Source organism: Pangasianodon hypophthalmus, chromosome 2 (genome assembly GCF_027358585.1).
Source record: "Pangasianodon hypophthalmus isolate fPanHyp1 chromosome 2, fPanHyp1.pri, whole genome shotgun sequence".
NCBI classification, from domain to species: domain Eukaryota; kingdom Metazoa; phylum Chordata; class Actinopteri; order Siluriformes; family Pangasiidae; genus Pangasianodon; species Pangasianodon hypophthalmus.
The window spans coordinates 32,426,554-32,570,732 of NC_069711.1; the positions used below are offsets into that span (position 1 = coordinate 32,426,554).

The following is a 144,179-nucleotide window of genomic DNA, read 5'->3' on the forward strand; positions in this document are numbered from 1 at the left end:
CCACTGTCACCTTTGGCTTGCTCATTAGGGATAAATGTATAACTTCATAAATTTAAAATGCATATCCTGAACTGATATATTTCTGTAAAGCTGCTTTGTGACAATATTTATTGTTAAAAGCGCTATACAAATAAAATTGAATTGAATTGAATTCATTGAATAACGTTACTTCTAAATGATTACAAATTTGCAGTTATACTTATATAGTCATGATGGAAATTAAAAGTATTAGAAGGTCTTTAAAAGGACACATTTTGAGTTTTGTTTGTGAATATGAAGTAAATGCTGATTTTGTCAGACGCAGACCTGGCAACCCGAAGCGGCGGCTAGTTGGCTAATCGTTATCCGAGGCGCGTGGAGGCTAGCACAGCGCTGTTCGATTCCCCAAAAATGACTCTGACTCATTGATTCAAGTGAGTCAATTCCAAGAGTCGACTCCACATTGTATTTATTCTCAAATCGATTTCCAAACCCACAGTACAAGAAACGAGATATTACAAGATAAATCGTAAAATAATAAACACACACACGTAGTAATATATCATGATTATACATACTATAAAATAATTTAAATCTTCCTAGTTGAGTCTTTGATTCAGAATCAAAGAATCGACTCCTTTGGGAATCGGCTCCCAGGTATAAATAACGTAGAAGTAAAGCTTGTTAGGATTGAACGGCGTGTCGCAGTTGATGTTGTGGTGAAGTTTGTAATTTTTTAAAGATCCTGGCATTAACAAACAGGCGGGCGACTGAGTCTTCGTGGTGGTTTGTAATGTATGAATGGATAGTTGATGGACTGTCATCGCTGTTTGTTCCGTTTTCCGTGTTTTCTGGAGGGAGTTCGCCGAGCTGGCCTACGGACGGTAACCCGCCGCCGCCGCCATCATCACCACCACCACGAGACGCGGTCACTTCTGAAACACAACAACAACAACAACAACAACAGGAAAATTACCGACCTGCCAAACGAAACTATCAAAGGTGACTCCTTCTATCCTCCTGTTCATCTTCTTGTGTATTAATTTCTCTCTAATTAACACCAGGATACTAGCTAAGGATGGTTGTGTCCCAAATGCCCCTATGTCCCCTAAAGAAGTGCCCTACAAAGGGTGCATAGAGTAGCTTGTACATACAGTCAACGTGCGCGCGCACTATGTGTCTAGCTGCGAGACATTTGAAACACAACCGTCAAACTAAGCTAGTTGGCTAGCTACTTAGCAAATACAGGCTAGTCAGTTCTTAAACTAGCCGCTAGCAGTACTTAATTTAGTTTGTTCTTTTTAAGAAGGGTTGGCAGGTATTTAGGACATTATTTAACCAATTTATAGCGAAGTGTCGCTAAACCGTGGCTAATTAAGCTAGCGAGTTAGCTTAGCTCGAGGACCAAGGATTAGCAAACAGACAAGCAGAGAAGCCTGACATGCTAGCTTTGTGTGCATTAAAACATAAACATCAGATACATAACTAGCTAAATGAACGGAAGAGTTTTTTCCTGTCCCTTTGTTATGGACACCAATACTTTTAATATATCTAAGAAAAAATAGTTTTGTAGAGTTTATAGTTTAAGTTTATACTTTGTCACTTGTGAGAAAACAATTATAATTGTTTGATGACTCATCCTGTACTAGTCGTGTGTTCGTCCAATTAAATTCTCTTTAGAGTGTATATGTCCCGCCCCTGGGGGCGTGTCTTGCTCTACAGTAGCAGCTCGTTAACAGTAAACATGGTTCCTACTTGCTGTTCCCTTTTCCAATAATCGCTTGGTCTAAAATTAAAAAATAGTCAGGGTTAGGATTTGGGAAATGGTGGAAATTTTCAGAGAAGTGTTTTAACAACTTGGGGCTGTTCTGTGGACTATTGTTACCTCAGAACCTGAGAACATAATTTTGTTGTTATACTCCATCTTTAATATTACTTTATCCATAGTTAATTTGTAATATATCATCTTTGATATTGCAGCTGAAGGTCAACCTCGGCTCAAACACGTACACCATAACTCCTAAAACACACAGCATCTGGTCGTCTAGGTTACTCGTTAAACTCTTCTCTGTTTTTGATATTTAGCTAAGGTGTGTTCAGCTTTGTTTAGAAGGTTGGTGTATCTCATACAATGTTATCTGTTAAACGCTTCAAAAAAAAAAAGGAAATGCATCAACATATAGACTCGTATCACTTCTCTCAAAGTTTCACGTCTCATGTGGCTGTGAATGTTGATGTGACCTGATGTTTCTGTTCTGTCTAACGCAGCGTGCACTCTCCCGATGGTGTATCAGAGCACCTGGAAATCAAAAGACCAAGACGAGGTGACTAGATCTATTCATGCGTTCTTCAAAATCGACCCTACTCTCCAGCTAGCATCTTATGACTTTATTAAGTCTGTGTGATTCCTTAATTTGTGACCGGTCCTTTGCAGATGTGATCATCCGAGTTGTGAAGAAGACTTTCGCCGGGATCGCAGGGCTGCTCCGATTGCGACGACACGAGCCGTGCCGTTATGAAAACGAGAGAGTTTGTAGACAAACGCAGGTTTGTTGTTCTGTCTGATCGTCATCTGTAGCTTTCACGCAATATCTGTACTGCACCAGAGTGCTAAGTCTTTTTCAAATTATTCTCTCAAACCCAGATTGGACATGTTGCTCTAGTGGGAATTGATGAAATTCACAGCAACGGCCTAAATAAGTGGACGATTGGTGGGGATGTTAAAATGGGTAAGCACAGCGTACACTGTGAACGCCACTTTCTCATCCCGATAGATCTTACAAGATTTTCAGGTTTAAAATGAACCCTTTCCTGATGAATTGCTGTTAAAGGAAACCTTCGCCACATGAAACATGTTTCTGTTGAAATATTTGCGATGTGCTTAGAGATTCTGGTTGGTCCAGTATTTCCATTAGAAGATGGCGAGATCTTCTAGGATCTAGGATGGCGTAGGAGATATTAAACAATCTCCAATGTAATGGAGAACAGTCAAATTTTGCTGTTCGCTCCTAAAAATAAAAGAACACAATCTTCTTTTCTTACTCACCATTTTCCAGCAACGTTCACCATCACATTAATGAGAAATCCAGCGCAGTCATAAGGGCCTTTCGCACCGCGGGAACCTTTTCATAGTACCTGAACTAATTGTGGAACTACCCACTTTTTGGCGTTTTCACACCTCCGGAACTGGGTGTGATTTTAGTACCGACTGCCTTTTTCGAGAACTAAATTAGCTCCTACTCCGGAGCAGGGTCTAACCAGCACAACTGGTACTATCCGTGACGTAAGTAGACGCTGATTGGCCAAACGCGTACGAAAACGCCCTCACCCACCATGATTTAAAACGTTATGTAAACATACTGTAGTGTCAACTTATTTCTCAAGTATGGAGAACAGCGATAGATGGACGCGAGACACAACAAAAACACAGCTCCGATCACAGGTTTGGAAGTTGAGCTGTTTGAGCAGAGTGTACGGATGAGAAGAGTAAAGTACTAAAGCGCCGCTGCATCTTTAGGTAGAGATGAACTGAGCGCTAAATCCAACTGCACCACTATCAATACTGCAGTTTTACACCACAAAAGCTCAGAATTTATTTACGAAATACATCTTGGATTTCGATGATCACATGTTTCTTGTAAAGATAAAGGGATAGTTGACCCAAAATTCAAAATTCTGTCATCAGTTACTCATCCTCTTGTCGTTCCAAATCAATAAGACCTTCTTTTAATCTTCAGAACACATGAAGATGAAGTTTTTAATGAAATCTGGGAGACAAAAAGTTCATCGTAACAGGCATCGTAGCAGTAATCCAGTGTTTTAATCCCAATTTTATGAAGCGATACGAATGTTTTGTGTGTGCAAAAAAAACTAAAATTACATCTTTATTCTCAAAATATCTTGCGCATAGCTCTCTGACGCACGTTCACAAGAGAACCATGACGCACACGTGTTGTGTTGACGTGAGAGCGGACGTTCTCGCGATACAACTGGGCTCGAAGAGCTGCACTGTTTACGGCAGAGAAAGAGGGACGCTGTATGATGCAAGCTTCGTTCATTACATTCATAGGTTGATTTTGCTTTAGGTCTTGGTTTATTTTTTTTAGAATGGTGCTCTGCTGCTCTCTGTCTTACAGAAGCTTCTGGCTGTGGTTGTGTTGCAGCCTCTTCCATTTCTCTTAGTTCTTGGTCTGTATATTCAGGTTCGAATATGTAAGGCTGGGCAAAATAAAGTCCTCCTCTATGTCGAAATCTGCAGACATCTTTGTTACTAAGATTGTTCTGTGTGACTCGGTTTGTGTACAGCGTCCCTCTTCCTCTGCTGTAAACAGTGCAGCGCTTACCGGTTGTATCTTGAGAACGTCCACTCTTGTGTCAACACAACACACACACATCGTGGTTCTCTCGTGAACGCTTGTCGGAGATCTATGCGGAAGCGAAGATATTTTGTGAATAAAGACTTCATTTTAGTTGTTTTGTGCACACATAGCATTCATATATATCACTATAAAACTGGGATTAAACCACTGGAGTCATATGGATTACTGTAAAGTCAGTCATAGTAAGACTGAGTACATGTGTATGAATGAAAGGGAGGGAAGTGGAACAGTAAGATTACAGGGTGAAGAAGGTTCAGGAGTTTAAGTATTTGGGGTCAACAGACCAGAGTAATGGAGAGTGTGGGAAAGAGGTAAAGAAGCGAGTGCAGGCAGGTTGGAATGGGTGGAGAAAGGTGTCGGGAGTTCTGTGTGATAGAAAAATATCAGCGAGACTCAAGGGGAAGGTGTACAAGACAGTGGTGAGACCGGCCATGCTGTATGGTTTAGAGACAGTGGCACTGAGGAAGAGACAGGAGTCAGAGCTAGAGGTAGCAGAGCTGAAGATGTTGAGGTTCTCTTTGGGAGTGACAAGGTTGGACAGGATTAAGAACGAGTACATCAGAGGGACAGCTCATGTTGGACATTTGGGGGACAAAGTTAGGGAGGCCAGATTAAGATGGTTTGGACATGTTCAGAGGAGGGAGAGTGAGTATACTGGTAGGAGAATGTTGGACATGGAGCTGCCAGGCAGGAGGCAAAGAGGAAGGCCAAAGAGGAGGTATAAGGAGGTAATAAATGAGGATATGAAGCTAGTGGGTGCAAGTGTTGAGGATGCAGAAGATAGGGACAGGTGGAGAGTGATGATTCGCTGTGGTGACGCCGGAAGGGAAAAGCCGAAAGAAGAAGAAGAGTCACATGAAAGTTTGAAAGTTTTGGTTACATGGGACTGTCACTGGAGGGACAGAAATCTCCCAGGTTTCATTAAAAATATCTTCATTTGTGTTCTGAAGATGAACGAAAGTCTTATGGGTTTGGAACGACATGCGGGTGAGTGACCAATGACAGAATTTTAACTTTTGGTTGAACTATCCCTTTAACACACAAGTCATTCAAGGTGGATTTATTTATTTTTTTCATTGAATGCCTTAAGAAGTACGTTTGCTTAATTTTTCTGTACATCTCCTCAGAGAAACCGAGAGAAATGGGGCTGAGTGGTAAAGAGAGGAGCGTGCCAAACTTCTGCGTAGGTGCCCAGCCCCTGATCAGGAAACCTGAGTGAGTATACAGAGTTCCAGGAATGCACCAATCTCATTTCTTTTTCATTCTCAAAACTGATATTAAAGTTGCTATGAGTATCACTAAGTGTCCTAGACTCAAGTGCAAGATCTGTCGTGTCAAGCGTAACGTGTTCAGAGCACGTATATGAAACAGTCAGCGCATCCCTGTATACGGTGCTGAGATTATATCAGAATGATGATAGCTTTTAATTGCAGAAATGTTACTCTAAATTTATGCTGAAAGAGTACATTACGAATGTATGATTATTTTTTTTTTTCCTCCGTAGAAGCGGATCGGTGTTATTTATGGGAAATCAGGACAGGCAGAGAGAACGTCCACACAGAAGGTCACTGCACCTGCTGCCGTCACGCCCTGTCCTCCCTGAGGCGGATCCCCCCAGCCGCGCACACAAACCCTGCCTCGCCGTGGAGGAGGTAGGAAACACGAGGCAGGCAGGAACCGTACTTTTTAAACCCACGGGCTTTAAGGGGTCCGTGACGTGTAATCAGGTGGTAATCGATTACGGTTTAGTTCTGATATTTATTCTTGAGTTCTTATAACTGATCACTTGAACAGAATGGGTTTAATCCAAACTTTTAAAAAAAAATAATAAGAAGAAGAAGTAGGCCTGTAAATAATGTCAATTTTAATATAATGACAATTTTAGTTAAATGTGTTCAAGTGGGAAGTTTTATTAATTAGACATAACCAATGTTAAATATTATTATACACACTTTAATTAAAGATTAAATATTATATTACTAAGCATCTTAATGATCAATTTTAGTTAGTAATAAATGTTTTCATTTTACATTATTATAATAAACGTTTATATATAAAATGCTTAAATGCAAAATATAGGGCATGTTGAAATATAACTGTACAGATGAGGTCTGCAGAGATTGAGTGATTGATTTTAGTTATTTTTTTTTAAATAGTTAAAGGGGTCGCTGCTTGCTTTCCCTGTATTATTTTAAACTGCACGCTCATTGAATCCCTCCGCACCCTCCTGTGTTTTAGGCCCTGAAAGAAAGCGACAGAGAGCACTACAGAAAGCTGGTGGAGATGGTGTCTGAGAAGTACTCGAAGAATAAACCGCTGCCGTTTGGACGAGTGAAACCGCCAATGTACGAACATGCAAAATGATCACTTTGTATTATTTCTTGTTTATTGTTCAATGTACATGAAGCCGTTTTTATTAAAAGAATACAGGCACAATTAGTGCTGCATGGGGGGGAAAAACTATAAAAAAAAAAAAAAAAAAAAATCGTGATCTCGATTAGTTTCACAATGCAATTCGATTTGAGAACAGCATCGAGCCCAGCATTCTGCTGGTTTTTCTCCTTACTCGGCATGACCATTGAGCATAGATGGTTGTACCGCATGATCGTATACACACACACACCTGAATCATCGCGAGTCTGCAGAAGAGAAAAGGGAGAAACTTCACTAATAGCTCTAACTGTTTTTAGCACTACTTTTCCCCATGGCCGTACTACTCCTGAGATCAGCAAACCTATGCCAATCAAAGGTGAGTTCAACTAAACCTTTCCTGCTTCTTCACACACACACAGCATACGGTTATTGATGCCGCGTATTAATTTGTATTCTGTGGATTCATAGTGAACCCTCATGCACCAGTGTGGAGGAATTCCACTTTAATAAATCATGTAAAAGACAGGTAATTTTTTTTTTTTTTACCTTGTTTTCCAAAATCCTTTTTCCCCCCATATGCATTATTTTCAAGTATTTTTTTTTTTAAGAGGCTTTTTTTTTTTGTCACTTGCAGTGCACCAGTCAGTGATGTTGGGAGGAAGAAACCAGACCAACCTTTGAATAAAACCAGGGTACACACAGTATTTGCAATACGTTGATCTCACTATAGAACAGTATCCATGAGTAATGCTTTAGCTTGATGTCCGCACCTCCTTTCCTTTCTCCTTGTCTCCGTCCATTTCTCCAGCCTTTAGAGGTGGATCTGTCCGTCGAGGTAGAAACCCGGCTGAACCTGAAGGACAGAGAGACTGCTGCAGTGTGCCAGCCGGCAGTGCAGACCCGCTCAGAACCTGTCTTTGACGCAGGGAAGCACTTAGAGGAGGAGTTTCCCAGATTGACCAAGGTAAAGCTGCACTCCCCACAACTATCCCACAGAGCAATACACGTAACGCTTTGGGATGTGCTGTTATAGAAAAATAATCAGTGACTGAACGGGGGTTACTGTTATCGTCCCGACGTTGTTTATTTTCCTATAACAGCACATCTTGAAGTGTTTTATTCCTCTTATATCGCAGCTTTGCAATTTTATAGTCATTAAAAAATGACGTCTCGTACTGTTTAATCTACGCCCTTTCTTCTACTGTCCATCTTATACACCGTTTGGGTCTTGATTAGTACCAAAAGCGTGTGTGTGTGTGTGTGTGTGTGTGTGTGTGTGTGTGTGTGTGTGTGTGTGTGTGTGTGTTGCGATGCGATTCATTGCAGGAGATGCAGCAGGAGGTGAGTGCTGCTCTCGCACAGAGAGATCCAGACCTAGTCCTGAGCAGCGCTTTCAAACTGCGCATCACACAGAGAGATCTGGCAACCCTGCAGGAGGGCAGCTGGCTCAACGACGAGGTACAATTAATTAATTAATAAACCATGACATGTTGTCATGAGTCATGATGATGTGAGTGTGAAATATGTATATTGGTCTAAGTATTTAAAGAATAAAACACTTGAGGGGGCTGCTGTTGAAGGACGATGATCATTGACTCGATGGTGTATGAGTTACTGTTTCCACCCTGAAGTGGATTATTTTCCAATGACAGCATGTCCTGGAGTGATTTATTTTTCAAAGACTTTTTTTCATTATAGCATATGTAATGTATTAGAATTAGCAAATACATGAATTAAAGGTGGCACTATTGTTAGAGATGCTGTTATGTAAGGAATAAGACTCAACCGACCGTGCGGTTATATGAAAATAACGCATGCCGGGCGGGAAGTGGATTATTTTTGTATAACAGCGCGCTCTGGAGTTATTCTGCTTATGCCACAGCGATTTGCCAACGAGTAGAATGTTTAATTTACTAATGAGCGACACATCATGCATTGTAACTGTTATAATTAGATTTAACTTTGTGGAACATCCAAGAGACAACTTGGTTCCTGATCTTACTTACGTTATAGCTGCCATAAACAGTCATATTCTCTCTCTCTCTTTCTTTCTCTCTCAAAAAACGCAGCTTGTCATTTTACCGTGAATCCCAGAAAGTTGTTACAAAGCGCTTACAACTTAAAACCTTTCATAAATGTTAAATAACCAAACCAAAAACATCACCACATCATTGATCATACGTTTTGCTTTGTTAAACAACTTGTGGGTGTTTGGGGTTTTTTTTTTTTTTTTTTTTTAAAACCCATACAAGTCTCTGTGTATGAGCTGTTACTATGGAAATGATAACATATTAGAAAGAGCAATAATATTGATCTATCGCTCATGTTATGGCCGGAAATACTCTCTGAGCCGTGCTGTTAAACGAAAATAAGGCACACCTTCCGTCCAATCCGATTGGAGAATTCAGTAACGCTGTGGAATAATGGAATATAATGATTATTGTATAGAAGTACGTTAATGCTTTGTCTCTGTCGGTCTGTCAGGTGATTAATTTCTACCTTAACCTGGTGATGGCACGGATGGAGCAGGAATTAGGCGGGAGGAAGGTGTACTGCTTCAGCACCTTCTTCTTCCCTAAGCTGCATGGGGGCGGCCACGCTGCGGTGCGCCGCTGGACCAAGGCTGTCGACCTCTTCCTCTACGACATCATCCTCATTCCCCTGCACCTGGGGGTCCACTGGTCTCTCGCCGTGAGTCGTTTTCTGTAAACCTTCCCACATTCTGGGTTGCAGAATTGCTTGGTTATAGCTTGAAAGAGCGAGCTGATTGGATTCTGATTAATAAGAGTAAAATGTAGTAAAATAAATGTGTTTATTTATTTATCTTTTTTAAAGTATGATTTTTTTTTTTTTTTCTGGTCTCATCAAGGTTGTTGACTTCAGAGCGAAGTCCGTGAGGTCGTACGACTCTATGGGTCAGAGGCATGATGACATCTGTAACCTAATACTGTGAGTGGCCTGGTTCAGTTTCTATGGAAACAGCTCGCACACCTTGGCTGACTGATTGCTTGCCCCCTTTTTTTTTTTTTTTTGTAGGATGTACATTAAAGAGGAGTACGAGGTCAAGAAAGGCAAAGATCTGGAAATCTTAAAGTGGACAGTGACCAGCTTGCGAGCCACTGTAAGCTATAAGCAGGAATTTTTTTCATTTTTAATGTTTCCTTTTTTTATATTTAATTTTTTCTTATTTTATTTTTACTTTTAATGTAATAATACTTACAAATTTCTGAAAAAAATCATAGGAGGTTCCTCAGCAGAAGAACGGAAGTGACTGTGGTGTGTTTGTGTGCAAGTATGCTGACTACATCGCACGTGGACGCCCCTTTACCTTTAGACAGGTAACACACACACACACACATCTGATATTGGCCTGTAAATAATAAGCATTTCACCCATTTGTAGTCTAACAGAGGAGCAGGGGTATAGGATCTGGATTAAACAGTGTCTTACTAGCTAGCAGATGGAGAACAATAACAACCACATCACTGTAACTGACACTAAAAGTATTTGATTAGCTCCAGTGACACACTAAACATGGTCTTAAAAATGTACGGCGTCCTACATGCCCAGTCCTGCAGCGCAAAACAATGCTGCTCTTTTATTTATTCGCATGTTATTTTCATACATGGCTCGTTGATAAGGATGGTTATGACTTTTAGACTCGGAGCTGTAATCGAACCCAGGTCCTTCCCACTGCATTTTCTCTCTATGCCAAAAGCTTATGACCTCTGTTGAGCTTAAACATTAATTTTTATGACCTTGAAAGCCCTGAAAAAAATCCTTGTTTCAGACCTGCCAGTCTTTACATACTTTGTACAGGAGCTCAGGATTTTAGCACTAGACTCTACTATCAGCTATCAGCAAAAAAAAGTCTTCATTGTCCTTCAATAAATAGCAGAATAGCCAGTTGACGTATGAATTTGGACTGATCTCGAGTCAGTTTTCCTGCTTAACAAAGTGCCCTCTTTCAATGTGTGTCTGATGTAGCTAAAATTAATCCCGTATATAGTAAATATCAGTTAACTATATCTATTAAGGATTCACTGAAATTTACGGTAATGCTGAAAAAAGTGAAAATTGTCAGCTGGATTGAGCCATTTCATGGTTTCTAAAAGGCACCACAGATTTGTAAAGGATTGTATCCAGTATCCATTGCCTGTTTCTCTGTCTGCGCAGTGTCACATGCCATATTTCCGTAAAGTGATGATCTGGGAGATTCTGAATCAGAAGCTGCTGCAGTAGGAGGGCAAAAAAAAAAAAACAAAACTGAACTTGACCTGACCAAAGCACCGGACCACACAACGTTCATCCTCCACAATACTCTACAGACGTCTGCTTGTGTGCTTCTGTTCTACCCTCGCCCCCGTCCGGTTTGTTTAGACGGGTCGTGGTGTTTAAATCACAGGTGTGTGTGTGTGTGTGTGTGTGTGTGAGTTCAGAGGGATGAAGGTTTGGGCTAGACAGTGAGCCACGTAATCAGTACATGGAAGTTTTTTTTTTTTTCTCTTTTGGTTCTAGCTTCTTTGTTAATCAAGCATTTGTCATTCCTAGAATTGACTTATCACCCCTGTGTGTGTGTGTGTGTGTGTGTGTGTGTGTGTGTGTGTGTGTGTGTGTGTGTGTGTGTGTGTTAGACTCTTGATTTTGAGATGTGATTTAAAGGAGTATTCGAATGTACACTAATGTAAAGATGTGCAGGATGGTCATTTTTAGCAGGGCTGTCAAATTTTTTTCCCCATTGAACCTATTGTAGTATTTTTATTACCACCATGTTTGAAGGGTGGGAAGGGGAAGAAGAAAATTACGTATTTATTCCCACACAAGTGTGTGAATCTTAATTGGATATAAAATGGTTGTTTTTCTTTCATAGCAATCACATGCGATGACGGAAGTGAATGTATGTGAGAATTTACGGTACCTGAGCTGCGGATTGCAGTGAAAGCAGCAGTATTTATTGCGTGTGGTTAAGTCCAGAGTGCCTTGACGATGGTTTTTTTTTTGTCTGCAATTTTTTCTAAATCTACAAGAGTCAAATAGATTTACTAAAATACACTACTTGCGTGCTACTGGAGGTGTGTGTGTGTGTGTGTGTGTGCCTGAAATGAGACATTACTGAGGTATGTACAATATGATGAGTGTGTGATGACAAAGCAGATACCTGTTTTTATATATTCGATTTGGATTACATCCTATATTTGTAATGCAAGTATTGTTTTTTGTTTTGTTTCTTTTCCCCAAACTGGAAGTGTAATGAATGCCAAATAGACATGGTTATGGTTTTAGTTACAATAGTGCATGGTGAAGGAAAGCCCTTTAAAAGGAGCAACAAGTAGCATTATTTATCTCTGGCCTGCCAGTTGTATTATTGCATTATAAAAAAAAAAAAAAAAAACACACAGCATTTTTTTTTTTTTTTCCCTGCCACTTTCCAAAACACACGGCAGTAGGTGGATTGGTGATGCTGAATTGCCTCAAGGTGCAAATGTATGTGTGTGCTTGGTGTCCTGCGATGTACTGGAGTCCCATCCAGGTTGTATTCCTGCCTCGCTCCCAGTATTCCTGGGATAGACTCCGGATCCGGATCCACCGTGTGCCTGGCCAGGCTTACTGAAGATGAATGAATGAATCGGTATAGTTGTTTAATGCCTGGCTGTTTCAGAGTCAGTACACAGCAGGTAGAACGAGACATTTTCATGACCTTCATCTCTCACCACCATTCAACATTCCCTGTTCTCCTTGTGCGACGTGCTTTAACACAGATATTTCAGATTTTATGGAAAAATTCTACTTTTTGCTCCTTTCTTTTCTAATGCAAACTTTATTTATGACCTGACACTTATTTGTTTAAGCTGGACTATTAGTGTTATCAGACCTGTTCATGTGTTTGTGGTGTGCAAGATTGAGAAGTGTGTGTGTGTGTGTGTGTGTGTGTGCAGTTAATAAGTTTAACTGAGATTTCGAGGCCTACTGTATATGTGCTGTTTTTTTTTTGTTGTTCATGCAGAATGTTGGTAATTATTTTTATAAAGAATAAAGTACTGGAGGGAAGACATTGTCTTTTTTTCCCCCCTGGCTGTTCTTTTCTTCTGCCTGATTTGGATTCGCACCCTGCTACAAGACAGCAATGAATGTATTGCAAAAGTTTGCACACCCTTAGGGGTGCCTCTTTATTTCCTTTCCTTCTTTCTGTAACTTGCTCCTTATCTCCTTCCTATGAGGCCATGAGTTAGAGGTGCAAGCAAAGAGGAATCTGGAATGAACGTATTTACAGAACGAAACCTGCTCAGTGTCCTTGCACTTAGTGTCACGAATCAGCATATACACACAGTGCTATGAGCACGTACCCAGTAAACATTAGTAAAAATATTACTGAATGTTTGTCTACATCAGTTTATACTATTACTATGTGATTACACATTACACATGCTGAAGGATGCAGAATTATTAATTTTCTTTTCAAACTATGTTTTCTTTTGTTACATATATAAACTGCAAAACAGGAGCATTTTACTCTTTTTCACCTAGAAACCATGGGGTGTGCAAACTTTTGCACTGCACGTTAGATGTACTGACAGTATTTCACCACCAGGTGGCGCTGTCAAATATATTTCCAGCCCTTCTGTTGGACAGACTTCATATAAGGAGCTGCTTTTTTTTAATTTTTTTTTTTTTTTAAACAAAAAAACCACTGTGATGCAGGATTCTGATGCATTATGTAGTATAAGTCAGCAAAGCTTAATCAACCAACTGTATGTTTATTAGTATTTAAAAAAAAAAAAAAAAAAAAAAAAAATGACACGACCACTAAATAAAACATTGACACAGTACACAACAAACTCCCCTGAATGAGAAGTAAACACGATTTCAGGCTTAACCTCACACACTGCATTCATTTCAGCCAACACAGAGAATTACAGCACAACATTCACACTCCAAAAATGAAATTATAAATAGCCAAGAATGATATTTATTTAAAAAAAAAAAACGCAGCCCGCACACATGGTCATCTTTTCCGGCGTGGTCTGACTAACACTCAGAGTGGAAAAGTCAATGATTCTATCGCAGATGTGTTCAGGCTGTCTGTGAATATTTTAAAATATCATAACGTTTCATATTTTAACATTTTTTTCAGTGCTCAGATGTAAACGAAGACCAAATTTGCAGCAATGAAGTTTAAACGCACTTAAATAACTCGCACATAAGGAAAATTATATTTATGTGAATTTTGCATCTTCTCTAGAAGTGACACTATTAAAGTGTGTTTTATAAGGAATAAACCAGTGTCATGCTGTTCTAGGAAAATAATCAACAATATTCATTATTTTCCTAGAACAGGATGTCCTAAAGTGGTTCATTCCTATATTATACCACAGCAGTTTGATTACAAACTTAGTTCTAGACAAATTAAGATTTCTTACGGACCCACACAGACACCTCGTTGGTTCCAGGAGGTTCCGCTTGGTGTAGGTAACCGGTCTCTGATGCTCACTTTAGTAACCTTTCCCCTGTTTGGGCTTTCGCTGTTAAACCTGCCCTGAATTCAGAGTGGAAACAAAAACACGACCCAGTTCTCACCTGAAATCAGACCGCCCATTTCCTGCCCCGACCTCACATAATCCACTGGTTAATTCATCACCATCTCTTAATTATTTACCCACCCATGTGTGTGTGTGATGGAGAAACCAGCTGGTGATCATGGGAGTGTAAGAGGATCTACTGTCCTGCATGCGATATCTGAGAAAGATCTGGGCTGGTGTGTAAACAATATGATGAGCACCTTTGTTCTTGTAATATGTTCTAGTAAAGACCTTTCAAAATTTTTGAAGAAGATGAAGAAGAGACTGTTATAAATGGCAGTTACGTGAGGTTGTGTTTAACAGGCTGAAGTCTAGTCCTGAACTAGATGTAATACTGAATCTCTGTTTTCAACCTTTTTTATTTCAAAAAGAAGAACTTTTTCTGCTGCTGTGGATGGTCCCACATGTACACCTTAAAAATTTGCACTTCCTTAAACCCGGTTTACGCCCAAGTCCCGCCTTTTGCAGTGTTTACTCTCAGTTGGATATTGTAGATTTGTACCTAAGAGCTGCTGCTGTAATCATAAAGACCGTCCTGCACTCATCTACTACATAATGAACATCCTGTAAACACACTCAGTCCTGTTTGCCTTTCCTCTGTATACAGTAATGATTTATAATCCCACTAGTCTGGTGTTGCCCAGAAGAGGACAGGTTCCATTTTGAGTCTGATTCCTCTCCAGGTTTCTCTCAAGGAAGTTTCTTCTTGCCATCTCTGGCTTGTTCATTAGGCATCAGGATTTCTGCAAAGCTTGTTAAAAGTGCTATACAACTTAAATTGAATTGAACTGAAGACACATGGAATTTTCAAGTACAAGATGCCTGGTGCTGTCCTAATCCTAGACCTTTTCTAAATATAATCGGCGTCCGCAGTCTGTAATTCTTCAGCAGGTGGAGTCCTCACCGTAAGCTTTTATGCCACAGGTCGAAGCAGGGCACGGCGTGTAGGCGCACATACTTCTGCCCACCAGAGGAGCACTCAAGGCAGCCGTAGACGGTCTCTCGGCGCTGGTGGGACTTGCTGCAGAGAGCACACAGGCCTTTGGGGATGTTATGGTTGAGCAGGTTGACTCGAGTGTGCTTGTCCTCACGCATGTAAGACATGGACAGGTCAGTCATGCTGGCCGCCTTCTCGTAGTAATCCGCCACGTCATCCATGTACAGGTCTGAGTGCGTGAGCTCCTCGAACGTTCTGTCGTCTGTGAAGGAAGGAAAATGACCCATACTGAAACTTGATGTGCCTCTGCTTCTTTGTTCACTGCTAATTAGCAATTTTTTAAAAGACTATATATTAGATATATGTGTTGCTGGGACACGCTACAGAATTTGGCGAGCCATTTGAAATCCTGTTTGAAATTTTCCAAAAGGCACTTTAGAGACTTTGTAAACATGTGGAAAAAGGTTCTCTGGTCTGATCAGACAAAAATTTAATGTTATGGCCTTAGCACAAAGCGCTACATTTGGCCGAAACCCAACACCGCTCATTAACCCTGACAACACCATTGCCATAGTGAAGCATGGTGGTGGTAGCATCACGTTGAGAGTTACCCTTGTCCTCTTGGTTGCTTTTCTGACTAATCCCCTCTTTACCCAGTCACTGATTTTTGCTGGACGTACTCCTCTAGGCAAAGTCGTGACTGTGCCATATTCTTTTTTTAAATAATGGATTTATTGGTGTTTTGCAGGATGTTCAAAGTTTAGGACACTTTTCTGGAACTTTTTGCTGCAGCCCGGTCTTCATGATGCTCTGGGGTCTTCCAGGAACTTTACTTTGAAATCATGTGACACTTTAATTTGCACACAGATCGACTCAATTCAACTAATCATTACATATATATACTCCCAGTTAGGTCCATTTCAGTTCCAGGTTGTAACTATAAAATGTTAAAAAGATCAAAGGCGGGTGAATGCTTTATCAAGGCACTGTATACGACATGCCTACATGCCATGAGCAGGATCATATCGTCTATCATTAGTTGTAATAGGACACTTATCATGTTACCTGCTCTGAAGGGGTTCCCATAAATGATTCCTGAGAAGAACCTTCGCAGCCTGCCGACTGAAAACCTGCCGATGAATCCTCCGAGCTGCTCGCGCATCTGTTCTCTCTCAAAACCTCCAACGGACTCCGGTGCTACACAGATATCTGTTCAGAGCAAGTAAAGTCAAGTTGGAGGAGATAAATATTGAACATTATGCATATAAATCATCCTTTTAGTGCACATTATGCCACTGAGAGCATGCGATATACAGAGGCTGGTGAGGGAACGACTGTTTATAGCTACTATAACATAACAGATAGCTGTACGCACATTCACAGACACCCTACAACTTTAAATGTAAGTATAAACGGATAAAAAGTACCAAGATGTCCATCAACTTACCAAGACGTCCATCAAGTCGCACGTAAAGGTCAAATATGCTGAAGGCTATGGTTGTGTGGGCGGGAATTACAATAGCTTTGTCGCGGCCTCTGGGATTATGGATGTCATCTATCTGAAACTATAAGACAGGTGTGTGTGTGTGTGTGTGTGTGTGTGTGTGTGGCCTTAAATGATACCATGCAGTATGTTCATACACATGTGTTTCTGACTGTGTACACGTTTACCCGCATGGTAGCCCCGTGCATGCCAGCGTGGACGGTGAGAGAGCATTGTCGCGTGGTGCGAATGCTCTCCATGACGACGCACAGTACGGTCCGCCCACTTTCCTTAGACTGACGGATCAGACAGTGATCCAGGTCGACTTTCCTGGAGAGACAGAGAGAGACAGAGAGAGACAGAGAGGGGACATCAGGAAATAGATACAGACAGATATCAAGCAGTAAACTTGTCAATGAACAGACAGTTGAGTGCCAAAGTTTGCACACCGCTACTTCAAAATACATTTAATACAAGACTGATTAAATACAATAATATTATGGCTATTTATTTATTAGTGTTTCATAAATGAACTCATCCGTATCTCCAAGTAACATGAATGAATAAAAGTCTTCAAAACATTTTCATAATTCCGTAGTAAAGAAGTTACAAGTCATTGTCATATCCACTACCTTGAGTTCAGCTCCCGTAGTAAGGTCGGAACCTCCACCTCATGTTTGGTCACAACCCCAAAGGACGCTTTGACCGCCACAGAATCCGAACCGCTGATGTTGACGCCCACTTCGTGAATCAGATGGTTGCCCAGACGGCCGTTTAGAGACACGTCTGACTTGTCTTCATAGTTGAGAAGCTGGTAAGAGGACACTCCTAATATAGAGAAACCTCTCGGGTTACGCATCTCTTATAATAAATTCACGCTTCAGATCCGGTTGCATCTCATATTATGTTGTAATGATGTACTAATGTAATTAACTGCAGCCTGTAAGTGCAAAACACATTAAATAAAAACACAACAGCAAATCAGAAACCACAACAAAACCAAAAGTATGTTGCTGTTATGTTTTCGGTTTTGCTCTGGTCTTTTGGTTTTGCTCCATTAATGCAACATTAACAAACTATGCAACATCGATGCAAAATCAGAAAAAGTGGGGTTTTTTTTGTTTGTTTTTGCTGTCCTGTTATTGTTTTTTTGTGTGTGTGCGTGTGTTTTTTGGTTTTGCATGTTTTTTGGTTTTCGAATTTGCGGTCATGTTTTTGGATTGTTCTGTTACTGAACTTACAGGTCACCACAGACTATTTGCATTGACTGTAGCATAAAACCTGACTTTATCTCATATTATATGCAACATATTCATCATCAGAATAGTAGAAACACACCAGATATAATCAGAACACCATTTAAACATGCAAATCATTTCATCAAAACTCTTACCTGCAGTGATCTCCTTTTCTCCCACAAGTATGTCCTTGAGCGAGAATGGTGTCGAGCCATATTTGTTCTTCTTCCAGAAATGCCTCCTCCTCTTCCTGGTCACCAGGCTGAGAGGTTGATATCGGTCGGCCTCGCTGAGGCTCGGGACGGGAATCAGCCGCCCGGTGTCCCCCACCTGCTTCACAAAGTTCTTAGTGGCTGCTGCAAACATTGCGAAAACTCATGACTCGAAATGTTGAATCAGATCAACAGTAGTCCCTCTGTAACTTTTACAGTATTAGATGGTATCGATGGTTTCAATATGTACGACATGTTTGCTTCCAGAAGGCCGAATGAGGAAAGGAGAGGAGAGGAGAAAAGAAAGAGAAAGAGAATGTGCCATGGCCTCTCAGGCACAAGTGATGAATAATGAACAGGCCAAAGAAAGCTGATCAGCCTGTCCTGTCAAATGGGCTGCGTTCTTCCCTGTCTCGCCTTGTCATCTTTAGATTGCATTAAAGCATTTAAATTACATCACTACATTAAACTACATTAAATGTTTCTTAATACAAAGAGTTTAGTACATTTATATGTTGGAAATCCATGTTGCATATAACAAACATTCCAGCTGTGAAAACTGAGAAGAAGCAATGTCAGTTTAACTCTGGGAAATACTCTAACTGTATGAATCGCACTGTTGATTATTTTCCTAAAGCAGCACATCACTGAGTGTTTGATCCCTTATATAAGAGTATATTTCTATCAGCATGCAGAAAATTATATGTATTAAGAGAAATTATAATGATAAAACAGGCCTCTTTTCCTGTGGGGACATCATCTGTAACATCTGCTCTTCTGATTTTGCTTAAGCTGTTAGATATAAGATCTCTGACCTTTTAAAGTAACGAGTATGGACACTAAGGAAGTGTGTATTAACCTACTATCATGAAATGTACTCCCAGAACTAAAAGTTCAGAGTTCAGAACTGAGACGTTACCTTCCAAACAGATTTATACATTGAAAAAAAACCAAAAAAACCATGGCATACACGGTAAGCTATTTTATATAGGATAGCACTAGAGAGTAATTATAGATCTTGTAAATGTAGATGAATGACTACGCCGTATACTCACCACTGAGTGCTGGCCTTTTCCAACAACACTCCATTCTTAAAAGGGCAAAGATTCCCTATTTATGGAATAAGTGGCTCACACATGACCTCATGTGGTTCTCCCTGTAATTTCACTATTGGGTGGAGAAAAGTAAAGTCAAATCCTGTTTGAGGAACATTTTGCAACATGTGTGTGTGTCTGAAAGAGCGCTCTCACAAAGCAGTGTCTGTACGGAAAACAAGCAAAGTTTACACTGCTTCATTGTGGTCTACGTCTGGAACATCCCTGAGGTCAGAGTGTTAGTCGGGCGGCAATGACGATAACAACAGTAAATAGGTGTGTGTACTCTGCCAGGTAGCTAACCCGGAACAAATTACCTAATTTAGTACACTCAACAACTGGGAGGAAAAGAGGGAATTGTGGAATGGAAAGTTTGGGCTGTTCATGTCCAGCATTGCACAGGAGCTATTTAGAAAGCAAGATCATAGAGAGATAGGCTAAAAGAGAGATTGTGCCTTTTGGAAGCGATCAAGTCCAACCAAAATAGCCACAAGATCTAATAATGCCCCATAGCCTACTTTTTAAAAGTGCTGTGCGGAAACTATGCTGAAAATACCAACTTGTCGTACCATAACAGTCTGAGGTCAGGTGAGCGTTTCCTTTGAAAAGTCCCCCGAGCTTAAGGACGACGCGGCGTGAGCTGTGTTTACAATCCTCCACATGGATCATCAGATGCGGTCAGTGGGCCATCACCGTTGATTACGTAGGAAGGAGCGCCCAAAATAAACTCATCTTCAGGTGTACCTAAATTTATTTCTTGAATCACACGCTGGCTAACAAACACACATGTAAGCAATAAAACACTTGGGGAAGTGCTGTTATAGGAAAATAATCAACAACGGGGCGATGTGTTGTATTTTTATCCGTTTATAGTTACATTTAATATTATGGAATGTCCATGGAACAAGTTAGTTCCTGTTCTTGCTTGTGTTGTAGTTGTTCAGTTGTACAGTTGGTCCCTCACCAGCCTTTCTTTTATTTCTCTCTCTTTAAATTTCTTACTTGTTCAAATAACTTGAAAGATATGTAGAACATGATAAAAAAAAAAATAATAGTTTAGGTCATGGCCTTAGCAGAAGTGGACTAAGTGGCTGAGAAAACCCATTTGGAAAAGTGACTTCCAGTCAGGAATGCTTGTTTGTGTTTGGATGGGCCTCTTGTCAGTCATTTTTTTATAGACACGTGACTCTATAGATCCTGGGGGTGGAGCTTTGTTAACATGGGCGTGAATGGGGGAGGGCTCAGGGAGTAAAAAAAAAAAAAAATCATTCAAATGTTGAACCCATGTACTTAACCATTAGAGCCCTAATCTTGGGGAAAAAAAAAAAAAAACTAATCGTACCTAATGCACCTTTAAGTTAATAAGATAAATAAGATAAATAAGACAGCTTGTCATGTTAAACTTAAAGTCACACCTTTACCTCTGCCTGTTACAAAGCTCTGACACTGGAGACTCCTTCCATAAATGTTTACTAGCCGTCTCCTCACAGAAAACTTCACCATATCAACAAATACACACATTTTTTTAAATCTGTCCCTGTGTAAGTTGTTACTATAGACACTATAATGTATAAGAATGAGCACATGAATATAAATCTGCTGTTATAGAAAATTAATCAACACCGTCTGTCCAATCAGAATTCCAAACCTCGGGGGTATAAAGAAATTTAACACATCCTCTGTAAACATGACCTCCATATCTGTTCATGTCATTACAAAGTATAAGAAAAATATGTTAGGTACTAAGATTATCTAATGATGTTTTGCAGGTTGTCAGCAAGCATGATTTATGCAGTGCAAAAGTTTGCACCCCCTCAGTGAAAAAAAGGAAAATGTATGACTATTTTAGAGTTTCTCATATAAAATAATTTGATGATTTTAATAATGAAGTGTCCTGCAACCAGACAACAATCAAAACATTCGGAAAAAAGACGTCTGCAAAACTGGAAATATGGTTTCATTTTAATTGATTTTGAAACTTTTACTATATATATAGAACCGAGGATGTTGTAACTTGCCTGAACGCAAGCTGAGCTGAAATAGTAAAAGACGCAGTGGCAGTTAAAGACCCTGCAGTGAGTTAGTAAGAAAACAGCATAACTAACGACTCATGGATGACTTGAGCAGGGATTCCTCTGATGTGAGTCCCGAACCCACCGAGCCCCTGAATATCCTGGATATCACAGCTGCTTTTCTCCTCTTCCACTCGTGTATCCTCCCTGAGTCTGTCTGTGGCCTGATCTCCGGAAGCTGGGTGATATATCTACATCCTATAGCACCTCACACACAGCTGTTTTTGGCATCTCTAGGCATTAAGGCAAACATCTAATACACCAAAAACAGCATATTTTACTCCACATGGAAATCTCTAGAAAATATGGGTCAGGTTACTAAACAGCTTAAAAGATAGTTTTACATTTGCATTACCCAAATCATAACAATATAATATGACAAATAATTTATTGACCTAAGGACAAAAGGACATTGTGTTTTGTTTTTTTTTTTGTGTTTTTTTTTTTAAATGCAGACCTAGTTTCAAAGACTTGGTCTCAAAATGACCGCCACCCGTTGAAAGAATTACAACACATATGTAATGTCTATGAAAGTTGGAGACACTTGGAGAGAATCTTGGATGACTCTTCCATGCAGCAGCATTTCAGGTTGCTTTGTATTGTTAGGTTTGTTTTTATGGGCTGTAATTCAGACCACAGGCTTTCAGCACAGTTTAAGTCAGGAGACTAAAATGGTACAGAACATTCATTTTTCCCCCACAAAGCCATTTCTGTGCTCGTTTGGTTGTGTTTGGAGTCATTCTCTTTCGCAAAAGATTCATATACAGCCAAGTATAACCTCCTGGCAGAGGCAGCCAAGTTTTGGACTAAGGTTTACTAACAAGAGTGCTATTCAATTAAATTCTAACAGTCCAGTTACATACTTTTCCTTGCGTACTCGCGTTTATTGGCTCTGCTACTGTATTTTTTTCAAGTACTCGTTTTGCTTCTCTGAAATTTGGGCTCTCCAGCTTCCTCCGACCTCCTGAAAGCATGCAGCAGGTGGCTGGGTGACTCAAAATATCCCCTAGGTGTGAATGAGCGTGTGAATGTGTGTGTGTGTGTGTGTGAATGTGTGTGTGTGATGTACCGCTGTCCTTTCTAGGATGGATTCCCGGATCATTCCCAGGATATGCACCGGATCTACTGCGACCCTTACCAGGATGTTTGTCCTTACTGAAAATGAACGAATGAATGAATGAATGAATGATTTTGTCAGACTTTTTTTTTTTTAAATAAAATACTTTTATATACAATTTTTTAACATGATCTTTGCACTTTTTTTCACTATGCAAGTCTAAAATAATAAATATATTCCGATAGACCGTAGTGGTCTGGTTTTCATTCAGTGTGCGGTCAGCTTCTGCTTTGGATTTTGAACATTTTCTTGTTTCACGCACCTGAGGACATATTTATCTCATCTGAGCGCAACTATTACATAAAATTGTCATTTTAAGCCATTTGGTGTAATGTTTATTCTATATTTTGCCCTTTGTTTTGAAGGGTGCCAATAATTCTGGACTACTGTATTAGTAAACATTTAAAATGAACTTGTACAGTGTTAACTTTGTAACTTTGACTCTGTAGCTTGTGTAAGTTGATAAAAAGAAAAACAAGAATCCTAGATTGTCATTTTTTTTTCCAGTTTTGTGAACTAGCTAGATGCCAACTGCTTTAGCTTGATGAGAGGCTGAGCGAGTGATGGGGATGGTGGGAGGGAGGAGAGGCTCTCTCTCTCCCTCTCTCTCTCTCTCTCTCTCTCTCTGTGCTTCTCTTCACGCGAGTGCATGCACATGCACGCGCTGGCGTTTTGCAGAGCCAGACCAGGAGCCTGAAGGGAACGGAAGGGCATCCCGAAGGTCCAGTGAAGCCCGAAAGGAGGATTAAATCCCCCTCGGCTGGAGTGGAGCGCGTGCAGAAGTTTCCTGCGGGTGTCGCGTGAAACTGGGGGCGGCGGAAACAATGGCCGCGGCTCGCGCCCTCAGGACGTGCGTGTGGCTCGCGCTCTTCTTGACGCAGGTGCAGTGGGTGACGTGCAAGGACCCCAAGAAAGGTGAGTGGAACTAAGTAAATATGGTGCATTTTATTAATAACATACAAGACAATTAAACATGACAGATCAAATCTGTGCGATTTTATGTATAAGAATTAAATTGTAAAATATTAATTAAAATGTTATCCTGTTAGATTAGTTACCAAAACTTGATGCCACAAGCTTTTTTCCTTGTATTTATTAAATAAAAAACTAAAAAAAAAAAACTAAAAAAAAAAAAAAAACTAATCGAAACACCAAATTATTGTTAGAAATTATCTTTGCACAAGCCTACCAAATATATGGAATACATTTGATTATTATTATTATTATTATTATTATTATTATAATAATATAGTAGTGGTAATTTTATTTATTTATTTATTTATTTAATGAATTTATTTAAATTTCTGTATATATTCTGTAAATTTATTTATATATCTATTTACCTATTTATTTATTTATTTAAATTTCTGTATATATTCTGTAAGTTTTTTTTATTTATTTATTTATTTATTTATTTATTTATTCATTCACTCATTCATTAATTTAATTAAGTTTCTGTGTAAATAAATAAACTCATATTATACCTAATTCTATATCCTCTACTAAAATTATGCATAAAGCTAAATGAGGTTTATATCTCTGTATTTCTTAACGTACAGCCCGTACAAACAAGAAATATTTCCACAAATACTTTATGGCTGTTTACACATTTGATCATCTTTCTGAAATGTGCCTGAATGTGTTCGTATTTATACACGCCCCTCGGAGTTTCTGAGAACCCAAACAGCGAGCAAGTAAAGGAAATTTCAACAAACATGGCTTAGAAAATCACAGCTGTAAACATCTCTTCCCTCGTTTGGTACTTCAGCACATTTTTCGATGTTTTTGCTGTGTTGTTTAGAGAACAGGGCAGCTCTGAGTAAGTCTGTGGTTTCCAGGCTAATATTTTGGTTGGATTTAGCTGATGTGCACACACTTCCCATCCAGCAGAGGTGTGACCATCCGGGACTATGTGCTCCAGGTCAATGCAAGTGGACATGTCTTACAATTATAAAGATGCTTCATCATGAGGAAGTGATAAGGCTCCTCAGATAAGTGGTGAAACTGTGATTCTATCACAAGTGCAGCATCTTTTTTGGGCCTCAAGGAGGCACTATTCCTATTAAACCCCTCATTATTTCCACTACGACCAGAGAAACGCTGACCTCGTCGAGTCTAAATAAAGTACTACACCTCAGGAACAGGAATTCACTTATTTTCACAAACTATTCTGAAGTGTTTTATGAAGCCAGGCTCCCTGATGGACAATCCTGGGCCGTGGGTTTTTGCTAAGACAAATGTTTATTTGCAGAAACGCTTTTTCGTAACTGTCAGACGCTTTCAGAATTGGGTCCAGACGATCGTGGTTTTGGTGTCTTCTGAGTTGATGCTTATTTGAGATCGAGGCTCAGGAGAATGAGAGGTTTCTAACAGGCCTGTGTTTACTGATGCCAGGTTTTCAGAGGCTGCCAATTGTGGTTAACGCTCTCTCCCGGAGTGGAGAAGTGTGGCACACCCTATCATATAGTGCGCTGTGTGAATCCCAGCTTAAAGGAACATATGTTTAGTGTCATATTAACCCATTTCCTAACTAGCTTTCTTATTTAAACCAACTGTATTTTATAATACATGTGTATTATTAACCTATTTTAACCCACTGAACTTCACATATCTTCACACCAGTTACAAATGACTGATATTTTTGGAGTTTAAAAACTGTTGGTTTAGTTTTTTCCCCTAAAACGTAAGCTAAATGTTATATGTCTTGAATTCATATTAATATTTGTATTAGACCCATTTAGTTTAAGCATGCATCTGATAAAGACACCAAAGTTGTCTTCAGTACAACTGCCATATTTGGTACAATTGTATAATTTTAAAGGGTCTTATTATTATATAATAAGATTGTGCCCCAGATATAAATATCACCCTCACATGAGATGCAAATATGTAAACGGTCACAGAGGGATAAAAATGGCTCATTGTAATCACATAATTAACTCACATAACTGAAATTATATCGTTATTGTTATCGTTTCTATACAACAAAATGACATACACAGGGACTTGTACAGCAGAAGATCCAAACCACATGTAATTGTTGATATGGTGAAGTTTTCTGTTTGTTTAATTCATTTTTGGAAGGAGTCTCCAGTGTCAGTGTTTTGCAACAGTCAGTAAATTTTCATGCTTGGGAACGCTTTCAGGACACACGAGTTTACACTTTGCAGTTTCTTGGTAACATGAAAAGCTGCAGGCTTTTTTTTATCTCATTAACTTCAAGAGAAGTTTTTCAAGGATGTCCTTCAACATTACACGTAACTATAAATGGATAAAAAGTATGAGATGTAATCTTCAGCAACTTGCTGTGGTATTAGAGGAATAAAACCCTTTGGGACCTGTTGTTAGAGGAAAATAATCAACTTCGGGGTGTAACAGGAAATTTGCTTGATTGTTTTCCTGTAACAGCATGCTCCCAAGTGTTTTATTCCTTACTTATCATATTATTCCACTGTTTATTGAACGGATCTTGTGTGAAATTTCTTCACTGTTTCCACTTGATTTAAAAAACTCTCCTGACAGACACACAAAAGTTTTATGGAAGGTGAGAAACTGTTAATCATGTGCTTTAATACACTGTGAAATTGTGAGTAAAGGAAACAAGGTGATTAGTAAGCTCTAAATAAAAGAAAACGACGCTTATACTTTGTCTGAATTTTAAAGTGTATCATGCATACTTCAGAATCATGAGGCTAATTATGTTAAACGCTGCATGCAGACGGAGGGTGTGTCTTTTCTTTCAGGCAGAAATAAAACTTGCCAGCAGGCAGAAGTTAAAGCTGAACGTATAATAGAGGGCTTTGTGGTTTTCCCCAAAATAACGTCTGTGCTCTCCCACTAAATTGGTACTTTGCATTTTACTTTTTTTTAAGCATCGGAAAGATGCAGATTCCTATATGTTTCAGCTTGAGTACTAGAATAGCAGGTGCCTTGAGATGTACCGCTTTTCAGATTTCCCATATTTCTGAGCTCATAACTGGCCACTGACTGAAGATGTAGGAATGAGGTGTTCGCCTCTGGTGTTTTTTTCCCGTGGGAGGTCTGTGCTGATGTGACGTTAATATAAGCAGCACTAAACCTCATACTGTTCATCTGTAAATCTAAAACATTCACAACCACAGCCATAAATTCAGGTGCTAAAAAATAATCTCTACAAAATAAACCTTGCTCTGTCATTAGGGTTCAATAAGATTTTCAGTAGCTGGAATTCAGCACCAGAAAAAGCCACGTTTACGACGCACGTGAGCGTTTGATGAAAGTGAAATGCTCCCTTGTGTCTCTGATGAGACCGGCATTGCTTATTTTCTCTCTGATCTGTCGTCTCTCTGAGCTCACCTCAGCGCCAGGCTGAGAGTTATATCTGTCTGGCAATGAGCCATAAAATCAGAGACAACCCAGATTACATAGCTTAAAAAGAGACACGGAGAGCACAGAGGCTGTCATTTACTGTGTGTGTGTGTGTGTGTGTGTGTGTGCGTGTATGTGTTTTTAAAGAAACCATGAATTATACACGTAAGGATGTTTTGTGGTGAGAGTGCTATGAGTGCTATCCATGAACACACTTTCCAAAGGCACGTTTTTTTTTTTTTACATTTTCCCCAGGCCTCAGTGTTTGAGAGCCACTGATTATCCTGAGATAATATCTGGTATTACTCGGGCCTTCATTATTTAATTTAGAGGTCTGTCATGTATAATTGGTTTTGCACACCAGTACTTTACTCTGATTAAAAAACATATAACATCTAATCCTGGATCAGGATGCTGCAATGACAGGGTTCTGGAAATGCATGGAATCTAAAAGCTCTCATTTCCATATCTGGAAATTGTGTTACTAAAGTAAAACTGCTTTCACACTTGCTGTTTCTTTCTCAACCGCCAGCTCGATCGCGTTTTACCTTTAATCCTACGGGAAGCTTTTAGAAAGTGCTGTGTATGCGTTTTTTGGTCACAGCAGAACTTAAAAAACTGAAAAAAGTCCAGTTTTTTTTAAAGCACCTAGTGACTTCACGCACTTTTTAACTTTCTGACCAGCTCAGGTTCGCAAGAAGGAGGGGCAAGAGACACAAACATGGAGGACAAAGTATCATTTGAAAAAGTTCACCTTGTTAGTGAGCTATGAACAGAATATAAACAGATTTATGACATGCTGAATGGAAAATATTGCCTTACCAATATTGCTGTTATGGAAAAATAACATGAATTGATGCATGGCAAAAGGGTGAGAGGGCGAAGACAGACGTCTGATTGGGGCGGGTCATTTTGAAAAGGTACAGGTGCTTTTTTTGGGACTCATCCTTGGTAGGGTGGTATAGAGGGAGCTTACTCTTGTGTCCTTTTCAGCTCCTGTTTTAGCCGTTTAAGCTTTATATTCTAACAGACAATCTAAAACTGTGCAGCACAGAAAACAGAAACAAAATCAACGCTATTAAAGGAGTACTCCAGCATTTTTCAACCTATAATACCACATCTGTATCGACAGGAATTTACTTAAGATTTAAGATTTAGAGCATGGGTGGACAAATCCATAGCCATCACGTCTGGGACAAGCAGGTTTTTTGTCCAGGATATTTGGGGTTTTTTTTGTTTTTAGGTTCATAGTTGCCCGGCAGATCGGGTTGACAGTAGAGCAATTGGGTTAATTTTGGATTAATTGGATTAAAACTTGAATTAATTAGCAAATGCACAGACTACGGACAGAATTTTCAGGATCAGGAACATTTGGAAACACTGACAAAACTCTCTTGCTTATGACACACAGTCACCTTGCGGTTAAACATATCAGGAGAAAAGAAAGATGCTATCCAGAACTGAATAATGTCTATTAGGAGTGATGTGAGGAAAGAACACCACGTCTCATAGCTGAAACTTTCTCCAACGACTTGCTGACATTTTGTCAAAGGAGCAAACAAGACGTGCTACATGATCACATCCTTGTTCGTTTCCTTTAGTCTTTATTAATGCACTAAATGAACTAGCTAACTAGCTCACGATATGTTATTAGATCACTGTAGCTATCACTTTTAGCCTAATCAACCAAAATGTAGGAGTGGGCAGTACACTGAAGCTTTCATTTGCTAAGTGGGTTAGCTAGTAAAGTTAATAATAAAGATTTGTCCATTGGAGCCTAATTTACAGCTTCTTTTGATGTAGTGACTGCCCCAACGGCTGCCCCTTAAACAGCCATTGTAAGTGAATTATGAGTAAAAGGCTCTTGTTACAGGAAATCATGTTGAAATTCTTATCTGTGGTAATACCACATATGCTACAGATGCAGTAGATGGATATTAAGTTTAAAAAGTCACACACACACACACACACACACACACTTGCCAAAAATGGGTGAATTCATGAGAATCCAAATTAATATTCTCTAATGAAGCTCCACTGAAAGAAAAAAAATCCTCCTCCGTCCTGATTGTACACCAGCTCGCCTCCTGTCTCGGACGAGAGCCTCGTTTTTTTTCCTCTGATCAGGATGAATCCTTGATGTGGTTCTCCGTACCGCCTCGCTCACAGGCCCAGTGTGGCTGCCTCAGCAGCTGCAGAACTTAATCACAGGGTGGGGTAGATGATTCGGGCACCGTTTTAATGACGGGAGGATGAGGGCCGTAAAGATCAAATGACTTGGATTACTTCTACACAGACAGGTAGACTTACGAAAGCTTTTTGTATAGATCATTTTTCCAGATAGATTTTTAGATATATTTATATGAAGAGTTGTAGGGGATGTAAACGTTATTATTCATTATAACATTCAGACATTCCTGCAATAACCGCTACAGGAAGAACAGCCTTCGGTCTACTTTCTTCTGAAGTAATTCCATACTGGCAGTGTGTAATATATGAAAATCTATGAAAGCCACCCCAGAAGAAACAGAAAGAGGATATTTTATCATATCCTAAATTATAGAGCACATTTTTGTACCATAAGCGGCAATCCTCAATGTAACCACTAAGTACTAAGTAGAGGTGAAGCTGTAAAAATAGTCAGTAGTTCCAGACAGGTCAGAATCCTTGACTCAGGACTTCCCCCGTGTGGTTAGGAGGTGGCACTGCATTCAGAGATTATTAATAATGAACTATTAATTAACTAATAATTAACCATGATTTATAAATGGGAAATGAAATTATCCATTTGTATAAAGAGTTGAGCAATAGATGAACTGTTTGATTTAAAAAAAAAAAAAAAAATTTGGTTATCTATATCATTAGAGCATATCACTGTACATATATACATATAAAATAATCTAAAATGTTATATAATAATATACTAATATATAATGCTATATAATAATTATAGGTTGCATTTCAGCTCAGGGTTTCAGGTTAATATTTTTTCAGTATGATTTATGTGTTATTCAAGTATTATAGCTTGATTTTTAAAATAGTTAAAATATTATTATATAATTTTAAATAATTTTATTTGGCTGAATTTTTGTTAATCGAATCTAAGATATATTTTGAAATTGTTCTTGAATAAAAATTATTAGATAAAATTGACTTTCAAGCTGGATACGAAAATAGGTAATAAACATTTTTATGTATAATTTGTGTTATTTTCTAAATTGAAGTACTTTTGAAGTTATTTAAAGTGCTGTAGCTAAAAGTGTAGCTGATGTGATTTGGGGTAATTACCTGTTATAACTACTGAATAAGCTGAATTTCAGTTTCAATGTAAATTTTTGAATTTTGAGCCAACAGAAAGATGTTCAAACCTAAGGAAAGTCTTACAGCTGACTCAATCTTAATCCTAAAGCTTATTCTCTTGTAATTACATGTTATGGTTCAGGCTCCAAATATAGGACAATAAAAAAATGCTTCATTAAAGTTAAAAAGTTTCATGAAACCCTTTGAGTAAGTGTTTTTTTTTTTAATCCTACATCTCATTACACTACTTCTCTTCCCTCAGCTTTACCAGAGAATCAGCCTGGCTGTAAGGAGGGAGATGTGACTCACGAGCCCAATGCCATTTGGAAACCTGAGCCATGCCGGCTGTGTGTGTGTGACAAAGGCAACATCGTCTGTGAGGACATCCGCTGTGAGGAGCTGAAAGGGTGTGAGCATTTCTCCGTCCCGGAGGGAGAGTGCTGCCCAGTGTGTGAGAGATTCGCCAGTGCCCGTGGACGGATCGGTGAGCAGTACTCACGGTGTCCTCTAGAGGGCGACACTAACTTTACTTTCATATAAACACAGTCCAGGGAGAGGATATGACACTGGTGTCAGGAGGAAAGTCCTTTATTCATGAGCTGTATAGTTTACCGTCCCCTTTAAGATGAAATATTGGATCTGTGATTTGGGATGTGTGTAGAACATTTACACTCTACCACATAAGACTGCAGTAGAGTTGCCAGTTTGGTCTGATGGTTCACTCACCAATAATCATTCAGAATTCTCCCAAAATCCCCAGTGAACAATGATGAAATAAAATAATGTGCAACACTTTACATAAATAAAAATATTTAATTTAATTCAGCAAGACTTTACAATAAGGAGGCAAAATGATCATGTCTTTGTCATGGTCAAAGATCAGATCAGACATGAATTAGATCAGATTTTGATCCAGTGATTGATTGTATACCACACAGATTACTCTAAGGGTGTTCCAGATCAAATAGAAATTGGACTATTTTACCAAAATAGACCAAATATAGTCTGAAACCCTGATTGGGACACCGTCGACATTTTAATAACAAACAACACAATTAAATCAATTTACTTATTTGAATGAACATAGCTATAAAATTACTTACTACATATTGTATACGTTTTTACTTTTTTATTCTCCAAATATAGAGTAAGACATCTTCCATGTTTAAATGATTATAAGGATTAAAATAACTAAATAATAATAACCTGTCAGGATTAATTCAGGACTTTAATATTTAATTTAACACTCAGGAATTTGCTGCCAGTGATTCCCAATTTTGGAGCTGTAGTGTGTACCCTGAACCCACAAAATAACCTATTCCTATATATTCTTTACCATTAAAACCTATTATAATACCATCATAACCATTTACTATGCTTTCCTAATCTATTATATATACCATTAGAACTTATTACTATACCATAATAACTTATTACAGCATCATTATGACTTATGCTATCTTAATCTATTATTATTCCATATCTATTCTTATAATCTGTTACAATAGTATTATGACCAGTACTAATAACCATTATAATCCATTACTATGCAAATATAATCTGTTACTCTACCATTATGAGCTTTTACTATAGCATTATAAGCTGTATATATACCATTATAAACCATTACTATAAAATTACAACATGTTATTATACTATTATGATCTCTTCCTATACTATTATAACCAGTGCTATAACTGTTATTACCTATTATTATTACACCTTTACCCTGTCACTACACATTTATGACCCGTTACTATAACTATTACCACTTATATTATTATAATCTGTTACTGTATCATTATAATCTATTACTATACCATTATAACATTTTAATATACCATCATAACCTGTTATTACAGCATTGCAACCTATTACTCTACCATTATAACCTATCACACTAGCATTATAAACTCATTACTATACCATTATAACCTGTTACTATACCATTATATACTATTAGTATAGCATTATAATCATTACTATAACATTATAACTTATTACTATATCATTATTGCCTGTTACTGTACCATTACAGCCAGTTACTATGCCATTATGATCTGTTACTATACCATTATAACCCATCACCACATCATTATAATCTATTACTCTACTAATTTAAGTAGTACTATACCACTATAACCTGTCACTACATCATCATAACCTATTACTATATTACTATAATCAGTACTATACCAATATAACCTGTCACTACATCATCACAACGTTTTACTATACAATTATAATCAGTACTATACCAATATAACTTGTTAATGTACAATTATAACCTATTATTATATAATTATCACCTTTTACTATACCGTTATCACCTATTATTGTACCATTGTAAGCAGTACTTTACCGACATTAACATTTTTCTGTAATGTCATCTCATTCTACTGTACCATTATAACTTTTTATCATTGTAATCTGTCACTGTACCATTATAACCCTTTAGTATATCATTTCTCTCTGTTACTATACCATTATAATAGTATTTCTATACTATTATAATCTATACAATAATATCACAGCCCTTTTTACAACACCCTTGACTATGTCTGTACATATCATCATCTTTTACTTTATTATTATTATTATAATACAAGTCTGTAGTAATACGTTTATTAATGAAACATTATATGAAATAGCATGTTTACTAAACTATACTTAAACCCCTTTTTTCTTTAACTTTCAGAAATAATGGCACTCAAGGTATGTACATGTACTCTAACTCACACTATTTTTAATGTACAAATATATCAAAATAAATATAAATAGTTTCATGTTTAGTTAATGAGCTGTACTGAAAATATAACTCTTTTGAAATTTAAGGGTGAAAAAGGAGAACCAGGAGATATTCCTCATGTAAGTATAAAAAAATAACTTCTTTAGCAAGAGTATATATGGATTCAGTGTATTATTATAATACAGTATTTATTCTCCATATACCTGAAGTGTCTCCATGTTGTTTTTCAGATTGTGGGACTGCCTGGTCGACCGGGAGCAATGGTGGGATTTTCAACTTTTTTTGCAGCAATGATCTAAAAAAATGTTTTACTACATTGCCTCAAATTTATGCATTATGTGTTGTATTAATAGGGAGCTCCTGGGCCAGCGGGACGTGCAGGATATCGTGGCTTTAAAGGAAGAAAAGTACGTTTCATAAATGTTCTTTTCATCTTATATGAGCTACTACATCAGTCAGTTATGTGTGAAAGCGTAACAGATCTGTTTAAAAAATACTATTTTATGTTGTATTTAAACTGTTATAGTGATGACAGCTTTTCTCTTTTTAAGGGCGTAGCAGGTCCACCTGGGTTTGATGGGATACCAGGTGTGCCAGGTATGCCCGGAAAGCCTGGTCCTGAAGGACAGACTGCATTACCAGGGGTGAGTGTTTTAACTGTATTTAATCTGTGTTCTCTGTTGGTAAGGAGTTACACCTCTAGATGGCTTACACACCTACAAAAATGTGGCTTTCAAGCTCAAATTTAGATGTGCACAAATTAGCAAAACAAAACAGCATATGAATCTCCAGGTGTTATTCTGAAACCTTTTCTATTCATAGCAAATGTTTGGTTTATTTAGAGAGTACGTATAAAAATTTGGACCATCATTAGGGTGTTGTCCATCATCTGTCGGGGCTTTGTTTATAAGGGCACTGTAGTCTGTTTGCCGAGTCCGAATCAGCTCCAAAAGTACTTTTGGTTGGTTTGCTGTTTGGTTTTACACTGTGCATAATTAAACTGGTCAGAAATACAGTGGCAGGTCTCCTGAGTGATGCCCTGCTTTCACCCTTTGCTTGGCAGGTCGTGAGTTTGTATCCCAATGATGCCACAGCCACTCGTGGCCAGGAACATAGGGAGAAAAATGGCTGTGGGAATGGATGTCATTCCCTCTCTTCCTGTCATTCACAGTGACAGTAGCCAATTGTAAACATCTGTGAGCTCCAGTATGTGGAAGAGGGCAGATAGCGTTTTGCTTTGAGTGTAATATGCTGCATGTGCAGCAGTTTGAAAAAGATGTGGTTGGCTCAGAGGAAGCACATTATACTTCACCCTCCCTGGTTGGTAGTTGTTGTATGATAGGAAAGAGTTGGTTCATGCGTGGGAATTGGCAGGTAACCAACTTGGAGAAAATGGGGGAAAATATATATATAAATATGGCGATGTAAAAAGTGTAAACAAGCCTTTGTCAGTTGTGCATAGAAATCCTAAAAATCACTCAAGCACAGAGAACATGAGCCAGTCCTAAATAAATGATTAGATAAATACATAAATAACTACTTTAAAATGCTTTGCGTATCACATCCGCTGTGTATTTTGACTTATCACTCATTGCTCAGAATCTCCAGAACACGTCGCATTTCTGCAACACTACAGCTCTGTTCTCGAGGGTCTGTTTAGCAGCTCACGTCTACAAAGAAAATCTGAAAGGGTGAAAGGACCCTAAGACATTGCATGGATTACACGGTGAAAGAATCTGTGCACACAAAATATTGTTGTTCTTCTAGAGGTGTATTTCATTCTTAAAAGGTTTCTCTTTTAGCTTTCTCTTTGTCCTGCCAATGTTTCTACACACAGATGCATTGAGAATTGTGGCTTTATTTATATACATATGAGATCATGAACAGAAATGGACGTGTTTGGAAGTATTTAGCGTTACTTGTGGAAGGAGACAGGATGGGCGTGGATGTTGAGAGAATGTGTGAGAGCACACATTTCTACTCGTGTTTACTTTTTGTATAAACAGGAAATGATCCATGCCTTTCTCAAGTCAGGATCTGTGCATACTCACTGTTTATGAGGCACATAAGTCCTAAATCCAGTGTTTAAAATGTTCCTGATTCTCCAATTTAACCTCTGCGGATATATATACAGCAAATCTCTCCATTTTAATGGTAATCATTCCAATGCATTGTTTTACAGAGTCAGTTTGCATCTCAGATGGCTTCAGGCTTCCATGATGCAAAAATGGGAATGTCAGCACTTGTCTCTGGATCTCCTGTAAGAACAGTTTGAATGCTGAATATCATAAGATTTAGTGCTATATACACTAACTGTAACACTAGACTCTATCTTGTTTATTAACTATTTCTCAAGAGCACTCTCAATTCTCATTCATTGATAACTCACTAATTAATCTGAATTAGGGTGAAGCAGGACCAAGAGGACACCCAGGACCACCAGGTTCACCTGTAAGTCTAACACCTATAAGCAGCCTGACAAAAAGATAGTATTTATATGGTATTGATCTCAGTGCTTTTTCTGTCCTACAGGGCCCTATGGGAGCACAAGGCACCCCTGGAGATCCGGGTGATCCAGGACCCATGGTAAGAAATTAAGCTAGCTTTATGTAGTGTACCTGCAGAACAGTTTAAATAGATCAGGGGGGATTCAACTAATATTTCTAAAGGTTCAGCTATATAAGTTTCTGGACTAAATGGCAACAACAGTTACCTTGTAATGTTTTTACCATTAGTGATTAGTTCATGGGTATCAATAAAACAATAACGGCTATAAATAAGGCTTCACTGTGCCACTTTTGAGTAGCACCACCGACTCTGAAAAGATGATATACATTGAGAATAAATGGGCACTACATGCATATTCTATTAATTTGTCTTTAAGTGTTCTGTTTTTGTAGTCGTCTTTTTTTAAAAAAAAAAATATATAATCATAAAATGATGTTGATTTGCTAATAAGGCCAGAATGAGTAAATGAAATTAAATATTCATTAGCGGCTGTGAAAACTCTTTTCTTTCCCGAAGAGCTACCTTCAGCTAATTAATTTACGTAAATCCAGATGATTGATTGCAACAGAGAATCTCCTACAGAAGCCGAGATGCCGAACTGTTTTGTTTATACGTTGAACTGCTCTGCCACAGTAGTGCTTGCTTTAATCCGCTGAAATACTTCAATGAGTCCACTGCGTAATGACCCCTGAAATAGAAACCATCCAAGATCGCTCTATAGTTAGAGTTTAGCTTACCTAAGCTCTAACCCATGAATAAAAACAAATTGTGACTGAGGGCCAGTAGAAATCGCTTTAGACAATCTGTAACATACCATATAACTCCATAGACTCCAAAGTACCGTATAGGAAGAGGTTGTCAGGAAAGGAGGTTTTGCTGTACTAAGGAGCTGTTCTTTTCTTTTTTCAGGGTCCTCATGGACCAAGGGGTCCAGACGGTCCTCAGGGAAAACCTGGTCAAGATGTACGTACACCAATCTGCTTGTTATGCTTGCATAACCCTGTCCCACACTGGACAGAGCTGATCCTCATAAAATAGTCATTTAACATCTTACGAAGTAAATGACCTAAAGTAATCAAATTATCCGTGCTCGTCTGCTTCTTTTTCCGGTGTCAGGGTGAACCGGGAGAACCAGGAAAGAAAGGAGACGATGGATTCCCAGGATCACCTGTAAAGTCACTCTTCTATTTCATATAGTACTTACACATCTGTGCTTCAACCTGATCCTAACACAATGATATTTTCCTTCATCAAGGGGGCTCGGGGATTCCCAGGCTTACCAGGTCAACCAGGAATGAAAGGTCACAGGGTGAGCTTGATTGCTAATTGCTGAAATGTTTTAATTATTTAAATATAAATGTAACATTTACTCGAAAAGGAAAAAAAAACACACACCAGATTTAGGTTTAACTGCATCCATGCAGCATATAAACCAGGTTTTAATGCTTTCCTGATTTTAAGGATTTAAACCCTGATGAGAATTTTGATCATTTCAGGGATATGCAGGTCCACAGGGAGGGAAGGGCGAGCGCGGTGTTGTTGGTTCAAAGGTTAGACACACACTTGACAACTGTTAAGCCTACATCATGGCACAGGATGCTGTATTATCAAATACTATACGTGTGTTTGTGTTTTGATTTCAGGGTGCATCAGGCATTCCTGGTTCAATGGGGACTATCGGTCAACAGGTATGTTCCATAATGCGATTTTGATCATTTTGGACAAATCAAAACAAACTTATTCAACTGAATAAGTGCGTGCAACTGAACTTTTTTTAGGGTCCACCGGGATTGCCTGGAGAAAGAGGTCGGATTGGACCCACTGGATCTGCGGTGAGATCATTTCTGTCATTTCTACAATTAAATGCTTTGCTCATACCAGTAAAATACTTTAAACAGTTCAATGCAGCGGAAAATATTGATGGTACTGCAGATTATATTGTATCAAAGTACCTTATACTGTATAGCTATACAGTATCATTAACTTTACTGTAAAATTAAATCTCATTGTTTGTTATAGTATTTGTCTTATTGTGTAATTTTTGAATTTTAGCTAGTGTTTGTATGGACGCTGTAGCTATTTAACTACCTGCCAGCAAGTTAGTGTAAATTTACAAGGTCATTTTTTAAGCTAAGCATATCATTATACTATAATTTTGGGTTCCATTTTTTTTCTGCAGGGAAAACGTGGAGCGTCAGGAAATCCTGGAAAACCAGGTCCATTGGTACGTAAATTACTTCATCTGTTCTAATATCTTAAAAATCCTATAAGGCATTGCAGCATTTATCAGTTTTCAGTAAGGTTGGTCATTTCGTATTTCTCACAGGGTACCATAGGAATCCCAGGAGCTCCAGGTTTTCCAGGCAGTCCAGGCATGAAGGTTTGCACGTGACTGTTTTATTTGTAATGTCGTGTTATTGGTTATTTTAATCAGCTCATCTAAATGTCAGTTATTATTCATGTTATACTTAATCTCGACCTATATTTAACAAGGATGGACATTTTAACCAATTTTGTTATTGGAAAATTTGCTTTTTTAAATTAATATTATTCAAATAGTGTATCAAAAATGCATGCATATTATATAAAATAATAGCCTCACCTCTGTTATAGCTAAATATATGCCATTTGTTTGGCATTTTCTGTGGTTCTACATCACACATTCAGCTAATAACAGTGTAGGTCCCTGAAATTATCTCTCAATACTACATGACGTAAATGAATACTACAACAAGTTCTGATATCTAGATATTGAAATATCTATGTCTATCCATGTCTGTGTATTCATTCATCTTCAGTAAGTGTTTTATCCTGGACAGTAGATGAGGAGCCTATCCTGAGAACACTGGACATGAGGCAGGAATAAACCCTCGATGGGCCTCCAGCCCATTCCAGTCTATTGCATGTGTGTTGAGGTGTAATTTTTGGTTCCATCTTCAGGGTGAGGCAGGACCCACGGGCCCTCGAGGCACCAGTGGAGCTCAGGGACCCAGAGGGGACTCAGGAAGAGTAGGCTTCCCTGGCCCTCAGGGCAAACAGGTGTGCTATATGTTATCCTTATGAGCCACACTCTATATTTGGATATTTTGATACATGTTATTGATCTAAATGTGTTCATATCTAGGGTCCAGCAGGCACAGACGGTGCTCCTGGATCTAAAGGGCCATCGGTGAGTCCCAGCCATTCTTCCAGCAAAGCAGCCATTCTTTTAAGTTTAATTAAATGAACATAATTCATGATTCGAGTTAAGTGTAGTGTGTCATGAACGATTTTTTTTTTTCTGATGTAGGGGGCACCCGGTGTGCAAGGTCCTGTCGGACTGATTGGTCAGCCTGGACCACCTGGACCTCAGGGAAAGACAGGACCTGCTGGGGCCAAAGGTCAAGTGGTAAGGACATACTCATTTTTGACAACTGGTGTAACAGTTCTACATAAAAATATGACTAAATGAAATGGGGTATTTTATAACACCATAAAACTGGAACTGGACCTTTTCCAGTTTTCACCAGTGGAGTACCAAAGGTTTTTGCTCAGGATTGGAACAAAACTGAGACCATAGGGCTGGGGCTAGTAACACTGTTCATTGCTGATTGCTTTTTTTTAAAATAACATTTTAAATGACTATGAACATTTTACCTTTGTCAGTTTAGTATAAAATAACTGTTTGGGCCACTTCTTCTTTTCAAATGTACAAGATCTATGGCAAAAGATACTACAGATGTTCATATTTTTGTGGTCGTAGGGTGAAGCTGGCATCCCCGGACTCAAAGGAGAGCCTGGAATTAAAGGAGAAGTGGTGAGTTAATAACACCAGATCAATAGTTGATCGATTACAATAGCCGATTAAATCGTTACAAAGTAGTTGGTTGCTGTTTTCATAAAGCTCGTCTGTGTCACAGGGGCAACCTGGAGCTCAAGGAGAGATGGGTCCGATGGGAGAGGAAGGGAAACGGGGCCCCAGAGGAGATCCAGGATCTGTGGGGCCTCCCGGTCCTCCTGGAGAGACAGTGAGAGAAATGATTCATTGATATGCTGTAGTCTCAGACACTCTATTTTGTACACCTTTCTGGCCATAAGCTTCAGGATCTTGAAGGTTGCAGTCTGTTTTTGCTGAGTATCCACAATGTTATTGTGCTAGCTTTCAGGAGGAAAAAAATGGTGATGTAATTATCACTCTGTAGTTGATTATTTTCCTATTACAGCACATCCTGAAAAGGTTCATTCTTATACCACAGCAGTTTGCCAACGGCTATATTAGATTTTATTATAGTTACATTTAATGTTGGAACATCCATGAAACAAGTTAGTTCCTGTTATGTTATAAAAGAGATATAACAGAGCTGCTTTTCTATAAAATTAATAAACAAATCTGACTAATCAGACTTAAGAATTCAACAGTGCTGTGGTATAAAAGTTATTAAAGCACTTAGCGGTGAATAAATGAGATTATCCTGTGTGTAATCAGGAAAGGTCTGTGGTTGGTCAGTCAAATTGCCTCCTTCTGTGAAAGTAGATGGTTCTTCAGTAGGCAATTGATTGCAGTCTGAAGTATCTGTGCATTTGTTTGTTATTTAGACTTTGTTACTGCATTGAATTGATCTGTTTTCCTGTTTTTAGGGAGCTCCAGGTATTCGTGGTTTTCCGGGTGCTGATGGGTTACCTGGACAAAAGGCAGGCAAAGTTCCCATTTTTTAAAACTGTTATTGTCCTACTTCTGTCCCTATTTTTGCTATGATTGTTAATGGATTGCTACTACAACATCACCAGGGTGCTCAAGGTGAGCGTGGCGCTTCAGGCTCTTCCGGAAGTAAAGGTGCTGGCGGTGATCCTGGCCGTCCTGGAGAACCAGGCCTTCCGGGTGCAAGGGTAAAGAAAGACCCGTGTGATATTCATTATGCGAAAGAGTGCCACCATTATACTTCATGATTTTTTTTGCTACCTTTTAAGGGTCTGAGTGGTGTTGCTGGACCTGATGGACCAGAAGGAAAAATTGGACCTCAGGTAACTCACTGCATCACGTTAAACAAACTCATTATTATTAGGATAGAATAGGATTTCTGGGCCAGCACATGCTAGACATAGACTACTGTCAACAATTTGGACACACGTTTTTAATAAAGGCCTAGGTTGGAATTTGTAGGGAAAAAAAGTTTACATTTACACTTTCTTTCTTTCTATTCTAGGAAAAAGATGTTTTATATATAGCAGTTAATAAGAAACGTGCATGGGAAATTTTCTAGTGTCTACATCTTAACTAAAACAGTTTAACTAAAACACCAAATGGCTGGTGGTTACCGTAAAAATCTGTATATATGAACACTCCAGTTTTTTACTGCATGCAGGAGAGCCAACAATGCTTTAATCACTTTCCAATTATAATGACCATTAAATAAATTTGTAAAGTGTTAGATTTGACCCTTTTTTATTGTAGGCCTAATTAACATTTATCAGTCAAAATGTTGTGCTCTTTCTTCTTTGCTGTTTCTGGTCATTATTGGCTGAACATTTTCTGTGGTGTCCCTAATAAATATATTTAACTAACGTTAAACATATACTTACTCTAATACTCTATATTCTAATATAATACTCTAATGTTAGCTCAGGTGAAAATACATTGATAGGTTTTAATTTGCCTTAATGAACTCAAAACGTTTAAAAAGAAAGTGAGGCTGTCACATTGGGTCCTTGAGTCGTGAAGAGATCAACGATCAAAATATTGCTATCGTGAGATGGGGAAGAGGGCGGGGCTTCCCGGGAGTCAGTGCATATCAGAGAGTTCAGAACACATACACAACTGTCAGTCATGCCAGACTCATCTTCTACTTTTTATCGGGGAAAAAAGAAGACTATTTTGGCACATTTTTTCCGAGTGATAACTTGTAGCTCTTACGCAAAATATATGAAGGTTGGCAGGCATGGGGCTGTATATATATGTCGTGAAAAGAAAGGAAGATAGTAATGTTCCATGTGTGCTGTAAAAAATGCATCCCGGTTGCTGGTTCTTCACTATGGTGGTAAATAAGTGGTAAATGAGAGTCTGGAGGCAGTTTTGCTTAGCTACATCTACAATAAATGCATGTGAAAGTTTGTATTATGAACTCTTTCGACTGTTCTCCACAGGGAGCACCAGGAGATGATGGTGGTCCTGGACCTGCTGGATCAAACGGAGGCAGAGGCCCACCAGGAACTATGGGTCTGCCAGGCCCGAAAGGCTTCAGTGTAATCAGTCATCACTTTTAAATAATATGATAGTAAAAGATACCACCTCTTCTCAAGCCATGTGATAATTAAGGTACATTATTTTTGTTTTTGACACTTAGGGCGATGCAGGAAAAGCAGGAGAAGCCGGAACACCAGGAGCAGCAGGACAAAGAGTGAGCTTTCTCATAGACTGCAGCATTAGTGATTAGAAAGAGTATGAAATGTAAAAAGTTAGAATCGTTATCATGGAAACTGTGCTTTCATCTCACAGGGTCGCAATGGAAAAGATGGAGAGGAAGGACCTGCAGGCCCCGCTGGACCACCTGTTAGTGTCATTTCATGCTGTCATGAAATATCAAGGCTTTTTTTTAATATATATATTTGTACTGTTTTCTAGCAGTGATCTTGTGCTTTCAGGGTCCAGCAGGAAAAAGAGGCGAGCAGGGACCTCCTGGTCAGACAGGCTTTCAGGTGTGTAACAAATAACTGCTTCATAATGCTATTTAGCTATTTAGCTTTTTAGAATTTCCTCTAATCTTAGCTAGCTATATGTATTTGGGAATAAATATTTACAGCTAGCTGGCTAGTTCAGTGGCATAGGATCTTTCCAACAATTATTTTCTCTATGCTAGATTTGTTTTGGAGATAGCAATCTAGCTATGGAAATTTTCTCTAGTTATCTAGTTTTATTTATGGCTAAATATTTACAGCTAGCTGGATAGCTAATAATACTGTTGGGGCTTGGCGAACTACCAAATTAAGATGTAGTTTCATGTTTTAAATTAAATTTGATTTTCCCCATTTTTATTGTCCTTAAGATAGTGGCCTCACGTTCGCACATTAGCTAGATCTTATCAGATGTTAGCTAGGTAGTAGGGGTCTAACTATACATGCTGGTCACACTTAGATTTGATTCATGATACTGCGTTTGCTATTTGATTCAATTCAATTGTCAGAAAATTTGAACAAAAATTTGAATGAAGAAGTATCATGACTGGAAAGACTCTGTGTAATAAACAAAGTAAAACAATGTGCTTCTTTGTCTGTATAAAACTAAATAAATGAAAAATTGCTATGAACTGAGTTTTAATATTGTTAACAAAATGTATTACAGGTTCAGCATATCTTATAAATAAATATATAAATGTATAAATTACCCCCAAAATTTTGATTGAATAAACAAAGTGACTGAACTGGGATAGATTGACTGAAACATAATGAGCTCCGTAGCAAAACTAAAGCTCCAAAGTCGGCTAAAGTGCCCGATTTCCGCAGCCGTTTTTTTGGTATAACAGAGGTGTGGGGATGGTGTTGTTTGAAAGCTACTGAAGAGCTCTTTTTATCCATTATAACATAGTTCTGTACCTGCATAATGTATAACACGTGTTGGTCCTTGCAATCCAGAGCTATTGGCTTCCGGTCACTTTGCAAATGCAGGCTCGCCACGAAAATATATTATCACATGACCAGTGTGCACTCTATATATCTGTACTCTATATAACTCTGTGGGATGCACAGATTGGGACCTCTGGTGTTAAAACAGTGCAATTACATGAAGTGCATAATTAATAGAATGCTGATATTGCACACTTCCACAATGCACATCGTCACATTTTTGCATCGCAATGCATCGTGTAATGACAAAAAGTGGTTGTATTTGGGGTAAAATTTTTTTTGTAGTTTTGTATTTTAAAATAAATTTGATTAAATTGAGCTAGTGTAACATTCACTTCTCAGGGTTTACCTGGAACTGCAGGTCCACCTGGAGAGCCAGGAAAACCAGGTGATGAGGTGAGTGTAGTATTGTTTATGACATTTTTTTCCCAGTCTATTCCAGCAAAAGTGAAATATTTGCCTAGACATTGTATATTTGAACTGTCTTTCTTGTTCCTTTAGGGAGTCACTGGTGAAGAAGGTGCTGCTGGTCAGACTGGACCAAGAGTAAGCTCATATTAAATTTACTAGTTGTTGAACAGAATTAATAAAGAATTAATATTGTATAGTTTTAAGGAGATGTCATCATTTTGCCCCTCAGGGTGAGCGTGGAAACCCAGGAGAGAGAGGACAGTCAGGACCTAATGGCCTTCCTGGGCCTAAAGGCAGTCTCGGGGCACCAGGATCTGATGGACCTAAGGTACTCTAGAATGGTCCAATGTCATTTGTTAGCTATAAATATATGAAAATGAATAAAGATAATAAACATATCGTCAAATTAAATAATAAAATAATTTTGATACAAAACAGGAATGATGATATATCACTGTTTTGTGCTTTTTTTTTTTTGCGTTTTTTAGGGTAGTTCAGGACCAGCAGGGAAAGCCGGAGAACCAGGCCCACCCGGACTTCAGGGAATGCCGGGAGAGAGAGGGACGCCAGGCGCCGGTGGACCTAAAGGAGACCGTGTAAGTGTGATTCAGGGTTAGTTTGAACTGAAAAGAAATAAAAAATAAATAAAGTCTGAATGTATAGCTGACAAGGGTGAGCCTCCAGACAAAAAGACAGAGGCATAAATGTGTGTTTTTTTTAGTGAGGGTGCATGAATAAGAGCAATGGATGAGGAAACGAATGTAATAAAAATGTCAGCTTCTTTTGTAAAATTTTTTATATTTCAAATGTCAGACATTCAAAAACAGAAAAGAAAACCTCATGGTGATTATCTTATTATCTCAGGGTTCGGTAGGTGGGAAAGGAGATGAGGGAGCTGCTGGCAATGATGGTGCTCGGGTGAGTAAAAGTAATAATACTAACAAATCATTTTACAAATATTGTAGATAATATATGTTGTCCTAGTGTCACTTACATAATACAATTTTAAATATATATATATGTATATTTTTTAGGGTCTTCCTGGACCCACTGGACCTACTGGAACAGCTGGAGCACCTGGAGAAAAGGTAATCTCTATTTAACCCATTTAATTTAGTATTTATTTTATTATTTATAGGTTACCATCCATGCGTCTATAAATATATACGCTGTATTTTTGCTTATCAATTGATTTGTTTTCAGGGAGAGACCGGACCCAGAGGACCTCCTGGACCACCAGGTTCTAGAGCGGCGCCTGTGAGTGAGCTGTGGTTTACAGATCAGGAGAGAACCCCTAGCTAATATAAAGTTATATGAAGATTGTATGATGAGCTCATTTTCTGATTTTGTATTTCAGGGGTCTCCTGGTCCGCCTGGTCCTCCTGGTCCAGTTGGATTTGCCGGTGCTCCTGTGAGTATATAATCTCATTGTTTATCTTTAAATCTGTTCTTCTGTCATTTTTGAATTATTTTATTATGTCCTTTCTTTTGCCAGGGTCCTGATGGTCAGCCTGGTCCTAAAGGAGAATCAGGAGAACCAGGTGCAAAGGGTGAGGCAGGGGCTCCCGGTCCTCAGGGAACGGCAGGAAAATCTGGAGCTCAGGTAGGATATAACACTTATCACCCTTTTAGAGATGTAAATATCATTTTCTCGTTCATTCGCTCTTTTTAATGTTATTGTTTCTATAGTAACAATTCCTTCACATGGATTTGCATAGCGGACTCTCCACATAATTAAAGTTTAATAATAAACAGGGTTTTAAAATGTGCTGTTATTGAACAAAGAAAAATGTAGGGAAGTTTTCTGTAAGGAGATGTTTATGTAACAGTTACGGAAGGAGTCTCCAGTGTCAGTGCTTTGTAACAGTCAGCGTATGTTTATGTCCACTTGAAGACATCACAGTACTGTGAGGGTGTAGTAACTCCATTTCGTTAAGTAAGGGATAAACCTCAATGAGACATGCTATTATACGAAGATAATCAAGATGATTATTATCCTAAACAGCACATCCTGAAGTGTTTTATTTCTCTATTTACAATATTTTATTGTATTATTAAGTAAAGACACATTATACTTTTATCCATTAATAGTTACATAATGTTGTGGAATATCCATGATACAAGTAAGTTTTTGTTATCACCTATGTTATACCAGAACTAGTTCATTTTTTTCTCTCTTTAAGTTAATAAGGTAGAAACAAATGCAGCTTGTTACTGAGAAACCATAAAACTCAACTTCCTCAGTCATTCATTTTTCTGATGGCACAAAACTAGGCTAATAAAAATTTGTATAAACATAAAAATTCGTGAATTTGTGCCAATTTTGACCAAATATACTAAACTTTAAGGTCTGGGAAAAATGCTCAAATGTGAAAATGGCCTAAATAAGGGGATATACATAATCTGCATTTAGTATGAACACATTCTCTATACACCGATCAGCCAGAACATTAAAGTCACCTGCCTAATATTATGTGCCACCAAAACAGCTCTGACCCATCGAGGCATGGACTCGACAAGACCTCTGAAGGTGTGTTGTGGTATCTGGCACCAAGACGTTAGCAGCAGATCCTTTAAGTCCTGTAAGTAGTGAGGTGAGGCCTCCATGGATTGGACTTGTTTGTCCAGCACGTACCACAGATGCTCGATCGGATTGAGATCTGGGGAATTTGGAGGCCAAGTCAACACTTTGAACTCTTTTTCATGTTCCTCAAACCATTCCTGAACAATTTTTGAAGTGTGGCAGTGCGCATCATCCCACTGAAAGAGGCCACGGCATTAGGGAATGCCGTTGCCATGAAGGGGTGTACTTGGTCGGTGGTACGCGTCAAAGTAACATCCACAGGAATGCCAGGACCCAAGGTTTCCCAGAAGAACCCAATAGCCCAGAGCATCAAACTGCCTCCACTGGCTTGCCTTCTTCCCATAGTGCATCGCGGTGCCATCTCTTCCCCAAGTAACGCATCCGGACATCCACGTGATGTAAAAGACGTGATTCATCAGACCAGGCCACCTATATGCAGCAAGCTGTGATGCACTGTGTGTTCTGACACCTTTCTATCAGAGCCAGCATTAACTTTTTCAGCAATTTATGCTACAGTAGTTCTTCGGTGGGATCAGACCAGATGGGCTAGCCTTCGCTCCCCATGCGCATCAATGAGCCTTGGGCGCCGGTTCACTGGTTGTCCTTCCTTGGACCCCTTTTGGTAGGTACTAACCACTGCATACTGGGAACACCCCACAAGACCTGCCATTTTGGAGATGCTCTGACCCAGTCATGTAGCCATCACAATTTGGCCCTTCGCTCAGATCCTTACTCTTGACAATTTTTCCTGCTTCCAACACATCAACTTTGAGAATGGACTGTTCACTTGCTGCCTAATATATCCCACCCCTTGACAGATGCCACTGTAACGAGATAATCAATGCTATTCACATCACCTGTCAGTGGTTTTAATGTTATGGCTGATCGGTGTTTATGCAGTTAAATGTATGCTTATGTGTATGTGTATATAAGAAATGTACATAATGTAAAGGAATGGTTAGGCTAATAAATGAATCTCATATGCCATTTATAAGGCTAAATAAGTGTGACCACCATTGTTCTGAAGCTTGCAATAAATGTACATTTATTTTTCTGTAGGGAGCTTCTGGTGTTACTGGACTGAAAGGCGCCAGGGGGAGTCAGGGATCTGCTGTAAGTCCCACCATAAAGGTTTCTGAGGATAATTTAATGATCTGTTTTCTGTCACACTCATCTTCATCACACTATTTCTTCTTCTGATCTCAGGGTTCCAGTGGTTTCCCAGGACCTGCAGGAGGCGTAGGCGCACCAGGAGCTGCTGTAAGTATCTCCACAACAGAGTTATCACTCACAACCCTTAAAACCTTGACTTATTATACAGTTACTTAATATGTACTTAAAACATATTATTCAGTGCCTGAGTTTGGGTTAGAAATGAAAACTGCTAAACTCCCGGGTTCCTGGAGTTGATAAGGTCTCTCAAAAAGAAGTCAAAAGACCTTTGAGTAAATGTTTTTTCATTGTTGTAATTGATTGTAGACACTTGTATATTTTTTGGATACACCTCAACATTTTTTGCCAGGGTCAAACTGGAGAGCCTGGTCCACAAGGGTCCACAGGAAAGAAGGGTGAACCTGGAATACGCGGAGAACCAGGAGGCCCAGGACGTCCAGGAGAGCGTGGAAACGCAGGACCAGCTGGAAGCCCTGGAGATAAAGGCGATTCTGGAGAAGATGGACCACCGGTAAACTAATCTCAGCCTATTTTGCGCACTCAGAATATTAAATGCTCTTCACACTTCTGAGTTCAGTCATTTCTGTACACCAGTTTCTGGTAGGAAAAAACTTCTGAGGACAATTCACACACACTGTGCATGAAAAAATTAGCTTTAGTCTCTAACTGTACACTATCAAGTGTTACTGCTGTGTTGAAAACGATCCACCGGCTATTGTGTGTGTGATTATGGTCTATTACTGGAAAATAGGCACTAATCATTGTCATTACCCTTTATTTAATCTTCTCAGGGCCCTGATGGACCTCCAGGACCTGCGGGATTGTCAGGGCAAAGAGGGCTGGTGGGGCTACCCGGTATGAGAGGAGAGCGTGGACTGATGGGTCTTCCTGGACCTGCTGTAAGATTGACCGTTATTACACTCACTGCCCAATTCAACACAACATGCTGCTATCAACTAATAATATCATTTCATTCCAAAAAATAATCAGTTAATACTTTTCAGCTTAATTAGTATTAATAGGTCGGCGCTTAACTAATCTGAAATCACAAACGCGCCACTTATTTTTGAGACACTGAAAGATGATTATCTTGATTATTATGTTAATGTTTATTATAATTTAAAAACATTTGTAATCATTGAGTTTTCTGTAAGGAGACATTTATTTAACATTTATGGAAGGAGTCTCCAGTGTCAGCGCTGTAATGGTCAGAGGTAAAGCTGTAACTTTAAGTTTTCCGACATCTTCAGGACAGAGGAGTTTATACTTTGTGTTTTTAGTAATGTTGACAAGCTTTTTTTGTTTCATTGACTTCAAGAGAGAGAAAGAGAGAGGTTAGTCAGAAAAAGACTGTTTATTGTTGCAATAATGAATGTGAGAACAGGCACTAACTTGTTTCTAGGACGTTCAGTAATATTAATGTGACTATACACAAACACTTTAATGTGTTATCTTTAATAAATAAGCATTTTAATCATTGACAAGTTGAAAAATAATCAATTCCAGATGCTAACAGTAACTCACACCACCCTGTCATTGATTATTTTCTTATAACAATACGGAGTGTATTATATTACACATATAATTGAGGATGCAGCTGTGTTTCTTCTCATTCAGGGTCCACCTGGAAAACCTGGCACCAAAGGCCCTCAGGGAGTAAAAGGTGAAATGGGCCCTGGTGGATTGCCTGGACCTGTTGGGGATAGAGGAGATGCTGGCCCACAGGTTTGGCGTTTTAGCTTGTCAGTCTCAGACAGTCGTTGGCGTATTCATGTGTTTATATTGTACAATACTTTGCTTTTTAAGGGTTCTGCAGGTGCAGATGGAGGTCCTGGAACTGATGGTACTCGTGGAGTCAAAGTAAGCAAAGACATTATAATTCTAAAATATTTGAGGATTTTCATGGCTATTTTTGAAGCAGGCGCTTATTTTTTACTCCAAATTTAATGCACTAGGATAATTAGCTGTGCGTGATATTTTTGTTCAGGGAGATAGGGGAGAACCAGGTGCTGAGGGTCTAGCTGGACCCCAGGGAACCCCAGGAACACCCGGATCAGTAGGAGCTCCTGGAGGTCCTGGATTGAGAGGGGCAAAAGTGAGTTATATCATATGGCAAATGTTTGTAATCCTCAGATTTTGTGTATACAATATAATAAGTTGTTTTTGACATCATGTAATAGGATTGAATGTTTCTCTTGATTGCAGGGTGCAAGTGGTCCAGCGGGTCCAGCCGGCCAGCCAGGAGTCAGAGGAAAACAGGTCACATGTCCATTTAAACACTATCAGATACTGTCAGATACACTATGTATATATATACAAACACCATCACAGTGCATTTATATTGCTGCTAAGTGAAACACTTCCTTCACCAACATAAAAAATGAATGTGATTAGGGATGAAGACACTCCATCAGAATTAGTGGTAGTATTTTTATAGAATATGCTCTGCATGACCACAGGGACCTCAAGGGCCACAAGGAGACAAAGGAGAGAAAGGGGCTACTGGTGAGAGGGGTCAGAAAGGTCACCGCGGCTTTGCTGGACTTCAGGGCCTCCCAGGAACAGCCGTGAGTATAAGATCATCATATAGCACACCGATTCGCATATTATAAACTTACTCATAAAGATCAGTGCTGGTTTTCCTGATAGTAAGACCCCAGTCATTTTTCTGAATAAAGGGAGCGACAGGAGACGCAGGTGAGAGAGGAATCGTCGGACCGAGTGGGCAAAGAGTGAGTTGTTAATGTTATTATCAGGCTATTTGCTACAAAAGCATTCAGATATTGTATCAAATATGAAAAGAAAAAAAGTGCAAAATGAATGGAAAATATTTACACTGATGTCTTTATTCATCATCATTAGGGACTTCCTGGGCCTGTTGGACCTGCTGGTAAAGAAGGTGAGATGGGTGCTGCTGGACCCATTGGGTCTCCTGGATCTCGAGGCAGCCCTGGAGATATCGGCCCAGAGGTGAGAAGCTGGGGTAACTACACATGCAGAGGAATGAAATGAACAAACCATTAGCTTTAAGCTTTATTTCTTCATTTCCCTGCTCTATTAAGGGCCCACATGGAGAACCTGGCCCTCCAGGCCCACCCGGTCCTCCTGGACCTCCCACTGCTTTGGAGGATGACTTTGGTAAAAGCCCAGACTACGATGGCGCATATGAAGCTCAAGCTCCTCCCCTTCCAGAGTACAACAAGGATGAGGCAATGCCTGTTAATGGCTCTGGTGTCATTCAGATGGACAGCAGTGTCCACGCCTCACTGAAGGCTCTGGGCAGTCAGCTGGACAGCATCAAAAACGCCGACGGGAGCCGCCATCACCCGGCACGTACCTGCCAGGACATCAAGCAGTGCTACCCGATGAAGAAAAGCGGTGAGGAGTCTACTATAGTGAAAATGTCATCCTGTCATGGGTAATTCTGTTGATCTGATGTTCACCAGAACTTCTGTTCTTCAGAATCAGTTCTGAAGATCAAGATTTTGTTGAATAATTTTAGATTAACTCTTCACAGAGAAACATAATTAAAACATAATAAACCTCTGGGTACAGTTTGCATAATAAACACACCAGGTACAAATTTTAACAAGTGTTTGTATGAATAAAAGTGTAACATAGCATAGTAAACAGATGAGGGCAATAGTTTGGAGCCTCGGTTGATTTTTTTAATAAAAAAAGGAAACTGTACCTCTTACCTTACAGTTTACAAAAAGATTTACAAAATCTTTTCAGAGAATATAACACAGAATTTATAGACAGAAGTAACAATCTATAGCTATCTAAAGCTATTCATTTTGTGACATACACTGTTTTTTACACTTTTTTATTTGTGGTAATGAATGTCAGTTAACATAGTAAATACGAAGTTGCTATAAAGTTACATTTTGTCTTCCACGTTTTGTACAAACGTTCGCACTTGACTTTAAGGGTGAATTTATCCTGACTCTCGTCACTGAATGTGCTGTAGGTGAGTACTGGGTGGACCCTAACGAGGGAAGTCTGAAGGACGCAATCAAGGTGTACTGTAACATGGAGACGGGGGAGACATGTGTGTCTGCAAACCCACCCAGCATCCCTCGCAAGAGCTGGTGGAGTTCTCTCTCCAGTACGCCGAAACCTGTGTGGTTTGGAGCCACCATGAACAGAGGAACGAAGGTCAGTGAACCCAGAATAATAGCTAATCTGCATATTATACTGTATACTGAACCTATTTTATCTACTATACTATACAATACCTATTTTAACTACTATACCACACTATACTGTACTACACTATGCTGTACTACATCTTACTATACTACATTATACAATTTTTATTGACTATACCTATTTAATCTACTAAACCTTACTGTAATAAACTACACTATTACTAATTTTCCTACTGTACTGTACTGTACTATATCTCAGCTTTGGAGGGTTATAGAATGAAACTGAGTGCACTTCTGTGTTAGTGTTGGCCTCCTTAATGCACAAGGTGAATTTGGTGAAAATGGGAGAACGTCAAATTTTTTACCCCCCAAAAATGGCCTTTGTGTTTTTTGGGGTGAAAAATTCAGCGTTCTCCAATTTTCACCAAATCCACCATATGTGTTAGGGAGGTGAAGACAAATAAAGGAGTGCGCTTAGTTTCGTCGTATCACGCTTCAGAGCTGAGATCTGAGCCTCTCATTTACAATATTTATATTAATAAATATACTGTTTGGGCCGCACACATTTACACATTTTACTGGTCGTTATCAGTTAAAGAACACATGCGATGCATGAGTTTGGATGAAATTATACCTGTTTTATCTTCTATACTGTCCTATAGTGTACTTACAGCATACTATACTGTGCTATACCATGCTGTACTATGTTTTGCTATACTAAATTATACCAATTTTATCAATTATACCTATTTAAACTATTAAAACTACTATACTACACTATACTATACCATACTCTACTCTACTCGAATATAATATAATAAAATATAATATAATATAATATAATATAATATAATATAATATAATATAATATATCTCAGCTTTGGAGTGTGATAGAATGAGACTAAATGCCCTCCTGTGTTAGTCTCGATCTCCCTAACGCTCAGTGTGAATTTAGTAAAGATCGAGGAATGTCAAATTTTTTGCCCAAAAAAACAGTAAGGGGTTAGCCTTTGTGTTTTTTTGGGCGAATAACTGAGTTCTCTGATTTTCTCTGAATTCACAGTGCATGTTAGGGAGGTCAAGACTAACATAGAAGTGTGCGTAGTTTCATCATATCACACTCCAAAGCTGAGATATGTAGTAATGTACTGTACCTTGGATTAACCTGCTTGATTCTTATCTTTATTTTTAATTCATGTCTCCAGTTCAGTTCAGACATCCAGTCTCTTCACTGTCTTATTATATCTTTGTAGGGTTGCAAGGGCCCACATATTGGTTTGTTGTTGAAAAGTGGCCTACTTAAAATTTCATATGATACATTTGGCTCGTTTACCATGGATGGTATTGTTTCCGCGAAAGCAGTTAGAGTCAAAAACAGTGTTGTTTCTGTGGCATTTGTAAGAAAAACAGTGCCACTATCCCTCCTTATTCACTGACCAATGAGCATAGAGGTTGCACCACATGACTTCACGCAGAAAGCTGAAGCATGGCAAGTCTACAGAAGAAAAAGGGGAGAAATGTGGAAAAGCTGTGAGTGAATTTTAAAAAATGATCCAAACACTCAAGTAGGAAGCAAAAAAAAAAAAAAAAAGAAGTGTAATAAGCATTTAATATTATGTACTGAATAATAGCATCCCAATTAGTAAATAAACGATGAGTAAAAGGAATTAGGCACGCTGTCTCTCTCTCTAAACTCAGCAGTGATGCGTTACACATAGAGGGCGTCTTTCAGGACCAGTGTTCACCGACGTATGGAGTGTACACACATGCATTAGTGTGTAAATGTGTAGTACATCAATAATTCAATCCCGAAACTATCTATCAGGAAAATCTGTTAGCTAAGATGCTCTTCAACAGTCATGTAAGAATTTATACATATACATATTGTCCCTTACAAAGTAGATGAGTGGGAATCAAAAAAAAAAAAAAAAAAATCAAGATTCCTTTATGACTGAGACGCTAGAACCATTACATCCCTAGATGTATTACATAATATTCATAATTTTTTCTTCTCTGCTCATTGTAACACTCTCCACCTTCCTCAGTTTACATACGGAGACAAAGAGGATTTGCCCAACACGGTGGCTGTGCAGCTGCGGCTCCTGCGTCTGCTCTCTAAAGAGGCGGTACAGACGCTCACTTACCACTGCAAGAACAGCGTCGCTTACAGAGATGACAAGAGCAACAACCTGAAGAAAGCTGCTGTATTAAAGGCTGCGGACGGGACGGATATAAAGGCGTACGGCCACAACCGGCTCAAGTACACGGTCACCGAGGACGGCTGCTCGGTACGACGCTGACGCATTCTCACGTTTACAATCCATATTGCACACATCATCACTAATTCTTTTATAACAATCTAACACTCTCACTGGAAGCAGCTGATTAGATGTGAAATTTTTTAGTAAACTTATCTCATGATACATATCGTGCATTGTAGGAAGTCTTCAAGTATCGTGATATGATATTTTTGTCATATCGTCCTCCCCTAGGATGCAGCAATGGAGATTTATCCTGGATTAAATAAAAATATAAATCAGTTTACAAATAATCAGGATTGCATGCATGCGTAAACCACGACTTCAACAGCCATAAATTATTCATTATCAAATTATTGAAAGGTTTTTAAATTCCAGTTCACTTTTATCATGTTGCTCCATTGCTTTAAAACAAGATTTGAATTTCATCCAGGGATTCATTTGCAGCTGAAGTGGTTTAAATGTTCAGCATTTTTATTTTTTATGCTTTTATGTTATAATTTCACTTAAAATTATATTGACACATGATATTAATTGTAAAATTGATGCTGCTTGGAGACTGGTAATTCCATCATGGCAGACAATCAGATATAATCCCAGATCAAAGTTTTAATCAGAGATGAAGATTTTAATTGTTGGTTTGTGATGCGACATGGCATGAATTCAAATAAAACATGGATCAACAAATCTTTAATTAACTTTAAACTCTGATCTTAATGTTTAATTCAGTGTTTCATTCAGTAATGTTTAACTTAGCCACACTACTCACTACATAGTATTATCACTTTTTAATTTTGAGACAAGATGCATGTGTGTGGCGGCCTGGGAAAACCCTTCACATAGTGAAATTTTGTGGGTTATGAATCAAAACCCAATTCTCTCCACGTTTGCCAGACCTCCAAACATATTTCATCACGTGTTGTTGTCCAGGCTTTGTCCTCAATCTGTTTTTCTCTGTTCTTGTCTCTTAGAAATCCAGCAGTGAGTGGAGTAAGACAGTGTTTGAGTATCGCACACAGAAGCCCTCGAAGCTCCCGATCGTAGACATGGCGCCGGTGGACGTGGGCGGAGCCGAGCAGGAGTTTGGAATCGACATCGGCCCGGTGTGCTTCTCGTGAGGCGCGCAAACAAAGCGACCCTGTGATCCTTCAGATAGCTGCTGATGCTGAACAGCAAGCCAAAAAAAAAAAAAATCCCACACTCACCGTTAAGACTTCAGCTCTGCGCCGATGCAGTATTTGTTTTTCAAGACAGTTCAGAAGTGACGAGCATGATGAGCCACAGCAGCCATTTTTTCCCTTCCGCCTTTGATCTTTTAATGAGGAATTCCACTAGCTTGGGGTGTATGAATATATGACAGACTGTGTGGACCTTTTAATTTATAATCCATGTGCCCTGGGCACTACTGTGTATATCATATCAATAAAATAAGTATTATTTTTAATGGAAAAGCCAAAACACACACCTGTTTTAGGTCACATTACACTCTGTCTAGTTTATTTTATTATTTTATTATTTTTTTTATTTTATTTTATGTGGACCAATTTTCAATTTTGGTTGGTGCTTTGTAAACTAATTTAATGCTCAAAATGTTTTTAATACATTTATATAAAGTGGCCAGGCCTAACTAATTCTTGTTTTTTGTTGAATTGAAGAGTGAAACTGTAAATTTGGACCTCTGTGTACACTTTTTTATGCGCTACCTCTCAAGAGATGGTGTTTCTGTCAATATGTGATCATTTTACTGCCAATTAATTACTACACCTTAAAACTAAGATTAATTAGTGACCATACAGTGTCTCATTAAAGAATGATAAGAATGATTGTATTCATTTTGCGATGTAATTTATATTTATTTATATAAATGCATGTCCTTCCTGGCTGACATCATTTTTTTTACTTTCTAATTATCTTCATCCAATGATGAAAGGGTCTGAAGTATTTTTTTAAAAACAGAACGATAAAATGAAAAGCAGTTTTAATACAGAAGAATACAGACAAAACTTCCATGAAGGAGTGTAATTTTTTAATGCTTTAGGAGGAAAACAGCTGTAATGTTAAATGAGTTGTCCTTTATTTACCAAATGCAATATTATTAAATAGTCATAAAGCAAATATTAGATGTTCTACATAAATGCAGGATACACGGTGGAAATGGAGGACGTGTTTGTATGTGTAAGGAAATGCAAACATTACTGAGGAAAAATATGAGGGGAAAATCCATCTTAAAAAAAAAAAAAAAAAAAAAACATTTATACAGCTACAAAAATACGACAGCCGTGTTTTTCAGCAGGAATTGACACTGTGTGTGTGTGTGTGTGTGTGACTTTCAGATTGACCATTAAAATGACGTACAGTCTCTACAGATGCACTTTTTACAATATAAAAATAGAAAGAATCCGTACAACTTGTTCACGGTCTGTTAAATTTTCATCCCTTATAATCAGAAATACTTCTCTATCATTCTGTTCAAAAGCAATGATGTCTGATTTCAGCATCGACTGTCCACTTGATCCAGGGAGAAAATGCCGCCCTCTAGAGTCAGACCCATTTTGAACCCCTCCTGCAAATAAAAAAACAAAAACAAATTGAGAACGAGTAGAAGACATGATTTGAAACAAAACATAAATACACAGTGATTTAAAAATGAAAATATTCAATGATGTATAATGAATAATAACTCATCCGAGGAGGTTAAGTTTAGGGTCATGGTGCCAGATGAACAGTGACACATATGTCATATACACGCTGATGGTTTGGTCTTAAAGGGGTTAATTTTTCACGCATGAACACGCATCTGTCAATCATAGACTCAGTTTCTGTCTCAGCAGAGCGTTTCAATCTGAACTGCATCTAAAAATCATCCATGCAGCATAATTACCGGGAAACAAAATCACTTCTACTTCCACACATGCACACAATTAGCTCCTTACACATTTCACAACAAAACGAAACATGATGTACAAAAATATAAATGGTTTACAAACCATCTTTGCCGCTGCATGGGAGAAAAGTGATGAGGGGGCGAGAGAGAAAGAGAGTGAAAGAGCAAAGCTATTCCTTTATTTGTTTCTGAATATACTTACAATATTTACACTTAAAATTGTATTACACAGTTTATTACAATGCTTGCAAGACAAGAACTGTATTCTTCATTAATAATTCATTATTAATTAGAGAATTTTGACACTTGGTATACGGAGTATGAGGCTAAATCCATCTGAGACAACGCTGGCTTGTGTGTGTGTGTGTGTGTGTGTGTTCTCTTTGATCTACTAATACAAGCTCAAAATTTCACAAAATTTTAAATCGTGATTGACGTAATTACCATGAAATCCAGATTTCTGCTATAATATAATCCCACTTCAAAATGTGAAACCTGTGTGTGTTACAACTGTCTGAAGAAAACACCTGAAATTCTTGCCTCATCATGTTACAAAAATTTAAATTTCCATGACCTGACCATCACAAATGTCCTGCGGCTCATTACTGGAAGCTCAGTTATGTTTATTTTGTTCAGTTGAGAATAATGAAAATCCACCTGCATCTCATCCAGTTTGGACTGGATGTCTGGAGGGTAGTCCACAAGGCCGCAGGTGAAGGGGTCAAAGGGCACGGCTCCGAACAGATCTGTACCTGCAGGACAGACGGAAAATACTCATAGCGCACTTCGATGTCCATTTGAATCGAAACCCTGCTGCGTCTATCAGAATCATTTTTTTATGACGCAATAACACTGATTCGTAATTTCCCTCAAGATTTTCAGATGTTTATTGAAAGGCAACAACAAAAACATTAAATCGATATGTTTATAAAGATGATTACTTCAAGACTACTCACCTCTGACTACGGGAGGCGGTGAGGGGAAATTCTGACTCCCGTTACACGTCTGTATCCTCGACGTGGAAGATCCAGGTGTAAAGGGTACCATGTCGAATACGTCTGTCGTGGTGGCTTTCACCGGGATGCTACCAGCCTGACGATACACATCCAAAGTTACAACAGGGATCAGAATGTCTGAGTCCATGAGTAATGTAAGGAATAAAACACTTGCGCCTGTGCAGTTATAGGAAAATAATTAACAACAGGATGGTTTAATGAAGCATAGTTACTGTTACATCCCTAAAGTATTTTCCTATAGCAGCAGGTCCTGAAGTGTTTTATTCCTCTTATACAACAGATGGATAAACACTATGACATGTTGTTGGTTAATAAATAGAAATTGCTAGTATTGCCATGTCTAACAAAGAAACCAAAAAAAACCTCACATTTACACGAGGTCGTGGAACCATGAAGCCATTGGATGGCAGAAAGTGGGTGGGTTTAGCGGGAGGCGGGGTCAGCAGGCCTGCCGATTGGCTGGAATCGGGTGAACTGAGAGGCGTTAGTCTAACAGAGGAAATCTCTAGAGAGGACAGTGAGGAGACGTCATCAGTACAGCAGGACAGAGCAGAGGACAACACGCAGGCCCCCGTCGAGGAGTTAACGTGCAACAGCTGAGAGACAGAGAGAGAGGGAAAAGCTGTTAGAAGATATTATAGCAAAGTGAATATAATAATGAAAACAGCAGTCTTGTACAGAAATCATCTGAATCATCTTACGTACTGGTGACGAATGTGCGCTGATCAGCTGATCCTCCAGATGCTGAAGCTGTTTTTTGAGCTTTGAATTTTCCATTTCCAAATCCTGAATCTAAAATAATAACAAACGTATACTTAAAAATATACTTTTTTTTTTTTTTTTTAACGAAACAGTTCAGTTCTTGTTGATTGAAAACATGTTTATGATTTAGAAGATTTATGCCAACTTAAAGGAAGGAAGGAAGAACAATGATAAAAGAAATAAACCTAACAGACATTATTTCAGCACTAATGCTGTGTACTAGATCAAAACTAAAACATAGCCATAATTTCTGTTCCTACCCTTTTTTGTAAGTTTCCTATCTGTTTTCTTGACTCCACATCTTTCCCCCCGGACTGCAGGAACATTTTATATGCCAGGTCAAACGCCTGGCCAATGGCGATGGTGATCTCTTCTGCCTAAAACCAACCAACCATGACCAAATATCAATAAACAAACAAAAAAACAAATAAAGAAGCCTTGTCTAGTGCACCGCTTTAAGTGTTTCAGTAGTTACACACACATCAGACGTACACATTTCTCACTGTCGAACACGTAGCACAGGTGCCTCTTGGTGTCGGGCTCGGTGCAGATGTAGGCAAAGATCCGTTTGTCTGTTTTATCGTCGGCACAGAAGGACATTCTGTGCAGCTGGCAGTTGTGCTGCACATCCTACATGTAAGAAATGTACAAAATCAGCCAGACTGTATCACAGCAACGCACCATTCTACATCACATTATATTATATTATTAGCTTTTTCACTGCAGCTACCGCAGCTCGATGTTGCACAGCAACATCTCACTTTATACCACATACAGTTCATACATTATTATATCTTTTATATGTTTTATATTTTTCTTTTTCTATTTCTATGTAAGTAAATTCTGTTATTATGTAAATTCTGTTTCATGTCAATGGACAGTCGTAAAAAAAAAAGCATTTCACTGCACATCATACTGTGTATGGTTTTGTGTGTGTGACCAATAAAATTTGACTTGATTAGATATTACTATGTACAAGCTCAAATATGTACCAAATACCTTTGTTTTTGGATCCAATATTCTGACCCCGTATATGGAGATTTGTAGCTCAACCTTGGGAATTTTCTCCCCCTCTGACTTTTTGATATGCCTTTGAAACTGAGGAAAGAAAAAAAAAAAAAAGCAAAGCATCAAACTGCAGAGTCAATAACGTGAGCATGAAAGTGGTACTGCATTATATAATTTGTCAGTAGGGGGCGACATAAATCACACACCAACTCTTTAAAATTGTCTCACTTCAAGCCAACATGCAGTATAAAACTGTTTGGAGAAGCAACTCAAGGCCTAACGAATGAACAGTTGTTTAGTTCCTCAAGAAAAGCGACTCGGCTTTAAGGGATCCAATCCTAGTTTTTTTTTGTTTTTTTTTAAATTATGTGATTATTGTGTGCACATGCAGATTTTTATGCTGTAAGGCATTAAAAGTAACAAAACAACAAGCTAAGCAGTCACTAAGGATCAGGGGTGGAAAATACTCCAGTAATTGTACTTCGTTATTCTTCTTGATTCAGTCCAACCATTTCAGTTTAGCATCCAAACAAGTTCATCAGTGTAGAAAAAAACGATCAACAATATAGCTGTCTGTGTGCATTTAAAGATAGACAATCCACAAGACAAATGTTTCAAAATGCCGGAATACATTGGAGTAAAGGCTTTGTCTAGTTTGAAATAAACTTGTTGAGGTATGTTTTGCTAATTTTGGTAACGTTAACTGGCTATATTTATCTAAGTTAGACAGTTTTTTTTTCTAACGCAGGGTACACTAGCATCATTTCCAGTAGCTAACATAACAGTCTAGGCAGCAGTTATGTAAAATTCTAGCTAAAGGAAAATACTGCAAATTTACAGAGATTAAATTATGTTTTCAGGCAAAATGGTGCAGTAGTAACAGTTTCAGATAAGTGATATCTCCATTAGTTGAAAACATTTACTTTTTACTTTTTAATACTTCAGTACGTTTAAAAGTACCAACATTTTTTGGCTGAATACTTCCATTTATACTTCCACATACTGACACTATCTATATTTTCACTTAAGTATGATTTCTCAGTCCACCCCTGCTTAGGATTGCTGCATGCAAAAAAATTTATGGTGGTCTTTTTTTGGGTTGAATTTGTCACGAAGACCTGGCAACCTGCGTACATACCTTCAGTTTTCTCACAGCCACCCGAACAACATCCGTGCCTTTTGGCTGATCGACTGGTGTGATTCCCAAAAACTAAAAGATCACAAAAGAAAAAAAAAACACATCTGAATTATGTTTTGTACTGAATTCTAGATTATTATACACTACTTCATCAAATCACAAAGAGCAGCACAGCAATAACCCACTGATTGACGTGTGTGACAGTGCTATGTGTGCGTGTGTGACATATTTGTGTGTTTGCTAGAAAGACGAGGTGACATTGTGTGCGGTGTGTGAGCTGACGGCATGAGGAAGAGGAAGAGGATAAAGGGGAAATAATACACCTTGGGGTTTTAGACCTCTCTGAGCATTTATAGCTGTTCGTACTCTCACCACATCCGTCATTTTAGCAGCTTCATGAAAGCTTCCATATATCAACACACTGCTGTGGACAATATGCATGGTTTAGCACACACACACACACACTCACACACAGACACACACACACACACACACACAGTATACCAATCCAATTCTGTATCAGATCACGTCACATATTGAGATCGGATCTCACATCTCAGCTATGTGCTATGCTAACGCCTATGCTGTGCTAATGCTCCGTCCTTGTAACGTTCCACGATCATTTTTCCATGAGTCTCTTACTTTTTTGATGCTGCAGATAAAATATAGTCATAGATGTGTTTCACAGTATTTCTTTTTAATATGTCTATTTCTTCAAGCTTTTTTAGTGTAATTTTTCCTGCTATAATAATTTTATCAGAGGTCATTCCAAAGCATTTTGTCTCAAATACAGCTAGCTAGTTGCTTAGCTAGTTAGTTAGCTAGCAGTGTAGATTAAACTTGCTAATCCTTCATCATTTCAGTCAGAAAATTGTAATTAAAAACTAAAGACTATTAAACATCAGAAGAGGTTTTAGAAGATGCTAGTGATCATTTAGCTAATTTACAGGCTCTACTGTATCATGTAAACAAAAAGAGCAGATTGTTGCTAAATGCAGTAAAAAGGCACACTATCACCTGAGCTGGTTATTTAGCTAGCTAGCTAACAATGTAGATTAAACACTAAAAATTAAGCTAATCCTTCACCAGTTTAGAGAAAATTGGATCTGAGGAGACTGCTATTAAATAACTATTTTCAAAAAAAGGTTTCAGAAGATGCTAGTGTTCATTGTGCTAATTTTAAAAGCTTTAGTGTGTCGTATATCCTTGCCAGGGGAAAAAATCAGAAGATATTTTATGTTGTGTTAACATCTAGCATTAATCTAAAATGAGACAAAATTCCAACACACTTTGTCTCAAAGATGGCAAGCTAACGTATTTTACATTGTCAGCACTGAGCCTGCTAGCTAAATCATAACTAAAGATGGCTTCATGCAGTAAACTATTTCTATACGAATACATTTTTATTACTTTTGAGAGGTATTTTGTGCAATTATGCTAGCAGACCATTGCTAAATGCAGTCAAAAGCTAGTTATTTCGCTAGTTATTTCGCTACTTATTTACCTGGATAGCAAACTATTAAACAACAATTTTCAGAAGAGGTTTCAGAAGGTCCTAGTGATAATTTTGCTAATTTATAGGCTTTACCAAGTCATTTGTTTTTGCCAGGAAGACATTTTATGTCATGCTAAGGTCACACAATTATAAGTAGTTAAATTTAAACAGAAAGTACAAAACAGAAATATTGAAAACTTCATTAATCGCGTTTCACAGAAGCTAAGCTTTTCACATTGTTGGCATCCAAGAAAGAAATAGAAACTCCAATTTTTTTCTCTAACACCTTCCCCAGACTCGCGCCACTGAGTGCAGATTGAATCTCGTCGGCTTATTAAAGCGTGGCGGTTACAAAAGTTTCATCAGCGCAAAACTGATTCTGTAGAGCTACACACTCATAACAAATTCTCTCAGGTAGAGAAGGAATAACAGCAGGTTTTATGTTCTGTACTCTACCTTAGCGCTGTAGGCTACGTAATGCTTCACCAGAGCCTCGGGGCTGTGCATGCTGGGTTTATCTGCAAAAAAGATAGAAAGCCAAAAATTTGGTAAAACGTCCACGATGAAGCTCTGGAATCTGAGCACACTGGATGGAGCATTTCTGATACAGGAAGTGAAAAATTACACAACACGAGCAAATCTGAACACATGATCCACGTCACTTAATCTGCTAACGTTAACAAAAATACTGCTTATATCAACATTCTCTTGGTGTGAGATACAGTCAGAGTTCATGAACGCAAGCAAGTGTTTACAGGTTTTCTCATTGTTTGTCTACAAAGCTGCAAAGCCTGACCACCATGTCTACGTAAAGGTGCAGTGGTCAGTATTTTATTCTTCTTACTATTAAAATAAAGTGGAAAGAAGTGGAGAACATGATGAAATGTAATCATTGAAACAATGTGATTAAAGCAACTGTATAATACAGCCTGAAAAAACACTGTGTTAGTTATATCTCTCCTGAAGCTAGTTACAGCTATCCTCAAGCTATAGACACGCCCCTAATGGCTCATCACTCCGCCCTCATCTTTAATCCGCAGAAATGCCAACATGGTGAAATTCACCTCTAAATAGCATTGAGGTGTGACTGATGTGTGAAAAATCCAATACAATGCTATAGGAAAATAATCAGCGAGGAGGTGGTGTGATGAAGCGGAGTTACTGTTACCACCCCGAGGTCTCTCTGAAGAATACATTTCAGACAGCGTGTATTGTCTCTCTACAACCTTGGCCATGTCCTCTTCCCCTTGGAGTAAATCTATGGTGTTTGATGTGTAGAGGATGATAAACAGACCTCATGCTCTCTGTGTCTCTGTTCGTCCTGTCCCAGAGCTAAATCAGCTGTGATGAATGAAACAGCTAAAAGAGTGTTTCAGTGGCATGACCTGACACGAGTTAGCCCGCCCTGAGTCAGCACAGAGAGAGAGAGAGAGAGAGAGAGAGAGAGAGAGAGAGGGAGAACTAGAGGGAGATGGAGAGAGGCAGACAGAGAAAGAGAAAGGAAGAGAGAAAAAGACAGGAGAGAAAAAGACACAGATGGAAGGAGACAGAAAAGGAGAAAAAGAGAGACAGAAAATACAGAAGGAGACAAAGACAGAAGAAAGACATGGAGAGACGGAGACAATAAAGTACAGAGGGTGAGAGAGAGAGAGAGAGAAAGAATACAGAGTGAGACAAAGACAGACAGTCAAACAGAGAAAGACAGACGAGACAAAAAAAATACAGTGATAGTAAAAGAGTAAGAGTCAAATATACACAGACAGAAAAAGATAAAGGGAGACAGAGAGAGACTGAGAGAGACAGAAACAGAGAGAGAGAGAAGAAAAAGAGAGAAAACACAGAATGAGACAGAGACAAACAGAAAGAGAGACAAGAGAGAAAAGTGCAGAGTGAATAAAAGAGAGAGAGAGAGAGAATACAGACACAGAAAGAGATATAAAGAGAAAAACAGAGAGAGACAGAAAGAGGTAGACAGAAAAAAACACAGAGGCAGAAGAGAGAAAGAGAGACAGAAAGAGAGCGAGACAGAGAGAGAGAGACTCTATAAACAGACTCTTTGTTAAATGAAGTGATGAGAGCGGTGTTTATTAGAGTCCTCTTTCAGAGACATGATAAACACTCGTTCGCCTGCACTTCATCCCTCAATCATCAGTTCAGCTACAGCGATCAAAATCAAAACCTCATGATTTACATTACTCTCTTCCTTTTTTTTTGTTACTTCATATTGCACCATTAATGAAGAAATCAATGTATAAAATGAAAAACATTGAGTGACATTTTGAGCTTACAGATATGTAGAAGATGTACAATTTTCCTGTAACAACATTTTCTCCAACATTGTTAAACATTAAAAAAAAATTTATTTTCAAAGTGTAACTATGCAGCGTCCCTAATATTCTTAAGCTCAAAATATTACAACTTGTATATGTAATTAGCTCTTTTATTTTAAAATAAAGGGTACCAATAATTCTGGAGTGGACAGTATATGTCATCCTGGCAACACTGCTGAATCATTTCTTCAAGTAATAAAATCAGCTTCTGGCAATGTAGACATTTTTTTCAGCAATTTAAGATATTAGGAAAGATTTAACTTCTGATTTTTTTTATGGATGTTGTTTCACATGAACTATTTTATTCACTATTTAATATCAGAGAGACAGTAGATGTGCGTCATGGGAAAAAAAGTTCTGCTAATCTACAGAGGAGAAGAATCTGACTCAGATTTATGATTTAATAAATCTTGAATATATCCCTGTAGAAAAAGATACAATTAATTCACAATTAACTGATGAATCATTAACTTAATTCACGATTATCATTTCTTTTAACATAAAGTTTAGCAAAGCAAAGGTTCTTAAAGTTTCTTGTAAACCAGGTAAGCACAGGACGGACATCATCCCGATTAAAGCACATGAGAAATTAGTACTTAAAGCTTTCTTCCAGTCAGCAAACCCCTCCAACATCCATGAAATATTCAAAGCCACCTACACGAGTGGAGACTAGAGATAAACTCCACTGAATGTGGGCTGTGACCAAACGGGAGGGTCCGGCTCTCCGTCATTAATAACCCATGTGCCTGGAAGTCAGGTTCTGTGCAGGAAGGAAGTTCATCACCAACAGCATGCGGGATAACTGAGATTTCAGGGTTAACAGAACGCAGCTTTGTAAATGTGTGTTCATGCAGCTGAATTCATTTCATGAAAAAAAAAACAACCTGGGGATCATTTTTGGGTTAAAATGGTTTTCCATTCAGTTGCTTACCACAAGATCTGGAAGGAAATGTTTTTGTGAGTCCCCACACCGAAAATGATTCGCCTCACACAAAAAACACAACGAGCAAAATGAATTTCGAATTGGAGTGTTTGTTAGCGAGAAAACCAGTGGTTATCAGTCTGTATTTAGGATTTGTCAATGAACAAATTATGGCTTGAAATGCAGGTAAGACCCTCTCACAGTGATTTAATCGGTCCTGGGGAATCACTGACATGTAGTCGGAAAAAAAAAACTCAACAGAATACTGTGACTTTACATTAGTTTGTGTGTGCCATGACAGATATCAGTAATATTGCACTCTAGTGATTTTTTTTTTTTCCTGTTTATTTACTCGTGTTAATTCAGAATATTAACATAATGCTAGGTGAGAGAAATGTGCAATACATTTTAATTACTGAAAAGTTGCTTATTTGCTTATGGGCATCAGAACGGATTTGACATCATTTCTGATTCACTGATGAGCCATGAGTGTGTGTGATGTTGATGCAGAAGAGCGCTCAATACTTGTTGCCATCATGCCTCCAGTGTTTCACACTAGCGCTATAGTCAAGAGCGCCGTTGTCAAGTCCAAGCCCAGGACTAGCTGAGATCAAGTCAAGATGAATTCTTTAAGTGTGCTGAGGTCAAGTCAGGATTGAGACAAAATGAAAGCAAGACTCGTGTGGAGTCGAGATCGAGACTGAAAACCATCAAATCCTTTGATTCAACTAATCGTCTACATCCATACATTGTGCCAATGATTAGTCTGTTTTCTAGAAGAAGGAATTACTTCTTGTAAAACTTTGTGCCTGTAAAAACAAAAGACAATACCAACATTATTTATACAAACTCTCAGTCAAGACCAAGACCACATTTAGCAAGACCAATGCCCACGACCAATACACAAAACATCTTGAGCCCAGTGTCAAGTCCTTTCACACGACTTGGCAAAAGAAAATAAGTCTCTAGAGTGACTGAGAGCATGCAAGTGTTGGATCAGTATCAAGTTTCGCTCTCCACGTTTCAGTACTCCAAGCTCTCGTTTCTGCAGAATGTGGGTTTACAACAATGGTGGGTTTTTTCCTGTTCCTGCTGGCCAGTATCCCTTTAAATAAATTAAATAATAAACTCTGACTGGGGTCATTTCTGTGTGATCTGTGTGGGCAGCCTGGTCATCAGTTCCTTCTTTTTATAGCAACACTGCAACTCTGTCAACACAAGTTAACTGCTGCCAAAGCAGTAAAACTGAGGGATTAACAACGGCTCGGAGTTATCAGTCAAACTGTAAGCTATCGACAGCTGACAAAGCAGCGCTGTCACATCTCGTACCTTTCCTCCTGCTGAAGCCTATGTTCATCGTGATGAGAGACAGAAGCACCACTGGTCTGGACAGAAACCACCTGAGAAACAGAGAAAGAGAGAACGTGAGCAATAGTACATCTCGATTACTTAAATGTCCAGTTTGTCTGAAAAAATCACAATTCAATGTCAAAGACAGTGAACCCGACCTCTGTCTTCCCACGCCATGATCTCAAACTGTGTTCAAAAAGCCAGTTCCTCAGTTCCTGCTTCCTGACTTTACTAACACTTCGGTTTTAAGGCTTCTTTCAGATAGCCATATTTCATTACATGAGAAAGATGGAGTACTGCCTATAAATGAGACGCATGTGATGCTAGCAGGTTGCATTTCTCAAAAACACACCTGGATGAGCCAGTTACGTCAGGCACAGTGATGCACGATCATATCAGCACTTTTAAAAATATATGAAAAGCTAAGGTAAGAATGTTAAAAAAAAAAAAGAAAAAAAAATAACTATGTGCTATTTATGAAGGGTACCGGGGCCCTGCAGACTGCTGCTATATGAAGTCTTCAATGTCCTGCCAAAACGACTACTGCCCCGTTGCACTGACACCCATCATCATGAAGTGCTTCAAGAGGCTCGTCATGAGGCACATCAAGACCCTGCTGCCCCCCCTCACTGGAGCCCCTGCAATTCGCACACCATCCCAACCGCTCACCACCACCCTCCATCTGGCCCTCAACCACCTGGACAAAAAAGACACATACGTTTGAATGCTGTTCATAGCCTTCAGTTTAACATTCAACACAATCATTCCTCAGCACCTGACTGGAAAGCTGAACCTGCTGGACCTGAACACCTCCCTCTGCAACTGGATCCTGGACTTCATTACTGGGAGACCTGAACTTTAGTAAGTCTGGATTGGGAACAGCATCTCCAACACCACCACACTGAGCACTGGGGCCCCCCAGGGCTGTGTGCTCAGTCCTCTGCTGTTCACTCTGCTGACTTACGACTGTGTAGCAATGCACAGCTCGAATCACATCATGAAGTTCGCTGATGACACGACCGTGGTGGGTGTCATCAGCAAGAATGACGAGTCAGCATACAGAGAGGAAGTGCAGCGGCTAATGGACTGGTGCAGAGCCAACAACCTGTCTCTGAATGTGGACAAAACTAAAGAGATGGTTGTTGACTTCAGGACAGCACAGAGTTACCACTCTCCGCTGAACATCAACAGCTCCTCTGTGCAGGTCGTCAAGAGGACCAAATTCCTTGGTGTTCCCCTGGAGGAGAACCTCACCTGGTCCCTCAAAACTGGCTCCTTAACCAAGAAAGCCCAGCAACGTCTCTACATTCTGCGAAGGCTGAGGAAAGCCCATCTCCCACCACCCCATCTTCTACAGAGGGACTATCCAGAGCATCCTGAGCAGCTGCATCAGTCCCTGGTTTGGAAATTTCTCGGATTGCAAGACCCTGCAGCAGATAGTGAGTACAGCTGAGAAGATCATCGGGGTCTCTCTTCCCTCCATCACAGACATTTACATCACACGCTGCATCTGCAAAGCCACCAGCATTGTTCATGACCCCACACACCCCTCTCACACACTCTTCACCCTCCTGCCGTCTGGCAAAAGGAACCGAAGCATTCGGGCCCGCATGACCAGACTGTGAATAGCTGTAAGCAGCGATCTGTGGAACCAAGCACCCTTTGCAAAAACAGTTGCAGTCAGTAATAAAAAAACTGAAACTTTCTGAAGATCTTATTATGATTCTTCTTTTTTTAATTCTTCATATTTGTTTCTACATCTTCTTGGTTTTGTCTTTTGTGCATTTTTTGAGAAAGTAGTAAATAAGGGTGTGTGATATGATGATATTAAATCTAATCAAACTTTTCTGAGATATTGAGGGTATTATGGTATCTTTTTCTAACATTTTATTCATGATTTTTAAAATAAAATTGACAAATTCTGATTGAGCACAGATGATTCAATGGTAAAACTGTGTACTTTTTTTAAAAAAAAATTTACAAACTGTAACTTTTTAAAAGAAAAATATCCCTCCTTAAGTAATTATTTTTATAGACATTACCGGAAGTCTGAAAAATACTGGGTATTATAAAAAATATTGTGATATTATATTTTTGTCATATTTTCCATCTCTAGTTGAAAACAGTTCAATAAATATGAGTATAAATTAATGAAAAGGTTGTAAGTGTTACATTTCTAATCTAAAGCCTCTACAGTATGCAAACTGAATTGATTTTAAACTAAAAGTCTCTCTTTGTTACCATTAAAAGTCCATCAGTGAAATACAAAGTACTAAAGGACAGCGAGTTTAATTGGAGTGACAGGCCAATAAAAGAGACATAAGAAGTCTAAATTATTCAGAGGGAATCGATGTGTCTGGCACTGGAGAATAACACTTATTAACAAGACCCCCATCACCTTTCGCTTTCACACCATTAAAATATACTTTCTCTAAAGTGTCTCACAGAAGATGTTACACAAGCCACAGTTATCAATGAGGAGCGTTCAGTCTGTCGGGGGTTTAGAGATATATATATATTTAAATATAGACGAGAAAATGAAATGCAATGGACATTTAATTATATTCTGAGTGCAGGAGACACCGCAGAGGTCTCAAAAAAAACTCATTCCTGACAAAGTCATTTAATGCTGAGGAGGAAAGTAGAGCAGTGAAGATGAAGTAGAGGTGCATCTCATTTAAATCATGTGTCATTACAGAAAAACAAATCACATCGTACTGAGCAGGAGCAGGAGCTGAAACTGGGCTGGGAGTGTGAAATGTGAAATGTGAAATGTGGTTGAATGCACGTGTCTGCCTCTGGACAGCGTGTTCTGACCAGATAACTAAAGCACTCGGAATTTCTAAGCCTTCTAACTGAACATTAATGTTTCCCTCTAATCTAAAGCACCAACTGCTTTATTAATAAAGCATATAAATATTCATACTTTGGAAATATTTTATTGCATCAATTTAGTCTTAGATCTTAGATCTCAGTTAATCTTTTATATATTTTCTTATAAATTATAATTTGATATTTGTCAGTCAAAATAATCAAACTAAGACTATACCTATGTCACAAAAATTATGCAGACATTTAAAAATGAATATAAAATGAATGGATAATAAAAGGAAAGCAAATAAAAACACTTCTAAAGTAAAATAAAATAAAATGTGTCACCACACTATGCCACCAAAATGACGATACCAAACACAAACACAAAAAAGGGAATAAAAACAATCAAATCTGATGACATTAACTTGTTACCAACTTTGAGGTGGTAACATCGGGCCACGCCATTGTTGGTTATTTTCCGATAACAGCACACCACTAAGTCACCACTAAGAGATGGCTTGGGGATCACATATGGGGAGCTGTACTGTAATGGCTTGGGACTGCGATTGCTGTAGTGGCTTTGGGGCTGCAGTTGCCACGAGCAGCTTCGTACTCAGGACTCCATCAGTGGACAGTGGATAGATTTTAACCAGCCGGACCTCTTGCAAATACTGTGATGAATTTATTGGTTGCACAATTGCACTATTTGTCCATATAGTACACAATAGAAGGGATTTATTTATAATTGCACTATCCGTTGCACCCAGATGAGGATGGGTTCCCTTTTGAGCCTGGTTCCTCTCAAGGTTTCTTCCTCATATCATCTCGGGGAGTTTTTCCTTGCCACCGTCGCCACTGGCTTGCTCATTAGGGATAAATTCACAGTGATAAATTTAAATATTTACAATATATTTTTGTGAATCCATTTATTTCTGTAAAGCTGCTTTGTGACAATGTCCATTGTTAAAAGCGCTATACAAATAAAATTGAATTGAATTGAATTGTTTTTTCCTTACAGGGCTAAGTTCATCAAAACAACAATCTACTACATTTAATTAAGGGAGCTAAAACTTATGATCACAGTTATAACAGAATTAATTGTACAGCCCTAATATTCAATTTTCAGGTTAATGCTAGTTAACTAGTAAGTAGTAAAAATGTACAGGAATATTATGACTATTATTCTATTTAATGCCACTTTAACTCCTCAACCTCTCAGCTTATATAGGAATTATTCCTCTTAAAGTTCTTGGGTGTTTAAGGGGTTAAACTGCACGGCTAATAAATGTCTTACACCATCTCCCACTCGACTGTTAATGTTCTCGCGCTACCTGCATGACAAGTGAAATGACTTATGCAATATCCCTCCGCAAATTCTCAATCTGGAGCTGCAGAAAACAGCCGGGAGGTTCACCTGCAACGCTGATGGATAGCTTATTAAAAAAGTGACAGCCGCAGGGTCCTGGTGGAGGGAAATAAGTCGAGGAAAAGGTTGCAGAGAACTTCTGGAGGAGACCTAGTCTGTCATTCATGACTTACTGTGGCCACACACACACACACAGCTGCACACCACTTCTCACTTCATATGTAGTGGTGCAGGAAACACGGGTGCTTAATTTCAGCCACAAAACAATTCAAGCATTAAACCATAAAAACCATCCAGGCGACAATGTGCGCAAAAGATATTAATAATGAAAAATGTTTTTATATCAGTTCAAAAGTCTGCCTCCCCTTTCTGAATGCTATATAAACATATATACACATATATATGCAAGTATTCCTTTATAACTGCTTACAGCCTCATTCTTATCGTCTGAACAGCTTGTGAATCTTCGTATATTTTGACCAAAGGTGGGTAGCTCCAGCCTTTTTCCAGACCTACGTTTCGTTTCTAAATCTAGTATTTGCACTCAAAATGGAAAACAGAGGCACGTTTCCTTTTTTTCCATTCAAAACCTTTTTGTACACAGCTGTACAGTTGTTGGCGATGTACGGATTGTAAGTACACACACACACACACACACATCATCTCATCCCAGTTGTACTGCCTGCCAGCTATTAGATCTTCTGCACTGCAGTCACTGAGGAGAGAGGTAAGATGATGACGTGCTTCACAGTGCACGTAATCTCATTATATGGGCAGTTAAGAAAACCAATTAGGGCAACGGCAAGCATGCAGCAGGACTGAGTGCTGAATATGTCTTTAATTTAATCCGGAAAATGCAGCTCTGTCCTGAAGTAGAGCAAAATGCAGAGCCAAAGTTGACATTAACATTATATTCAGTCCAGTAAAGTTAGAAATACAACGTACACAGTATAAGATTATTACTCACTGAATAGTCCATAATATGGACCAAAATAACGAATTTGATTATTGTTCTATAAAAGCATGTCTCAAAGAGTTTTCTTCATCTTATTCCACAGCAGTTTGCTAACAAATATATTTTTATGTAATAGAGAATGTGATGTTGTATTTTTACCCTTTTATAGTTGCATTTTCATAGATTTGTTTGTCACTACTGTATTGCTGCCAATTTTTGAGAAAACCTAAATATTGTGGTCCACTACGATGTATAGCGAAATATTTTCACCATATTGCCATCACCTAGATTTATTTATTTATTTATTTATTTATTTATTTATTTACCAAGCTATGGTAAATAGTAGTTTGTTTGCTCATTCAGATATTTATTTATGTAGTTATTTATCTACCTATTCATTAACTAATTAATTTATCTGTTTATTTAATTAGTTATACATTTATTCTTGCAACTTTTTTAAATTAGCTAGTTATTTATTTGTTGTTTATCTGTTTATTTATTTATTTGTTTGTTTATCTGTTTATTTATTTATTTATCACAGTAATGCCATGATTTCTGTTGGGGATGTATCTTAACTCTCTGTGATGAGACAGAATGCTCACACAAGACAAAAAAGTTTGTTATAATGCATTATTATTGTAATATTTCAAAGAACAATAAGGCACTAATAATTGCACAATAATGAATTGTTTAGCTGATTTATTTAGGATCTTTGAGATTTTTTATAGTCATTCCGAGATAAAGTGAACACAGAACATACCATGTGGTTATCCTGTATAATAATATCTAACATACACTGTGCTTTGCCACACACTGCTCAGTGCTGTTACAGTGAGTACACAGTAATGAATCACTCAGAGATGTAATGAAGTGATTCATTCACAGCTTGTATGACTTAGTAGAGGATGAAGCCGTTTTAAAGACAGGTGCATCAGCTTGCCTGCGCTGAGTGGCCTGCGAGCGTCTGTGCGGCTCTCTCGGGCGTTTTTCTTCTCCGAGACAAAGCTCTCACGAATAATGGAGCAGGTTCATAAATCTTAAATGCTGACTCTGAGCGCCCCGTTTAGAGCTTAAATCCATTTGAATAATTTCCCTCTAATCTCAATGCCTGTTTCTGCATGATAAGGCCTCTGCCCTCGTGGAATGCTGCTCCCGCCCAAGTCACTTAAATATGCCCATATTTTACTGTTGGCCATTAATTTCTGAGTGTAGTGCTGTTTTTTTTACCCAAGTGAAGGTGGAACTGTTGCCAGCTGCTCAATGACAATCCAAACAAATGTACACCATTTGGCTTTTCACCTATAAAGGAATATGAATATGAAAGAATGAAAAGCAGGAGGTGAAAGAACTGACGACGGCATTTGTTAACTTGGCTGTATCAGAGACAGCCGGCTTTAAAAGCCTTGCTTGCTGGATAAAGGAAACGTTGAGCTTCCTGAGAGAAATAAGACCTTCAAAGAGAAACAAAAGCACGCAATAACCAGTGTAAAGCTCAATTGTACCTGTCTCTTTAATCTTTTTACAGTAGCTCAAGAAACAAAGAAAGGGTTTGATCAATCTCAAGTCTTTTTTTAGTGCATAAGTGCATTAAAATTCACTGAGGCGGGTTACGGTCTCTGTACAGCAGCTAGAATCTGATCTCATCCTAAATTGGATTAATGTAAAAAAAAAAAAAAAAGAGCGCAGTTGCCGCTTGTAATGATGCAATTTGAAATTATGCATTCAAGAGGCAGCCACACAGCTGTTTCATAATCCTACTGAGAATACGAGTAGAATAAAAAAAAACTGAACTGCATTTCTAAATCAGAGCTGAAATTATTAACTATTTTATTTTGACTTTGACTTTATTCCACATGCACATATCTGTTTTAGAATACAAAACAATCATAACAATTAGATAGCATATCTATATCAACCTAGCATTTCTATATAAATTATCACACAACGACTAAATTCATTATAAGACATTAAAAAAAGCAGACTGCATTTAAAAATTCTTACTACGCACCCGATAAGTGATTTCCTGTATCTCTCAGTCCTCATTTTGAGGATCTGTAATTTATTTTTTCATATTCTGGGTCATCTTTGATGCATCATAATCAAGCAAACTAAACAGGAAGAAAGTTTAATATTACAGGAAAAAAAACATTTCTTCAATGTCTTCATAGCATGGTTGTTATGTAAGGAATAAAACCCGATGGGACGTACTGTTCTGGGAAAATAAATCAATTACAGGATGGTGTAATGAAGTTACTGTTGATTATTGATTGAGCTGATTATTTTCTGTAGCAGTACATACTGCAGTGTTTTATTCCTCTTATACCACAGCAATTCACCAATTCCTCATTATGATTCTTTATTTATTAAAGAACACATCATACTTTTTTATCTGTTTAAAAGTCTGAATAACTTTCTAACTAAACCCTGAAGTGAGGCATCTGACTACATAAACATCCGGTGTGATCAAGCAAATAACAGAAATTATAGTTTCTATATAAATTTACACTGAATTATTCAGATGTTTTAATGTTTAACATGAACACGATTAAGGAATAAGTAGTATTTTAAAATAAGTGAGACGGAGAAATTAGTTGAATTAGATCATTGTGACCAATCTTGGAATGGAGCATAAAGATAACACAAGAGTCATCGGCGTCTTAAATAAATTCTCAAAGTGAATACACTGTTTCCAGACAAATAATTAACTGGTGGCCGCTTATTAAGTACGATGTTCCACAACATATTAAGTCACGACTCAATATATTAATTTGCGGACACACCTTATTAAAAATAATCACCATGCCACGCTTGGTAGATTTCAGTTTAAAGCTGTTGATAATAAACTAATTTATAATGCGCACAATTAGGAGCCCTGCAGGAACGAAGGCAGGAGTACAGGAGCAGAACACCGGGCTGATTGCCTAATTTATCAACTGACAGTAAAAAAATCTCTAATGTATTGGTGCATACATTGTTAGAATGCCTGAAGGGAGTTTTCCTGAAAGTCTGTTTGCCTCTGCGCTGTGTCATGGCTGAAAGGTGAAGTGTGATTAAATGACTAAATGCATTATGAAGAGTATAAGTGATCCATTTAGAGATAATAAAGGATTAGTCACAGCTTGAGTGAGTACTTCAGGACACGTTGTGTATTCGCCCCCGTTATTACCACAGATATAGACAATAAAAGATCACTAAAATTCCTGACTCATTCCCAAATTGCTAAATAGCACTGGATTACCCAAGTTGGTCAGAAGGCTAACGTCTTAACGTTACTATAAACGGATAAAAAGTATGACGTGTCGTTCTATAGTAAATACAAAATTGTAACCATTGACAAACTGCTGTCGTGTACGAGGAGTGAAACACTTGGGGATGTGATCTTACTGAAAATGATCCTACTTCAGGGTGGTAACAGTAACTCCGCTCCATCACACCACCCTGTCACTGATTATTTTCCTATAACAGCATGTCCTGAAGTGTTTTATTCCTTACCCGAGTGTGAAATTTGTTTCATATCCTTGAATAAGGCACCTTCTTTGCAGTGCACTATGAAGTACATTACCGAATCCACAGATGTAATGCATATTTCATGGACATATTGTAAAAATTTAAATACACAGTTCAGCCTCACCTCTCTTGTCCATCCTTAATGTTAAATGGGTCGTCTGAGGAATTTAATAAGAAGGAAATTGCAGCCATCCGTCTGATTTTCATGCACTTATTCAAACCCAGCAGAGACCATCATTAAATTCTTTGTATATAATTTGGTGTTCTAATAACATTTCCTAGCACTGTGCTGATTTTCTGTGTTTCTTATGAGAGACTTGAACAAAACCATGAAATTTATTTGACTTTTTGTCCCCTGTGTGTTCGGGTAAGTCAGTGTAACTGTCTTTTATTCTGTGCAACAAAGCTTTCAAGTTCTAAGCTGCTTGTAAGAAAAGAACGGATTAATTTTAAACAGCAAATGCATGCTATAGCATGCTGTACTATATTTTATTACACTAAATTATACCAGTTTTATTGATTATACCTATTTAATCTACTAAACTCTATTATGCTACACATTTCTATTTTATCTGATATACTATATTATGCCATACTACAAGGACACAAAAACCATAATACACTACACTTTAGTATTACTATTTTATTTGCTATACTGTGTTGTGCTAGACAATACCATAAGAATTTTATCTACTGTACTGTTGTAAATTATATTATACCTATTTTAACTACAATACTGTATATTACTGTACTAAATTGTACCAGTTTTATCTATTTAAGCTACAAAACTATACTACACTACACTATACTATTGCTATTTTATCTACTATACTATACAAAGATTATATTATACTATATTATATGGTACTATACTATACTACAGTGTAATATACTATGGATTGTGAGCTTTGGAGTGTGATAGGATGAAACTGTGTGTACTCCTGTGTTACTTTTGACCTCCCTAATGCACGGTGTGAATTTGGTAAAGATCTGAGAACGTCACATTTTCCGCATAAAAACAGTAAGGTGTTAGACTTTGAAAATTTCAATGTTCTCAGATTTTCACCAAATTCACACCGTGCGTTAGAGCTTCACCTACTGGAGACTCCTTCCATATGTGGAGCGTCCGCCATACAAGTCCCTGTGAATGAACTGTTACTATAGAAACGACAACGCATTAGAACAAGCGCATTAATACCCCGTGATTTGCGGCTTCACTACTGTCAGAGCTGCTGGTACTGAAAATGAATCAACACCTTCTGACCAATCAGAATCGAGAATTCAACAGCACTGTAGTATAACAGTAGATAAAAAGTACAACTGTACTGTATTTTATAAATTAGTAAACAAAATGGCATTGTGTGAATGCTTTCAAGAGAGAATAATGGGAAGTTTTCCTGCCCTCCGAAATTCTCCTACATGATGTGATTGTGGCACAAACCAGCTCCAGAAATTCTGTTTAAACACTGAGTGTACTCCTGCAGCTCATTGCTGTGACATTTTCATAATGACATACAATTAATTTCAATTTAATATTTCACCTTAACATGCAATCAAATATGCTGAACGAGGTTACAGCAAATGCATTTTTCTGTCATGCACTTTTGTGGGTGTTCAACATGATTTCTCCAAGAATGAACTTTTCAACATTTCTTTTAACTAATCACTGCCTTATGATGTCATTAATGCTCATGATCAATGCACTGACCATTTGTTGAAGTTTCCTTCAAATGTACCAGTCAGCTTCCAGACACTATAGCTATATTTTGTTGTAGTCAAACTGATTATCACCAGTTACAACAACACAACTAGACAGATTTCAAATGCCACCCACATCATTGCTGATGGTTTCATTTCTGGCCACTAAAATAGCAACCGGACAAAAACAAGGGGGAAAAAAAGGGGTTATGGTGCAACCAAATTACAACATGCTAACGATATACTAGTAGGGATGCGTGTCTCCATCTTTCAGTTGATATTATACAAAAACATTATAGTAAAACAAGTAACAAACAAAGCGCTATCTATCCTCTTCTAAATACGTGAGCCCTCTGACAGCCACAATTGGTTAATGTCGCTTTGATTGACAGGGGAAAAAGCGTACAGTATGTCACCCCTCCCACCCAAGAAGGCACGACCAATTTTGCTTCCTTGGCTCCTGGCCACAGATAGATGTGGCATCATTGGAATTCGAACTAACGATCTCCCAATGACAGAATGAATGCTTTTCTGTTGCTCCACTCGACAAAGCAGAACTGAAACTCATACAGGTAACTGGACCTGTGATCGATGTTAAAGCCGATCCCCTAGAGAACCAAACAAAGCCCCTCACATACAGTAAGTTTCCTCAAGCTTATACCACATTTCCAGCTGCTTTGACTTCCTGCTACTAGACATATTGGTCATCTAGTGCTTGTGCGAGGTGATTTAATCGATTGCTGATGTCTAGTTACAAAGCACCATTTCCAAATAACCTAATGTATATTTGTCTAAATTGTCAAGGGCTAATTTTATCTTCCTCTCCACATAAATGATAGCCGCGATTAGCATCACGACACAAAAGGGGAAAAATGCACATCAGGCACTATATTTCACCAGACTCCAGAAAATACAAGTGGCCATTTATATCCCATAATGGCTCACTGCATGATGGATATCTCAGCTGTTCACCTGCATATGTACTGCCATGTTTGTTTGCCACTCTGTCATTGTGCACCATTTACATGACACAAAGCTCTCTTTCCCTCCTCCTTTATGTGAAAATATATGGTATATATGGTGCACACACACACACACACACAAACATTACAGCTAATGTTTCTTTGCTAATTTGTTTTTTAAAAGAACATGTTAAATGCATTTAAAATGGTGACAGCTTTATCAGTGTATATGAAGTGAATCCTATCGCTTGTGTGTTTATAGCACATGAAGCGCAGATTAATTCAGCTCAACTGATCAGCACTGACCAAACCTCGGCACTGTAACAGCTGAAATTACCTATAAAATCACTCTCTCTCTCTCTCTCTCTCTCTCTCTTTCTGCCTGTCTGTCTCTCTCTGTCTCTCTTTTTTCTATCACTGTCACGCTTTCTCTCTTTCTTTGTCGCTCTCTTTTTTATGCCATTCACTGTCTCTCTTTCTGTCTTTTTTCTCTGTATCTCTCTCTCTCTGTCTCTCATTCTCACTGTCTCTCTTTTATTATGTCTTTCTCTGTAAATCTGTTACTGTCTCTCACCCACTCACTCACACACTCTCTCTCTCTCTCTCTCTCCCCGAGCATAGGTCTCTCTCCCTTTGTCTCTCTCAGTCTCTCTATTTCTCGCCGTCACTCGCTCTTTCTCTCTCTTTCTCTCTCTTTCTCTCTCTCTCTCTCTCTCCATTGCAAACAGTTAACAGTCCTAATAAAAATATTCCAATTCCAAAAAAAGCATTCCTTCAGAAGGCAGGTTTGATTCTTTCATGGCCACCAAAAGATAAACTTTAATTCATAAAAATGATTAATATCAATCACTTAAACAAACGCAGATTAACTTCCAGTCTAGCACGTGTCATCCATTAAGCATAATCGCACAACCTGCAGCTCCAAATTGATGCTCAGGCCAACATTAACCTTGAAATGTTTAATTTAATGTGCTCCACAGTCGTTTGTGGTTATACTGCTGTTTCAGCAAATTATTCCTCCATCCACATTACACTCTTCCTCCCAGAACCTGTCAGCGATAATGAAATTATTAAGGTCATGTTCCAGGTGCGTTTTTCATTCCCAAATAAGCGCAGTGAGGCCAACACAGCAAAGCCTGATGGGTACATAAGGAGCTTTTTGACACCATTTCAGCACACAAATTCATAGCATAATTACTAATGATGAGGCATTTTGTGGAGAAAATTACCTAGTTCCAGCAATTACATGTCATTAAAGTACCCTAACCATACTGCAAGATTTCATATAATTTTGTAAATTTGTCGTTTATCACTCACTTATTCTTCTGAACTCTTAAACGCTGGTATTTCCACAAACCTTAGAATTTATATCTAACACAAATCAATTAACATGCTTCAATAATAATACAAAATAAAAAAATAATAATTATTATATTTTCATATTTTTGTTACTTTTGTAATGTGGATTGTGCTTCAGATTAAGAAAGTGGTTCATAACTACTTATAGAGTCACCCACTATCCTGTTATACTGTATACTTGTTATTGCTTCATAAATTGCTAACTTTTTTTTTGTTTTGTTTATTTACAGTTTTGTGATTTCGGTATTTTCAGTAAATAGTTCAACGCAAAATAGAAAGGCATTTCTTCATTCTGAATTGGTCTGCGGCAGTAGCTACCCGAACAATACAGTCGGTGTACAGATGTGGATATTGACACAGTTGACATCAAATTAACGCAAGTTTGCTCACTCACTAAACGATCGAATTGGCTATGGACAGTTTTATTTTTTTAAGTTATTGTTTTATAGATTGCTACTATTTTTTTTTTTAAACAAAACTACTCTTGGGTAACATAAAATGAACACACACTGAAAACCCTAACAAGTTTACTGTTCTCAATTGATTGAATAAACTCGTTCCCTCCATTTAATTGAGTAATGGGGTCTCTCAAAACTTGTATATTTAAATTCACTTAACTTGGTGTTCATATAGTGTACTTTACAGCTTACTGACCGTGAATCGCATGGAGGGAGAGCGCAGCATGCTAGCCACTAGTCCATCAGTTGACTTAACTTGGTGTTGATTTCAAGAGTACTTAAATACAAGGTGTCCTAAAAGTCTCCACACATAGGGGAAATGAACACTTTTTAACAAAATGTAACTTTATTTACAAATCATCCTCTACATGACTGCCATTTCTTAACACACGGTTTGTCTCACCCACCCATGATGAACTTTACATCTTCACTACACCGCTACCAGCAACAGATGAGACGAAGAGGACCGCCTTTTGCAATTATCTACCAATCAGTGCATTAGTTCTCTTGTTGCCAGGCAGAATTCCGTGCATGGCCAATCACATTAAAGAAAGACCAGTGAGCTATTTTAATGAATCATGATTTTGAGTTTGTAACAGTTGAAATCTGTTTATATATTATATATATTAATATAGAAGTTTATATATTTTGTAGGTAACCAAGTTAAATGAACTTATATTTTTGATTTACGGATAAAAAGAGCGACAGTTTAAGTAATCTTTAGTCATGAATACTTGAATAAGTAAAGACAACATTAGGGTTTACAGTGTAGATAATGTAAGACTAGTTTGTTTGCTAGCACTAAGTAGCTAAATAAAGCTATAAACATGATGCTAGTGAACTAGCTAGCTCTATTTAGATACTTTTTTTCAGTTGTTGCTTTGTTTTGGCACTCATCACTTTATTGCTTCAGTGAAAAATCATCATCTTTTTAAAGAATTAAACGCTGTAATTTCTGACTGCACTGCATTTAACTTTCATCAGTGACATTGTTGCAGTAGTGCTGCACTGAAAAGCAATCACTGTATAATTACAGCTTTAAACCATACTCGAGGGGAGAAACTAGATGAAAGCTTTGAGAACTAGCTAGACAAATTAGACAAAAAAACAATTTGAGTGTTCCAGCCGTCTTTACGCATGACTCGAGAAAGCTGAAAAAAAGATCCGCCTTTGCTAATCTTAGATGCATTTCATCATTGTCTATTCCTGCTTCCTGTTTTCCCCCCCTCTGAGAAGGGAAGTCGAGCACAAGCACACCAAAATGGGAACTGTGGTGCGAGCGAGCACGGAATGGACGCCCTTCCTGGGAGGGGGTATTATTTGATTTGGAACGTGGCCAGTCAGGCACTCCCATTCTCACTTAACACATCTCAAGTGCAGGTCCTGCAGGGACAAAATACTTTCTCACTTTCATCCCTTGTCGCTCTCAGCTTCAGGAGCAGCACTCTACAGGTTTTAGGACACATTTTATGAACTGGTAGTATCTCTTACATCAGCTTGAGAGAGCTCTGATTTCTGAAGTATGGCAAAATCTGTTTTAGTGGGGTTTTTAGGGCTAGGAAGCCCTAAAAGCTATATTCAAATTGGATTAGTTTTCCATGTGGAGGTGGGTAATGTCATTATTACAGGAGTACCGCAGAGATTTTAGTCCCATCTGAATCTGCCATATCGGTAATTTTTACAGACTGTGTGTACACGCAACTGGAAAGATTACACTGTATGTCACCTTCTAGAAAATGAGCAGTAGATATAACTCCAGAAAATATCCTGTCTGAATTGAGATGTTGGTAAAGATTGCATTATACCCTGTGGGAAAAGAGGTTTTTCATTTCTTCTTCAGTATAAAGTCGCTCCAGGAAATGCTCGCTCTTGGCCCAACCACACTGAAACCAAAAACCCAACATAACCAAAACCAAACTCTTTCCCAAATCAAACCACATGGAAATCAAGCTGGGATTAAAATGCAGAACAATAAAATACTGATGACTTTTAAATGTATGTGTCAGAGAAGCGATGCTTCTGGGATTTTATTAAGTTTCTTGCACACGTACAGCCTACATACATGTTATGGTCATGTGACCTACTAATGATCAAGTGCAACTAGCCACAAGCCCTAAAACAAATGAGTTATATTTAGTGGTTATGATCATGCATACATCATGAACACACTGCCATATCTGCTCGCTTACTTCATGAGAGTCTACCACAATTACTACAGAAGCCTTCCGGCAACATCACTTAGCAGACGTGTGTCCAGAAAACTAATCCTGTCTGAATAGTACTTCAGTCAGCTACTTTAGCTGCTTATCTTAATGGTGTACTCCCTCTCCCAGTTCTCACACACTCTCACAACAAACACACACTGTCCAAAAGAATGTCCTTGGGATTCTGGAGACTGGTCTGAACAATCTTCTGATCCGTCTCTTTTCCATGTAAGCCACTACCTTTTTTACTCTCAGAAAGGTGCTGCTGGTGTGTACAGCATGCAAATGTATTCATCTCAGCATATAAATGATAAGCAGTGCTAATTCAGCTTCAAATGATTCCCTGAGCATTATGAGCAAAAACAGACCTGATTTGGAAGAATGAAAGTCTCAAACATAAGCGCTGAGCTACCACTGTGCTAAAAGTACGCATTTAACAAACAGGACTACAGAGTTTGTCCTGATACTCAGTACTGGAGATGATACTGGCCTGAAATACTGAAAATTAACCTATTTTCCACTATGGATGGGTGCGAATATTTATGTACTCACAAGTGAAAGCAATGATCAATCATGATAGAAACCATAAATGTGAATATGAACATCTATTAAATTGTAAACTTTGCTTTATACCACAGCGCTATTGAATTCTGCATTTTGATTGGTCAGAAGGTGTTGATTGATTTTCTGTAACAGCGGCTCTGACAGTAGTGCAGCTCAGAATCACAGGTTTGTGTTAATGTGCTTGCGCTAATGTTAGCGTTTCTGTAGTAACAACGTACAATGTCTGGCACATGGAAGGAGTCTCCAGCGTCAACGCTTTGGAACAAAGGTAAATATAAAACTACGTTTTCTGACATCTTCAGGACAGAGGAGTTTATGTTTTGCCGTTTCTCAGTAACATGACAAGCTGCAATTTTTTTTGTCTTATTAACTCCTAGAGAGAGAAACAGAGAGCTGCTAAATGCTGCATAAGTGAATTTGTTTACAGACGTTTCAAACATTACGTGTAACTATTAACGGATAAAAGGTGCAAGGTGTTATCCTTTAATTAATAGTAAATTGAATTACTTAGCAAACTGCTGTGGTTTAAGAGGAATAGCACACTTTTGGATGTGCTGTTATAGGAAAATAATAAACTTTGAGGTGGCAGTAGTACTTATTTTCCTGTAACAACATGCCCCAAAGTGTTTTATTCCTTACTTTTGGTGGTGGATTATATAAACTGGGTTATTTTTACTACTACGTACTGCTTTAATGACTAGTTAGTAACTGTGAGAAAAGTATAAAATGACACGTATTTCAGCCGTTTGAAACTTCAGGAACACAGAGGACAGTTTTTCTGAACCCTCATGTCTATTGTTAGTCAGTGACGAGTGATTGTGTAAAATCAATGCTCATTTCAAAGCACAGCTAAAGATTTCTGAGAAATACAACTGGACTGATTGCTTAAGAGGAGACTTGGGTCAGACTGAACCATGGGATTCGGTAGTTAATTTTCAGGAAGGAGAAAATTAAACCGGTGCATCAGACAGCACAATAAGGCATGATGATATCGCTCTTCTCTCTCTCTGTCTCTGTCGCTCTCTCGATACACAGAATATTCAGTGCACATCTGAATGGTTTTTGATAGACCTAATTAAATGTGGCCCTGCAGAAAAAAAACCCCTGTATCTCTCTCAGTCTTTCTGCTCTCTCACTGAGCCTCCTTAGGGAACAGAGGCTGTGTCACAAATCAGAAAAGAACACTCTAATTACTCTGCTAATCTAAATCAACGTGTGAATTAAGTTGTTTATCAATAATCGCAAATTTCACTTAGCAGCCTTATTCATTACGATTAAATAAGCTTGATGTAAAGCTTTGACTTTACACAAAAAGTCTACTGAATGCTCAAAAGCAGTTTATTTCTTATACATACAGAAATTAAATACATGTTAAAATACTACTCTATTACTAGCTCTTTTTCACTGTGATATTAAAAGATGATCTAAATTCATTTACAAATGACGGATTAAATCTGGCTGCACTGCAAAAAAATAACACCATAAAAGTGAAAATGTGTTGAACAGAAGCAACATTATCTAATATACTGCTCACTATTTGATTATAATAAAACAAATACGATTACAAATATGATTAGTTCTAGACTTTTTTACTAATTTCAAATTATTCACCGTGTGTGTGTGTGTGTGTGTGACCAAATATCACATGCCTCCTTAGTAACAAGGAAAAGCAGAAGTACAGAAATACTCTGGATCCATCATGATCACCAGTCAGTGCGTCTTTCCTGAGAAGTGTCTGAGACATATGAACTTCACCCTACGTCTAACTCTGCAGCAGCGGTCTTGAACTTTTCCTGAAGACTGTCAACCTTGCTGTGGAAAAAATGTCAGGCCGTGTTTGACCGAGATCTCAGCTGAATGCCTTTCATGTTCATTAGCATATGCAAAAAAATACAGTCATTTTCTATGGAGAAGTTTCTGTGCCACATTAAAAAGCAATCACACTGGCGAAAAACGTGAAATATGATACAGATATGGTGGTGCTTTTTCATTTGTGATATGCAGAAAATGTCCAAAACCTTCATTTCATGGCTTTTGATCTCATCATTGAAAAACAATCAGCAGGGTACTGCTTTTTTAAAGAATTAAACACTTTATATCAAACATGAATGGAATCCTCAGATGCATTGCATTTCGCTTTCATCAGTGTGTTGCAGTCGTGTTACAATGAAATGTAGCTGCAGCCCTTAGCTGTACTGCCGTGACTCTAACTGGAGAAAAAGAGAAAGGTCTTTCATTTACGGGTTTGCACGACATTGAATTCTCTTTAGTGTTGTCTGAAGTGATGGACGGTTTTACAATTGTGCAACCTCATAGGAAACAATACAACAGTGTGTTTGCATTATTTAAAATATCCTTAGGATACGCCAATAATCTCTTTTTGGAAGTAAAAATTTGAAATCATTGTGCGTAATGATTACATTACAAAATCATTTTGCTAAATATTCTCAGGAAGAGTGCCAATAATTGAGAAGCCAGCAAGTCTGTTCCTGGGTGTAAGCACAAAGAGGAACACTTCTTGCTTTCTAGAGCTATAAAAATGATTTTCAGATGAAAAAACCAAAACGCTGACGCTAGAAGGTCCTTCCTAAAAGAGAAAAAGAGAAGACGGGACGATGAAGTGTCTTTTACAGTACGATTGTGTTTAGCATACCATCAGACAAATCAACAAGAGAATCAACAGTTACTATTATTATTAAGATTATTAAAAGTAAAAATAATCTATATTCAGACACAGAGCCTAAACTCAACGGAGTATAAAATGGAAAACTATTGAACCGTCTGTTTATAATGAAATGCCTTCCAGATGTACTAAAAGTGACTATCACAACAATTTCTGTTCATTTCTTTACTTAATTACATCTCAGGAGATACATGGTGGGCAAACGTACAGCTACTGAAAGAGAAATAAAGATAAGCATGAATAAGTACATCCTGCTGTAAAAGGGTAAAGCGGAAAGAAAACACTAACGAACTCAGATATTAATTAAATCAAATACAACTAGGATCATGATTGTATATTTCTCTGAGTTTTGAAAGTATGAAACACATTACACGTTACGTATAGTTCTTTATCCAGATGTTTCACCTGTCCATCCATACAGTCTCCAGAATTATTGGCACCCTTGGTAAAGCTGGCTAAGAAAACATGTCTTAAAAAAATAAAATATAAACTTGCTTCGAGTGAAGACCGAGTCAATACTGAATCTTAAAGTGGTCAAGGCCAAGTAAAGATCAAGACCAAGACCAACAACTTTTCAAGGCCAAGCCTTTACTTCATCTATTTGGCTTCATTCGATGATTAGGCTATGCTTTCTGGAATAAGGAATTGCTTCTTGGCATGTGAAAAGAAAACACAACACCAACATTATTTTTCTTGGTTGAGACCAAGACCATAGTAAGCGAGACAAAAGTTCAAGACCAAGAATGCCAAGAAGTCTGAGATATGTCCAAAATTACAGAAAATATTGAGACTGGACTCAAGTTCAAGACTGGATTTGAGTCTAGGTGCCTACAACTGTTTTAAATATTTTCTTAGATTAGATTTTCAGAGCGAAATTAAACAAATTAACCACAACCCATCTTTCCCAAGGGTGCCAAAATTTCTGAAGTTGACTGAAAATACATTTATATGCATCTATTAAGGGTGTGAATCTTTAGACTGATTCGATTTGTGATTCACTGACTTTGATTTGATTCAAAAGCAATGTTTGTATAATAAGAACGATTCACTATAACTCCGTACACAGCTTTTTGAATCGCTGAAATATGTTAAAACACTTCAAGTAAAAAATTGCTTTATATTTTGCGAGCATATTTTACGTGTTACATCAACGTGCTAGATTGTGAACGCTGCCTGGTCCATATACATATGACTCAGCGTGATTGATGTGGTTACTTCAGGAGGAATGTTACAATTACAATAATGTAATGTAGGAATTACAGTTAAATGAATGAATTATTACATACTCCTGGCATTGACACATGTGTCACTGCTGTATATATGAATATTTTGATTGTGTTGTGTGTTTACCTACATGTGTATACAGCCCTAAACAGCTCCTTCCATAGCATATAGCATCCTAGTCAAGTTCCTTTGCTTACAAAGGCTGTTTATCTTTGAGGTTCCTCTCACAGTTCATATCCGTCTATTTCTGTCCACTGCACAAAATAATAATGAGACATGTACGCAGCACTAACAAACGGGAGCGCAGCTACTCTAATAGGCTGTGTGTGTTTGTGTGGCAGTCAGAGCTCGTTATCCGAACGGTAACAGAAGCAGGGTTTGAGTTATCGCTCGTTTGATCCGTATCTGCAGGGAGCGCTTATATATCGCTACTGATCACGCAGTCAGTGTGCTGATGGGGTGCCAAGACGAAGACATTTAAGACGCCCTCACAGCAAGAGGCCGGAGGTGTGTGTGATATATAAGGAATAAAACAAGTTACAGTTACCACGCTGAAGCTGATTATTTTCCAACAACAACGCATTCAGAACTGTTTTATTCCTTTTAAACCACATTAAATTGTTAATTAAACAATAACACGTCATACTTTTTATCCATTTAGAGTTACATTTAATGTTGTGGAATGTCCATGACACAGTAAACAAAATCCTTTTCTGAGAGGACAGAGGAAAAAATACTCTGATTGAACAATAACACACACACACACACACACATCAAAAGTGACCAGAAATGGGTACTTTCCTCTATGATGTATTTTAGCTAGATAGCTAGAGTTAGTGGGCTAGTTCATGCTAGTTTGAGCTGGACATGCTCGTCATACCCTCACAAGCCTCTCTTTTTTCTCGCTTGTGAAGTTAAGACAAAAAAAAAAGCTTGTCATGTTACCGAGAAATTGCAGAGTAAACTCCTCCGTCCTGAAGATTTTGTAAAACCATAAATGTGAAACTGCTTTACCTCTGACTGTTACAAAGCGCTGACACTGGAGACTTCTTCCACAAATGTTCCATAAATAAATGTCTCCTCACGGAGAAATTCACCAGACAGTAAGACAGCTAGACATGTTACAGAGCTCAAAACGAAGTCCCAAATGCACATAATAGCTTTTTGAAAAGTGATATTCCATGTGTAGAGTACAGTCAGTGTAGAAAATCTGACTTTTCTCCCAGGGTCACACAGAGCTTTGCTAAAACTAGCGAGGCTAATGTTATGCTAGGTATAACAGCTGTTTTAATATGCATTTTATTTGACCGCTTTAAAATGTTACAATGCTTCTGTAGACTGTTTGGCACAAAATCTAAACATTAAAAAGTGACCACAGCCTGGAAATTGTATTTTTTTTTAGCTGTTTTTGTTTTTTAGCTAATCTTAAAAATGATGTGTAAAATGAATGGATGGCTAATAAGGCAGTAGCACCATCTCTCAAAAACTGATGAAAGGTACAAGAAGCAATTTAGTCGCTTGAGATTATACTCAATAATGTGATTGTAATTTCACTAGTGTCTTACAGATTGTTCATGTAAGCTGTGACATTGTAATGAATCCTATGCAAATGAGTCTGTTGCTATTTTATTAGGACACCCGTTAGCTACTGCAGCTATTCCTCCTGGGGTGCACGTAATGAAACTTTTATTATTTTTTTTTAACAATATGAGCTACAACCGCATGCAAATGATCCATACACACACCCCATACACCTGATAATACAAAGAAACATCTAATTGGCTTTCCTGCTGTGCTTTTGGAGCTCATAGATAATGAGAACACCAGACGTGAGTGGACTTTTTTTTTTTTTGTGCAATTATACGGCCGATTCTTGTTTACATCTGAGTCATCGTGCCAGTCAAAACTTCAACACAGAGACACGAAGCCAGCATGAGAACAAGCGAGCTTTAATTCCACTTCTCTCTCGGTTCCCAGCAAATTTAAGTACAAACACAGCACATTTGTGTCTCGACCACAGCTGGGGTCGGACACTAAAATCTGGGTCAAAGCTTTAAGCATCTGTACAAAGAAAAAAAAGTGCTCAAAGAAGCATTTCAGTTCACTGGAGTTCATTTCAGTTCAATGTGCAGGATTATGAGGCCCGTAGAACCCAAAGCACAAATGTTTTATTGTATTTTTTTACTGTATTTTAATCTTTTGTATTTTAATCTTTACTAGAATTTTAATACCGCTCAACACTGTTCTGAAGCCCAACACCTTCACATATTTGATATTTTGTTGTAAATAGCAACAGGTCAGAGATACAGCACCACTCGTTTGTGCTCATTCTACCTCTAAAGCTTTAAGATTTTGTAATCAGCTGATTTGAACTATTCCACAGACTCAGATGAGGTTTAAAATAACCAGGCTTTTTCTATAGTAGCTTCGAAGTGATTGAACAGCGTAGCAGCATGTTGTGTTAATTCTTCCATTCGTTCATCATCAGTAAGCACTTGAGGTGGGAATACACCCTGGATAGGATGCCGGGCAGGGTATGAAATTAGCACCCGCCGCCCTCCAGGTGAATTGTCTGCAGTGGCGTGTAAAATTGGCTGGTCATCTGCCACTTTGGCCGGTACATTTCTCGCACAAGTAGGGCTTATAAAAATAGATATCTAAATTTGCATAATAGCTGTACTTGTTCCTCCTTCAGTGTTTGTGATTATCATTGGCTGTACGAACATTAAACGTCACTTTGAAAGTAGAAGTGAAGAAAAAGCAAAAACCCGGAAGTGTGAAACTGTCTGTTGTGTAAAATAAAATAATAAAAAAAAAACTTTGTTTATATCAATTATATCATTTAAAACAATGCTGGTAGTTTCTGTTTTTGTGAGCTGGCTGGTAGAAATTCTCAGTGGCCGGTTAAAAAAAAAAAATTACCAGCCACTGTGGCAGATGGAGGAAAAAGTTAATTTCAGACCCTGATGCTGGTCCATGACAGGGCACCATGCACACACATTCACACTCTCATCCACACCTAGAGGCAATTAAGCATAGCCAACCCACTTCGCTTGTTTTGGGGAGGTGGGAGGAAACCGGAGAACCCAGAGGAAACCCACACGGACACGGGAAGAACATGTGAAACTCCACACAGAGAGAAAACCAAGCTCAGGATGGAACCCTGGAGCTATGAAGCGGGAATTCTACCTGCTACACAACCATGCCACAGCGTGTCTTATTACGCTCTATATGATATCATCCTTTATATTTATACACCTTGATGTTAAAATACATTTCTGACGCGACACCTAAACCAGCAGTGAGGCACATTCTCAGGATTCTCAGTGATTCTGCTCCGAAAGGCTCCATGTCCTCTAAACGAGTGCACTTCATCTGCTAAATAAAAGGATTTTCCACTTCAGATAGTGCACTCTAGCTCCATTTTGAGTTATTTGGGATTCAACAACAGACAAATGGATTCATTCTCCCAATACAGAAATAAATAGAACAATAAATAGAAACAGCAGTCTAACTGTATGTAATTTCTCTTATGAAAAAAAATCACATGAAAACATGTGAAGGTGTATGTCACTATATTATACCCAGAAACTGCATGTCAACTCATATGTGGACAAGAAAAAAATAATAAACCACATGACCTATGTGAGCTATCTGAAAATAAATCAATTGCTAAAAATAAATTCTTTTGTTAAAAGATCAATTGTAAAAATAGAAATCCATACTCTGCATGTGAAGAAAGTATGAGCTGTGTTACATAAATAAATTAATTGTGTTTCAAATATTACATGTAACAGTATAACTACATGCACTAAAAATATGAATTGTGAAAAAAATACATGCAGTCCACTAAAGACACAGTGCTGAAAATCCCAGATGTGAACACAGCACATGGACTGCATGAGAAAAGTGTGAAAAGTCCAGGAGATGTGACAGATATGTGAAAGAATAAAAGCAGAGTTATGGATAAAACCGTCTAAAAGCCACACTTTGCCATATGAAGTTCATGACACTTTGCTGTCCAGGATGCAGCAGTGCAGAAAAGCTGCTCTTTAATACACACCTGCATGCTTTACTGCAGGCTTTCACGCGCAAAACTATTCCTTTCCTTATGACTCTGAAGGAGCGAGTTTATTTCCGTGACTCTGAATCTCACTGAAACAAACCCACTTCTTCTGCAGCCTCAGAGTGAAATGTCAAAAGCACAACTCACAGGTGAAGCCGCTTTCCTCCGCTATTCCGCCGCTCCCCGGTGTCTGAAGGCACGTGCGCCGGTCCCCGGTATTCCGCGCGCGCGTTACTCCTCCGCTTACTCGAGCTGCTTAAAGAAGTTTAATGACGTCAAGCGGCCAATTAAAACAGCGCGCGACTTGTCCGACATTTAAAGGGGCCGCTCGCGTTCTGTTTTTTTCTTTCCCCCCTTGTTTCACACACACACACACACACACAAACGCTACAAACACACTCACAAGAATTCATGCAAAGGAAATAACTTGCCTCCTTGGTTTTTTTTTCTTTGGTTAGCAATGAGCGGTGTGTTTGTCTCTGTACAGTCACTGTTACAGATTTAACAAACTAATGTGTCTGCATGTTGATTGCGCTAAAACAAACACTAATATATACAGCATTTAACTGATTTTGTAATGCAACTTTGCTTACTATGATGCTGTGAGCAGCCATGATGATATAAGGGCACGTGCTGAACTCAGAACTGATGCTGCAATCCATTTGGATGCCCAATGCTAGGTCATTTTTATATGGCTAGTCTCTGTATGGACACCTGATCATCACACTCATACAATATGAACTTGCTGAACATCCCATTCCAGATTTATTCCCCCTTTACTGTTATAATAAGCTCCACTCTTCTGGGAAGGCTTTCCACTAGATGTTGGAGCGTGGCTGTGGGGATTTGTGTTCATTCAGCTACAAGAGCATTAGTGAGATCAGGCGCTGATGTTGGTGAGGAGGTCTGGGGTTCAGTCGGTGTTCCAGTTCATCCCAAAGGTGTTCAGTGGGGTTGAGGTCAGGGCTCTGTGCAGGACACTTGAGTTCTTCCACTCCAACCTTCACACACCATGTCTTCATGGAGCTCGCTTTGTGCACAGGGGCATTGTCATGCTGGAACAGGTTTCAGCCTCTTAGTTCCAGTGAAGTGAAATTGTAAAGCTACAGCATACAAAGACATCCTATACAATTCTGTGCTTCCAACTTTGTGGCAACAGTTTGGGGAAAAACCACATATGGGTGTGATGGTCAACTTTCACAAACCTTTGGCCATACAGTGTATAAAGAAGATCTACATGAGTTGTTTCACTATTGTTTAACTATCTGTCATGATGGTCTAATCACGTTAATAAAATTGGGCTTAAATCAACGGAATTACGTTATTTAAAACTTACAAAGCTGTTAAAACACCTTTTAACAAGACAAAAGCTACATATTAAGTAAAATATCAATTAGTGAATGAAGCAAAGGGAAATCAGTTTACTGTGACTGCGTGCCAACATACTGTTGTGACGTCAGGTGTGTTTAGGTCAGAGAACTCGGGCAAAGTGGATGTTGCCCGAGTTCCCAGATTGGAATTCCGAGTTGAAAGACCATTCCATTGCACTTTTCCTTTTAAGATATCGGGTTTTTCTGAGTACAATGAATTGCAGCATGAGGTAAGCCTCTCAACTTTACAAATAAGCATTCCAGTTTTCCAGAATTTCCTAAAATAGTCTCATATCATTACGTATGTTATCATAAATAAGAAATAGCTTTGTGAAAATAATTAATGTAATGTATGCAAAATACTCCTGCACCTACCCCTAATGACTTCAGAAATCAACAAATATTTAAACATGACTTGCCCAGACCCCTGAGTGCTGCTGCTGGTAATCAGTGAATGAGGGGCCAATCAGCGAGTAATGCGCTCACCTGCGTTTATGTTTGTGTGATATGAAATTTCTGCGTGTATGCACATGCTGATTATGAGCCTACACTAACCCACATATCAGATTAAAAGTTGTGTATTCAGTGACATTGTTGTGCAAACAGAATCCTGAATCTAATCTGTTGTCAAGCTGTGAGCTGTGTTTGCAGACAGGTTAATGACCGATGCCCAAATATGTTCTCTGCAGCACCGACTATTGGATTACATTTGACTGTTTTTTTAAAAATCAGATCAAATATAATTGGGTTGTTTGCTAAAGGTTTTTTCGGTCCACTTGGAAATCTGCTCATGACACACACACACACACACACAGGAAAAACAGAATGTATTTGACTCTTACATAGTCTTAAAATAAACTTCCGGTTCATACAAATATCTAATCTCCTTTCATTAAAGAATCGGATAAAATTCATCACCAAACCAACCCATTTTGAGAGGTGTGGCCTCCGTTCAGGGATCTACTGACAGTTTTTTTGGGATCTACCCAAAACGAAACTTAGTTATACTGTCATTCCACATATACTCTTAAAGAATATGGTTGTATATCTGGAGGAACCCTTAAAGATGTGTAGACCCTATCTTAGTCAGGGTCACTGTGGATCCGGAGCCTATCCTGGGAATACTGGGTGCGAGGCAGGAATACACCCTGGATGGCACCATGCACACACACTTTCACACCTAGGGGCATTTTAGACTGATCAATCCAACAGCTGGCATGTTTTTTGGAGGTGAGAGGAAACCGGAGAACCCGAAAGAAAGCAGGGGGAACATGTAAAACTCCACAGACAGTAACTCAGGATTCCGAGCTCAAGATTGAACCAGGAACCCTGGAGCCATGAGGAATCACGGCCACTCACTGGCTTTTCAATTTTACAAATGTGGCTAAACTATCATTGTACTTGGTACACTCTTAGAACAAAGAATATTCTTTAAGGATTCATTGCAAAAGTATGGGTTCTTAGTCTCTAAAATGGTTCTACTTGGAAACCTTTCTAATAAGGAAATGCCCTTGAGGGTGTGTATTCCCACCTTGCACCCAATGTTCCCGGGAATGGCTCCGGATACACCATGATCCTGACCAGGGTGAAGCGCTTAGTGAAGATAAGTGAAGAATTCATTATTTTATTATTTGGCAATTATTCTTTATTGTTTTAGATACAAAAACTTCTGTGCTTGTTTTTAATTTATTAATCTAGCCTTCTCTAAGCTGCTATTGTTTCCATAATCCTTTCTTCTGTTTTGTGTTTTAATTTATTATTCATGTCTTTACTTCTTTTTCATTTGAGCAGTGCTTTGTTTCAAAGCGCTCACAATTAAAGATAGTTTGCGATCAGGGAATTGAGAAACCACAAGTGAAAAAGAGACGAGGTGAAAGCACGACTTTCAAATCAACCAAACTGTGAATGAAAGAAAACAATACTGCACTTCACTTCACACACGTCTATTAATATGTCAAAGCAGATAAATTCATAGCTGTGTGTGAACATGAAACACATGCAGTGCAGTTAATAAGCACATAGACATGCATGAAATACCATAAATTAGACATACTAATAAAACACAAACACACCTCATGGTATTACATTAAATTTGATGTCATTGTACGAATATGTAAGCATGTGATATCATTATGAAAATCTTCACCCTAAAGAAGTCCTGACTGAATGAATGCTATATATTTTATAAAGTCTAGTCTATTTAATCCAGATAAAATCCCCTCCAGACCAGCCTTCCGTACTGCTATCATTTATCTAGTCCAGTTATCGCATAAACAAGTCCATTAGAGCAATCTGCTAACGAGACTCGCTCTCATTTGCCTGTCTCTGTGTATCATTTGCAAATTAATTATTCACTCTTCCAGACCTCATTGTGAATATTAATCTATACAAATGGAGATCTCATTTAGATGTGATTAATTGTAGAATATAGAAAGTTGTTTAGTTAATTTTTTCATTACGATGAGAAACAGTGGCGACTCGACCATAGCAGTGGGTTGTGCAGAGCCCCGTCCTGTATATATCAGCCGTTCAACAAACGTTAAACCTCATAATGTCCACGTTTGCAACTCCATATGTTTTAAATTACATTGAAGCACTAATGACCTCTTTTGAGTGACCAAAGTTTTTTTTAAATTTTGCTATTTGACAGATATAGATAGAGGTGCATTGGGGCAGGAATCACGCTGCCCCACACAGTAAACTGTACACTTAGCTGGGTTGCCAGATTGAGCTAGTTTAAAAATACTCTCCAGCCACCAAGATCTTGTTTTATAGCAAATAATCAGAAATATGCCAAACAAATTTCCACAATTAAAGTAGATTCACTGTATGTAAATGTGTCTCCCTTTTTAAATGGCTGAATATTTTGGGCTATATTCAGGTCTTCTGTGGGCTTTTTGACATGTGGTTGGGACAGACATTTTGGCAACCCTGCTTAATGATATAAACTCTTCATCATATTTACACGTTGTAGCAGCTTCAAAAACACGTGCTCTCACCAGCCTCTCTTTTTTCTCTCCTGAAGTTAATAAAACAAAAAAAAACAAAAAAACACACACACACAGCTTGTCATGTTACCAAGAAATGGCAAAAAGTGTAAACTCTAGTCCTAAAGATTTTCCCGTCCCCTTTACCTCTGGCTATTACAAAGGGCTAACACTGGAGACTCTGTCTGTAAATGTTAAATAAACGTCTCCTTAAAGAAAGCTTCACCATAGGAATGATTTTTAATCCAATTATTATCAATCTTAGATTATGTGGAGCATCCAACATACAAGTCTATAGCTGTCTATAGATTATAGCTGCTGTTATAGCAAATTAATCAACACCTTCTGACCAACAGATTTGTGGTTTCATTCATAAGAGAATGAGAGAAAGAAACAGAATTTCGCCTCGCAGCGTCTTCTGTATGAACCACTCGGGAGTTTTATTCCTGTCCTCCGGAATTTGTGTGTTTAGAGATTTGTCTCGAAGCCATGTAGCAGTCGAGTGTTGCAAACAGCATTTCATTTCACCCTAATGCAAGGATCTCTAAATCGAACATTAGGCAAGTATAACTGTGGAGTGAGGAATAAACTATCATACATTCAATCTCGCTCCTGGCTCAAATATTAAAGCAGTTCAACATTTTGATTCAGTGGGAGTTGTTTACTGTTGCTATCTACTTTGTCGCTGTCAAGAATAAATAGATGAACTTAATATACAAAGAGAAGAATATTGGTTAAACGAAGAAGAAAAAGAAGGAAAGGTTGAGGGACAGGGGGAGGGTTTGGCAAGCTTTCAAAAAAACCCCTCCTTTCACGTTTCCTAGCAACATTTTCTACGCAGTGTGAAAGGTCAGAGAAACTTGTGGAAGATCCTGGACACTTCTCCATGCAGAATACTCAGAAGCTCATTTATATTCTTTGGTTTGTGTGTGTAGACTTCTGTTTGTAATCCAGACCACAAGTTTTCAACAGGGTTCAAATTCCATCATGGAGATATCCATCGCAAAAGATTGGTCTTAAGCTCCTGCATTGATTTGCATGTATGTTTGGGGTAGGGGTGTAAAAATCAGGCTTCCACACAATGCAAGATACAATTCTGTTTCTTAAAACAACGAGTCAGCAATTGACGATAACACTGAATCTGCTAGGATACAATACAATACGATACAATACGATACAATATAGATTCATAAGAAAATAATTTGATATTTGATGATACCATTGAGCATGCTAAGATACGATAAAAAATTTGATTCAATAGGCAACAATTCAATGTTTGATGATACTACGGAAATACTACTGAGATACCACTTTGTTCAGAATCTGAGGTAGGCCTTAATTCTGTTAAATCTGAACTGATGACGTTGTGAAGGAAAAGTATCAGTATCAGATGGGCAGATCACCTTACTAGTCTATTAATAATAATTATCAATAATAATAATCATCATCATCAATTGATAATCAATGATAATTGATTTATGATTGTTGCCATTTTGTTTCAATTGATGCATCACAACGCCCCTAGTTTGGGGTTGCTGAAATTCTTAACCTCCTGGCAGAGGCAACCAGGTTTTGTACCTGTATCCATCGATACCTTTTTTGTTGATAGTTCTTTGGTTTATTGCTATTAATACTATCTCCTGAAGTTAATAAGACAAAAAAATGTAGCTTTTCATGTTGCAGAGAAACTGCAAAGCATAAACCCTTCTGACCTCTATACTTTCCTGCTTCACCTCTGACTGTTACGAAGCAGTAACAACATGTATTATGCACTCACACTTACCCACATGCACACTTTTCTCTACCCCTATGCATCAAGTCTGCCACATCTAGTGTGGAACACATGGCAGCTTTAATCTTCACTGTCTGAACAGAGCCTATTTGGAGTGCACTCTAAAGCACTAATAAAAAAAACTTGGGCTTGCTTTTACTGTGTATAAGTGGGTTCCTGGTGTGTGTGTGTTTGTGTGTGTGTGTGTGTGTGTATGTCTCCTTTTTTGAGAAAGGGCACATTTCATATTGCAGGTATGATATAAATTTGATTTAAATAATAGAGCGTGCATTTTGTTGATTTATTGAGGCCCAGCACTTTTAATCCATCACTTCAATAAACACTTGTCAACTTTTATGATGCAACACTGAAATCTTTCACACTACACACACACACACACACACACACACACAGCAGGAACTCTGTTACCCACTATATACACAATATATAGAGAGAATCAGGAATTCAACAGCACTATATATATATATATATATATATATATATATATATATATATATATATATATATATATATATATATATATATATATACACACACACACATATACACAGTTCTGTGCAAAAGTCTTAGGCACATGCAAAGAAATGCTGTAGAGCAAAGATGCCTTCAAAAATAATTAAATTAAATGTTTCTACATCAAAAAAAATACTATAAAGAGCAGTAAACAGTAATAAATGAAACAAAGTCAATATTTGGTGTGACGATCCTTTGCTTAAAAAAAAAAAGTAGTCTCAGGTACAATTTGTGCAGTTTTATAAGGAAATGAGCTGTAAGTGTTACTGAGCATTTTGCAGAACCAGCCACAGTTCTTCTGGAGACTTTGACTGAAAGGCCTGGAAGACCACGGAAGACAACTGAAGTGGATGATCACAGAATCCTTTCCTTGGTGAAGAAAAACCCCTTCTCAACATCAACAGAAGTCAAGAATACTCTGGAGAAGGTAGACGTATCATTGTCAAAATCTACAATCAAGAGACTCCTTCAAGAATGTAAATACAGAGGGTTTACAACAAGGTGCAAACCACTGGTAACATTCAAGAACAGGAAAGCCAGATTAGACTTCGCCAGAAAACATCTAAAAAAGCCTCCCATGTTCTGGAATAAGATTCTTTGGACTGATGAAACCAAGATTAACTTGTACCAGAATGATGGGAAGAGAAAAGTATGGCGAAAGAAAGGAACAGCTCATGATCCAAGGTATACCACATCATGTGTCAAACATGGTGGAGGCAGTGTTATGGCATGGGCATGTATGACTGCCAATGGAACAGGCTCACTGGTGTTTATTGATGATGTGACTGCTGACAGAAGTAGCAGGATGAATTCTGAGGTGTATAGGGCTATACTCTCTGCTCACATTCAGCCAAATGCTACAAAACTGATAGGACGCCGCTTCACAGTGCAGGTGAATAATGACCCTAAACATACTGCAAAAGCAACTCAACACTTTTTGAAGGCAAAGAAATGGAATATTCTTCAATGGCCACGTCAATCGCCTGATCTCAATCCAATAGAGCATGCTTTTCACTTACTGAAGACAAGACTGAAGGCAGAAAGACCCACAAACAAGCAGCAACTGAATGTGGCTGCAGTGAAGGCCTGGCAAAGCATCTCCAGGGAGGAAACTCAGAATTTGAGTTTTGAGAACATGGGATCCAGACTTCAGGCAGTCACTGATTGCAAAGGTTTTTTATCCAAGTATTAAAATTATGGTTATATTTACAGTTATGTCACTTTGTCCAAATACCCTTGAGCCCCTGAAAATGGAGGTACTTTGTTGAAAATGGCTGTAATTTCTAAATGGTAAATGCCATATTTTTGTGGAACCTCTTAAAATAAAGCTGAAAGTCTACACTTTGATCACATCTTGTTTGTTTTATTTCAAATCCATTGTGGTGGTGTATAAAGGCAAAATCACAAAAACTCCATCATTGTCCAAATACCTGACTATATATATATATATATATATATATATATATATATATAGAGAGAGAGAGAGAGAGAGAGAGAGAGAGAATTAATTAATAAGCAATTGTTAGCATTGGAAACTTGCTGTCTTATATGAGGAATAAAACACTTCGGGATGTGCTGTTACAGTAAAATATTTTCCAAATTTAGTAGCCAGTTGTCTTACACGATACAAGTGAATAAATAATTAATGAATATTAATGTCTATCTGTATTGATAGAACAAAACAAGCTCAGAGAAATACAGGGAAACCAAATGTTTTATATCAGCAGCCCTGTTTTTAAAACTGAGTAAATTTTGGTACCCTAAGGAATTTGATTACTTACACAAAAATATCAAATTTCCACCAGCATTAGCTAAGATTACAGATTGGAAATTACAGATTGGAAATTTGATTAGAAATGTAAAACTTCTTACTACTTTAATGTTACACATTATATTGTCCTGAATAAATCCTTGTAATTTACTGTGCTTGGTTATGAATCGTAACCCGCATTTCCCTCATCCCTCCCATCGTCCGCTCGGTTATAACACACGGCAGTTCAGTCAAGCGGAGAACTAAGTGATGGGAATTTATCCCATGCTCCAGTGCTATCTGCACTCCAGGAGCCTAAAAAAAGCTCATTTCTACACTGCACTTGCAAAAGTATTGGCATACAGCTTATTTCCATGTTATACACTAGTCCTCAGAGAAGGCATTGCACATTATTGCCTTCAGGCTTTGCATGCAAATGAATTAAATTAGTCAGCTATTACATCATACCATACCAAGAAGCATTTTTTTTTTTTTTGTAGATTTGTAGAAAGAAGATTTGAATATATTTACAGTTAAAATGAAACTTACAAAACTTCAATTCTATAGGAATAAGTATGTAAATATGTATAGACACACTTTTCAATTTCTAAGTTTATTTTCCCATATTGTTAATATCCGGGCTTTGCTTTTGCATAGAGAGAACAAAACTATAAGTTGTTTAGACTGAAAATGCTTAGAGAGAGAGAAAGCTGTGCACATCTTCAATTTTGCAAAAAACATGGACAAAATATTTAAGTAAAAAATGTCAAAACAAGGGACAAAATTCATTTGTTCACAATCTGGAGAATGAATGTGAAAAATGTGTTGCAAGATAAGTACATGCAATATATCAATGTTCAGATGGTATTTTACAGGGTTAGCCTTGAGCTAAAGAAACCTGAACACTATGTTACTGTATGGTCTCTTTAGTGTTCTATGTAATTTGGCAAGAACTTGGTGCAAGGGGCACGTTTTGCAAAAAAGTGCTTGGACCCCGCAGATCGCAGATGAATAGCTGAATAATAAGATCTTTACGGAGTTAAAGAGGTAAGTCTTTTCCCTGCTGTACAGTATGAGCCATGCAGTAATGTTTTGCTTGTGCTGAGAGTCAATAAAAGCTGTTATTGATTGTGTGGTAATTTTGTTGTTTTGAGCTTCACATGTTGTTCAGCAGTCACATGTTTCTTAGGGGCAGCTCATTTGCTCCACATTAATTATCCAATCATCTCAGGTTTAGTGCATGTGATAAAGAGTTCAGTCAATATGTGGTCTGTGTCTATGTGGTGCTGCAGAGATTAATGTCGGAATGTTCATGAGGTTAAAGGTGCGGTTTGTGATGTTTAATTGTGTCTCTACATCTAAACAAGGAATAAAACACATGATGTTGTGCTGTTATGGGAACATGAAGTAAAATGGGGGCAGCAATGGCATGGTGTGATGAAGTATTGTTGATTATTTTCCTAAAACAGAATATTCTGAAATGTTTTATTCCTCTTATACGACAGCAGTCTACCAGCACTGTCAAAGTTAGTCATGCTTTTTGTTCCTTTATAGTTGCATTTAATGTGAAGTGAAGTGTAGCCAAGTATGGTGACCCATACTCAGAATTTGTGCTCTGCATTTAACCCATCCAAGTGCACACGCACACCCGGAGCAGTGGGCCGCCTTTTTGCTGCGGCGCCCGGGGAGTGGTTGGTGGTTCGGTGCCTTGCTCAAGTGTCTCACCTCAGTCGTGGTATTGAGGGTGGGAGAGAGCGCTGGTCATTCACTCCCCCCACCTACAATCCCTGCCGGACCTGAGACTCGAACCCACGACCTTCAGGTTCACCTTCGGGTTACAAGTCCGACTCTCATTAGGCCAAGACTGCCCCGAATGCTAACGTTGTGGAACATGTGCAAAACAAATTAGTTCCTGTTATCACTTACGTTATAGCAGCTCTAAACAGTCATTCCTTTACCAGCCTCTTTGTTTTTAACTCTTCTTGAAGTTCAGCTAAGTACAAAAAAAGCAGCTTGTCGTGTTACCTAGAAAACGCAAAGTGTAAACTCCTCTGTTTTGAAAAGTTTCTCGTAAGTTACAGCTTTACCTCTGACTGTTACAAAGCACTGACACTGGAGACTCATTCCATAAATGTTAACTGTCTCTTTACACAAAGTTTCACCACATTAACAATTACGAATGTAATTGCTCCTGTGTAATGAGTTGCTATAGAAACCATAACATTAATATAAACCTGTGATTTACAGCCACTCTACTGTCGAGCATTCAGGAGCGCTCTGGTATAAAAATCTGGCCCTGAAATTAGCTCCACCTCCATTTGGAGTTGCCATGCTCAGCTCCATAAAGGCAATACAAAGAGGCATTTCTATTTAAAGCAATGTTTTAGAATGGGTGTGGCTCAGTTGGAGGGACAAGTGGAGCACTTGTCATTTTTTCATTGCAATTATAATTCACAATATAGGTAACAGAGATCTCTACAAATTATAAACAGCTCCTTTAAAGTTGTTCAAGATGGATTCTTTTCATTTTCCTCCCATAGGCACTTCAAGGCACAAAAATGCAAATGTTAGAATAATTTAGGAACCATTCCAGTGAAGTCCAGCAAGGTCTTTTTTTAATGCACAATTTACTCTTAAGTGTTTTGCATTAATGCCTCTTTTAGTGTCTTCAAATGTACTGCACAGACCATTTTCTTGCTTCCTGCTGTTAACCTTAGGGTGCACACATTACTATTATTTTTTTATAATGATTATTCTTGGCTTGTGGCTTTGGCTTCTAATTAATGGATGGATTCAAGGACTCGTTTTCCACAACAAATCCATCTACAAGCCCCGTGACGCAGTCAACGCATTAGCATTTTTCCTACTTCAGTAAAAATGGACCTATAATTGAAACATAATTAAAGTGCAAGGCTAATCTTCAAAGCGATGCAGTGATTGGTTTGGCAACCATGTTTATGACAAACTGATCATAATACTTATTATCATGGTCATCACCATGATTAACGCTGACATCCCAACACTTGTCCCTGTGGCCATAAATGGAAAACTTCCCATTAAAAACTGTGTATGAGTGCTGCGCCAATTTGCTGATGTTTGAGAGATATTTGTGAGTCAGACATGTTGAGTCGCTTGATGAGTGCAGGGCAGGGAGGGAATAAACATGACGAAGAGCACTTCAATCAAAATAAATCACTGCCCTATTGAAAAAAAGTCCAGTGTACAAAAACAACATAAAAATATTTTAAATTTGGAATTGCAAAAATCACTTTGATGAAGTCAAATTATGTACGAATATTAATGATTAATTATTATCTTTATTATTATTACATTTTAATCATTAATAAGCAGTACCTGGTACAAGAAATCCCGTTGTTTTATAACAGTGTTTTATTCTTTATGCATCAACTCATTCCTCACTCTCACTGGCTTCTGTTTGTTTCTAATGAAATTCTTCAGTTTGGATGTGTGGGACTTTGGGTGTAGAGTCAGGAATATGCGTCTGCTTTACTGTAATTAATAAGACAGTGAATATTCATGCTGTGGAGATAATGAGGCAAAATGGGAATTGCATCTCCAAATGCACCTTCAACTTATCATCACATGAATCAGACAGATCCTGCAGCTGGTGAAAAATATGCCAAAAGACGTCTCACATGTTCTTGAGACTCGGAACACGAGAGCAAAACCCCTCTGTCAACCCAAAACTGTGTGAGATTATAAGATCCTGCTGCACCAGCACTGGCTGTTATCTTGCCATGAAGCCAGCTAACATCATGCTAACTATTATTTTGTCTAAACCAGCAGCCAGAATCACTAAAAACTAGCTATTATTCTAGCTATTATTAGCTATTATGATATAAAATTAGCTATATTTAAAATATTGTGTAAACTAAGAGCCAGAGTCACCAACAAGCTAGCTAATGTTAGGCTAACTATTATATTGTGTAAACTAGTAGTCAGGATTTCTAACAGATTAGCTAACATTAGGCTGAGTATTATATTGGCTAAACCAGCAGCCGGAGTTGCTAGCAAGTTAGCTAACATTAGGCTAAGTGTCATACATTGTGTAAGCCAGTAGCCATGGTCAATAACACATTTAATAAAATTAGGCTAACTATTATATTGCCTTAACCAATAGCAAGAGCCAAGCTAGCTATCATTAGACAAACTAATACGTTGTGTAAACTAGTGGCCAGGATTGCTAACAAGATAGCTAACATTAGCCTGAGTATTATATTGTGTACACTAGCAGCCAAGGTCTCTAACAAGTTAGCTAAGGTCGGTAGCAAGCTAGCAAACATTAGGGTAACTGTTATATTGTGTAAAAATTTAGCCAGGATCGCTAGTAAGCTAGCTAACATTAAACTAAATATACTGTCTATTGTGTAAACTAGTGGCCAGGATCACTTGCAAGCTAGCTAACATTATGGCTGAGTATTATATTGTGTACACGAGCAGCCAAGAGTTGCTAACGAGTTAGCTAAGTTAGCAGTAGCAAACATTAGGGTAAGGGTTACATTGTGTAAGCAGTAGCCAGAGTCACTAGCAAGCTAGATATCATTAGGCTAAATATATATTGTGCTAAGGGATAGCAAGGGCCGCTAGTGTCGTGGCAAATACTTCTGCAAATCAGAATAAGAAAAATGAGTTACAAAGACAAGGGGCTCTGGATGCCAAAAATCTATAGACTTTATTGAATCAGACAACAAAGCTGAGATGGTCTGCAGAGCATCTGATTTACATAATCGTGGCCCATGCTTTTATACAACTCTAAAACAATGATCTCATCGGATGGAGTTTTCTCTTTTTTCTTTTAATCACACACCTGCTTCTCGTCCTAATTATTTCACTGTCCCCTTATCTTAGTTTTAACCATGGCGAGAGTTCAGTCAGTTTATGTTTCAAAAACAACATTAGCCTTCACCTTAAAAAACACCATCTACAAGGTCACACTAGTCCGTTCTCTCAGAAACATCCCTGCAGGATCACAGGCCCAAAGTCACCCTTCCAAATGCACCAGAAATGGTACAGTGCAGTTTATAAATGACGCTCTGAAAGTTAATACATGAGGTGATGTAAGAAATGATATTGATATAGATAACAGGAAATTCCTCCATACTAGCAAGCTAGCTATGATTAGCCTGAATAGAATATTGTGTAAACCAGTATCCAGGTTTTCTAACAAGTTAGCTAATATTAGGCTTATTTCACTGCTATATACTCTATATAAGTCAGTAGATTAACATGTTTATCAAACTGTTAACAGGTTAGCTATTGCATTGTGTAAACCAGTAGCTAGGGTTGCATCTTGCTAATTATTATGAAACCAAAATCACAAGCTATTTTACAGTTAACTAAGATATATTAGGTTTGTAAGATCACATTTAAAATATTTTTTTAATTTTAATCGGGTAATGTTCTTAACCTCCACAAACATTCTTGTGCTGGCTAATTTTGCGATTTAGTTACTTCGGCTTCACTCAGTCATGTGCGTTGTAGTCAGCTGCGTTGGCTGCTCAATGCTGACTGATTACACATTTTTATTACACATCTGCCAGACATCGGAGTGATTTTGTTTGTTCGGTCGTATCTGAGAGAAGGGTCATATGTGAAGACCTAGCACATCACCAGCACTTCATGAAAGGGTTGTAATGAAAGCTGCGCTCAGAAAGTCTGAGAGAGGCCAGTTAGAGACTCGCATCCTTCAGCTGCCACCGTCGCAGAGATCCGAACACTGCAATTAACCAGCACTTATTCAGAGGGAACTGCTATCAGACTGTGGCTGCAGGGGGGCTGTAATTGATGCTGAAAGGTTAACTGTGATGAGGGAAACACCTCTGAAGTGGGGACGCACGAAAACACACAGACAGCACAGGACTCAGATCGGTCTTTCTAAAATGAGCTAAAATTTATGGATGCAAATGGAAATTAAACTCAGTTAGCAATTATCTGAGACCACGTGCTGTGTCCTTTGTTTAATAGAGTTTGCTGAATTGTTGCTTAAAGCCTGATGATGGAGGTGTGAAGTTGATTATTTTGCTGTTTTCATATACCACAGCAATTTGCCAATGATGCCAATTTTTTATTTATTAAAGAGCTGCATGTCATATTTTTATTCATTTATGGATGAAAAAACTTATTTAATCTTGTGCAACGTCCATGAAACAAATTAGTTCCTGTTCTCACTTACATTATAGAGACTATAAACAGTTGTTTTCTCACCAGCCTCGCTTTCTCTCTCTCTCTCTCTCTCTCTATCTCTGGATGTTAATGAGCCAAAAAAAAAAAAAAAAATACAGCTTGTCATATTACAGAGAATTTCTGTGTCCTGAAGCGCTGACACTGGAGACTCCTTTCATAAATATTACATAAACGTCTCCTCACAGAAAAGTTCACCACATCAACAAATAACCCACATTTTCAAAATCCATTTATGTATCGCCTCAGCTGTGCACGTCCCCATGAAAAAGCTATAGTTACTCTGGAAATGAAAACCTGTGATTTGCAGCTGCACTACTATCAGCGCTGCCCTTTCTACAAAATTAATCAACACCTTCTGTGGAATTTTGATGTGAAAATGTTCATTCTGAGAAGAGGTTTTCTTTCAGTGCCATGTGAAAAGCAGGCTATGTTTGCGGATGATGCGTGCGTGTGCCATTCTGATGTTAATATTTCATTTGGGTCACTCTTGTGGCATGTGTAATTCTGCAAAATGTGTTTCCTAGATGATGTGTAAGCATTTGCAGGAAGATACTGACCTAAATTAAAACACTCAACAAATTTGTGTGTTGTGATTTACTGCACATTTACCGGATTGCATAAAGGAGTGAGAGAAAACATGTAAAGCAGAGGATATTATTTATAATGCATCATGCAAATATAGGTTATGAATGATGCATTATGCTAATTGGGTGAAAACAAACCATATGTAAATGAGTGATTGATTAACTATGCATGTCTCATGTTGTGTCATGTCTATATGCACGTATGATCAGAGGGAAGTTAATAATGCATAAATACTTTTTTACTGCACTTAAGCATCTGCACTTTGAGTTTTTCTTTCACATCATACTTTTGACTTTTACATCCTACATTTCAAAAAGAAAATTCTCTTCTTTCTACTCACCACAATCAATATTTGTACAATCATAAAGTGACTTTTCTTTAAGCATCAGATGACTTCAAGCTTCAATTTCTTAACTCAACCCAAGCTAACACTTCAGAGATTAGGAATAAAGCTGTTGTTAGTTAGCCTTAGCTAAAGGTTTTCTACATTCCTTGATTGGTGAAAGCAGCACTACTTTATGACAGTGTTGGATTTCAGCCTTTTTTTTTGCTTTCACTTCCATACTTTAAGTAAATGTAAGTGTTTATACTTTTCTCTGCTAACTCACGTGAAGAATCTGAAGCTGTATTTCAGCTTTAAGCAGCCACCTTTGCCTGTAATTAAAGTGTCCTTCATCTACAGTAAGAGCGTCCTGAAGAAGGGTCTCTGCTGACCTGCTTATAATGCATTATGCATGAAGCCTGAACGTCTCTGCACGTCTCCTGAGCTTCTATTGTGCTGGCCTGGTGGCTGTAGACGCACCACTTTTCATAAAAAAGAGCTTTTCAGCAGGCATCACCACCTGTCATGCAGATAAGATACAGAACTCATTCGAATTCACCTGCGCATTACACACACCATCAGTCAGTCTCATCTACGCGACCGTACTCCACAACCTCAAATGATTCATCTTTATTATCATTCGTCTGTTTTTTATGCCTCTTCTCAGTGATGCGAGCGGCTAATTGCTCATTCTGAGGCGCACTTCTGTTGGATTTGACATGCTTTATTGATTTGAAAAGCCAGAGACTGGCACCAACTGATGCGTATCACCGAGACTGGAGCTGCCACAAACTTTCTACCAGCCATAGAAAGTCAGACACCTGCCATAAGAAGGTACGCGAGCAGATGTGTGCACACACACACTTGGCGAGGACATGTTCCAAACATCTTCATATTTCTACAGTCAGAGAATCTAGGAGATTTTCCTACAAATGGTGGCCCATGGTGCTTTCTGAATAGGAATCTATTTAAGTTAATAAAAAAGAAAGGTTTCTTCCAGAAAATGCCAAGCATACAATGACAAGATAAGATTTGCTTTTAAAAAAAAGTCTGTGTAAGGTAAATGAGCAGAAAGCAGAAAGTTTGAACTTCCTCAAACTTGCTCGTGATCATTGCTGATTATTACAAGCTCTCTGTTTTTCCACTGTAATCACAGGTGCACTCATATCTCTCTGACCTGAATTTCTTGTTTCCTCCCTCAGACAGCTGAGAATAACTTTAAGAAAGGCGAGAGTGAGGATCCTACTTCTTTCAGAGTGTGTAGTTCTCAGGATGAAGAGAAAGAAAAGAAATGGAGGGGGGGAAGCTATAATAAAAAAATCAATTATGATTGCTCTATTTTGCCTAGCTGTGGCTGTAATTACAATGGGGTGGTACAGCAGCTTTCATTGCTGCCTCACAGCCCCAGGGTTCCTGGATCGATCCTGAGCTCTGGTTACTGTTTAGCAGATTTCCTCTGGGTCCTTGGTTTCCTCCAACCATCCAAAAACACGGCATTAGGTAAACTGCCTACACTGAATGTGTACATTATAAGTGTGTGAATGTGTGTGTACACACATGGTGTCCAGTTTTCCTGGGATAAGCTCCGGATCCATTGCAAACCTGACTAGGATAAAATAGGTACTGAATATGAATAAATAAATGAATCTTATTTTGAAGGTTCATAAATTGTATAAAATCTACTTAAGCTAAATAGCAGTTAAATCAGAAAAGCACTACAAATGTGCTTTAACAAACACAATAAGTATCTATAGATTAATGCTATTGTGCTGCATTAAGATTCATTTCCATTTATTCTGATAATCGAACACCATCCAAAATACACTTGACTACATCAGTACATCTTCAACAAGCATCCTACACACTCAAATAGATGTTGAAGACATTTTCATTGAAACATTTTTAATGAAATTACACTAAAAGAGTAATTCCATTGCATAAATATACCACATATATCCGAGTCGGCTCTCCACGTTCACCTTAAAGACACAGCACTAGTTTGTAGATCTGACCCTTTGCCTGCCTAATGCCCTTCATCATTGCTTTCCTGTATTCAACAGATCTGTTGAATAAAACCTGCATTTCCATCCAAATCCACCTGAATCTTACACACTGAAAATGGTGACTCATTTTTAACTGCGTAAACAGAGTCATAACACCAAACTCCCACATCACCGTACGGCTCAGTGCACTTAATTATAGTGAAACAAATCAAGGACTAAAAGAAGTTTTCTTTATAAAAGGCCCACTGCAGTCATGGTTAAGAAAAGCCTGCTGTAAGTCAGAAGAGGAAATGAGTAAGTGTGAGTGCTAAAACTTTAGAAATGCCCTTAGAAATGCCCTCAGAATTGCCTATTATGAATCCAATTATTGAATAATCCAATTATTGAATACTGAATAAATGAAGGAGAAGAATAAGTAAAATGGACAGACATTAGGACCTGTTATGGGAGAATTAACTGTTGAAAGAAAGCTGGAATCAAGAAAAAAAAGAATATATTAAAGCTTTAATTCACACCAAAAATAACTTATTCAACAATTCAACTTTTATAATGAAGCATTAATGTAATAAATGTTAGATGTTACATTAGAGATTTTTGTGAACAATGTTTACTTAAATCAAGATGTACATAATGTAAGAAGCAGAACATGAAACTCGATTAAAACATTACTACTCTTATTCATTAGATACATAATTACCACAATCCATACAAAGAAGTCACTTGATTTTGTTCATTTTTTGTGCACTTGCATGCAAAAGTTTGCATCCCCTTGGTTTCTGGGTGGAAAAAATGTAATTTAAAATGTAAAATTCAATTATCATTTAATGAGTATAAATAATACAGCAACTGAATCAGACTCTGCCATTTTGTTTATTAATGAACTCAAAGGTTTGCGTTCGCACTGACATGCTCTAGTTAAAATGTACCTCATTAAGGTGTCTAATGATCTAAAACTGTAAACATATCCTTATGTCTTCAAGTAATTAAAAGACCAGTCTCAAAATCTCAAGCAATATCAATGGGACAGATTTAACAAGACCTACAGCAGAAAATCTTGATCTTCCATAGAGCTGGAGAAGATCTCTCATTCAGACAGGAATGAAACACAAACACGACCAGAAAAATTTTGATTGTTTTGCCCAAAAATATCTTAACATTTTACTTTTTAACCATTTTAGATATTTGTGATAATACAGGAACATGTGTAACACCTAAACACATGTCTAACGTCTTCTTAAATTCATGATTTTAACTGTCAACTTTCAATCAACCTTCGGTCTTCAGATGCTCCATGCTGATTTGCACACTAGGAGTATCTTCAGATCAGCTTTTTCTCCAACAGAAATATAACTTTATTTCTTCTGATACTAAAAACCAGGAGGCTGGGAACATTAATGGAATGATGAAAAGCCTGCGTTACTTTGGAGTTTCTCCTTGAAACTGTCATCCAAGATAAAGTGCAGCTTAAGAAAACACATCACAGCTCCAGGATCTGACAAATAGCACTGACATGATGCTTATACGGCTCTTAAGCATGTCCTCATTTAGAAGAAGAAGAAATTCAAACGCAAAATAACTACCATGATGTAACGAATGTAAAGAAAAACAAACACTGCTGAATAAAAGAGTACATTTTATTGTAAATAGTGCTCAGAGAAACATGAGTTTCTCTAATGGCTGACTTATCAGGACAGAATTGAAGCCTATCAGAGATAAACTGCTACTTTAATATTTCACTTTACTGACAGAGAAAGAACAGTAATTTACTATCAATGTCAAGTTGATTTGAAGTGTATTAAGATTAATACTTATTTTCTTCCAGGCTTTTTCACTGATTACATGCTTTCTAAAAAAAAGAAAAAACTTGCTTTTTACTTGCTGGGGAAAAAAATGAGAGAAAATATGAAATGAAACAGGTAGACCCAGGATAAAATATTGGTCATTTTCTTGCCCTGACTAATGGAAAGTGAAAGAGAGTTTCATATACATTTCGTAAATGTTCCCCTTGTGCAGGTCAAGCCAATTTGTTATATTTTTTATGTCATGCCATATACCAGTCATGTCTGGGGGGGGATGTAGAATTTAAAAGGCCCTCGTTCCCAGCTGTAGAAACAAAGGTCCTAAATCTGTTGTCTTTCGATATTCCCCTATTTCTACATCAACACAGCACAACACAGCTCTTCCCTTTTACAGTACAGTTCATGTCCTTTAAACATTAAGAAATAAAGACAGATGAAAGTGCTCGCAATATTTAAAAATCTAATTTTAAAAGTCTGCTTTCAGTAGACTGAAACGTCAGAGTATTCGTGAGTGTAATAACCTGCAAATGATGTCCATAATCTAACTATGTAATGACTAAAATCAGATTATTAAAACAATATGAGGTCTACATTTTATTTACAGATTCATTAATATCAAATATTAAATCAACTTATTCTGTTGCCAAATTTATAAACATAAATGCTTGAAATAATGCACGTTCATGGTCCTGTACATGTTTGTCTCCATCTAGTGACTAAACGCAACACCTCTCCAGAATTATTGGCACCTTTCATGAAAATGAACAAATTCAGTATACAAACTTATTTTGAATTCGAGCTTATTTTGGTAGCCATGGGCTGGTACTGGTCTTAAAACCCAAAAGAAATCCAAGATTAAGGTTAATTATTAATAATTAGTATTTACTATCTATGTGCCAAAGTAGGGCTCTGAAAGCATCAGTCCATAACAGTCTTAGTAAAATGGAAAACTAAACATCAGTCTAAACACCCTTTTAAAAATATTTTAGCATTATGAACCTTTGAGCAGAGTAGATCTAATCTAGTACATCCAGTAGTTTAGTGATTTTAAAAGAAATGTCATAGCCTACCAATGCTTTCCGCAAATCAGACATTGCTTACTCATTTACTGCCCTCTCTACTGTACAGTGAGGGTAAAGGTTTTATGTAAAGATTGTGCAAATTGCTTCTGGTGTCATTATATAAAGATGTTGCCATTGGTTGGCAAGAAGTAGGAATCATGACGAAGGTAACGGAGCTTCCTAAAGTTCTCAGGGACAACGCTCGAATGGAAAAAAACTACAGAGGCATAGCAAAGACCTTAAACATCTTTAACACCTGTTACTACAATCGGTTTGATTATATGCAGGTGAAAAGTTAGAAACACACACAACTCATCGTCCCCGGACAGGTAAGCCACGAAAGATTTCACAATGCACTCTCAGACTAATGATAAGGAAGGTAAGAGAGAAGCCAGTAGTCACTTGAAAAGAGTTGCAGGACGACCTGAAAGCAGCAGGAACAACCGCTACACAGAGAACATGCAAAACTCAAAAGAAGCACAATGAAGCACGTCTAAAAGCATTTCGACAAAATCGGAACTCTCTTGGAACCATATGCTCTGGTCAGTTGAAAGCATTTAGACAACTCACTAGACAGACCTCTCTTGGAACAATGTGCTCTGATCAGACGAAACAGAAATACAACTCTTTGGCAATAATTCAGCTCATTACGTTTGGAAGAAGAAGGGTCACATGTATGATCCCAAGAACACCATACACACAGTGAAGTACGGAGGTGGGAGCATCATGATATGGGACTGCAAATGGTACTGGGACATTACACATCAACAGAAACATGAATGAAAATATGTACTGAGATGTATTAAAAGAGAATTTCATTTCATCAGCCAAGAAGCTGAATCTGTGAAGATGTTTCAACAGAACAATGACCTGCAACAATGACCTGCAATAGCCGAAATAACACAAGAAAGTCTTGCATGGCTTAGCCAATCTCCTGACTTGAATCCCACTGGAAATTTCTGGAGGATTTTGAAACAGAGTCCATCAGAGGGACCTTTGTAGCCTTGGGGAATTGAAGCCGTTTTGCCATAAGGAATGTGCCAAAATTAAACCACAATGCTAAAACCACAAATTACTGATGTCTCGAAGCTGCCAACACATTTGCAACAAAGTACTAATGTTGGTGATTTCCTATCAATATTTCCTTATTCTTATGAATACATACATACATATTTTGTTCATATTTATAAGAATGATATCAAAAGACATTAAGTGCATAAATTTGAAGTGGATATACGCACTGGAAGTATATTAAATAACAAAAACACAAGTGTCCGAATACTTATTTCCCCTCACTGTACATGTAGGAATCATGTGCTATAGCATGAAAATATAAAGCTTGCCATATCTTAATAGTATGTTAAAATACTGATAAATAAGCAACAAGTCCTTGTTCAAAACTAAAACCACTGCCAGCTTTCCTCGCTGGTTCTGCAATGGGGTGAATTTCCCAAACAATACAAATCTGTTTTCCCTTTAAAGTAAACAATTTAGTATCGGCATGTTTGAGAACATTGCATTCAGATTTTGTTTCAGGCATAATTTATTTTCCAGCAACCTGAGCATTGCTGCTACTTTGAAATCATGAAAACTTTTAATGGACTTTTGTGTTGCTCCAATCCATAATGTCAGGAAACTTAAAAAAGCAATCAAAAAGCAATTAACGGATTCATTTGCACTTTATTAAACTTGTTTTTACTACTTGCTTTGATGTGTCGTATTGACATTTACATTACTCTCGAATATGCAAAAATACTGAGAAATGGTTTTAGAACCTTGTTATAATTTAGGTGATGGAATGGTAACAAGAGGAAGTGGCTTAAAATGTAAAGCTGCAGGCACAGAAAGCTACAAAATGCTGTCAGAATGCAAATTACAGAAAGGAACATACCATATAAATAGCATATAGACAGTTTGCATAGTATGGACAGTATATAAAATATACATTTGGAGTTTAGACACCCTTCCAGTTGTAAAGTCTCAGAACTTGATTAAATCGTTAGGCCTTAACCGATTCATTAGGATCCATTAGGATCCATTAGGTAGATTGCAAATTGTCATATAATGCTCAGGAACAATAATTCCAGAGCATAATAAATTCTGATTCTTCAAACCTCGTGCTAACACTCAACAAACCACAGGCTCCTCCAAGCAGCTGACTGAGGAACTGAAAATAAAGCTAACCGGTGCCTACAAAGCAGGAAAAGGCTATAAAAAGATATCAAAGCACTTCCAGCTCGCAGTTTCCACAGTTATGGGGAACTGCAAAGCAAAATCTCCAAACAGCAGCAAGGACCTGCAGGAAGGTTTAGCTGACACAGGAGTGGTGGTGCAGCATTCTACTCAGCAATGTTACTTTCACAAACATGATCTGCATGGAAGAGTCATCAGATGGAAACCTTACCTGCGACCTCATCACAAAAGTGAACACCTGATGTACAATTGAGGACAAAAGTTTACATACACCCAGGCTAAAGATATTCAATGTCAGTTTTTTGCAACGCCACACATTCATGTCATACATTTTTTTAGCAAGTTAATTAGAGCCATCTACTTTGTTCACAGAGATCATAGTAAAACAATGGAAATGGATTAGAGGCAGCTTTATTTCAACTTTAATTCACTATATCATTATTCCAGTAGCTCAAGTTTACATACACCAAGTTGAGAGTCTCTAAACAGTTTGGTAGATTCCAGAGATTGATGTAATGACTTTTACAAGCTTCTGATTGGTCATTTGTTATAACTGGAAGTGCACCCGTGGCTGGCTGTAAAAAGGCCTACCTTTAGATAATGTTCAAAGTGGCCAGAACCAGAACTCTATTATTCATTACTGCTTATGACAACACAGTCATTGCAAGAAATTGTTCACTTGGTAAATGATAGATATTTTTTATGATAGATATAATTGCCAGATAAAAATAGACTACGAAAATTTTTACAACAATGTCCATCAGTGTGACTGATAACAATTTACTGTAATGCTACCTCTGGTTGAGACCAGATCAAGATCAAGTTCAAATGAAAGAGACTGAATCAAGATCGAGACTGAAAAACCAGCAGACTTAGGGTGGCGTGGGCCCCTGGGTTTGAACCATTATTGGGGCCCTATACATACATCATGACATGGATCCACAACTGCTCCAACCCAAAATAAAAAGCAAGGCAACATAAAATACTAGCTACTATAACACAAGCAGAACTTGACAGCAGTGGTGTCAATGGGGATGCCTCCGCTGCCAACAAGCCTAGTCCTTCTTGTTACTAATTTGTAGTTCCTCAAACTCTTCCTCAAACTACAGTAACTGTGGACAGTAACTAAAGCACAGAACCTGAATGAGATTCCAAACAGTGCGAAATATGTGCAATGAAAAAGCTTAAAGTTATAATTAATAGCCATAACATGATAAGAATATGAATGTGAGCAAATTATTTATCAGAAGACTGTGTGTGTAGAACAGAGATTAACATGGCAAGCAAAATTTAAAGACCAGAGTTACAACTGCAGCTATTCTGACAAATTAGCCAAAATATAAGAGATTCAGAAAGTGCGAAAATGTCCAAAGGTGAACAGAGGTGTTGTATAATCCAGACAAACTGCACAATATTGTACAACTTGTTTTAGAGCAATACTGGCCACCTTGCAGGAAATATCATGGTGACATGGGATTAACAGACAACATATTAAATAATGGAAACTACTCATACATGCATACACACACTTCTGCATTTCCGCTTCCAGCCATTGCAGGCAGCGTGAGATAAACCTGGAGCACTGAGATGTTGTTACTGGAGGGAAATTTGGAGGAAGGGGGTGGAGTCTGGGCTAGAGGGAGTGGCTAGGAGGAGTGTGGGTGGTGCTGCAGGTATGACACTTCACTGGGCATGCTCAGAATGCTCTGTGAAAACATTTTTTTAAAGATAATTATCAATAATAGTCTAAAATTGCTGCTATGAGAGGAAGTAAAAAGTTACAGTAGTAATTCTAAACAACTTAGAAAAAAATTGCTAATATTACACAAAATAATATTTGCACTTATTTACATTTACTTACAAATAAGTAACAGCAGCTTACCAAAGACAAATCTAGTGACTGGTGTAGAATACAAATAAATTAGCGACGGCATTGATTACAACTTCATGATTTTTAAAGCTGGTGCAGGATGTCCGGGTTCTGATCATTAACGTCAGGTCAGTGTAACAGTGCCAGACAAATGATACACCTGCCTGAGCGAAGAGGGGCGGGTCTGTGGACATGAGCACTGAGACGGCGGACACAAGGACCTCGTTGCTCAGAACCTTCCACTGCACCGGTGTGTTTTACAGGAGACAGACTCTGTGATGTACATAGACACCTGCATGAGCACACAAACACCTGGTGTTAGAGTACATGTAAAGCAAACACCTGTACATTTTTCAATTTTAGGTTTTTACATTACTCACATATACCTGCTTCTTTGTTTTGAGGTTTTTTTTTTAGAGAACACCACAACCTGTGTGTTTTTAGATTTTTAGAGATCACCAGTACCCATTTGTTTTAGCTAGTTGTGTTTAAGAGATCACCAGTATCTGTTTGTTGTTTGAGTTTTCAATTAAAAAAAAAAAAGTAAGCTTCTGTTTTTGTTTAAAGATCATAAGTACCCATTTCTTGTTTTTAGTTTTTGCTTAAAGATCACTAGTACCTGTGTGTTGGAAAAACGTGTATGAAACTCACCTGTATCAGCACGCTCTTCAGCATTCTCCAGGAGTTTCAGGTCACCTGTAACTGTGTGTGTTTGCACATGTGTTTAAAAAAATAAAAAATAAAAAGATAAAGATAATGTTTAAAGATAATCAGTACCACCTGTGTGTTTTTTTTACAGCAGGGTATGCTGTTATAGGAAAATAATCAGCAACATGAAGCACACGGCCGTTACCACCCCAAAGCTATTTGAAATTTGCCAACTCTATACTTAAATAATTTTAAAAAAGTATTAAAGCATTCGATATTTTTTATCAGTTTGTAATGTTTAATGTTGTTAATTCCTGTTACTGCTTATGTTACAGCAGCTATAAACACCTTGCTATAACAGCTTGTCATGTTATACCAAATGCAAAGTGTAAACCCGTCTGTCCTGAAGACGTCGGAAATCTTACAGCTTTACCTCTGAGTGTTAAAAAGTTTACCAACAATATTAAAAAAATAAATTTAAACAAAAAAACAACCGAAAGAGCTACTCATGTAAAATATAATTCTTTATACAACTTTCTTCTGTTCCTGTTAACCAGAGTGTCTAGACTGTGTGTCAGTGTGTTGTGTCAAATTTTAATTATTTTAGTAAACAAAAAAAATCAATAATTTTTAATTGACAAATGGAAAACCAAATGCACTGTGTGAAAGGCTTTTATTCCATCCAAACATAGCAACTAGATGAAAACAAAAAGTAGGGTTGTTACATTTTAACGATTTTCTTTTGGCAAAATAAAGTAAAAAAAAGAAAACTCAAATAATAGCTTTTAATTTATTAAAAAACCCAAATGCACTGAATGAGTCTGAACAGATAATGTTATTTATTAAAAAAAAGAAAATATAGAAATTAAGAAACTATTATTCCTACAAATTGCATCAACTAAAATGTGTTGTTAATTTTATTTATTTATTTATTTTATTAAAAAATAAAAAAAAAAGAAAGAAAAAGAAATCAGTTTTTGGATTGTATGTGTTACATGTAAAACCATTACATTTTATTACTGTCAGCTACTAGATTTTGCAACTAGTTAAATTACAGTTGGTTGATTTAATTTTTATTTTAAATTGTTGATTTAATTTTTATTTAAAAGAATCAATATTTTTAAGTGTTGGAGTTACATAAATTCCTACTTTCTAAAGTAACTAGATTTGGGTTTGTGTGCTTGTTATGTTTTAATTATTTTAAATAAAATTACATTTTAATTGTTTGATTCAATATTTATTTAAAATTGTTAATTTAAAAATTGATGCACATACAGTGGATTCAGAAAGTGTTCAGATCCCTTTACTTGTTGCATGCCATGCCATTAAAAAAATCCAAAAGACCCATAGAATACAATAAAATATAATTTTTTTCCTCCCCAAAATAATCATTAAAATAAAAACACTTATTTCTAGTTGCTGTATTTTCTATGAATAATAAATTGTTAAATAATGCATTTGTTTATTTAATGACCAACTCCTTCACTCAAAATCTAGTGGCTGTAGTTGTGAGTAAAAATAAATTGCCCTATAGTGCTTTTGGTTTTATGCGTGTTTCTTGTTCTCTTGTGTAATTATCTAGTTGCTGTAGCAGAAATAAAATCATGTTAAATAATTCATTTGGTGTTACATGTGCAACTGTTAGCTTTTAAAAAATTATTTTCATTAAAATACTACTTTTTTAAATCTTGTTTCTATTGTTAGTAATAACAGTGTAATGGAGTGCACTTTGTTTTATATGCAAACGGCAATAAACACACAGAACAGTGCATGTGGACTAGAACAATACAAAATTGTCTATTTTTCCCCAAATCAAGTTGCTGTATTCAGTAGTAATAATATACACTCTCATATGATGCTTTATTATGAATATATGTGCAGGTTCGACAATTAAAACCCTTTTTTTTTTTTTACTGTTGCTAAAAATATGAAATTAATATGTAACTTTAATCAAGCTGCTGCAGTCAGTAGATAGCTTACACACACACACACACACACACACACACACATATATATATATATATATATATATATATATATATATATATATATATATATATATATATATATATATATATGGCATTTCGTTTTGCGTGCACAGTGTACAGTAAGAAAAAAAAACAACAAACAAAGAAAATACTACTGGGATTTGTTTTTGTGGGTTTTTTTACGGTGCTGTTTGTTTGGAGTGAGAAGCAAAACCCGGAAGTAGAAACGCTAACACAACAAACACTCGACTTCCAGACGAAACGCAAACAGATACATAACTTGCAAATGATATTAAGCGTGTAAAGTTTAAAAACATTGGAAAAGCACGGGAATAAAAGTAATAAACAGTAGCTTCTAGCGCCTCAGCTGACACCTGCAGCGATATCTACGTCTCTTCCGGTTAGCAACAACGCCGTTCAAACTCTTCTTCGTCGCTTTATTTCCTCGTCTTCGTTCTTCTTCTACGGCAGGTGGCGCACAGCTGCATTGTTCGTTACTGCCACCTACTGATTCGGTCACATTGTTGCTACCCGAGCTATACCACGCATGCGCAGTGCAAATTAGGCAGGGAGGCTGATCGAGTAGAGTGTACTGCGCATGCGTTAAAGTGTTAAACTGAGATTTAATCCTCCACGCATGCGCAAACAACGCCACATGTTAATGCACTAATGCACTAAATACTTTTATTATAAAAGGCATAATGTTAAAAAGTCTGTTAGTATGGTATAGTGTAGTAGAGTTATATAATTATTTAATGTTATATAATTACTGCGTATCAAAACTAATTATCAATTAAGTGCCATAAACAAATGATTTTTACCTCTGATGTATAAGCATACATTTAGTTGGAATTAACCAAGATAATCAATATGAAAAGAAATCTACATTCCCATATTGGTTTAATAACAATATTTTATTAGATTCTCAGCTGTGTAATGCAAAATATCACGTATGTTTTTTATTCAGAGTCTTTAAATTCAATTAATAAAGCATTCCAGTTACTAAAAAAGGAGATTTTTCTGTGTACAGTGATATAGTGATATAGAATAGTAACATTCCACCTTGAACATTCGTCTATATATTCCCTAATTAATGTAAGCAGTAAATAGCTAGCTGCATTTTTCACACTTGTCTAGCTAGCTATTGCACCAGCATAACACCAGTAAACTAGCTAGCTAGAGTTAGCAACAATCAGAGCATGTGCAGGGTGTCAGGGTGCGATGAAACGCTGCAGTGATTGTAAGCTGTATTTGCTGCCATTGTTCACTATCTCACTGGAAGTTTTGAAACTCTCATACTTACTCTTCTGCATTCATAAACACAGAAGTGTGGGGTAAAGTCCATCGAGTGTACTACACTTAAATGTAACAAAACGCACTGTGATGTCGGGAAATGGCAGGGTACAGACCTCCCAGTGTTGTGTTTTTGATTAGGTTCAGACCCTTCTGAGTAATTTGACCAATTATGTAAAGAGAGATCAAAAATCCCTGGACTAGTTCACAAAAGTAGGTTTTGTGTATTATGAAAATTATCATAAAGTTGACGGTATAATCAGAAAAAGTGGAAAAAAGGTTCACAGTGCACTTTATTTTACAAAAATTATGTTTGTTTTTATGTGTACAAACACAAATAGTGCCCCTAAGTGATTAATAACGTGAGTAACGTGACACCAAATGTGTGAAAATAGAGCAAAAATCCTAGGACTAGTTTGCAAAAGTCGGTTTTGAATATTAAGCAAATAATCATGAATCTGAGTGGGCGGAGCTAAATGGTCCAATCATGAGTTATCGCTATTTAAGTGAATTATGGCACCTGACCATCACACTCATATGAGCTTGCTGAACATTTCATACCACATTTATTCCCCCTGTGCTGTTATAATCAGCTCCACTCTTCTGGGAAGCTTTCCACTAGATGTTGGAGCGTGGCTGTGGGGATTTGTGTTCATTCAGCTACAAGAGCATTAGTGAGGTCAGGCGCTGATGTTGGTGAGGAGGTCTGGGGTTCAGTCGGGGTTCCAGTTCATCCCAAAGGTGTTCAGTGGGGTTGAGGTCACAAACTCTTGGCCATATACTGTATACTGTATAATGATTTTGGCAGACTGCTGCAGTGCTTTATGTACATTTTAAAATGTAAGAAAAACCCAAACTTAGTACAAAGAAAGATCTAGACCTCCCTAGCTAAGGAGGGAAAGAATATATATATATATATATATATATATATATATATATATATATATATATATATATATATATATATATATATATATATATATATATATATATACACACACACACACACACACACTCTTGGGCAAAAAAAATGGCAAAATGCCCCCCAAAAAATTGCCCAAAATGGCAAAATATTAAGTTTTAATGGTCTTAACAACAAATGATTGGTCAGGAAATTAGCAAGAATCAAATAAATAGATAAAGGAAGTTAGTATGGGAGCTTTTCCCTTTGATTTCTTTAAATGTTTAAGCCTCGTGGTCCTTGATGAGCTGCATCAGATGTGACAGATAACCAAACAAAGGCTAAACTTTTAATTAAAAAAATAAACTTCCCAGAAGATATTTTTGGAACATTTTGTACACTCAGACATGTGTTAGTTTGAATTTTACATCAAATGTTTTAATCATTATCATGACTTTACCTTTTGCGTACAAGAAGACTATAGAAGTGAATTTCCCTGTTTCTAGCTTTCCCTCAAACCAACAGTTCAGTTCAAACAGAAACCAGCAAATGGAGGCACAGGAGCTCTCAGGAGTGCGTCCGTTTCATTCTCGCTCATTTTCTGACCAATGATTTGTTGTTAAGACCATTAAAAGCTTAATATTTGCCATTTAAATAAAAGATGACATGAGATAAGATGAGATCAGATCAGATGGGATTAGATGAGATAAGATCAGATAAGATGAGATCAGATGAGATAAGAAGAGATAAGGTACTATGAGATAAGATGAGATAAGAGCAGATGAGCTAAGATGAGATAGAACGAGGTAAGATGAGATAAGATGAGAAGATGAGATTAGATGAGATAAGATCAGATCAGATGAAATAAGATGAGATAAGATAAGAAGAGATTAAAAAGAGATAAGATGAGATCAGGTCAGATGGGATTAGATGAGATAAGATCAGATCAGATAAGATGAGATCAGATGAGATAAGAAGAGATAAGGTACTATGAGATAAGATGAGATAAGAGCAGATGAGCTAAGATGAGATAGAACGGGGTAAGATGAGATAAGATGAGATAAGATCAGATCAGATGAAATAAGATGAGATAAGATAAGAAGAGATTAAAAAGAGATAAGATGAGATCAGATGAGATAAGATGAGAAAATAAGATGAGATAGAATGAGATAAGATGAGATAAGATCAGATGAGTTAAGATGAGATGAGATAAGAAGAGATAAGATGAGATGAGCACAGAAGAGATAAGGTACGATGAGATAAGTTGAGAAGATGAGATAAAAAGAGAGAAGATGAGAAGATGAGATAAAAAGAGATAAAAAGAGAGAAGATGAGAAGATGAGATGAGATAGAATGAGATCAGATGAGATCAGATGAGACCAGTGATTAATCTGATGGAAAATGTAAGCATTAGAGCAATGAGCACATGAGAAGACAACCCTGTCAGTAAAATGAGAATAAACCAAATCACTAACCTACTAAACTAAATATAAAGAAAGAACTTTATTTATACAAAATCAGAGCTCGTGGAGACACAGACACACGAACCCGAGTACAAAATAAATGTTCAGCTCTGAAATTAAATCGATAAACACGTCCACGCTACAGCGCTACAGGCAGCGCACACTTCTACCTCTGTACTGCGGAGTATGCTAGTGCGCAGGGTCGGTAGGGGGGACGGGTTACCATAGCAACAGTGGAGCGCTGATGTCACCGGAAGTCAGAGGTTCCGTTACTGAGTTGCCCAGGGAGTTGAGTTAGAAAGCGCGTTCACGCGCCGAGAGAGAGAGAGAGAGAGAGAGAGAGAACGTCAGCGCGCTTGACGCACGCGATTCCGTAGTTAATGATCGCGCGCTGTGGATGTGTGTATGTGCGTATATGTGTATGTGCGTGTGTGTGTGTGTGTGTGTGTGTGTGTGTGTGTGTGTAGAACAGCGCGCGCGCCTCTGCTGCTGCTGCTGCTGCTGTTTCTGCTGCTGACTTCCTTATTCCAGTAAAACTTTTTTTTATTCGCTTTCGGATTTTCTCGCTCCTGTGCGGTGAGTTGGATGAAAAGATAAAAAAAAAAGAAGTATCGTTCATTGTCCTTGCTTTCATTATTTCCATGTTGTGCTGATGGTAGAAGGTGATCTAACGTTATTGCGCTGCATCTACATAACACGGAGCGCGTGCGTCTTCAAATTTCTCTTAATTACCTGAACGATGCGATGTTGTTGACACATACTGTACATGTTATAGATATGTTCTTAGCAGTGATTACCCAGAATGCATGCATTTGCTATCAGAGTGTTTAATGAACTCTTACAGTGTTGAATAAGGGCTTGAGTTTGGGTTTAGGGTTCTTTTGTGCCCAGTAGTTGAGTGTAGAGTTGCTGTATATATGTTATAGCTAGCTATAGTTACTCAGAATAAACTATTCAGAATGCTTGCACAGAGTTGTTAAAGTGTTTAATTACAGTATAAAGTGTGACAGAGTTTGAATAAGGGTTAAATTTGGGGTTAAAGTTGTTTTGAAGGAGCATTTTGGTTTTTCGATGGGCGCCAATAATATGGGAATTTGTTTAATTCACACAACATGGATATCATTAAAAAAAAAAGTGATTGAAATGTGCAAAAAGATTTTTTCTGTCTGTTTAACTCAGCTTTTCCATTTGCAGATTTCCTTGTTTCTATCTTCTGATTCTTTTTCTGGTAAATATACATGATGTGGTAAAGGGAATCTTTATCTCATGTTATAGGGTTCAGTATTGTTTTTTTTTCCCACTTCCTCTGAGAGAACTTTTTTATTTTCTGTATTTATTCAACTCCTGCTGTGTTGAATAACAATCTCTCCACTGCATCAGAATACGATCTAAAGTGTTCGTGGTGTTGAATTAACACCTCCGAGGTTGAATCAGTGTTTATATCTGATGATTTATGTCTACAGGATTGAGTCAGATGTGCGTTTTACAAGTCCAGCTGGACACCAGGGAGTTTTTGCCTCTGTGTGGTCATGTTCGGCGCTTTTGGCTTCCTAATCCCTATAAAGCACGCTTGTCTTTTCCACTTGCTGCTGAAGTTTCTAGGAAGTTTTAAGTCCAGTTGCGAAATAGGCGTTAAGTGTGGAACAAATTTGTTGGCAGGAGGTGTTCTTTTAAACTCCCCCATCCTTACACACTTTCATCTTACACCATGGATCAAAGTTTGAGACAAAATATTAAGAATTACGCTACAGGTTTGCAACATCTGAAAACATTTCTGATTTCATAATCTCACTGAGATTAGTCAAATGGATTTGAAAACCTGTCGACAAACTGACCTTACTGAAATTTTCAAGATAGCCTATGCTAGCTTATGGTGAGTTCGTAATTACAGTAATTTTATTTATATCGTATCATCCGTATGAGCGAAGTGCTCCTGAAGAGGTCACATTGTGAAGTTTCTTTCATTCTCTTTATAAAAGAAAAGCCATTGCACTATTCCAGACTTTTTCCAGCCTCTACCTGTGACACCTTTATTACTGTAGTAAACTGTAGTTACTTCTCGCTTTCTGTGTGTGAACTATTTTCTAGATATTAGGCTCATTTTAATAACCCTATAATATTCTAAAATGCTTTTAAAATGTTTGCGTGTCTGGTTCACGCATGTTTGCAGCATTAGGCGAATCTGGAATTTGTGAGGTGTTGGCTGTCTCTTATCTCACACTCTTTAGGTGCGAAGTGGAAAATTTTTTGAGTTTGATGTCCATGGGTGTTTCCCAAACTGACACGAGTTAAACAAACTGTCAGCACTGACACAGGCTTCCTGATTTAAGGGCTGGAGGGGTGAGCAGCCAGGGGCCAGCCGAGAGAACGAGCGAGAGGGAGGAGGGGAACAAGAGAAACCTTCCATAAACTCCTCCTCGGACTCTTCAGGAAGGGCAACAGGTTATCATGTTTCGGCTCTTTGTTTTTCCACCAAACGTTCACGTCCATCCAGTCCTTCACGCCATTTTTAGTCTTAAAATCAACTCCATGCCTACATAACGAGGTTGGAGATGGTAGACAAGATGGAGTAGAATCTCCTTACCATGTCTTGTGTTCCTTTCTCCAGTGGTGGATCCATCAGTTTTATGGACTTGCTTTTTTTTTTTCTTGAGATCTGCTTCTGTGATGGACCTTCTATGGTGCGGGGCATTTTAAACCTGAAAAATCCTCACCAGAGGTCAAGTGCAGATGCCTGGTCTGGAAAGCCTTTCTTGCAATGCAGAAAGAAAACAACAGCAAATAAGTCACTGCCATTCGAGCTTCCTGTTGTGACCCGCAGCACACCCAAGGAAATCCCAATATAGATATGGAAAGACTTCCACATCGCTGTTCTGCAACTTCGAGACAATAACAGAATTACCTGAAACTTTTCCCCTGGTTTTCATCATTTCCTCACCTTTTAGGATTCTATATTGAGAAGAGAGTCGTCATTGTATTAGCATGACGAACAGCACCGAGAGGGGATTTCTGCTGTTAGTTTATTCGTTAAGGTGCAATTTCAGTGTGTTTCGGTGAGCTTTTTATTATGAAAATCAGATTATTTAACATGAGAAATATACTGAAATGGTGATTACTGGTACTCTGTACCCTGTACATGGTTCCATCTCGGTGGACTGAAAGGAGTTTCTGTTTCAGGGGCCAATCAAAAATGGGAGGAACCTAAAGCCTATTGGCAGCAGGGACGGGTCTGTAATCTGTTTTTGCTATTAATGTCTGTACTGTTAAACATACAGTATACAAGCATCAAAGCAATATTTTATATAGTGTCACTGAACAGAAAATATAAAAAGACAGAAAGTCGAAAAAGTTTCATTCTTTTACCTCATACAGCCATAACATTCCAACAAATATGTCCATGGCACCTACAGATGTATGTATTAAGTGGCCGGAACAAACGTTTTTAAATAGGATGATTAGCTTAAATTGTAGCCTTGTAGCGTTTTGTTTTTTTTTCTGTCGCTAAATTTTAACACATGATCCTGTTCCTCTACTTCGTACATTGTTCAGACGTGAAACAAGTTCAGAGACGGTTAACCGTTTAAAAACTCTCTTCACTGTGACAACCGTCGCTGCTTCACCGCTTTATTTCCATATATTTCCAGATACAATATTAGCTGCTAACAAACTGATATAAAAATGAAAAGATAATACAGGATATACTTCATTTTTATTCCATATTTTATTTGCCTTTAAGTAAACGAATACTAAATTCTGATTTTCTATTGAACACGTGTTAAACTTGTTAAAAGTTTATGCTATAGCACGTGCAGGCAATCACATATCTGTTATATAAGGAATAAAGCACTCTGTGTCGTGTTGTTATAGGGTGGCGTGATGAAGCAGAGTTACTGTTAACACCCCGAAGTTGATTATTTTCCAATAACAGAACGTCCTGAAGTCTTTTATCTGTTTATAGTTAGTGTTGTGGACCGGCAGCTATAGACAGCCATTCCCTCACCAGCCTCTCTTTTTTCTCCCTCTCGAAGTTAATAAATGCAACTCGTCACATTGCCAAGGAATCCCAAAGCACAAAGTACAAGTCCCTGTGTTAGCTGTTGCTATAGAAACGATAACGTAGAGCTGTAGCCCAGACCTTCATTGTCAAGTCCAAGACCAGGACTAGCCATCAAATCCTTTTCGAGCCCAAGACTTTACTTCAACTAGTTGTCTTCACTCCTGCACAGGCTGTTTTCTAGAAGAAAGAATTACTTCTTGTTAAACTTTGTGCATGCTAAAAGAAAAAACAACATAAACATTATTTTTTACAAACTCACGGTTGAGAACAACTCCATACTGAGTGAGTCCAATGACCAAGTCCGAGACAAGTCCAAGTCAGTACAGAAGATGTGTGGAGACTGCACTCGAGTTCTACAGCCTTACGGTAAAGTATTACAATGAGCGCATTAATATTAAACTGTGATTCGGAGCTGCGCTACTGTCAGAGCTGCTGTTATAGAGAATTAATCAACACCTTCTGACCAATCAGAATCCAGAATTCAGCAGCACTGAGGTATAAATTAAGATATTCAGTATGTACAGTAATGTGGACAATGTCATTACTTTAAGGATGGGAGAGACGTAGATGGGTAGGTTCCTAATTTTGGACAAATGTGAAAGCAGCATCATATTTATCCTTCTGTGGTCCTCTGTGACCCTGACCAGGATAAAGCAGTTACTAATGATGGATATATGGATGAATGAACAAATAAATGAATGAAAAACGGAGGCAATCTCCATCATTTTTCTTCAGACATACCCTATGGATACATAGTGGACAAAACTGTGCACTTCGTAAGGAAGAATTTGAGTAAAACTGCAAGCTAAATCTGGCTTGCTTTAAAAAAAATGAAGGCATGTATCTCAAGTTGGGCTCAAAATTAGATGTCGCTAGGGATTTTTATTCATTCTTTCCACTTTCTTGGGGTGAACTACCAAACAGACACGCCTCTTGCTCTCCTATTGGCTTGTAGAGAGAATTACTCGTACAGAGTCATAAAAAAAGTCAAAAATTGTATATGAATGTTAAGCTACTTGAAGATGATGTAACGCAGTTCACTCCCACTATAAGACTAATACAACAAAAACCTGTGATTTTGGAATAAAACCCCAATTGCGATATTGACCTGCTGATGATCACATGCTGTTTAGCGAACATGGTCTCGCTCTATATAGCAGTCGGCTTGTCTCAGATTGAGTGAAAAGTCACAACTGTTCAAGTTAAGGAAAATTTACTGGTCTGTCGGTTCTTTCAAATGTCCCATTGTAATGCTGTTATCATAACGTAGGCTATATAACCTACGTCAGCTTTCCTGGCCATTATAGCAAAATATATATATCGTCACACCTTTAGTCCAAAGCCTGAAATCTAAAAAAGCTTGAAAGCAAAAAAGCTTTAATGAAATGGTTGTAAACAAACTGTGTCATAAGTTCGTTATAAAAACAAGTCCATTCGTGTGACAGTTTAAACCGACGACGTCTCAGTAGGAGCTAAAGAAAGGCGTTTTCAAGGACTTCATTCCCGAAGGTTTTTCATCAAACAATGCATTATTGTCACCAAAGTACCAGAGCGAGCCAGTAAAGTTCTTCAGGTTAGACCATACGCCGTTTTGTTTTGTTAGTACGGATGCCCCTGTCCCGCTGTCAGCAAGAGATTCTGAGAATGAGGGAAGGAAAGCAGGAAGGAAGGTTTAACAGGACGGACACCACATATGGTTTTCAGCACCATTTATTATTAGCCTGCACAAAATCATACCCCGCATTGTATCCAAAAAAGAAAAAAATTACGTCTACGTGATTTAATTTAATGTTACAGCTGTTTGTTCACCGCAAGTGGAATCTGATAACATTCATGTTCATCCGACGCAGGTGTATTTACTTTGTGATGTGATTGAGTCTCTTTAAAAAAAGAAAAGCGAGTGGCATTTCCTAAATAAAACCACTTTCCATTCAGGTGGATGTTAATGGAAGATAAAACACACTCTTATTAATTCAGTCTGTCTGTCTGGACTTCTCGGAAGCGTTTTTCTTACCATTCCACAAAGGCAAGAAAAAAAATGGATAGTTTTCCACATATGAGCCGAATCATGTGGTTTTGTTCCCCCATTCGGAGCAGGAAATGTTTGGAGGTCGAACAAAAGAATCACATGGCGTCTCGTGCCCCCTGGCCATGAATGGACCGACGGGTCTTGATTAAAAAAGGAAAACAACAACAGAGCCATGAACACGTTTGAGATGCTTGGCGGTTGTTAGCATTGGAAGGTTGTCGAAAGAGCTTTGGGTTTCCTTAAAACATCTGAGAGATGAGATATTGATCAGAAGCCAGCAGGAGATTTACAAAGCCAATGTAGTTTTCACATTAAATGGCCATTATAGGGAAGGAAATCTATGAAATATTAATTGCAGCTCTGAATCTGTAAACGTTTTCACCCAATCAGACCATTGTTTTGGTGAAATGTCTTCATGATTTACCACCACTTAGGGTAAGATTACTCACCGATGGCTTTGACATGTTACCCAGACACCTTTCACCTAATGGTAAATGATGTCCATAAGCTAAAGTCATCACCGTGCGTAACAATCTTTCCTTTTTTTATTAGAAACTTGGCCCTGGTCTGCCTGTCTACAGCCAAAAATGGGCACAAGTGAGTCTTCTAGTGTAGGTCTGAGGATTTTCACGCTTCCCCCGTGTTGTAGTCAGGGGTCCCTCGATAGACTGGACTGTTATGTCAAGAAGGCTTGGATTCATTCCACTTGCCTTTGGCCTTATAACAGCTCTGTTGCTACAGTCCTGGCTTGGACAATGGGTTCGCCGATCCCCGGCTGTTTGCTTGGGGAAAATCGAAGTTTACTAAAACTGAGCCAACACAACTAACCACCGGAAAGTCATCGGAGAGAAAGTGTTGTGAAACTCTGTTTTTGCTTTGCAGTGATGTTTCTAGACCATTTCAACAGAGGGGGCCAGGCTGGGGTCAGCCGTTCTGTTAGAGGGACCAGTTACATTCTGAGACCCTTTTGTTCTCTAAATAATGCAATATTTTCAATAAGGATGTCTGTGGTAGAATTGCCCAACTAAGGTAGACAGGGTAGTTTAAAACCTTTTACCCACCTTTGCCACTATCACTTTCTTGCTGTCTTGCATGCTGTTTTTTTTCTCCATTTTCTCCCCAATTTGGTCTTGCCAATTCCCACACACTAGCTAACTCTCCGTCATCATACGACCAACCAGGGAGGATGGAGCAAACACACGCTTCCTCCGACACACATGAAGCCACCCTAACTGCTGCTCACACTAACATAACATCCGTCCTTTTCCGCATACAAGAGTTCATAGACACCTGTGATTGGCCATGGATTACTCTATCCTACTTTACTCTAGGCCATGGATAACTGTGGCATCATCCAGATTTGCGATTTCCCAGACGCTTTTCCATCTTGCTTGGTATTTCTCTAGTGTCAATCATGCCTTTGTCCACTTTCTTACAACTTAGCTAAGAGGAAAAAAATGATCCACATGTGAGATTTGGTCCACTGCCTTTTGAGTGCCGCTTCGTCACCATATGACCAATAAAAATGAATCATGTTATATTATTATATATTACATATATAATATATATAATATTATATTAATATTATTATATTATTATTGCACAGTCGACTCACTTCACATCGCACTGCTCTTGTTTCCTGCCCCTTACACTCTCCGCCCCTTACATTCCCCGCCCCTTTACAGTCTTTTGGTCGTTCTTGTGAATCCATTCATTTAAGGTGGAGTGCAGTGAACTGTAAGCATTGATGTCTTATTTGTGATGTGTTTGCACCTTCTGTGCTTACAATATCAATGATGATAGAATTCTGTTCTGTATTTTCAGGACCGTTGTGTTAATTCATGAGAAGAACCATGTTTGGATACTGGATAACCTCGTTGTTGTTCCTGTCCACATTATGTGAGGTACACTGATGTCCAGTCACCATTACAGTGCAGTCTAACCCAGCATATTTAGTATAGTTATTACACTTCTTACATTATTAAAATAATTGAATTTATCCCATTTATGTACATGTTGTTTATTCATGTTTTCTTAAAAGCTTAGTGTATGCTGGATTGTCTACTGAACTCTTTGTTCCGGTCCTGCAGTTGTTCACGGTGGCCCGCTCGTCCAAGAATGACACGCAGCAGAAATCCAGGAACGGCACTCACGACATCGACGGCTCTCGCAACAAGATTGTGATGGCCCAGTTTGAGTGCTACCAAAAGATCACAAAGGACAACAATCACCATCGAATAGGTAAAAAATCCAAATTCACATTTTTAGAGCTGTTAATTATCGTTTAGGAGAGGAGGCCGCAAGGTGTTTAAAAGAAGATAGTAAATGATTTGATCGGAAAATTTCGGACAGGGTTACAAATTTGTAAAAATTCCCATAAGTCTTATGACATTCTTATGAAACGTTACAATGGTTAATGTTAGTTTCAGAAATACCTTTTCTTACAATTCCCTACAATACCTTTCTAAAAGATGATTGATTGTGATGTCCTAGATGGTATAGATTTGATTGAATATTAGATATAAGGTTAAAAACACGAAAACACAACAGGTCACGCAAGTCCCGAAATGTTTTATTCCTCTTATACCAAAGCGATTTGTCAACAATTACAATGTTTTTGTTTAATTAAGAACTTATTGTCTGTTTAATGTTGTGGAACGTCCACAAAGCAAGCTAGTTTCTGTTCCCTCACTAGCCTCTCTCTTTTTTCACTCTCTTGAAGTTAATAAGTAAAAAAAACCAAAAAAAAACACAGCTTGTCATGTTACTGAGAAACCGCAAAGCTTAAACTCCTCAGAAAACTTAAAGTTACAGCTTTACCTCTGTCTCTGACACTGGAGACTCCTTCCATAAATGTTAAGTGAACTCCTTACAGAAAACTTCACCATATCAACAATTACACACGTTTTCTTTATTTTTTATCCGTTTCTGTGCAGCGTCCGCCTTACAGAGCCCTGTAAATGAGCTGTTACTATAGAAAAAATAAAATACTACACTACTGTCAGAGCTGCTGTTAAAAAAAATGAATCAACACCTTCTGGCCAATCCGAATCCAGAATTCACCAGCGCTGTTGTATAAATATAGGTAAAAAATAATGTTAAAATGCACAGAAACATGATTGTTGGATTCAGTACCTAACCCTAACTTACTTAGAAGGTCTAAAGAAAAATGTAACGAGTATAAAGTTTTTTTTTTCTTTATGGAAATGCACAAGTGTAAATTTTCAGTTATACTCTTCTACAGAACAAATGCCTAATTCAAATGACACTCTATAGTAAAAAGTTACAGCTGCTTGTAAGTTAATTTCCACCTCCATTGCATCTAAAAGTAGATGAAACGCTTCGTGTGTGAGGACACTTTAGGAATGAGTGTATACATGTATATTAAATTTTCTTTTCTTCTTTGAGTGAACAACAACTGACTCACTGGAATGCCATTGTGTTTTGTGTGTCGGGCGTGTCCGAGTCAATGCATTGTTCATCTGCAAACACTCAACATCTTCCCGTCATATGGCGCAGCTCCAGCTGTTCCCAGGCCAGACGTTTTGTTTGACAGCGACTGTGAAGATTGTCAGAACTTGTTGATTTGTTCCGTGTTGATTTTTTTTGCGGCTGACCAGCGAGAATAATTCAGAGTTATCTATCAGTAAATATGTCTGAACTGCAGTGTGCAAGCATCTCCCGGAGTTAGGGGAAGCAGTTATGTCTTTAAGAAGACAGATTTTGTTTAACGAGATTAGATTAGATTTGGAAATAGAGTGTTTAGAGTACATCTGTGTAATTAGCCATTTATCATTAGAGGACTGTTCTTACCGAAAACGATCCATTTTTACAAAAGCATTAAGCACAAAGCATAAATATCAAGTCATCTTCTTTGGATTTATCTTTCTGTGTACTATTATTCCTTTTCTCTAAGTTCATTTCACTTTATAACTACTACTAATACTAATAATTCTTCTTTTTCTTCTTCTTTTTATTGTTTGGTAGAGAGAGTGATGCTTGTCATACCATTTAATGATAATTCTTTTGGGAAACTTAGCACATTATTCTTATAATTTGTGTTTTTCAAATTTGTCACTAACTAACTGACCTGATATCATTGTGTTCACATTTTTTGTATTAATTAGAAACACACAACACTGTAGCAGAACTGCAAGTAATCTGTTATTTCGTTAGGAGAACTGCTTTGTTTTGTTCTAGGCAGTGCTCTTGACCTCCAGTGGTTTATTAATGCGTAAATACTGTTTTCTGCTGGCTTTTTGGATAAGGATTCACCGCTGAGGATCTTGGAACAAAGGCGTGGTGATCTAGGAAAACCCATCGGATATCGCTGCATCTGAATTCTGGCTAAAAAGATCAGGGCAAAATTTTTCTGCTTAAACATACTTAAACCTCACCGTAGATGTCGAATTGATTTTATTTACTTTCTAATATAGAATAATCGTGTACCGCTATATTGATATTGGCTCAGTCAATCGGTGATTCAGGGCAGGACGCATGTTAATGGCAGGCGTGTGCGGGGCCACAGACACCCGTGATTGGCTAGTGCATGTATGCCCCTCCCACCCAGAGATGGCTGTGGCATGGTCCGGATTTTATTTATTTATTTTTCTGTTTTGCAGTGTTCTCTTGCAATTTTAGTAGTCCCAAGCTTCCGTGATTCCCTGTTGAGCAGTTCTTAATGCCAAAGCAAATTCGTACACCTGGCAAGTACTGAAGAATGAAGACGTTCTGATTCAGATTCTGATTCTTCTTGTGTGTGTGTGTGTGTGTGTGTGTGTGTGTGCTGTGCAGCTGGGCTGATGTGTAACCGCACATGGGACGGCTGGTTGTGTTGGGACGACGTGGAGGCTGGAAGCACCGCAACACAGCACTGTCCTGATTACTACACGGACTTTGACACTTCAGGTAAAAAAAGTATTCCAGTGCAAGTCAGTTTTAATCGTGTAGCGCTTTTAACAATAAACATTGTCACAACATTGTTTGAAACACTTCAGGATGTGATGTTATATGAAAGTAATCAACTTAGCTTCACTTCATCACACCACATCGCCTTTGATTATTTTCCTATAACGGCATCAACCAAGAAAAATTCATCATCCAAATTGAGAAAACACAGAAAGCTCTGTATCCAGAGCTAGAACGCATGGCTTGGACTTGGACAAGACAGAAAGATGCGATAATGCCACGTTCAACTCAATTCATAAAACCCAAAGAAAACTCTCTCAACTCGGAATTCCTACTCGGAAAGTCTGCATACAGTAAATATGTGCAAATATACATCTCTCATCACAGTGTTAGATTTTTGCTAACAAAAGACGAACGTGGAGGCATCCAGGTTTTTTCTCACGTTGTAGCGGACGTCGAAAATGACATAATTCCAAGTTCTGACTTCCACACTCCTGAGTTAAATCAAACACAGCATGAGCGTTTGCAACTAGACAAAGATAAAACAAAGTATGAACAGACAAACTAGGCAATCAAGAGCTGGACAGTGAACAGTTGGTAATTACATTTGGGAAATACACCAACGACAGGATAGGGGAAGGAGACACAACCAGAATTAAAACAAATGCACATGGCCAGAACGGCTTTACGGTTTGTTAGCGTTACTACTGGAGCCTTAATGCTGAATTTAGTCATTTGTTAATGTTAAATTATTGTAGTAATTAATCTTACTTAAAAGACCCTTAATGTGATATGTTACTAATTTTTACTGTTTTTCAGAGATGGCCACGAAAATCTGCACCGAATCTGGCAAGTGGTTTGTCCACCCTGACAGCAACAGAACCTGGACCAATTACACGACCTGTAAACAATTCACTGCTGAGCGCCAGCAGGTGGGTTTGAAAAGAAAGACTGAAGTATACTTGTTTTTATCTGCACATACAGTACGTAAGAAAAAGCTGCTACGTATATCCTGTGGTCGTTTGGACCTTATGCACTTGTGCACGTCCTCAGAAATTAAAGCTACTGGTGCAATACCAACGTAAAGAACGCAGGCAGTGTAGCATCATGTGACACTGTGTCCTCAACCGACTAAACAAACTAGCACTGTGTCTCAAATCACATAATAATGTACTTTTCTAGACCATTACTGAGCACTAACACTAACCAGTTTTCCTATTACAGTTAGTGTTTAAATTATAAAAACCTCTCATGTCACCTTCAGACGTATCAAGACGTCTGTTTTGCGTACCAGTCTTCTGGATTTTCTAGATTAGTAAATACTTTTGAATGTAAGGTCAGAGTTTTAGGTTTGAGACGCAGTTCATGATGACAATCACAACAACTGCGAAGGTATTAAAGACAGGAAGCATTTGTCAGTGTGTTTAACGTCACTGCATGAAATCGCTTACAGTTCAACTCGGAAACCTGATGGACAGGAGTGTTTCAGCTCGTATGTGCCATCTAGTTGATGTTGCCTTTAATCCTCCAGATGTACATAAAGTTTGCATGCGAGTGTGTGGAAAAAAATGTCGCCGTGTCGCAGCTGCTTCTGCAAGTAGAAACCGACCGTTAAACCTCACACCCAAGGAAATTTGTGCTGGATGGCCGTTCTTTTGTCTGAAAATAAATTCAAATAGCATTAAAAGCGTTACTGTGCTAAAGCAGAATGTCAGCACTTACAAGCACATTTTATTGTAGATCTACACAGCATATTTTAAGTTCTTGGAATATGTGATAAAATGTTTGTACATTATATGTTTTATTTTTAATTTAGGCAGCGATTAACCTCTACTACTTGGTCCTGATCGGTCATGGATTGTCGCTGATCTCTTTACTTGCTTCTTTGGGAATATTCTTCCATTTCAAGTAAGTGTGATGATATGTTCATGCAGAAATGGCTAAATTATGTTCAAGTTCAGCACTTGCACTGATTCATTTTCTCTTCCCTCAGGAGCCTAAGTTGCCAGAGGATTACGCTTCATAAAAACCTTTTCTTCTCCTTTGTCCTGAATTCAGTCATAACCATTTTCTGGTTCACGGCTATTGTTAACAACGAGGAGTTAGTGCAGTCCAACCCGGTGAGTAGGCTTTACATTGTTTTGTGACAAGAAAGGAATAAAACACTTGGAAGTGTGTCTTTCATAGTTACGTTTAATGTTGTGGAACCTCCGTGAGAAACAAGTTGTCGCTTACGTTATAGTAGCTGTAAGCTATACGTTATAGCAGCTATACACCAACTTCACTTTTTTTTCTCTGCTTTGTAATAAAATTTAATAAATAAATAAAGTAGAGCTTCTTATGTTATTAAAAAAAAAAAACTCCTCCATCTTGAGGATTTACCCGTTTCAGGAAAAGTTAAAGCTCTGGCACTGGAGGCTCCTTCCATAAATGTTAAATAAACATCTCATCGCATTAACAGTTAGACATTTTCTTTGTTAAAGAACAACACATTATTGACTAGGCTGCTGTTTTTGGAAAACGAATCCTTCTGACCAATCAGAACTGAGAATACACTCGGCTGTAACTGAACATTCATCGGTCCCTTCATTATCAACTGATTCTTTGAAAAGAATTCAACTAAGAGCATATTTTTACCTTGAATTTTCATGGTACCGTAGTTGTTTAGAAGCGTCCGTCTCTTGTGCGTATGTTTTTGCCCCCAGGTGAGCTGTAAGGTGTGCATGTTTATCCACCTGTACATTCTGGGCTGTATGTACTTTTGGATGCTGTGTGAGGGAATTTATCTCCACACACTCATCGTCGTTGCTGTGTTTGCCGAGAAGCAACGCCTCATGTGGTATTATCTACTGGGTTGGGGTGAGTTTATAATCTCTTATGATTGACTTGAGTAAATTTCTTTCTAGCATGGAATGAAATGAATTATTATTTAAAATTATAATGGAGAACTGTTGATGTTTCATATTTTTCAGGATTTCCTATTATCCCAGCTGTAATACATGCTATAGCCAGAAGCTATTACTACAATGACAAGTAAGTGCGTGTTTGAGACGCATTAAACTCAGAGCTGAATGTAACTGTTAAAGCTGTTATAATATGCTAAAATGTGCATCAATAAAAGTCACTCGACGGTAGCAGAAGGTTCAACACTTATACCCTCATCAAGAAATAAAGATTGGATGAATATGCAAATTTGGACACACCCCATGTCCCTCCGTTTGCATATTGCCCCATGATTGGCTCTTTTTATTTTATGATGCAATAACTCTTGTCTGTCACATGTGCAACAACTCTTCCTTTCTAATGAAATTTCCAAGCCCTCTTTCTTTAAAGAAAACTGCTGCGTTGACCCATCTGTGCTCACGCATTAAAGGTTTTATTCATAAAAAACACTTGTTTTGAAGTTGAGGGTGACTTTAATACACAGTTGTTGTAAATTACTGCACTGAAAAAAGGGGGGTGTAACATTGTGAAAAATCTGTATCTTGTTTTCTGCAGTTGTTGGATCAGTTCCAATACGTCTCTGCTTTATATTATCCACGGGCCCATTTGTGCCGCTTTACTGGTGAGTGCTCTCTCGATCGCTCTCTCTCTCTCTCTCTCTCTCTCTCTCTCTCTCTCCACCTTTTCACCACCACAGGGCTCGGCAGCGTAGGTATATAATATTGATATTCTGATAGATTTTGTCACAATACAATAGTTTTCGTGATATCTTGTTTTAAAAAATTTTATCATTTTTTTTAAAAATAATTACAGTCTGATTGGAAGCAGATGATTTGGTAACATTTTGTACTGGATCTTTAACATTATCTTTTTTTTACAGAACATTTTATCTTTCCTCTTTTTCATTTAAATAAATCATTAACCATTTTTGGCAGAGTTGCTTTTATGGGCAGTTTTTTTTTTAATTTAATTTCCGTAAATTCTGTGCAATTCTTTCTTATCCTAGTGTCGCACTTTGCATTGTAATCAGTGAACAATGGATGAGTTTGAGTAAATTATGTTCTGTCATTTATCTTTCATTGCTAACAAAATCTCAATCAAACTCTTAACTGTATGTTTGTTTTGTAATGCAGAGCAGTTTTTACTTGCAACATCAGAAAAGAACTTATTTTTTAGCTTCACAACATACAGTATATACTTCTAAGTACTGTATATCTTTAACCATACATCTCTTGTTTCTCTCTCTCTTTCTCTCTCTCTCTTTTAGGTGAACCTGTTCTTCCTCTTGAACATTGTGCGGGTATTGATCACCAAGCTTAAAGTGACCCACCAGGCCGAGACCAGCCTCTACATGAAGGCTGTGAGAGCCACCCTGATCCTCGTGCCCCTCCTGGGCATCCAGATCGTCCTGCTGTCCTACAAACCCGAGAGCCGCCGCTCCCTCGAGATCTATGCGTACATGATGGCCATTATGATCCATTACCAGGTAAGAAGTTACATTACCATCTCAGAAATGTGATTTCTGTGAGAGAGAGCAGGCCTGAGGGGCAGTGGTAGCTTGGTGGACAGGACATTGGACTTCTGATTGGAAGGTCATGAGTTCAAATCCCAGTATAGCCGGGCTGCCACTGCTGGAGCCCTGATCATGGCCCTTAACCCTCTGGATAAGAGCATCTGCTAAATGCTGTAAATGACTAATGTAGCAAGATAGAAGTACCATTCCTCTGAGCTAAGCCGTCTGTGCCTTTCTTACACACTTATAGAAAAAGCGTTCACTTTTTAATTCAGTAGTAAATCCGCTGGTATTGAGATTATCTTTTTATCTCCATCTCTAGGGTCTGCTGGTGGCCACAATCTTCTGCTTCTTCAATGGAGAGGTGAGTCATTATGAAAAATTTAAATTCAAGGCAAAATTCAAATTTCTGAAATTTTCTTTATGGAATAATATCCATACCACTTGGATTTGCATCAAACTTTTAAAATCATCAAAATAAATTTGTATTACTTCATTTAATTTTTGTATTTAAGCCCAAAGAACGGAAACAAACGTAAATTTCTAAAATAATCAGATCAAAATTCAGATTAAAATTTTCTCTACATCAAGCCCTTTAACCCTTTTATTTTGTGTTGCTGTTCTCTGGTTAAACTGACCTGAACACCTGATTCATACAAATTCATGAGAATGAAGGTGAAGTTGTGTGATTTTGTTTTTATTTTGTATGAATGAAGTGTTGAGAAAAGGTATATACACTGACTCCGCCCCTAACCCTAACCTTCGCAACTGTTCAAATAACCTGAGGGATTACGAATGTGCAAGTGTAAAACTATGTGAGTAATCAAAGTTTTAAAATATATACAGTACTGTGCAAAAGTCTTAGGCACCCTATTTTTTTTAGTACAAACTTTGTTATAGATGTTTATTTTATGACTTCTACATTATTGATTCAGTACAAAAACTTTTTAGATTCCAAACATTACTTTTCCAGCAAAAAATTAAATGTTCCAGAAAAATGTTTGTATGTCAGTAAAGAAAGCAGCAGATTCCATAAGAGACACTTTTCAGATAAAAACATAATGAAGGCTGCTGGGTTTCGCTGCAGAAATAAGAAGCAAGTCGACAGTCAAAGTCTCCAGAAGAACTGTGGCTGCTTCTGCAAGATGCTCAGTAACACTTCCAGCTCATTTCCTTATAAAACTTCACACACTGCACCTCAGATACTGCTTTATTTATTTAAAGCGAAGGATCGTCACACCAGATATTGACTTTGTTTCATTTATTACTGTTTACTGCTCTTTATAGTAGTTTTTTATGTAGAAACATTTAGTTTCATTATTTTTGAAGGCATCTTTGCTCTACAGCATTTCTTTGCATGTGCCTAAGACTTTTGCACACTACTGTATATATTTAGTATTCATTACAAAAATTGAGTCAAGCCAGATTTTCTGTGTTTTTTAAAATACATTATCATTTCTGCCCCGATCATGGTGTCACAAAAATCACACATTGTGAAAGAATTCTTTGGTTATGAAAGAATCTGGCGTTCTGTGAAAGAATCTGGCGATCTGTGAAAGAATCTGGCGATCTGGCGATCATTGAACGTGTAAGTCTTCGACCAGAGAAGACTGACAACAGAGTTCATTTGAGGGATTAAAATCTCAGAGTGTGAGCTCTGCTACAACGCTTGTCTAAAACCACCAATAGAAAAACGGCAAACTCCCAGAACAGCTACAAATACATAATAAAACATAAATGAAACATGCTAAAGGACAGAAAAATGATCCTTATTACCTCAAGTTTAAAATGTTTGTGTTTTTTATACGAGCCCGTTTTCTACACGAGTATTTTCTTGTTCGTGCTGATTGATGACGTAAAAAGAACATAGTTGTTTCCTTTAATCACACGTCTATCTTTAGAGGATCGGCATCATCTATTTTGACAGAATGAGGAGAACACGCAGTCTGTTATAGGATTTTATTGGGATCATCTCATACAGTAATGTAGAAGTAATAATCTTATGGTCTAAAATCCCTGTGTGTGCGCCTTCGTCCTGCAGGTCCAGGGTGTGTTACGGCGCCACTGGAATCAGTACCGCATCCAGTTTGGCAGCACGTTCACCAACACGGAGGCGTTGCGCTCGACGTCCTTCACCACCTCCTCCATGACCGAGGTGCACCGCTGCTACAGCATCGACAGCCACATGGACACGCTGAACGGCAAGAGCTTCCACAACATGGAGGCCACCATCCTCCGCTCAGATAACATCTACATGTGAGGATCGTTGTCTTTACACACTCAAAGACAACAAACAGAGACAGCCGCGAGCCTCCAGCCGCCTTCAATCAACCCCATTGGGGACTATCAAAAAATACTTTGGCACTGAAATCGCCTTTCGCTACAAAGCCAGATAACATCTTCCGTGATTTCTTAATGAGAATGAGATTCTTAGTGTGAGCTGAGAACTGAGAGAGAACACAGAGGGAGGCTAGAACCCACATGACTAATGAACATGTACGCTGATGAAAGCGCCGCCCGTTGGCCGTGCTTAAACATCTTAAACAGGACGGCATGTGGGATTAGCAACGCACAAGAGACTTTACAAGAGATCTGGATTACATTCCCTCTGGCTTGGAAAGGACGTTCTGTGAGATTTGGTTTCTCTGTGAGTTTCTATACTGGGTGTATTGATTGTGAAACTCCATCTGTTCTTTGTTGTGTTTCTGCACTTGATGGTTTGAAAGGTTTCTGGAATAGGGGACTTCACGAACAGACGAACCCAGACCACAGTAAGGAGAAGCGCAAAGCCTATATGCCATTATTTATGGAAAAGCATTTATGTCTTAAATTCTTTATGCTAATAGCTTGGGGAATTCGACTCCTCGTGTGTTTAGAAGTTTTTAACTGTGTTAGTCATGAACATGGATAATACTGACAATATATATATATATATATATATGTATGAGCCTTATTGTACTGTATTAAATCCATTTAATACAGTTTACTGGTTATCAAAGCTTGTTAAATTGCGTACTCTAAAGGGAAAAGTTTTTTTCTTGTTTTTCTTCCATTTCACTACTTACAGTCAGCATAGACACGTTTACAGTTCCCTACGTTTTCTAAAAATAAATAAATGAATAAGCACAGGAGGCCTTATACAGCATGTCTTTATGTCTGGAACATATAGGTGCGTTTAATATTCTTGCATTTTACTTATTCTTAGGGCATTTCAACTTCATATGCTGGAAAAAAAAAAACTGCTCACACTTGGAAAATGTAAATAGACTTCTCAAAATAGTGTGTAATGGATGTCCATGTGAGTGTGTACTTTGTGTATATTTATAAAAGCATAACATGCTCACAATCAGTATACAACAATTACGAGCCATATTGACATCTTTTGTATATGTATTAATTATTATCTATTAATGGGCCAAAAATCCTTAATACATTTTGAAATGTTCATCTTCATCACTTTGCATATAATTAGGGTTTACAGATGTGGGAAATGTTGGTTGGGTGTGCGAGACGGGAAATTTCAGAATTCAGTTTTTGTTTTCTCGCATGTTAAGCTGCATGTTGGAAACACTGTGTCGGTGTTGCAGGTTTCTTATAAGTTATTTGTATTCCAAGGATAATATTTTGTAGGTTGTAATCATAATACAACTGGAGTCTTCTTCAGTATTTTTTTTTTTTTTGCTTTCACATCATAGTGTACTTGTTCTTAAAAATACAAATGCAACCATATAAAATCGTTTACTGAACCAGCAGACTGGGTAAAGTGTAGTCTCTTTCAGTTGGTAAAAATTGTTTGTGGTGTTTTCCATCTGATTCCTGATTCCAGAAACAATTCTAGAACTGGGAACATTCCAGAAACAAAAGGGTTCATAAACCAGGAAGATTCCAGAAACAAGAGTGTTCCAGAACCAGGAATATTCCAGAAACAAGAGGGTTCCAGAACCAGGAATATTCCAGAAACAAGAGGGTTCCAGAACCAGGAATATTCCAGAAACAAGAGGGTTCAAGAAGCAGGAATATTCCAGAAACAAGAGGGTTCAAGAAGCAGGAATATTCCAGAAACAAGAGGGTTCCAGAACCAGGAATATTCCAGAAACAAGAGGGTTCCAGAACCAGGAATATTCCAGAAACAAGAGTGTTCCAGAACCAGGAATATTCCAGAAACAAGAGGGTTCAAGAAGCAGGAATATTCCAGAAACAAGAGGGTTCCAGAACCAGGAATATTCCAGAAACAAGAGGGTTCAAGAAGCAGGAATATTCCAGAAACAAGAGGGTTCCAGAACCAGGAATATTCCAGAAACAAGAGGGTTCCAGAACCAGGAATATTCCAGAAACAAGAGGGTTCCAGAACCTGGAACATTCCAGAAACAAGAGGGTTCTGGAACCTGGAACATTCCAGAATAAAAAGATAGTTTAAAAACTGGGAACATCCCAGAATAAAAAGAGAGTTACAGAACCAGGAACATTTTGGAAACTAGAGTGTAACAGAACTGGACACATTCCAGTACCAAAAGCATTAGAGAACCATGCGCAGTACGAAGAACGTTACAGAACTGAGAACATTCCACAAACAAGAGGATTCCAGAGGTTCAAGAGGTTTTTTTATGTCCATCACCTGACATTTCAACAGCTGTCTGTCTCTTTTGTACTGAAAGCTCTTTGTTTTTTCCCATGCTGATGGATGACAGAGAGAGGAATGACATCTGTATAACATATTTGCTCAAAAGCCACAAATGAGACTCGGAGCATCTAAAAAAGCAAGACAGAACTCTTTACAAGTGTCAATTAATTAATTTCTTATGAGAATAATTGTTTGTTTGAGGGAAGGTGGCTAGTTGCGAAATTTTACGCAATCCTTTCTGTACACTCTTAAGGAGTGCCAGTATTTCTGACTGTATGACTGTTCCACCTCCAGGAGATCCAGGAGGATCTTCTCTTCTGGATTGTGCTTCGTCCATGCTGCCAGGTTGCTAAAGATACTGTTGAAGGTCACAACACTAAGTGATATGTGACTGCCGGTGGTAGCTTTAGTCCAACAGGATGCGTCGCTTCCTCACACACACATACACATACACACACACACACACACACACACACACAAATGCAAGAATACACATGATGGAAAAACGGAGAGGCAGGAGTAAACAGCGCACAGCTGACATGTGTTTCTGCCTGTGGGAACAGCACAGGAAGGAGCCTCGGATTTGGTGCTGCCACACACTCTTGCTGACACCAGAATTCAGTCCTGTGTGTGTGTGTCTGTGTGTGGTTGTACATCTAGGCATTTGCCTTTGTTTGTTTGCAAATATTTTTGTTAAAATTGTAGAAATTGAAATCAATTTCAGAGCTCACAGCAAGCCGAGCATCTGGTTGTTGTGATGCTCCACATTGGTTCCATATGCGCTAATGAAAAAGCCACAGCGAAAGACTCGCTCCCTCCCTTTTCACCAGCTTCGCTCGCCGCCAGATGAGTTACACATGGGAGGAAAATGGAAAACTGGGCACCGAGAACCTCAGATCTCCTTTTATGTCAGAATCTTGCTTTTGAAACAAACAGCTCGGGACATGTGTAATTAATCTTCCAGGTCATGGTGAGGAAAAAAAATTAATGACATTTAATGACACTGATGTTCTCTTACTTAGAAGCAAATCACAAACATGTTGCTTACGGCCTGTTCGGCATCAACGCAGCGTTGCACAATTCCGCTCTTTTCTTTAATCACATCAGGCCGTTTTTCTCTTCGCTTGAACTATCGCCCCCTTGCAGGTTGTTAAACAGGGTTTCCAGCATGATTTGAGAAAGTTTAAAAGGTTTAAAAGGCAGAAGGTATCACCTTGACTCGTAGTCGCCTCTCATGTCATCCTGCGGACGCATCAGGATCCCGTACAGGATGCGACACATGCATTCCACAGCGAATACCCAGAATTTACAGAGGTGATGTTTAAAAAAAAGAAAAAGAAAGACAATAGGCATATTTTTGGTGCATTACAAAGACTTAAATGTTTCTGGGAGCAATTTGGAGAATCCAGTGAATCACAGTCTCAACACCAGCTACAGAATACAACCAACTTTTTAACCAGATACAAAGTAAATTATATTAATCAGATTCAATTATATTAATCTAATACCACAGCAGTGTTGAATTCTTGATTCTGATTGGTCAGAATTTTCTATAACTGCAGCTCCGGACAGTAGTTCTGGCTACAAGGTAAATCACAGCGCTCGTTCTAATACGTTACCTTTTCTATAGTAACAGCTTACACACGCACTTGTATAGCGGACGCTCCACATCATTGTTGATAGGATGATGTTTTCTGTAAGGAGATGTTTATTTAGCATTTATGGAAGGAGTCTCCAGTGTCAGTGCTCACAGCTAGAGATGTAACTGTAAGTTTTCTGCTGCTATAAAGTAAGTAATCACAGGAACTAACTTGTTTCAAGGACATTCCACAACAATAAATGTAACTATAAACGGTTTAAAAAGTACAATGTATTGTACGTAAATTGTAATCATGCGCAAATTGCTGTGAGACACTTCGGGATATACTACGTACCCTGTCGTCGATTATGACATGTCTAGCCTTATAGCTGCCGTATATGTAGCATAGCGATAAACATTCATACAGTTAATGTTTAGGATTGATAGATGTCTATTTTCATGTTTTTAGATCAAAATTTATTTTCACGTGTCACTCTAGGCATGGCTCTCTATGTGCTTTATCTTATTGTCAGAACAAGTAAGCGTGGAAATTGCCAGCCAACGCTTTAATCATGCTGCATGTGAAGGCTATTTTGAACATTACAGAAGATAAACTGTGTGAAAGGCTAAAGGTGTTGGTTTTTATCGGAGAAGGAAATCTCCAGAACATCTAGTTGAAAAGAAATTTTCCTCTGATTGTATATTCGTACTGGCAGCCTGCTCTGTCTTTATAAAGGACACTGATTACTAAGCACTCAGCTCATTGTTTGGTCAATGGCCAGGAATGGACTTTTATGAAACATCTAGAAAGAAGCGTCAGTTCTCTGGATCACTGACAGCATCTCTACAATGAAGTAATAACGCGATGAAGTGATAGTCTCTAGCTATGGTTTGAAATGTTGTGAATAATTTCTAGGCATACTAATCATAAGATATCCATTCATACTCATATTTGCGTGTCGCGAACCATACATTTAGACATATTCAACAGCAGCACAGAACATCTGGAAAAACACAGTCATGGAGACTTAGAGCGTAAAGAAGGATTCCTCCACTTCAGAGAACAATGAACCAACTCGGCAAACTGTGGAAAGGGCGTAAGTGGGTTACAGGAGACACCCATTCAGCCGAGGAGGCTCAAGATGACCGAAAATCATTATGGGCCGGTCCGTTTCTGACTGAAATTCCTTATCCATGTCTAGTGGAGTGTTCCAGGATGGAGTGGCAAAAAAAACAGATACACACACAATGTTACTAAGGCGACGTTTACATTACCAAGTTGAAGTGACACACATCCAATTTTCTGCCTTAACGTGATTTTTTTTAGAACACAAAAATCTGACCTGAGCCACTTTTATATGTGATCGGATACATACCTGATTAAGTGGCCATGAGACATGAGTGAGAACGGTCAGACCAGAATTCATGTGGCTTTTTCCCAACACTCAGGCTAATAGCACTGTTGTCGTCATTCAGTGACTACA

At 38.0% G+C, this 144,179-nt stretch overlaps 5 protein-coding genes across 9 annotated transcripts; 3 read left to right on the forward strand and 2 right to left on the reverse strand.

Annotated features, from left to right (window-relative positions):
* The first annotated feature begins 636 nt into the window (after nucleotides 1–636).
* senp2 (SUMO specific peptidase 2) lies at nucleotides 637–12,779 on the forward strand. The gene is made up of 17 exons (XM_026933413.3): nucleotides 637–981; nucleotides 2,248–2,303; nucleotides 2,414–2,526; nucleotides 2,624–2,708; nucleotides 5,486–5,573; nucleotides 5,863–6,010; nucleotides 6,597–6,703; nucleotides 7,049–7,107; nucleotides 7,200–7,257; nucleotides 7,366–7,423; nucleotides 7,540–7,695; nucleotides 8,058–8,189; nucleotides 9,216–9,422; nucleotides 9,601–9,680; nucleotides 9,768–9,852; nucleotides 9,974–10,069; nucleotides 10,908–12,779. The coding sequence occupies exons 1-17, from the start codon at nucleotides 773–775 to the stop codon at nucleotides 10,971–10,973; spliced, it is 1,803 nt and encodes a 600-aa protein (XP_026789214.3). The 5' UTR covers nucleotides 637–772; the 3' UTR covers nucleotides 10,974–12,779.
* Nucleotides 12,780–13,198: 419 nt separating this feature from the next.
* On the reverse strand, nucleotides 13,199–18,727 carry pjvk (pejvakin). The gene is made up of 6 exons (XM_026933414.3): nucleotides 18,122–18,727; nucleotides 17,361–17,556; nucleotides 16,917–17,058; nucleotides 16,693–16,810; nucleotides 16,311–16,454; nucleotides 13,199–15,507 (listed from the first exon to the last, which is right to left on the reverse strand). Exons 1-6 carry the CDS (start codon nucleotides 18,330–18,332, stop codon nucleotides 15,209–15,211), a joined length of 1,110 nt encoding a protein of 369 aa, XP_026789215.1. The 5' UTR covers nucleotides 18,333–18,727; the 3' UTR covers nucleotides 13,199–15,208.
* Nucleotides 18,728–23,076: 4,349 nt separating this feature from the next.
* Nucleotides 23,077–55,366, forward strand: col5a2b (collagen, type V, alpha 2b). Its single transcript, XM_026933307.3, has 54 exons — nucleotides 23,077–23,376; nucleotides 30,371–30,592; nucleotides 32,807–32,823; nucleotides 32,944–32,976; nucleotides 33,088–33,120; nucleotides 33,211–33,264; nucleotides 33,409–33,501; nucleotides 35,040–35,117; nucleotides 35,264–35,308; nucleotides 35,390–35,443; nucleotides 36,275–36,328; nucleotides 36,482–36,535; nucleotides 36,621–36,674; nucleotides 36,862–36,915; nucleotides 37,009–37,053; nucleotides 37,144–37,197; nucleotides 37,545–37,589; nucleotides 37,692–37,745; nucleotides 38,306–38,404; nucleotides 38,490–38,534; nucleotides 38,655–38,753; nucleotides 39,108–39,161; nucleotides 39,265–39,372; nucleotides 39,983–40,036; nucleotides 40,133–40,231; nucleotides 40,313–40,366; nucleotides 41,486–41,584; nucleotides 41,686–41,739; nucleotides 41,838–41,891; nucleotides 41,984–42,037; nucleotides 43,304–43,357; nucleotides 43,463–43,507; nucleotides 43,602–43,700; nucleotides 43,861–43,968; nucleotides 44,237–44,290; nucleotides 44,407–44,460; nucleotides 44,576–44,629; nucleotides 44,730–44,783; nucleotides 44,868–44,975; nucleotides 47,016–47,069; nucleotides 47,163–47,216; nucleotides 47,479–47,640; nucleotides 47,921–48,028; nucleotides 48,747–48,854; nucleotides 48,936–48,989; nucleotides 49,117–49,224; nucleotides 49,335–49,388; nucleotides 49,589–49,696; nucleotides 49,808–49,861; nucleotides 49,992–50,099; nucleotides 50,192–50,507; nucleotides 51,100–51,287; nucleotides 53,326–53,568; nucleotides 54,510–55,366. Exons 1-54 carry the CDS (start codon nucleotides 23,286–23,288, stop codon nucleotides 54,654–54,656), a joined length of 4,503 nt encoding a protein of 1,500 aa, XP_026789108.3. The 5' UTR covers nucleotides 23,077–23,285; the 3' UTR covers nucleotides 54,657–55,366.
* Nucleotides 55,367–55,547: 181 nt separating this feature from the next.
* On the reverse strand, nucleotides 55,548–90,574 carry gulp1b (GULP PTB domain containing engulfment adaptor 1b). Of its 4 annotated transcripts, none has more exons than XM_026933308.3 (12): nucleotides 90,451–90,574; nucleotides 66,423–66,493; nucleotides 62,298–62,359; nucleotides 60,347–60,418; nucleotides 59,200–59,298; nucleotides 58,693–58,830; nucleotides 58,461–58,577; nucleotides 58,144–58,230; nucleotides 57,813–58,034; nucleotides 57,379–57,514; nucleotides 57,080–57,174; nucleotides 55,548–56,101 (listed from the first exon to the last, which is right to left on the reverse strand). In XM_026933308.3, the coding sequence occupies exons 2-12, from the start codon at nucleotides 66,448–66,450 to the stop codon at nucleotides 56,030–56,032; spliced, it is 1,128 nt and encodes a 375-aa protein (XP_026789109.1). In that variant the 5' UTR covers nucleotides 66,451–66,493; nucleotides 90,451–90,574; the 3' UTR covers nucleotides 55,548–56,029. The 4 variants fall into 4 exon arrangements, with proteins under 4 accessions (XP_026789109.1, XP_026789114.1, XP_053087470.1 ...); XM_026933313.3 differs by having other exon boundaries at nucleotides 57,807–58,034; XM_053231495.1 differs by lacking the exon at nucleotides 57,813–58,034.
* Nucleotides 90,575–121,358: 30,784 nt separating this feature from the next.
* Nucleotides 121,359–142,434, forward strand: calcrlb (calcitonin receptor-like b). 2 transcript variants are annotated; one of them, XM_034297695.2, is made up of 13 exons: nucleotides 121,359–121,621; nucleotides 128,956–129,035; nucleotides 129,222–129,372; nucleotides 131,926–132,039; nucleotides 132,859–132,971; nucleotides 133,856–133,947; nucleotides 134,033–134,159; nucleotides 134,745–134,898; nucleotides 135,012–135,072; nucleotides 135,538–135,604; nucleotides 136,250–136,468; nucleotides 136,818–136,859; nucleotides 138,537–142,434. In XM_034297695.2, the coding sequence occupies exons 2-13, from the start codon at nucleotides 128,973–128,975 to the stop codon at nucleotides 138,753–138,755; spliced, it is 1,422 nt and encodes a 473-aa protein (XP_034153586.1). In that variant the 5' UTR covers nucleotides 121,359–121,621; nucleotides 128,956–128,972; the 3' UTR covers nucleotides 138,756–142,434. The 2 variants fall into 2 exon arrangements, with proteins under 2 accessions (XP_034153586.1, XP_053087931.1); XM_053231956.1 differs by lacking the exon at nucleotides 121,359–121,621 and adding an exon at nucleotides 121,633–125,468.
* The last annotated feature ends 1,745 nt before the right edge of the window (nucleotides 142,435–144,179 follow it).

Coding starts and splice junctions, on each gene's coding strand:
- senp2 (XM_026933413.3), top strand. CDS start 773: ATGTATGAATGGATAGTTGATGGACTGTCATCGCTGTTTGTTCCGTTT. Junction 2,709..5,485: donor TGGTGGGGATGTTAAAATGG/GTAAGCACAGCG, acceptor ACATCTCCTCAG/AGAAACCGAGAGAAATGGGG. Junction 9,853..9,973: donor TGACCAGCTTGCGAGCCACT/GTAAGCTATAAG, acceptor AAAAAATCATAG/GAGGTTCCTCAGCAGAAGAA.
- pjvk (XM_026933414.3), bottom strand. CDS start 18,332: ATGTTTGCAGCAGCCACTAAGAACTTTGTGAAGCAGGTGGGGGACACC. Junction 17,557..18,121: donor AGAAAAGGAGATCACTGCAG/GTAAGAGTTTTG, acceptor TCTCTATATTAG/GAGTGTCCTCTTACCAGCTT. Junction 15,508..16,310: donor TGGGAACCCCTTCAGAGCAG/GTAACATGATAA, acceptor CTTCCTTCACAG/ACGACAGAACGTTCGAGGAG.
- col5a2b (XM_026933307.3), top strand. CDS start 23,286: ATGGCCGCGGCTCGCGCCCTCAGGACGTGCGTGTGGCTCGCGCTCTTC. Junction 41,740..41,837: donor CAGGAGCAGCAGGACAAAGA/GTGAGCTTTCTC, acceptor TTCATCTCACAG/GGTCGCAATGGAAAAGATGG. Junction 49,225..49,334: donor CTGGATTGAGAGGGGCAAAA/GTGAGTTATATC, acceptor TCTTGATTGCAG/GGTGCAAGTGGTCCAGCGGG.
- gulp1b (XM_026933313.3), bottom strand. CDS start 66,450: ATGAACATAGGCTTCAGCAGGAGGAAAG. Junction 59,299..60,346: donor TGGCTGTGAGAAAACTGAAG/GTATGTACGCAG, acceptor TTCTTTCCTCAG/TTTCAAAGGCATATCAAAAA. Junction 58,831..59,199: donor TATTGGATCCAAAAACAAAG/GTATTTGGTACA, acceptor TCTTACATGTAG/GATGTGCAGCACAACTGCCA.
- calcrlb (XM_034297695.2), top strand. CDS start 128,973: ATGAGAAGAACCATGTTTGGATACTGGATAACCTCGTTGTTGTTCCTG. Junction 129,036..129,221: donor TCCTGTCCACATTATGTGAG/GTACACTGATGT, acceptor CCGGTCCTGCAG/TTGTTCACGGTGGCCCGCTC. Junction 136,469..136,817: donor CCATTATGATCCATTACCAG/GTAAGAAGTTAC, acceptor CTCCATCTCTAG/GGTCTGCTGGTGGCCACAAT.